The 144179-nt window shown below is 29.5% G+C and overlaps 9 protein-coding genes and 1 long non-coding RNA gene across 14 annotated transcripts in view; 4 read left to right on the top strand and 6 right to left on the bottom strand.

Annotated features, from left to right (window-relative positions):
* Positions 1-1061, bottom strand: part of LOC107441953 (uncharacterized) — a 9571-nt gene extending 8510 nt beyond the window's left edge. Inside the window, exon 1 of the mRNA XM_016055403.3 lies at positions 963-1061. The gene's annotated coding sequence lies outside the window, so the exon portion shown is untranslated. The remainder of the gene's footprint in view (positions 1-962) is intronic.
* Positions 1062-4920: 3859 nt separating this feature from the next.
* Positions 4921-13192, bottom strand: LOC107443130 (oplophorus-luciferin 2-monooxygenase non-catalytic subunit). 2 transcript variants are annotated; one of them, XM_087156935.1, is made up of 4 exons: positions 13101-13192; positions 10479-11141; positions 7554-7702; positions 4921-5078 (listed from the first exon to the last, which is right to left on the bottom strand). In XM_087156935.1, the coding sequence occupies exons 2-4, from the start codon at positions 11123-11125 to the stop codon at positions 4939-4941; spliced, it is 936 nt and encodes a 311-aa protein (XP_087013061.1). In that variant the 5' UTR covers positions 11126-11141; positions 13101-13192; the 3' UTR covers positions 4921-4938. The 2 variants fall into 2 exon arrangements, with proteins under 2 accessions (XP_087013061.1, XP_087013062.1); XM_087156936.1 differs by having other exon boundaries at positions 10479-11264; positions 12902-13107.
* A 3769-nt stretch (positions 13193-16961) lies between these two features.
* On the bottom strand, positions 16962-26876 carry LOC107442090 (uncharacterized). Its single transcript, XM_087156937.1, has 4 exons — positions 26763-26876; positions 22415-23077; positions 18278-18426; positions 16962-17119 (listed from the first exon to the last, which is right to left on the bottom strand). Exons 1-4 carry the CDS (start codon positions 26825-26827, stop codon positions 16980-16982), a joined length of 1017 nt encoding a protein of 338 aa, XP_087013063.1. The 5' UTR covers positions 26828-26876; the 3' UTR covers positions 16962-16979.
* A 9710-nt stretch (positions 26877-36586) lies between these two features.
* On the bottom strand, positions 36587-44443 carry LOC107446610 (osteomodulin). 2 transcript variants are annotated; one of them, XM_016061301.5, is made up of 4 exons: positions 44311-44443; positions 42364-43025; positions 40082-40230; positions 36587-36744 (listed from the first exon to the last, which is right to left on the bottom strand). In XM_016061301.5, exons 2-4 carry the CDS (start codon positions 43008-43010, stop codon positions 36605-36607), a joined length of 936 nt encoding a protein of 311 aa, XP_015916787.3. In that variant the 5' UTR covers positions 43011-43025; positions 44311-44443; the 3' UTR covers positions 36587-36604. The 2 variants fall into 2 exon arrangements, with proteins under 2 accessions (XP_015916787.3, XP_087013064.1); XM_087156938.1 differs by lacking the exon at positions 44311-44443 and adding an exon at positions 43120-43184.
* A 4061-nt stretch (positions 44444-48504) lies between these two features.
* Positions 48505-56081, bottom strand: LOC107446609 (decorin). 3 transcript variants are annotated; one of them, XM_043050323.3, is made up of 4 exons: positions 55895-56081; positions 51534-52195; positions 50577-50725; positions 48505-48663 (listed from the first exon to the last, which is right to left on the bottom strand). In XM_043050323.3, exons 2-4 carry the CDS (start codon positions 52178-52180, stop codon positions 48524-48526), a joined length of 936 nt encoding a protein of 311 aa, XP_042906257.2. In that variant the 5' UTR covers positions 52181-52195; positions 55895-56081; the 3' UTR covers positions 48505-48523. The 3 variants fall into 3 exon arrangements, with proteins under 3 accessions (XP_042906257.2, XP_087013066.1, XP_087013065.1); XM_087156940.1 differs by having other exon boundaries at positions 55881-55903; XM_087156939.1 differs by lacking the exon at positions 55895-56081 and adding an exon at positions 55333-55880.
* A 3453-nt stretch (positions 56082-59534) lies between these two features.
* On the top strand, positions 59535-69228 carry LOC107446608 (uncharacterized). Its single transcript, XM_016061297.4, has 4 exons — positions 59535-59670; positions 62989-63644; positions 64710-64858; positions 69039-69228. Exons 1-4 carry the CDS (start codon positions 59584-59586, stop codon positions 69179-69181), a joined length of 1035 nt encoding a protein of 344 aa, XP_015916783.2. The 5' UTR covers positions 59535-59583; the 3' UTR covers positions 69182-69228.
* A 5031-nt stretch (positions 69229-74259) lies between these two features.
* Positions 74260-85209, top strand: LOC107446611 (uncharacterized). Its single transcript, XM_016061302.4, has 4 exons — positions 74260-74417; positions 79639-80305; positions 82378-82526; positions 85013-85209. Exons 2-4 carry the CDS (start codon positions 79641-79643, stop codon positions 85153-85155), a joined length of 957 nt encoding a protein of 318 aa, XP_015916788.2. The 5' UTR covers positions 74260-74417; positions 79639-79640; the 3' UTR covers positions 85156-85209.
* A 5150-nt stretch (positions 85210-90359) lies between these two features.
* Positions 90360-96771, bottom strand: LOC122272291 (protein artichoke). The gene is made up of 4 exons (XM_043055780.3): positions 96581-96771; positions 93176-93855; positions 92083-92231; positions 90360-90612 (listed from the first exon to the last, which is right to left on the bottom strand). The coding sequence occupies exons 2-4, from the start codon at positions 93853-93855 to the stop codon at positions 90473-90475; spliced, it is 969 nt and encodes a 322-aa protein (XP_042911714.2). The 5' UTR covers positions 96581-96771; the 3' UTR covers positions 90360-90472.
* Positions 96772-130068: 33297 nt separating this feature from the next.
* Positions 130069-140367, top strand: LOC147814568 (uncharacterized). Its single transcript, XM_087156487.1, has 11 exons — positions 130069-130378; positions 133497-133556; positions 134429-134476; positions 135391-135447; positions 136949-136996; positions 137095-137142; positions 138037-138093; positions 138898-138963; positions 139391-139468; positions 139794-139862; positions 140290-140367. Exons 1-11 carry the CDS (start codon positions 130328-130330, stop codon positions 140365-140367), a joined length of 660 nt encoding a protein of 219 aa, XP_087012613.1. The 5' UTR covers positions 130069-130327.
* A 1548-nt stretch (positions 140368-141915) lies between these two features.
* LOC147814569 (uncharacterized) overlaps positions 141916-144179 on the top strand; it is a 5308-nt gene continuing 3044 nt past the window's right edge. Inside the window, exons 1-3 of the long non-coding RNA XR_015431210.1 lie at positions 141916-141951; positions 142273-142341; positions 142766-142834. This is a non-coding gene — a long non-coding RNA (uncharacterized LOC147814569). The remainder of the gene's footprint in view (positions 141952-142272; positions 142342-142765; positions 142835-144179) is intronic.

Consider the following 144179-nt stretch of genomic DNA (forward strand, 5'->3'; position numbering starts at 1 on the left):
GACCTGTGGACCACAGCCATTCAGCCTCCGGGCGTCATATATATGCAAATATATATATATATATATATATATATATATATATATATATATATATATATATATATATATATATATATATATATATATATATATATATATATATATATATTACTTACTAGACGGTGAGTCTTCGGCCGGCTGGTTTTGAACTACGTGAGTTCAGCACCCTGCAGGGCACTGTGAACGCATACAGCGTAAAATCCTTTACCCATATAATACGTGAAATAAAAAAGACATTATATATTAATTCATTTTATCAGATTTTCACAAACTAAGTGTTAAACTTAATGGTTCAAAGTGTTGACCTAAAATATTCTAATTTGCACTAATGTTACGGAATCAGGCACACAAAAGAGTAATTTCTCTGAATAAATCCTTTTTTTTTTCTTTTTTCTTTTTTTTTTTTTAAGTTGACAGATTTAGATTTTAAACCTTCAAAGTATATTTGGTAGCCGTAATGGTTCCAGTAGCTTTGTCAGAAGTGCATTCGTAAGTTTGGGCCCTTTAATATTAGTTTCACTTCTTACACATTTAACTATATTTCGGGAGCTATTTAAGCGCCTCAAAAAATATTGCAATCGTTTATCCAGCAAAATATTATTTTTTTTATTATTTTGGGTCGTTTCTTGTAAATATTTGTTAACTATAGTGAAATTTTACTCGATAATTTTTTAGCTTTTAAATTTGTTTACAAAAAATACACATTTTAAAATTTTTTGACGACAAAAAAATAAACAAGCAAGCATATTAAATAAATTTTAAAAAATCAGTTTTTTAAATAAGTTTTTTTAGATATTTATTATTCATTGAAAAAATAAATAAGATGTTATTACACTGGTTTGGAAATCAAAAACTTAATGTATTATATTATAAAAAACAGTTTATTGTTAAGGATGAGAAATTAAATAACTGTTGTCACTCACCTCTTACTCACTGTGTGTAAGGCTAACTAATACAATTTAATTTTATCATCGATAACAGATGTTACATATTATGATAATAATATTTTTCAGGAGTTCACTGATAAGTAATAACATCATTACATTTTAATGGAGTTTAAATTTGCATATCTGTGCAAGAACATAACAAAAAGGAAAAAATGCCAACGTAAGTTTAAAAAAAAGCTAAGAAAACAAATTTAGTACAGAAAAAAATCTTTTAAGTTGAGTCAAATAATACAGATAAGCAGAATAATTTTAGCTGGGACTTAAAGATTTTATAAACAAGAAGTACAATTTTGTACTAGTACCTATTTACGCATTTGACATCACTATCTAGAGAGGTAAAGTAGAATTTCTTAAGTATTTTTATTGTTCTAATCTAACTAATATTAAATACAAGGAAATTGAATTGATAATCTAAAATTTAGAAGGATGTCTTAGGACAAAATGTATTATGTGTGGCTGTTCATACTTACGCGTCTGACTTAGCTATCCAGTTGATGGATAGACAAATAAGTTATTGTGTCAAATATAATTTTTTTGTTGAATCTAATAATACCAAAATCTATAGTTCTTATAGTTTAGAATTACAAGGATTCTTTGTATGAGTAGTACTCTTTTTTTTTAATTTGTATGAATAAAGCCTTTATAATTTCTAAACTATTCCTCCTATCGATTCATAAATAATTTGGAATCCAAAAAAGCAGAAAACTATTAAGTTAAATGGATTAAACTATTAAGTTGAATGGAAATTAGATTCAGCAAATCTTTTTTTTTTTGCTGTATCTAATGATAAGAAAATCTATATTACTTATAGCTTAGAATTACACGGATTCTTTTTTTATAAGTAATACTTTTTTTTAATTGCACTTCGTATGAATAATGCCTTTATAACTTCTAAACTATACCTCCTACCGATTCGTAAATAATCTAGAATCCAAAAAAGCAGTAAACTATTAAGTTAAATGGATTAAACCATTAAGTAAACTATTAAGTTAAATGGAAATTAGATTCAGCAAATAAAATATTTTTGATGAATCCAATGGTACCAAAATCTATATTACTTATAGTTTAGAATTACAAGTATTCTCTTGTATAAGTAGTACTTTTTTTTAATTGCATTTTGTATGAATAATGCCTTTATAACTTCTAAAATATTCCTCCTATCGATTCGTAAATAATCCGAAATCCAAAAACGCAATAAACTATTAAGTTAATCGGTTTTAAATGACATTAAAGGAACATTGTCGCCAATTTTATTATTAGCGCCATACCCGAAGTATTGCTTTAGTTTTCAATACCTGAATTTGATTGATATCAATTTTCTGAATTAATTGATATGTAGTAAGTTAGGTTTTTAAATTAAATTGATGTTATGACAGTAATAAAACCTTAAAATTTTCCATGCAAATAAAGTGTATTTTCTTCATTAGTTTGTGCTGAAAATATATATTAAGTTATGAAATCAAACACAAGCATGTACTTTCTCTGAATTAACATAACTTGTTTTAAAGGATTTGTATTTTTTGAAGAATCGATCTTTACAATTTTTTTCAATCTGTTAAGTATGCTTCCATTAGTTTCGTCAACATAGCTGTCGAAATTTGGAACTCTCAATGTTAATTTTAATTTCTGCCCTTTTCGCCATACCTTTAAAACAGTTCAAAATAATTAAAAATATTTGACGTAAAATTATAAAACTCATTTAGTCAAAAATAATTCCTTGAAAAAATTATTTTCATATTTATTCATTGTTTTGTACTTTTTTTTAATAATGGTCGAAAGCTAAAAATCTTTCGTATTTGCGTACTATTCAAACGAATGGTATACAAGCTTTTACCCAATTTTAAAAAATGTTATTTTAAAATACACAAAACGAAATTTGAGTAAACTCAGCTTCACTGTTTCTGAGTAATAAAAATTTCTAGCTGGTTAAATTAAAACTAAAAATGTGTAAATGCTTTTAAATTTTATTTTCTCATAAGCTATTTTCTCATGAGTTTTGTTAGTTATTATAAATTAATTAGTGTAGTTAAAATTGGTATAAAAAAATTTTGATACCTCATAGTTCAAAAAATCTCGATCCTTTTTCAAACTATCTTGAAAGAAATATTTGTTTTACCCTAGTTTCAATGTTTCGATTTATTTCGTGAACTTGAGATTCGAAAGTTTCTTCACACGATCATAATATTCATTAATCCAAGGATTTATTCACATGAAAAATTATTTTTATCCCTTATTTATAATTATTTCTCAATTTATTTAATAAGAGTGTCAACAATTTGAATTGTAACTGAAATTTTAATTCCATAAACAAAATCAATTTAAAGTACATAATGTTATATGGCGAAAGACAAAATTTGAACAATATCGATTGAATAATTTCTGAGTTATACAATTTTATAATACCGTACATTGAAAATTTAATTTCTTGAGAATTATTTTACCAATTTCGACCAGATATTGAATTTTTTAATTCTTCAGTTTAAAATAAAGTAAAAATGTGTTTGCTTTGTGTACAGAAATGTTTCAACTCACTTAAAAATCTCTCGAGATACAGCAAAATAAGGCAGGAAGTAAAATTAATATAACGTGGTCTGAACTTCCGATCATCAAAATCTGTGATTTTGTGATCGGATGTTCTCCGGTTTAACTAATGAAATTATATTTCCTGAGGCTATTCCCCCCTCCTATTTTCAACATCAAGAATCCGAATCCTTCGAAAAAATGTGATATTTATTCCCATAAGTTCTGTGGATTAGTATGTATAACAAATCTGCAAAGTAGAATGTGCGATTTAGTATTTCCAGGAATTATATAAAATTTCAAATGATAAACCGTCAAATTATGAAATATGATTATTTCATAGTTTTAATTAGTAAGATTATGATTTATCAGATAGTTATTTTTGGTCCAGTAAATTCTAGACTAGCATCTAGTAAATTGTTATTCTCATTTTGTTTTCTTTAACAAGTGAGGCATGATGTTTTTTGTAATTGCCAAATATTATTAATAACAAGCACATTAAACAGGATTTTAATCCTTCAGGGGGGGGTGTGAGTCATTTACCTGTGCGCCATTTCCCAAATGGAATTGCCCGGTATTCTCTACACTGATGAATTTTTACGGTAAAAGATTATTGTCTGGTATTCCCAAGTCATGGGCTATTGCAGGATATTAATTACCCTGATGCTTTTCGTTATGGAAAATTACTTATAACCAAATAATTCGAATAATTTAAAATTTCTGTTTTATGGAGAAAAGAATTGATTTATTGAATGAAGAAAATGTTAATTTTCTTTGATTGACAACTCAATAATATGCTTTTAAAAATTTGAAAGTGGGCAAAAATAATGCAGTGTTTCTTTCACCATGATTCTTACATTTAATTTTTTCCCAGAATATTATTTGTTATTGTATACAATGCCAAGCATGTCTTGAAAGTACTTTTGGAGCATACTTCATTCATTGGACTGGCTGTATTATTCTCAAATTTTATGTAACTAAAGGCCCCTAATTTTTCTCTTATTTAACATTTTATTTTAAATATCTGTGAAATAAACAATGAAATAAGCTGTGTGAATATTTGATGGACTACAAAACTACCAAAAGAATTTAAATTATATCTTTACTATTATTACAGAGGTTGGTTTTTGGTTTTATTGAGGTTTTTTGTACTTTGTCTAAAAAAACAAGTATTTCTCACATTGCCAGTGCTTCTACTTTATCCTAATATATGTTTAATTATGTACATTATATTTTCTGAAAGAAGTTCTTAAAATTGAAATATTTTGTGGCTATTAAATAAGTGTAAATAGAGTACAAAGGTATAAATAGAGCAGTAAAAGGTGTGATGAATATTTTGTGGTATTTTTACATAATCAATCATTTATTCAAACCATTCAATTTATATGAACTTTAAGGAAAAGAAAAAATCATATCAAATTTCAGTTCGCTTTTATTGAAAATCTTCCAATTTTAATGAATTCAAATCTCTATTCTGAAGATTATTGCCTGGTCCGCATTTGCCCGTAAACTCTCTAGGCAACTGCTGTTTGTAGATCCATTTCAAGTTTTCATCACAAACTATATCATTACCTAAAATGTAATTTAAAAATAATTATTATTTAATGGGGAAAATGATGTATATAAATTTAACTATAAACTTTTAAATTATTTATTTAATTTTACTTCAACATGGAAAGGGGCTTTACACCTATTTTTTTCAAAAATAAACTAAAAACTATGAAAATAATTTTTTCTCATAATTGACATTTGAGTAACTGACATTTATGAAACTCATAGAAACGTATGAATAGAATTAGTTGTATTATATGCCTTTAACTACATGTATGTACTCATACGTTCGGCGTTTTTGTGCCTGTGTGTGCCGGCGTGTTTGTGCCTTTCGGCGTTAGCATGCCATGCGACGAAGAGAAAAATTGCGTCATTGAAATTGAATTCGTCACTACTTACACGTCTCACTAAATCCCGCGATTATTTTCATATTTCTGAATATCTCTAAGAGGTGGCGCAACTAGTCCACAATTTTCATGATCAACTCTTCACAATTTTCACAGTGAGATTTCGAATTGAAATAAAATCATTTTGAACTTTCTGTATTTTCGCTTTCATTAGTGTTAAAATTTCACATTAGCATTAAAATTATTTCACTTCATTAGTACTAAAATTAATTATTATTAATTCATCATTAGTATTAATTAATTATTATTAATTATTTCATCAGTGTTAAAAATATTTTTACCTAATTTTAAAAGTTATTTTTTGCAGAGATTTATCTACAACATCTTAATCCAATAGAGTTAATAAATATGTTATCACAGTGTATTTTTTTAAGATAAAACTTGGATGCATTGCTGTTAAAACTAGAGATGAGTGAACAAGACATCGTACGTTTTACCACCAGTAGACCAAGCAAAAAACTGCTTGCATACAAAAATATTTTGCATTTTCGAATTTAGGATAGAACATATATAAATTTTCAGAAATAAAAAAAAATGCTTTTTTGGGTCGGAAATTCAAAAAAGAAAAAATTCGACAGAGAATCCGACAGAAAAATCTGATTCTATCAAAATTAGTTTCAATTACTTATCTAGCAGAAATTTAATTCCCTCATTTCCCTCAAAAAAGGGGTAAGCTTACCGAGGAAATTAAGGGAGTTTTCAATTATGTATGTTAACATTGAGTTATGATAACAATAAGTACCAATTATGTTAACATAACTGAACTTTTTGTCACAAAATACCCTGGGTATTATTTTTTCTGAAAAAGCATTGTTTAGTTCATACACACAGTAAATCTTTCAGGCATTTCATATATAATATTCGTATAAGACCTGAGTTTTGTACCCACATTTCAACTTCTTAATGATCACACGATTTTAAAGAAAACGCTAACATTTAAATAATAAAATAAAAGTAATTAAAGTAGTAAAAGTCCCTACTTTTTTATTCAAGAAAATTTTTGAAAACTAAGTGTTTGTACAATATAGGCATTACATTTTTTAATTTTTGTGTTAATTTTTCGCTTGAAATCTAACTAATTAATTATAGTTTAAAATAAACGAACTATCACTAAATACACAGAAAATAGTCTGTTACTGCCATCTGATGTACAGATTGAGAAACATACATGATTCCGCGTATTTGAAATAGAAATGTTTCAATCTTTTTGGCGCGTTACTTTTAAACACTCCACCAGCAAAATATCATCGGCACGACAAATAGAGCATGAAATTTCACCCCGTCATTTCAAGTGGAACGAGAATGAAGTAATTAATGCGCAGAACGATAAGGTTGATACAATTAACTTAAAAGACTACACAAATTCCACTTAATTACTTACTTATACTCACTTAATTATTACTTAATTAATATTTATACTTACTTTATCACTCACTTAAATATCAAGGCCAATTTTGTAAAAACTTTCATTTCAGTTTTCATTGCCGAAAATAAAATAAAAATAATAAAATAAAATAAAAAACATTGTTTTTCTAATTTTTTGTGCTAGCGTAGTTTATAAAATGTCATACAACTTCCTTAATTTTTATTTCTTTTCATATTCATCATTAATAAGTTTGAAAAGCTAAGGCAAAAATTCTAAGTAGAATTTTTATGTTAATATGCCAGCTTTAGGAGATATTTAAAAAAAAAAGATAAAGATTTATCGTTCCTCGTGACAATTGAATGAGCTAAGTTCACCAGCAATTGGTCTTGCGAACTTAGTCCGGAAAAAGCACATTTCGTTTGACAAGACAGCGCCTCAAGGAAAAAAGTACGATTCAGCTCAATAGATGGCAGCACTATTCGTTCAAGACACTATTTCTACAATTAAGACATAAATCTGAAGGGGAAGAAAACTTTCTCCAGGTTTCTATACCCATGGTAATACTCAGCAAACAAACACAAAATTTTACGAGAATATAAATCGCTTATACTCGATATGACTTACCAGTTTTAGAAGATCAAACCCTGTTCTTTCAGACCGAAGTTCGATGTTCTAACCACTGGGAAAATAAAGATTTAAAAATGAAAAGATAGGAGAACTTACCATCAAGAAACACTGACTGAAGGTGACTCCAGATTTTACCCCAAACATTTTCTGGAATGGATTTTAATTTATTGTGAGAAAGGTTTACACGTGCCAGTTTTGGAAATCCTTCAAATAAGTCTGATGGCAGTTCTTCAATTTCGTTTGAACTAAAAAATCACATTTGAGTTTTTTTTATCTAATTCATTTATATTTAGTTATATACAGTAATAATTTCTTCATAAGCAGGATGATTCAGGACTATAATTTACGAACATACATGCTGGTCAGGAACATCACCGCATGCAAGAATCAGCAGTCAAAAACGCAATGTTAACGTGCTACATTCCACAAGACCTAATACTACAAGGTTAGAAGCAAATCATTAAAAGTGGCAATTTTTATTATTTAATTAATGTTTTATATAAAATTTCTGCCAAAGAAATTTTTTTAAAATAAAAATAAATAAAAAAATGTTCATTGTTGAGGCTTGCAGCTGCAACAACGATGAAGTATTAGTCGGTGAACGTTTTCAAGAATACAATTTCGAATGAATGATTCGTGAATCTGTAACAAGTTTGCATTTGTGTTAATTGTAACATGATTTTTGTTTGTTTTCATGTTCCTGACTTACATATAGATATTGGACTATTAGTTCTGAATCACAGGTACACTTGTATGAAATATATAAATACACTGGTTATCATAAATTAAGGAAAAATCACAAAAATAGCGATAACTCTTTCAAAAGTAAGCCAAACCGTGCAAAATTTGCATATGTTGTCCACTAAGAGTAGCTGAGTAAAATTGCAATATGCAAATTAGTGGCGCTGCACTCGGCTTACGTCATCTGCCTGGAGCATAAAAGTCCAAGTTTGAGAGAAAGCACACAAATTTTACTGTGATTGCGACATTGAAAATCTGAGATAGCCAATTCGTAATAATGACCTCTAGGCATCATTTGCCTGAAGAACTACGATGGAGAGCCATCGGGAGACTAGAGGCAGGGCAGAGTCAATCAGAAGTGGCCAGATGGCTAAATGTGAGTCCATCTGTGGTTCATAGACTTTGGAGGCAATTTCAAACCACAGATTCGGCATCTAGGAGGTTCAGTCAAGGACGGCCAACTGTTACGACCAGTGCCGATGACCGATATTTGACATTAAGTGCACGCAGGAATAGAACCGCTACTCCGACACATCTTAGATCCTCTCTTGCTGCAGCCACCGGAAGGTTGGTGTCAACGTCAACTGTGCGCAGAAGGCTCCACGAAGGTGGTCTGTATGCGAGACGACCAGCCATTTGCGTGCCGCTCACATCACGCCATAGGAGAGACCGTTTGCAGTGGGCCCGACAACATGTCCACTGGACGTCAGATCAATGGAGGCCTGTTCTCTTTACGGATGAGTCCAGGTTTAGTCTAGAAAGTGACAGTAGACGTTATTTGATATGGAGAGAACCTGGGACCCGTTATCATCCATCAAACATCCGTGAAAGAGATGCATACGGAAGAGGCAGTGTCTGTGTTTGGGGAGGCATATCCTTAGGAGGGCGCACATACCTCCATGTCTTTCCAAGGGGAACCGTGAATGCTCAGGTTTATCGAGACAACATCCTTGATGCTTATGTGCGCCCATATGCCGGGGCAATTGGTGATTGCTTCCTGTTACAGGACGATAATGCAAGACCACACAGAGCTCGCATTGTTGATGATTATCTTCAACAGGAAACAATTACTCGCATGGAGTGGCCAGCTCGATCCCCGGACTTGAATCCTATCGAGCACGTTTGGGATGCTCTAGGGAGGCGTGTATCTGCCATCAATCCGCCCCCTCAGACCCTTGCCACGCTTGCAACTGCTTTACAAGAGCAATGGCTCTCACTTCCTATTGAACTGATAGACCGCATAATTGAAAGCATCACACATCGCTGTTTGTGCTGTATTGCTTCTAGAGGCAATCATATTCCATATTAAAGGTACTTTTTCTATTGCAAACCGATACTTCCAATTTGTTTATTTTATACATGTGCTAATTTCTATACTACTATTAATGTCTGATAATTTCTTTTTATGTTGTTTAATACCTTACTATGTGTTGTATATTGTGGGTAAGTTTCATAAAATTCCATGTGTAATTTCTTGAGTTATCGCGATTTTTGTGAATTTTCCTTAATTTATGATAACCAGTGTATATAAAAGCATTGGTTTATGGGATGCATGGTTATATATGGAAATACGTAAAAAGTATTTTCTGAAAATATATTTTCCTTCACTTTTTGAAATTTTGGAACGTAATAAATAATGTTAATAAAATTTGCTGTAATCTTAATAAAAGGCTGCATAACCAAATAACCATTCTTCAACTCGACTATACGTTATTATAATTCATGATTGTGAACTAACCGTGTGGGCGAGTATGAAATGCATTATTTAAAGGAAACGTTGCTTCAAATTTATTTTCTGTAGCAAATTTCACCCGAATTTATGTCAATAAAAATAAACTATTTCTTTCAAGCTTTAAAGTTTCAGTTTACATGCTTTTTAGACTTGAGCAAAAAATTTACTATAAAATCTATTTTCTCTTTCTGACGATTTCATAGTTGTTTTTCTTTTAATACTCAAAAATGTCATAAATTCAAACTTTTATTTCATATTTAGACTTCAAGAATTTATTTATGTTGAAAATTTATTTTCATCCACTTTCAGATTGTTAACAGACTCTTAGATCTGGTATGACTCTGTCAGACTTAGAGTTTAAAAACAATAATGTTAACTTTTGATACTGTTAACCTTTTTTGAAATTTCTCAAGTTTTTTTTTCGTATTAAAAAATTGGTTTACATCTTTATGTGCTATTATTACTTAAACAAAAATCAATAATCATAGGCACTGAGAAATACACATGATACATAAGAAAAAAATGAATAAAACTAGAAGTTTTAATACCTGGCGCCAAATATCCAAAACATTTTTCCTGGATTTGGAAACATGGATCTGGCTAGAGTTTTGATATTGTTGCTATCCACATACAATTGCTGGATGTTTGACAGAGAAGCAAAAGCTTTATCCCCAATTCCTTTAAACTTATTAGCATAAAGAGATATTTGTTCTAAAGAAACTGATCCGTCTGAGAACCAAATATTTCCTAATACATCAAGATCGTTATTACCAATGGCAGCATACTTCAATTTCTTCAAGTGACCCAGCCTGAATTTGTCCATATTTGTGTGACTATAATCAAGGACTCCATTGATGGTCAAAATCTCCAAGGAATCCTCGAGACCGCTAAAGGGAGTGTCTCCAAATGATCTTACAACACAATTCTCAATATTTAGTTTAGTGGATTTGTGGCCTTTGAAAAAGTCCGAAGGAATATCACCTAAATGTGACCTTAGGATGGCGAAATTAACGTCATAGCCGATGGTGTGTTTCACAGCAGGTTCAATTTCATGTATGCTGTTGAAGCCTTCGCAAGATATTACTGCTTGACCTTGATCAATTGCACATGAGCAAGGATATACTAATTCTCTGGAAGGGCAGTCAATAGCAAATGCTGCCACGGTGATTGCGAGAATCTGAAAGAGTAGCAGCATGTTTGGAAGGAAAAACCTACAAAAAAAGAAGAAAAATTGCACATTTGAAATCGTATGCTATTAGTTTAAAGTTAGACATTTTAGTACATAAGGTGCTTATAATTGAAACGAGCCTTATCAGAAGCATTTGTAATGCATTCTAACAGTCTAAAAGGCATAAGCATTGGTAGAGAAACTACGTACGATATGGCAGCGAAAATTCTGCATAAAAAATTTTAGTCAATTGAGAAAGAATTGGCACAATTTGAAAAGAAAAATAATGCAAAAATTGAACATTCACCTTAATTAAAGCGGTTCGTATTAGAAAAACACAAACGAATAAAGCAAAGAACAGGAGGGAAGATTTTGTTTAAACTTATTATTGTTCAAAAAAAAAGACCAACTGAAAATTGTCTTGATACAATGATGATACTAATATCAAGAGACGGAATCATTGAGTCTGAATTTAATAAAATTTTGCAGAAATAACTTCAATCAGATAAAATTAAGGTTCTTAAATTGAACAGTCTTGATCGTATGTTATAATGTATAGATAAAGTATTTTGAATATTTCAATAACTAAATCATCAATTTGATATTTAATAATAAATATGAGATTTTTAATTTCAAGCTCAACTCAAACATTTTTTTCATCTTTTTTTCACTAGATATCTATGAATTCTGATTAATATTCAATATTTTCAATTCTTATCAATAATGAAATAAACAAAAAAACACTACTTTTATTTCTTTTTTTTCAAAATATTTTTCATTTTTATATTTAAAAAAAGTAATAATAAATGCATATTTGCAATAATAAGTGAAAACAAATTCAGATTAATAAAAATATTTCCTATTTTTAACATAATTTATTAATCAATTATAATACTTTAACTGCTAAAATTATGTAAATTGATATAACGTTTATGTTAGAGGTTAATTTACGTAATTACTTATGTGAATTAACAGCTGAAAATTTATTTTTATTTTATTTCTTTTAAAAAGCAATGAACCAACAAATTAATGAATGAATTCTTTCCTCAAAACTAACTCCAAGCTGAATAAAAACTAAACATTCTTTAATGAAAAAACTCTGGCCTAAATTACATTAGATTCTTTCGACAAGGTTGTGTATCTAGAGTAAATTTATCACTATAGCGTAATTTTTAATCGGGACGCAAAATAATTCTCCATACAGCAAAGTAGTTGTCCCCCTATAGCGAATTTTTCAACTATATATCTTTTGTAATTTCGTCCCTTTTGAATAAAATTGTAATTGGAAATAAAAATTTTGGAATTAGTTTAAATATTAAAAATGATTGAAAAAATAAAAAAATTTGTAATTTTCCCTTACTTTTTAGAAGTAGACGAAAGACTTAACTGCTACATATAGATGCAAAAATTTTGAACAGTGTTACTAGGAACGATAAGGGCTCAAAAAGCAATAGTGATTCCGAAAATAAAGACACGATACAATCAAAACAACATTATACTGAACTATTATGATCATTTGAAACAATTAAAAGGGATTTCCAAATGGATACAAATGTCCCAATTTTACTTTTTGCTCACTGAATGATTGAAAAACGTGATGAAATGTGAAATTGATTTTCATAAAAATTCAACATCACGAAATGATAAGCAATATAAAAGCACGAAAATAGAATAAATATTAGTAGAATGAAAATATTGACACATAGAAGAAACATAGCGACATAATATTCTCTGAATTAATCATTATTCAACACTTTTGGCCATTTTTTATGTAGTAAAAATTATGATTTTAATTTTGATTACTTAGACCTCAAAAAACACATTTGCATAATTAACTTTAGACTCGATTCCTCAGTTAAGTTTCTGAAAATAGATGGAGTTGAGATTGAAACCAAAGGCTTGATATATAATTTATTTTCTCAGAGGAAGAAGACATTTTTTACAGGAAGAAACTAATTTGAAATTCAAATTTCAAAAATTAATAAATACTCGTGTTACTCACCTGAAACTCACTGTGTGAGAAACAAAATAAAACAAATGTCTTTTATCATCGTTGACAGATGTTTCATTTATATTTTTTTCAGGAGAGCATTGATAAATATCGCTGTGATTTATAATCGAGTGTGAATTTGCATTCGCATATACTTATTTTAAAAATTGTTTATTAAGGTGAAAATGTTAGAAAAAATACCATCATAAAAAAAGAAAGAGCTTAACAAACAGTTTGAAATTAGAGAAAAGCATTATAAATTGTTCACTTAACCCCTTGATGTAGATGGGACACCGGTCTCTCTTTTATACATATTCTTCTGGTACTTTAAGTACAAGCAAAAATATATTTTGGTATTTTTTAATTATGCAAAACAGTCTAATAGTTACTCAGAAAAATCTGTTAGATTATCTGAATTATATTTGTACTAAAATATTAAAACAAATAAATAATTTTATTCATTCCTATTCAAACTTTTTCGATAACAGATTTTGTATATTAAATAAATTTCAATGATGAATAACTGTTTCTCTTAGATATAAATAACTGTAAATGCGTGCTAATTTTAAAATAATATTGTTTGGAAGTGAGTTGTGTGAGGAAGATTTTACCTTTCACACAGAAAACGTATTCTATATCAAAAAGTTATTAAATTGCTATATATATAATATTTTCACTTATTTTGGCCTAATTTAGTGTAAAATAATGAAAAAAGTATGAAAACTCTGCTTAAAAACTCTGTTTCAAAAAGTCAAACTTAAATCAATAAAGACATTTAAGTTAAGGGTCCTCTTAATAAAAAATTTTGAAAACTTTCTCTTTATTAACATACAAATAAATAGCTATCCGAAATTTTTTTATTTTTTTAGCTACTAATTATCATTTTATTCATTGAAATAGACTCTATTAAGCTTAGCTTTCCAATTTTGTATAAAATTTTATGGTCGTTTAAGATTTTCAAAAATTTAACGTTTTTTAAAGTTTACATTTTTTTCAAAGTGCATGTTTTTAAGACTAATGCTTAACATTTAAAAATCTGTAACTAAGTTCAATAAAACACATCTCAAAATATAAAATTAAAAAAAATTTTAAAATTTTTCATTAGTTAGTGAATAAATAAGGAAATTGCAGACATGTAAGCCGGACTTCTCGCATGTTAACATAGAAGAAGTAAAATCCTTTTTCAGTTCGAAGAGGACTTTTAAATAAGGTTCTATGCTGACATTGCGTCACTTACCTCTCCCCACTGGAAATCCATCAATTGTCAATCAGTTATAAATATACCAATAGAAATATGTTTCTATTAGTTCAGTTGATGAGTTTATTTTTGATATCCACCAGATGATATGGATATGGGATCAGAGCGATCCCATAAATACTTCTTGAGTTGTGAATAAATGAGAATTTCATCATTTGAACGGTATATTTGAAAAATTAGACAACAACCATTTTGCCAATGGGAAACCTGCGATCACCTTTCGGCGATCACAATTTTTTTAATTAGTTAATAGAAAAATATCTTAAATTAACTAAACAACAGATTTGTTTTTAATTGATTACTACCCAAAAAGCAAAGATTTTTTCTTTCTTTTTCTTTCTATTTAATTTATTTAAATAATGATTAAAAAATTTTGAATGCTAGAAAAATGTTTTACATTCTTTTACGCAGGGGTCTCCAATATTTATAAACTAGCGGAATATTCCAGTATTCTGGTGGGACAGCAGGCACCTTTATCAAAACTAAGACAATATTTCAGTGTACTGGTTGAACTGCAGGCACCTTTTTGTTTTATTTTTTTATTTTTTTTAACAAAATGTGCAATGCATTAAAAAATCTCAAAACGTATTAAAAAAACGGATCAATAAAAAAAAATGGATGTGCCATGCATGACGTTCAAAAAACAGCTCTTTCGCACAACTGAAAAAACACAGATCGATTTGCACAGAGGAACTTTTTTATTTCCCATGAGCAGCACAATCAGTCTTCCCGGTGAGCAGACCTAGTGCGTTCTCCAGAAGTGGTATCCACTCTTTCAGGACCACCACAATGGGTGAGGTACCGTTGACCATGTTAATTTGGACGTCTAGTTTCTGCCACAGTAGATGGTAGCACCGAGACTCTATTTGGATGCTGAAGTGCACTAGGAATTTTAATTTTGCCTGGAATGCCAAGAGCAAATAAGGTACTCTAGGGATCTTTTACATGCCGAATTATCATACGACATGGCCGCTGAGGATTTTCTGCATTCCGAAAATCCGGTGTCTGGGCTGGGAATCGAACCCGCAGACTTGGGATCTGAAGGCCGACGACAAACCAACTGCGCCACCCAGCTACACTAGAGGAACTAGATTTAGATAAATTTCCCAAATTTCTAATGACCATCCTATAGATTTCAACAATGTAAAAAAATTGTTTGAAAGACAGCCTATACCATTTACTATACTTCGGTCGACTGAGATAGAACTCACTACATCTTTAACATGGGCCTAACTCCTAACCAGCCTATTCCGACAAAATAAAAGCCTAAAATGTGGAAAAATATTTCCAAACAGATGTAATGCTTTACAAAATTAATCTTATTTATTCAATAAATACTTTGAAAAGCTTTGTGTAAACAGCCATCTTTATCATAAAAATTAAATATTAACACGCTTACATATTGACAGGTATAAAGAGTCACAAAACTATGTGCCCATCGAAATCATTAATATTCTTAAGTTCAATGTTGGTTCATTTTAAAAAATCAAATCTTTTGTGTCTGTTAAGTAAAATCAAAATAGGTAATTAAAATAAGTAATTAAAAAAGAATTAATAAGGATATTAATTTGCAGCATATAAAATAATAAATAAAAATAGTCTCAAAAAGCAATTAATGAGCAAATCAAAAATTTGTCTACGCTTAAGCCTTCTATGTTTTAATGTGCTGCATTTTAGTAAATTTTCGTAAAATTGGCAGAATTTTCTATTATTTTATACGAACAACTCCCTACTTTGAGAATAAAAGCCCAGTACCCGTAATTGTAACAAAGTAAGAAAAGTAGAGTTAGTAGAGTATAATACTCATTTGCAGTCAATGGGTCAATGGAATGACCACAGATGCTAAGCGAAAAAGTTTACAGTTAGACCTATAAACTATTATGCTCTTCTATTTTTAAATAAATATCATCGATGTAATTTTTTATAGAAATAACTTTCAATATCGGAATAATTTTCAATACCTAAAAATGTAAATGGAGGTTCTCGAAAGAGGGGATCGTAACATAGTTAAGTTTAAGTTGAATTCACAAGAACAATTTTACAGTATTTATAATTTTATAATCTTATCTAGTGAGAAAAATTAACAAAAAGTGAGAAAAATTAACAAAACCAATGTACCAAGGAAAAAATTTTTTAATGGTATCTATATGCCGAGAAAAAATATGAAATTTAAATAGAACGGTTACTTAATAATAATTATGAGAGAGATTTGACAAATATATTTTTGCAATATTTTTATGCTATATTTCAGTAAAAAAATTATACATACGCAACACTAATAATTTTTACCTCGCATTTATTGTTTAAGATAATCAAATGTTCTCAAATTCGGTGCGAGAATATTTTTGTGTTAATATTTTTTCTGAAAAAGTGCATAGTTGATTTATGCACTTTTATATTTCCTAGAAAAAAGTGCATTGCATAAGTAGTGAGTACTTAGTGCATACAACATGAATATGAAGAGAATTCGGCATTAGCTCCTGTTTATTTTCCCACTTTTAGGGATCTTCCTTATGTGAAAAATTTTTGTATTCTTATTGAATTTTTTTGTCGATTCGAAATTCCATACATTGTATGTTAAGAATGTTCCAACTTCGGAGAAAAAGAGCAACGACTTCAATCTTGTAATTATTTTATTGAAAATCTTCCAATTTTAAAGAATCTAAGGCTCTGCTCTGTAGATTATTGCCTGGGCCGCATTTTCCTTTAAAATCAGCAGGTAACTTCTGTCTGTATATCCACTTCAAATTTCCGTCGCAAATTATGTCATTTCCTAAAAATACAAAAATAAAAAATATGTAAAGAAAACTGTGGTTGTTCACTGGGAGTAGTAATGGTTAATAACTGATGGAACAATAGTTAAAAGAAAAACACGGATTTCTATGTAGGGAATAAGATGTCTACCCGTACAATTATTAAATTCCTATTTATTAGTATATAAGACATATTGTCTGGATTTTAACTTGAAGTACCTTTCGTTGGACATAATTGGTTTGACATAATTGGTCTCGGTTGACATAATTGGTTGCTGAGCCTCACGTTAGTGACTTACGGACATGATCTGAACGCGCCCACCTCGCCAGAAACGCCTGTCTAGACATGATCATGCCCAACTTGATGGATGTAGCACAGTAAACTTAATTATCTAACCACGTCATTTGACTAGCTATGTCTTTGCCGTTGCTGGTTAGTAATGGTAGAGAATTCGTCAATTCTTTAATTTTGTGATTTTTTTTCAATCTAAATGCTACGTCCTGAAATGGGGTATGTCTTTCTTTTACACAAAGAATGTTGGACTGACATAAAAGAACATGTTAAATAAACAAGCCTAAGAATTTGAAGTGATAAGATATTACTTGATTAAAAACTTTGTTCGCTTTAAAAATATATGAGATTTGCCAGACGTGAATGTAAAGAAAAAAAGTGATTTGAATTTAAAAAAAATTTTAAGAAGTTGCCAATGAAAAATGGAAAAATAAAGGTGAAAAACAAAACTAAAAAAAAAGCACAGAAGGTAAGAGAGAAATGTCGCTAATTAGCAATGACATTAGTTCCTCACCACCTCTACATAGCACGTGGAAATACACTTTACTCTGATCTGCTCCCTCTCGGCCACTGTGGTTTTTCAATTTCTGCTTCTCAACTTTTTTCTCTTTTGGCTACCGTGGTTTTCCTAGTTTGGTTTCTCATCTTTATTTTTCCGTTTTTCATTTTTAACTTCGCATTTTTATTTCAAATCACTTTTGTTTCTTCACTTTCACGTCTTTCAAGTCTTCAAAAATGGCGCCTATTTTGGAGGAGCTTGAAACATGTCAGCTGTAATTTCCTATTTGTATATTTTTAAAGTGAATTAAGTTTTTAATCAAATAATAAGAGAACATGATTCGCTATCCCTTTATTGAAAAAAGAAGAAAAGATGTTCGGAACTTACCTTCAAGGTACACTGATCGAAGCTGACTCCAGACTTTACCCCAAACATTTTCTGTTATAGATGTTAACTTGTTTTGGGAAAGGTTCACAATTTTTAGACTTGGATATCCTTCAAATGTATCAGATGGCAGTTCTTCAATTTCATTTGATCTGAACAAAAATAGTAGAAAATATGTTTGTAACATTTAAAACAATCTATATATATATTTCTCTTACTAGGCGACAAAAAAAAGCCTCATTACAACTACCCGAATGGCAACGCTAGAAAATCGACCAATGATTGCCGCTAAAAATGTCACATGCCAAATTTAGCTAAGATGGCTCAACATATAGCGTTTTTAAAAATGGAAACTGAAATAACCAAAGAGAGCATTAGCGAGGCAGAAGTAGTCGATAGATCTTTGTCGATAGATCTCTATTTTAGTATTTTATCGAAAGCGCTTTTTTTCACGAATTCATATATTATGAATTCATTTGACGTTTTTTGATTTATATCACGAATTTATTTGTCTTACTAGAATTTATTTGTTTGTGCAGGTTTTTCCATCGCAAATCACTTCTTTCAATTTTCAATAGACTTAATTATAGCCAAAATTTTAACCTTTTTAAAGAGATATCAGTTTTAGAAATTTTATCTTAAGATTTTATACTATAGCACATTTCTAATAGGTTTAACGAATTACATGTCATTTATTTGAATTCAAATTTATTTCAATGACTTAGTATTTACTAAAAAGATGTAATTTTTTTTTAAAAAAAAAGTTGTTATATGGATTTGAATGATTGTTTTGAATTCTTAGAATTTTGTGCATTTGCTATGTACTTAAGTTAGTAGCGAGCGAAGCGAGCTTGGTTTGCGAAGCAAATCATATAAGATTGCGTAGCAATTTTCGGAGGTTGGCGAGCGTTAGCGAGCAGGGGGCGCAGCCTACTAGTACTGTTGTATTTTCGTTGTGACTCTGATTAGATTGGACATCACTGTGATTAGATTTTTCGTCTCTAGTCAGTGTTTCCAAGATATATAAATTAATTAATCCATATTTGTTTGCTTTTAATAGTGTTTGTAAATAAAAACTTCCCTATATATGAACTCCGGACGCCTTTTCTACAAAACCTATCTAAATGAAATTTAAGAGAGTGTTGTAGCACTAGACAAAGATGAAGAGACAAGAAGCAGCATTCAAATTATTATTATTCTTTTTCTCGAAGCAGACAGAACTCAGTCAAAAAGTCAAAACAAAGGAAATATTTACTTCTTCTTAGTCTCGCATTGCAGTTTCTCATGCTGTAGATATAATCCCAAATAAATTTTGTACGTTTTACTATGAAGATCACAGTTTAAAGAAAAATGGGTGTAACCTTTAAATATTTCTCAAAGTTGATCAATTTTGCTTACCATCATAACGATCTCAAGCCAATATCTTCGCATATCAATATCTGAATTTTATTTCGATTGCTGCAGCAGATAGGCCACTAGACTTTCATTAATTAGGGAACTCTGGAAGGCTATACTATATTTCAAAAAGTAAAAGTTTTATGTTTTGCGAAAAGAAAATATATTTAAAGCTTATGATGGGGATAAGCTGAAATGCTTAAAGAAACTTAAGTTGATATGTATATATCTACTGATACCTACTGAAAGCTTGAAATATTCGTTTAATTCAAATATATAAATAAGTTAGATGTCTCCCTAAACGAAAATAACATAAAAATTCAACGGAAAAAAACTCATTTCACAATACTGAAAAAAAGGTTCACCCAAAGGTAAAATTAAAATATTGGGTTGTTCGGAAAGTAATTTCGCTTTTTCCCAACAGAGGACTTCAACGTACTTTTTCACAACCAAATTTTATTTTTAAATCGTATTATAAATTTTGAAAGCTGATATAAGAAACCTTAATTGTGGAAAAGTTTGATTGATTCTACTCAGTTTTTCGCTGGTGCCCCTTCAAATATAGAAAGTGAAAGACAGCATTTACGGCATATTTTACTTTTTTACTATCGAAAAGATAAAAATGCTGTTAAAAAGTCTTATGTGTATGGAGACGATGCATTAACAGTAAGCCAGTGCCAAAACTGGTTTGCAAAAATTGATAAAGCAAAATTTCAATTAAGATGCACAAAAATGCACTACGTTAATTTAGGCTGATGAAAACACAATAAATGAACTAATTGACGCATATTGGTGAGATCACTGTGAAATTAAATTTGTAAAATTTGACCGTTCATGATCATTTGAGGCACCTAGATTTATTCTCAAAGCTCGGTATGTAGGTTACTCCAGTTCTTAAGGAAAGTGCTCGCCAACCCCCGAAAATTGCTACAAAATCTTATATTATTTGCTTCGCAAACCAAGCTCGCCTCGCTAGCTACTAGCTTAGGAGCATTGCAAATGCACAAAATTCTAAGAATTCAAAACAATCATTCAAATCCATATAACAACTTTTTTTTTTAAAAAAATGACATATTTTTAGTAAATACTAAGTCATTGAAATAAATTTGAATTCAAATAAATGACATGTAATTCGTTAAACCTATTAGAAATGTGCAATGGTATAAAATCTTAAAATAAAATTTCTAAAACTGATATCTCCTTAAAAAGGTTAAAATTTTGGCTATAATTAAGTCTATTAGAAATTGAAATAAGCGAATTGCAATGGAAAAACCTGCATAAACAAATAAATTCTAGTAAAACAAATAAATTCATAATATATAAATTCGTGAAAAAAAGCACTTTCGACAAAATACTAAAATATAGATCTATCGACAAAGACTACTCACTTCTGCCTAGCTTATGCTCTCTCTGGTTATTTCAGTTTCCGTTTTTAAAAGCACTATATGTTGAGCCATCTCAGCTGGATTTGGCATGTGACATTTCTGGCGGCAATCATTGGTCGATTTTCTAGCGTTGCCATTCAGGGAGTTGTAATGAGGCATTTTTTTGTCGCCGTGTAAGAGAAATATATATACAGATTATTATTTCATCAGTTCCATTAAATGTTAATAGAAAGAAGTATATTTGTTATAATTTTTAGTTATAATTATTATTAATTCCTATAACCTAATAATTGATTACTCAAAAAAATTTGTTTTCCTCATTTCACACGATTTAAGAAAGCATGCAAAAAGGCGGCTTTGCATCGTTATTTCATGAGTTGGCGATGTTGATATACGTTAGCGCTAGAAGCTTGGCATCCACTTGGCCTACACATAGATGCAAACATGTTCTCCATGGGAATAATGTTTTTTTCTTAGCTTGCAACAGAGTATAGAATGGACAATATGTAATTCTATAAAATATTTATTTACTATAAGAAAATCGTCTTTTAGTTTCATGAGGAAAAAACAAAATTACCTTCCAAACAACCCAATAGTTTTAAAGGCACGTTAATTTGTAAGCATTAATTAAGATATTCACATATTTCATAAATAGAAACTCAACTTAAAATATTAAAACTCAAATTTATGCAATTTTGTGTTGTGACTTTATTTATGCTTGCATTATATTATTAAAAAACCTAAAGACATTAAGAAAAATACTTATTGAACGTATTAAAATAACTCAATCTTTTGTATTCTACCAATATAGTATTTATTAAAAAATTTAAGACACTTTTTTTTTTCGAATCAAAGTAATTAGTAACTCTTCTTTTATTTATTATACTCTAGTTCTATTTGTAATTTTCAAGTTCATAAATGAAGTTTATTTTAAAATATGTTGTTAATTATTATTGATATTTACGAGTACATAGGTTGAAATTTAATTTGAAAAATCGCTACAATACGCTTCATACTTGCTCTAAAATAAAATAATTCATTAATTGAATCCAAGAAGAAATTATTCTCAACAAACAATAGAAAATAAATGAAAATAATAACCAAATATCCGAATTTTCCAATATCCGAAGTTGTGTTTTGGATGGATTTGGCAACATTGATCTGGCTACTACTTTGATATAGTTATCATTATTGCACAAGTTTAAACAAAAAAGTTAATGCTTTTTCTCTACCCTTTCCAATGTAATTTAATATTGGAAAGATATTGTTGATACATTAGTTTTAATACATGATATATTGGTGATAAGCGTATTGTAGCATTTTTCACTGAAAGGTAAAAATAATGCAAACATTTTCATACTTAGCTTCCAATACCCAAAGATTTCTAGCTGGATTTGGCAGCATAGATCTGGCCACAACCTTTATGTGGTTGTTATTTACAAATAATTGCTCAAGGTTCACCAAAGTAGACAACGCTTTATCTCCAACTTTTTCAATATTATTTGACTCTAGGCTTAGTTGTTGCATTGACGCAGGTCCATCTTCAAACCATCGATTTCCCAATTCAGCAATATCATTGTGACCAAAAGTGAAATATTTCAGTTTCTTCAGATGTCCCAGTCTGAATGTATCCGTTTTTGTCACACTCTGATCAATTCCCGTATAAATGTCCAAGATCTCTAATGAATCCTCAAGTCCACTAAATGGAGTGTCCCCAAATGAAAATACTATGCATTCCTGAAAACTAATCTTAACGGATGTGTGGCCTTTGAAGAAGTCAGAGGGAATAGCCCCTAAGTGCGAACGATAGAATCCGAAATTTACGTTATAGCCGATCGTGTTTTTCACAGCAGGTTCGAGTTCAGATATGCTGTTAAATCCTTCGCAATTTATTGTTATCCGACCTTGTTCTTCAGCACAAGAGCAAGGATATACTTTATCTTTCGGTGGGCAGTCGAGAGCAAGAGCTGCAACAGCAAGGGAGAGGATTTGGATGAATACTAGCATGTTGGAAAAAGAAGACCTAAGGAAAATTAAAATTGTATATGTAAAACCTATTGTTATTAGTTTCAAGCTGACAATTTTATTATGCAACTTTGATTTTCAACAAACAAATACCAATTAGTTTAAGTTTTAATCAATTAAAATTATTTTAAAATGATTATTTAAAAGACGTGAATCTGGGTTGTGAGGTAAAAAGGATTGATTTATAATTTTTAATGTGGATAGCAATATATACACTTAAAACAATGCAATGAGTGAACAATTATGAGAAATTGTGAGCCAATGCGACATAGTGATTACTTTTATAAATTTGATGCCTTAGCGAGATTCACTCTTTTGTCTCAAAGTCATCATTCTTAGATCATTCAACTGTTCAGGATATGCTGTAAAAAAGAATCACCTCCCCAGGCCTGCACGCTCAGACGTAATCACGAAATCGGGAAATCTTTTCCATTGAGCCTAATTCCATTTAAAAATTTATGCACAATCATTATTGTAAGTAAACATGCTTAATTTTCCTGGTTATTATCATTGATGGTACAGGAATATCTAGTAATAAAATATTAGCCACATTAAAAAAAAATGCAAAACTGACGCAAAACATTTTAAGTACTATCTAGAAAACCTGAAACTGCAAACGACAAGACTACATCCCCATGAATCAATAAGCATTCCATCAATTTCTGACTCCAATAAAAACTGCCCAGAATTGCTAACATGAGAATAGTATAGGAATAATATAAATGGTATAAGCTGTAATATAAGGAAAATGGTAAATACCCCGATTATCAAAAATTCTCCTGTTCAAATCCTCACAGAGAACTTAATACTTTAATGTTTTTTTTCTCCTGTTTTGCTAATATACTCGCCCGAGCCGTGATGGCTCAAAGGATAGAGCGTTCGCCTTTCAATGAGGTAAACCAGGTTCGATTCCCAGCAATATCTGGTAGATACCAATTCCGCATCCGGCTTGCACTGACCGCAGTGCTGACGTGAAATATCCTCAGTGATAGACGGATCATGGGTTAGAGTCCCCTCACCGTCAGGCTAACCATAGGAGATTTTCGGGGTTTTCCTCTCCATGTAACGCAAATGCGGATTACATCCATATAAAGGCCTCCACGAAAGCGATTTTCTCCCAATACTTGATCTAGCTGTTCCGTTGTCTTCTTTATTGGATTCAAAATTACAAGGCTATGGAGTTCATTTGCAATCGTAAACTTAGAATTGGGTCGTCTGTTCAATCCTGGTTGTAAAATAAAATCTAAAATTACCCACTGTGCACCAGTAATACATCGTAAATAAAGTACTACTTCTACTCTCATCTTATCTGTATTCTAATAAAATTAAAGCAGACTACACGTTCGCAAATATTCTGAAATAGTTAGTTATGAAAATACTCTATCTTACAATAAGAGGCACTTTGAGTTTTTGATATTGTTTTTTAATTTCTCAATAATTGATTATTATTTTGATGTTTATTTTACTTTATGATTATTTTGTAACTTTAGAGGTATATTAGGTCTTGTAAATTTTCATACTTATCAAAAAAGTTTGAGACTTTCAAGGGTTTAAGAGACTGCTAATAAATTAAGAACAAAAACAAGTATTTTTGGAACACCCTATGCCAGGAAATATAGCAATAAGTGGTTATGAAATGAAATAAAATATACTCCCACGTTATGGTTCTAAAAGCATTTTTAAGCCTATTAACAAAATTAAAGACTCTTAAAGATCCTATTTGTGTTGATAATCGCAGGGGCATTTACCACATTCCTCTTCAGCGCGACTCCTGCTACATCGGACAAACTAGACAAGTTTTAAAATTTAGACTTAACGAAACTTTATACTAAAAATCATCAACTGCTGTACATTGTTGGAATTTTGGAAATAAATTCAATTACGACAATGAAAAAATTTTTCAACCCCAGTCACATGAGTCCTGGAATCTTGTTATAGTCATATGAATGCTGATTTCCTTGTTAACGACTATAGTTTCTTAACATCTCTACTTAGCGCGTGGAAATGCATTTTACTCTTATTTGCCCTTCTCGGCCATTGTAGTTTTTCTCATTTTGTTTTTCATCTATTTTCTCCCGTGGCTACTGTGGTTTATTTAGTTTTGTTTCAGACCTATATTTTTTTCATTTTTTATTGGCAATCTTACGTTTCATATTTCAAGTCACTCTTGTTTCTTCTCATTCACGTTTGACAAGTCTTGAAAATGGGCCTCTTTTTTCGAGTGCTTGAGACTTGTCGACTCCAATTTGCATATTTATGAGGTGAGTGAAGCTTTTAATCAAGTAATATCTTACCGAATCAGTTTCTTGAGATTATTTATTGAGATTAAGTGAGGGCTATGTTTCTTATTTATTTATTTTTTTTTTGCCTATTCTTCAATCAAAATTAATTCAATAAAAGTAATAGGTTAGAATTATTGATGATTTTACGTATGAAATACGTAATTTTTCCTTCTAAACTATTAGTTCCATCGATTTAATTTTTAATTTTGTTAAATTTAGTCTATAATATACCTAAGAAGCAAAGTCTCTCTTGTCTATAAAGCAATGTGAGACAGGCCAATAGGTACAAATACAAAACTGAATTTTAAAAGGTATTCTGATTTTTAAACTATATGTCTCATTGACTTTGTTTTGGTCTTATTCGATTAAGCGTGCAAGGAACTGCACGTGGAAACAAAACCTCGTTTGTCAGGATAGAAAATTTTCAGATTATTTTCATCTCGTTTATCTTTTTTGGGTTTCAAATGTCCATTATTGTTTAAAAGAAAACGAAAATGGGAATGGAAAACATATCTTTAAGAAAAAGAGGGCACTCAAAATACATAATTAGAAAAATGCACGCGGTATTTGAGTGTGAAACATAATCTAAGATAGTTCTTTAAATTTCTTAAGCAATTACGATAACAAAATAGTAAACGAAAGCAAAGCTTCTGAATCTCCTGATTTTCGTGGGTGAAATTCTTTTTAATTTTGAAGTGATGGCCAAAGGTATAAATTAATATTTTTATTTTTGTCCAGCAATGTTGATTTTTAATGATTTTCACATCCACCATACGTATTTGATTTAAATAAATATACAAAAATCACAAGAATGTTTTTCTTAAATATTAAGTGCTAGAGGAGGTAAAATAATTCCCGCAAACACTTGTAAAATAGTTATATCGCCAACATTACAAAGAATTTTAACTAAAAAATACCGAAACTTTTTTTAAAAAATTTGGCTTTTTTTTTTGTAGACTTTGCGCAAATAAAATTTAACCAATCGAAAATAGTTCTTAAAATGACTTAACATAGCAAATTTAAAATTTCTTGTAACTTTTAAAAGAATTTTTAAATATTATTTTAATTTTTTTTTTTTTTTTTTTTTTTTTTTTACAAAAAGGTTTGAAATACACAGAAATTTATTTTTACTTCAAAAACAACTCGATCTAAATTACTTTCATACTTTACATTAAAAATGAAAATTCACTTAAAAAACATTATTTTTAATAAATGTTTCCAAAAATATTAATTATAATTCAAATAATTGGACGAATGAAAAACTTTTTTTTGCTTTTTAAACTTTCTAAAACTGGAGTGAGCAGGTTTTGACTAAACAAATCCTATATTCCAATTGCAAGAAAAATAAGTATTTTTTTTAATAAAAAATAAAGACTAAAAATAAAACGTCTTGTTACTCACCTGGAAATCACCGTATGTGACAAGATAATACAATTAGCAATAATCAGATTTAACAGATGTTGCATTCAAATTTTTTTCAGGTTTGCATTGATAAATAGTAATATTATTATTTTACCACAAAATTAAATTGTACCTTCGACAACACCTTATCTAGAAATATTTTTTGGATAAAAAAACTAAACGATAATTTAAAAAAAACTCTAGAACAAAGATAAAGCGTTCTTAACAAAGTGTGATTTGTAAAAAACAGAAAGTTTTGTAAATAAATTAATTGTTTTAAATAATTTGACCATAAATAGTATACTTTTAGTCCATAGTAGCATGGAATAAAGGAATTAAAGAGTATGTAAGCTCATATATAGGCAATAAAAAAATAAGTAGTTAATAAAAGAAACGCGTGCACGCTTGTCTTATACGGATTCATAAGCATTATCTTTTTTTTTTTTAGCTGAATACCCATTCTTCGTTCGGTGTGGAAAAAAAAGAATCAATAAATCAGTACTGAATAACAGTACAAAATCATACACAAAACTGAAGATAAATACCAAAACAAATATAAGGGCTAAAACATTCCAACGATTCTTACCTATAATGATTTGTTACCCTTCTCGGTGGTTTTACGTTATTAGAATAAGCAAAACACGTATTTAGTAGTTCATTCCATCAGAATAAAGATTAAGTGTATTCAGTATCATTTAGTATAATGCTGTTGTTCAAGGTAACTCATGTTTAAAATTTACAACAACCAACCATATTTTCCCTATATTTATATCTTCTGAAACAAAACTGAAACGTCTATACTCTGATACAATGGTTTCCACTAAACCAGCAAAAATTTTCCATTTTTTAAATGTCGCTTAATTTAAAATATTATTAAGAAATCAAAAATCGGACTTCATAATTTTTTATAATAGTACTCATTTTTGCATCAAGTGGAATGTCTGATTTGCTTAGTGTCTACGCCGGTATACCTGTAATCCAATACGCAGATGTACAGTCCGCAAAAAAAAAAAACGAATCACCCTGAATAACTTTCGTTCTAATGGTTTCTGGGGGTGAGCTCAAATATGTTAATTAATTAGTGCTAACTATTAATTAAGTTACGAAATCAGACACAAAAACGTACTTTCTCTGAATAAACATATATTTTTTTTTACATATTTGGAATCTAGACACTTGAATTAGGGGGGGTAGACAAAATTTTAAAAAAATTGGGTGGTAAATTGGGCCGCAATAAAGGTTTATATATTTGGCGATAGTCCAGAGAATCTCCAAAAAAAGTCGCCTGCGCAAACAAATATTTTAAGATAACCCATTGACTAATTCAAAAGAGGAGTGCTTAGTTTTACTAGGTTGCTACGCAACCAAGCTTTGATAGTAAAAAAATTGAAATAATGTTCAGTGATTGCTCGGAGAGGTTTAATTTATTGTTAATAGAAAATATCTCGAAGTTTCTTGGCAATAAAAAAAATTTTTAGGGGATTTCTGTCCAAAAAGCAAAAAAAAAAATTTTAATCTCCTTTGAAAAGTAAATTTGAATCGATTTATAAATTATTTATGATAGTTTTTAGAATTTAAATACATGAACTTTTTATCTGATATTATTTAGATTACACTGTTTTTACTATATTTATTCGAAGATTTTAATACTAAAATCAAATGAACATAACTTATTATAGCAATATACAAAATTTTAGGGATAATAATTTTTACAGCTTTAATCGAGTCTTCTAGGCAAGAAAGTTTGAAGAAAAAAAAAGTGCTTGAAAAATAAAATGTAGATTGTATAATAATTCTAACGCACATTCACAAGGTTTTCTATAATTTACGATATTTCTTTTTTCTATAACTCAAGGAATTGCTGAATGTTTAGTGGCATTTTAAAAAGATTGAAATATGTTATGTTTAAGAATAAGGTATTGAAATAATATGTTGCATATTGTAGAATTCATTGTTTAAAAAATCGCTTCATTCTACTAGATATTTAGGTTACATCGTTTTCTTTGGATAAAGGTGATTAGCAAATAGCATCCTCATGTTTCGATACATTCTGAAACTTATACGTACGCAAATTCACCATAAAATGTCGCACAGCATATTCTTCATTTACGATGAGCTACATTTACCACCAAATACTGCTACTATGGTTATTTTTGTTTTCTTATATATATCTGATGCTCTCTTTTTAAACAGAGCTCGTAAGATCCTTAAGATACTGAAATGGGGGCACAAAAACTTAAAAGATAAAATATTTAATTTCATTAACTCAAAATATCTGGTGTCAAAATGTTAATTTTTAAGTTAAATATAACTTTTACAATATTGATGTTCTAACGTTTTTAAAGACCACATGAATCCTGATAAAATATTAAAATGCATATGTTTACTTTAACGAGTGTAAAATCCTTATCAAAATAATGATCAAGATTCAAATGTAAAGCAGTATAATTGACGATAAAAACTCAAATGGCGTCAAAACATATGAAGAGGGAAGTAAAAGTCGACATGTTTCGAGATTTCAAATATAATCGCCCATTCTCAAGACTTGTCAGGCTTGGATAACTTGTGACTTTTATTATTGGACGCTCAAAACATGTCTATTTTTATTATCATCTATTATTTTTTTAAATCAATGAAGTTTTTATATTTTCGATTCAGTTTCTTGGGATTATCCATTTAGTGACACAACATATTAAATTATTTCACTCGATATTAAAATAAGTTTCACATATGTTATAGGCACAGGTTCTTAGATTGAAAAAATAATAATTCACTACTTTGTAAAAAAATCAATGCAGTAAAAAAAAAATTTTTTTTTGCTGCAAGCCTTAACATTTTAATTTAAGGTCATAAAAAAATTTCGTTTACAATTGAAATTTCAAAAGTCGAATGTGAAAATGGAATGTCCCCTAGTACCAGGAATCGAAATTAAATAGTTACAAGGACAACTTTTTTAAACAAGTTAGCGTTTCCGTCCTACTCGAAGTTGTTTGAAAAGGTATTTTTTATATATCGATTCCAAAGTTTATTCTACATATATTTCAGGGTATACTTTCGGAGTATTTCGATCGAGTTTAATTTTACACCCTTATTTGCTTAAAATTATTAAATAATTTACTTAAAATAAATTATTCAAGCTACATGATTTAATGCATTTATAGTATAATAATAAACGGAGCTTCAAACGCATATCCTTAACCTTAATACCGCTATCATTAAATAAATGGAATAAGCTTAGATAAATAATAAAAGTTAATTTTTCCCTCGTGTAATTTTCAAGGAATAATATGTTTCGATCAAACAGATTTCATTCTGGAAATAGCGAAATTATTGAGTAGGTCTCTTGGAGCAATATCATTCTTATCCTCTTTTGACGAAATATAGGAAAAATTAGTTTTCACAGTTTCTGTAAAAAGTATGTTAGCCTACTTGCCACGTTTCTTTTAGAAAAATTTTTTATTAAAATAAGTTCGGAAATTGTGTATTTTATAGCACTTTTTTTAAAAATCAGATGACTCTAAAATTGGCACAGCTTCGGAATCCTTACAAATTTCAATTTTTAGTATTTCCTGCTTAACAAAATAAGGCATTTTCCTGATAATAAATTATACTACAATAATATCTTGGAAATCATGCTAAATTAAAAAATTAAACAAAATAGTTTAGTATATTATCAGAAAAAAAGTCTACTTGGTATCATAAAGAGTAAAAGATGTAATGAAATAATTAGTGAATCACACGTGGTCAGATAATTAAAAATTTAATTTCACAACCAAGAAAGTAGGACGACATTTAATATACTGAGATATTTTAAGACACTAAAACAATTGGCTACGTATTCCACAGCTGTTCGGTATCTTTATCCTCTTTGTAGTGACTTATAAAACATCAACTCTATTTTAGATAATCTAAGTTGAAGTCACAAGAAACAAAAAAAAGAGACAATCAATAATTTATATTCTTTTTTCAAAAAAAATAGTATGCTAAGTAAATAATCAGCTGTTTTGCCTTAAATAATTTTAAACAGCTGAATGTTTTTAATTTCTTAACAAGGTATTATTCTTAGCTAGCAGACAATAATTCTTTAAAAAAAAACTTGACTATAATTTAAGAAGGAAACCTAAATTAAAGAAAATCTAAATTAAAGTTCTAAAAACATTTATTAGTATATTAATGAAGAAATAATAAACGTAAAATGGCGAAGAATAAGATTTTTAAAATGTTAAAATTTAATTAAATAGCTGGTAAAATAGTTCTGCGATACACTTCCGGAAATTTCTTTTAAGATTAGGATGATATAGGGTAAACCAACAAATGAATGAGCATTTCATAGATATTTCTTAGAAATAAGATTTTAAACGTTTTAATTTAGATTGATTGGTAACAGTAGCTTACTACCTAACAATAGGAAAAGTCATCTAACAATGCATTTAGTTACCTGGTCTTTGAGTCTTCTCTGGAAAAAGTTTTGAATTTGTTAGTATCTGTTCAACGCCTTGCTTCCTTGACAAAATTATAAGGTCAGTGTTTGTTGTTATCCGTTTAAACTACAATTAATTGCATATAATAATGCCTTTTTTTCTCATTGCGAAAAAAAGAATTCAAAATATGGTCATTGAAGTTACGTTTTATTTATTTTAAGCATCATAACATAAGCAAGTACTGAGATTAGGGGGTGTTTATTAACTGGATTACCGAACGATGAAAAACCAATGAATAAACAAGTTTTCCTTTACTGGGATTTTTTTCAAGTTAATGAAAATTAAAGAAAATTTTAATTTTCTTGTACCTTTTGTCATATTATAAATCAAAATTATGCTGAAAATAAAAAATAAAAAACTTCTAACCAGTGAAGGAACAGGCATGTTCCTTCACTGAGAATAGATTTCCCGGTGAATGAATAGTATGTGTGAAATATGATTTTACATGGATAATTAGTAGTTCAGCGACATAGAGGACTCCTAAAATTCAGTTAAATGTTGTATGAATAGTTCCTATAACAATTTCATTTAAATATGCAAATTTAATTGCTAAATTTATTTAAAGAATTATAATAATAATTAATTTATTATTTATCTTTATAAATGTAGTGATTAGTTATTACATCATACCTTAGACACCTTAATAAACTATGTTTATTAACTAAATATCACAACTAAATATAATAATAAAAGCTTGAATGGAAAATTTCCCGGCAGGATTTTGTGCCAATAATTAGCTAAATTATTATCTTATTGCCGTCTTTAATGTCCTAACGGGAACTGGTAGGAAAAATCCATTTAAAGACAATTATCTAGGTGAAAAATGGATGAAGTTTTTTTTAAGGTGACATCCACCGATAACTCAGTGCAATGCGAAGATAATTTCAAAAGGCAAAACTTCCCTTAGAGAATAATATTCGAAATACTGGTTTTAAGAACTTCAGAAGAATCTTAAGGAGGGAAGTAGCCCTGGCTTCCTTTTATAAAGTGATTGCATTTACAATGCGAATGAAACAAGAGTTGAATACTGCCCTTAAACGGGAAAAATCTTCGGCCTTAAAAATTATAAGGATATAATTCTATAATTAATTAATTATAAGGATAATATTCTAAAGTTCCTAGGAAAGAAAAAGTACCTCCATTGGTAGTTTTTCCTTACAGAAGAATTCGTTGAGATATTACAGAATCAGTCCCTGCTACAAATTTCATTGGAAAAAGCTATTCATGAAATGAAACGATGACCGCAGCAACATTTTACAAATGTATTGCAAATGTTTCTACCCATGGCTAATTAAAAATGCAATCAAATTCCATATTTTGCTTCTTCTGGATAGGTATAAATCTCATATCAATTTGATACTGAGCAAGTTTTGTTCCTCAAAACAAATTTTCTGGTTTAGTTTTCTACCTAATTCGTGGAAATCTCTCGTTAGATCTTGAAAACAACAGAATTGTAAAACAATATGTCTAGAAAATTTTACATCCATATTTAAATAAGATTTGAGGCATCAACTGATGAAGTTAAAATGCTTTTATGAAATGAGATATTTTTCCATTCGCTGTAGAAAACGTTGACTGTAACAAATGCATGCTTAACAGACACCAAGAGTTAATGAGCAAGACAACTTATCAACAAAACACATGCTTTGAGAGTAACGATGCGCTATTTCTTCAGAAGCTTGAGAAGGAAATCTCACAAGTTATGTTGCAAATTTTTAAAGGAACACTGACAGAAAAGTTTAATCTCCCAAATATCCAATAGCCTGTGCTTTTTTCAATATTGAAGAGTTTATTTCAAAAAGAACAATTGTATATTCAAATTTTGGCTCTGAAGCTGAGACAACTAACATTAATAATGAAAGTATCTTGAAAACTGATTTTGAGATAAGTCCTCTTGAGGCATTGTTAGTTACAAAAACAATTGGTTTTATAAGTAACTACTAGATATAAGAAAAAAAATGAAAAAAAATTTTTTTTAAATTATGTATTCAAACATATTTTACTTTCCATTCCATGACTGAAAAAAAAAGTAATATTTTCCACATTAACTATGGTTATACGTCGTAATTCCAAGAAAAATCTTGTTTTTAGACATTTGTGTGGCCTATGGATTCCTAACGAGCATCAAACATTCTCAAAATTAAGTGTTCATTCACTGGAAAATTTAGTGTTTATTCACTGGTAAGAACTGTTCCTTCACTTGGTCATCTTACTACTTATTATTTAAACCACCAAAAGCTTAAAACAATATTATGTAAGTTATCTAACTTTTTTTTACATAATTTGCATTTAATAACAAATATGTTGACACCATCATTTAGCCAAAATTACAAATTTTGAAATTTTTATGAATTTTTTTTAAAAGCAAGCTAAGCTTAAGTGTTCCTTCATTGTTTAGTTTACCCTATGAGATGTTGAGAAATTTGCGATGTTGTGAGAGATGTTTAAAAATGTTGACTACGTATTTATTAATATTTATAAAATATATATTCAAGAAATTGATAAATATATTATTCCAAATCTATGCATACGTATGTATATTATTGAAATTGTATCAGTTATTGAAAAACAAAATAAGAAAAATAAAAAATAATCACATTAAATAAGCACAATCTGGTGTATTCTATCAGAAGCACGCTTTTTTAAAACTAGACATTTGTTGAATAAAGTGTTTTTTATTCAAAATTCTTTACTAAATTGGAAATAAATTATTAAATGACTAAAAAAGAAACATCGTATTTTATAGTGTGAAAGAAATAAAAAGATTAGCAAACGATTATTAGCGAAAAAAATATGAATGAAATTTTACGCTACGCGCGCGAAGTCAAGTTCCTCCCAAGTTTATCACATTTTAATATTAATCGCCCCAATCAGTTATTTATTTATTGTCGCCAAATTATTTTTTTAAAAATAATTAATTTTAATTTTTCTCAGCTTCTAATAAATAAAAACAGTTGAAACTTTGAAAAATATGTAGATTAATATGGTATAAAAAAATTCATACCTTATAATTCAATATTTTTTCATCCTCACTTTAATTAAATAATAAAAAATAATAAATAATTATTAAAAATTATTTTTTGCATGAAATTAGCTTTGGGTAAATGAGTTTTTTTATGAGTGGGTGCAATTTTTTTTTGAATTGCTTCATTAGTTTTGAAAATATGACTGAAAACGCAAAAAGCGAAATTAACATTAAGGGGCACGAACTTTGAATCCCTCTCCTGACCAAACTATGGGGACCACATTTCTTAGATTGCGGCTACCCCCTATATTTTGAAGATAAGAAATCCAAATATGTAAAAAAAAATGCATGTTTATTCAGAGAAAGTACGTTTTTGTGTCCGATTTCGTAACTTAATTAATAGTTAGCACTAATTAATTAGCATATTTGAGGTCACCCCCAGGAACCATTAAGATTGACACTTAGTTCGTGAAAATCCGATCATTAGAACGAAAGTTATTCAGGGTGATTCGTTTTTTTTTTTTGCGAACTGTACACACACACCGACACTCACAAATTCTTTATTTTATGATATGTCTAGATAAATTAATCAATTCTTTGAAATCATTTGGATAATAGTTTTATTTTAATTCTATAAATTCTAGTAGAGTTTTATTTAACAAGGAAAACAAGGGTAAATTTTCCTTAGCACCTAATGTAAATTTCGATTTGATTTATATGGTTTAAATTTTCTCTATTTATCGTGTTCTTAAATTTATTTTCTTGTTGAATGTTTGCTAACAGTGCACCATTAATCCTTTTCAACTGAGAGAAGAAGAAATGCGGATAAGTTTTATTGCTTATATTTATTACACAAATGATTTTACCGATGAACTATCAATTTACTACGCTTATATCGCCCTTTATAATAGAACAACATCATATTTATTATAGAACATCATTGTTTTTCTATAAAGTTGATATGGAGCTCTACTGAAACTGTCTCTAAAATAATTTTTTAAAATGACGTCGCATTATAATCTAAGCCACTCACTTTTTAATCACCATTTTTCTTGAAATAAAGCTCCTTCAACTGCAGAACTAAAGTAATATATTGATAAGCTACACCTTTCCAACGGGGACATTTTTTTGTCAAACTACTCCGCTGTATTGTTTTCAGATAGATATTTCACGAATTTCCAAAATTTCTGCTTGATAACAGCACAATGCGTTCACAGAAGCATTTTATTTTCTACAAAGAAAACGTTTTCCACCTGAAGAACACTCACATGAACCACTTAAAAATGAGGCATAGCCAGATATTTTCTGAATCTTTCAATTGTAAATGAATATTTCATTTTATAAACTAAAAGCATTCAAATTAGTAAAATAAAAATTGGGCGAAACTTCTTAAAATTGACATCGTAAATCTTAACATGTGTAGTATAAAATAATCAAAGAAGAAATTCATACTTAGTAACGTTTGTTATTTTAAATTTCACATCTAATTATTTAACTTTAGCTCCATATTTTACCGTTCCATTTTTTTACTTGGAGAATTTTATCTCTTGTTTGTTTTTACTTTATAATTTTATTTTATAACCATAGAGTTGAACAGATGACCCAATTTCGAGCTTACGACTACTAATGGTGAACTCCGTAGTCTTGTAGATTTGATCCCAATCCAGAAGACTAGGGAACTCGTAGGAAGAAATTTGCCTTTGTGTAGGACTTTTTGATGGAACTAACCAGCATTTGCTTTGCATGGAGAAGAAACCACAAAATTCTCCCATACTTAGTCTCACGGCAAGGGACTCTAACCCATGATCTACCACAGAGGGTATTTCAGATCAGCAATGTGGTCGGTACTAGCTCCGTACTGTATTCGTATCTACAAGCCATGTTCAATCGCAACCAATTCGTATCACAGGGGTTCGAACCCGGTTGACCTCATTGGGAGGTGAACGCTCTATCTCTTGAGTCACCAAGTCTCTCTATAGCCTGATTTATAAAAATCGTTGTAAGCTTTAAAAATTATTGAAATTATTTTGTTATATTAATTTTGCTGACTTTGCAAAATGGTTAAAAATTCGCACTATTAGGAAGTATGAGTTCTAATGTAGAACTAAGTCATTGCTGCCCACTCGAAATAGCAAACGCGTATAAACAAAGTGTATGCCTTCTATAATGGAAAAAACAATTTCATTATTCATAAGTTATAAGCCATTTTACTTTCTTAATTTCTATAAATTGTATCCCTTACAATCTAATATTTTTGAAGCAGAAAAAGGTTTGATAATTTTCTTCAAACATTCTTAATTCGATTGTTCACTCGAAATGTTAATCTTTTAAAAACATTATGTAAAATATGTGAACTCTAAAGAAAAATAAACAATAACTTTCAACAATGATGTATTTTATTCAAAATCTTCCAGTTTTAAAGATTTCAATTCTCTGCCCTCAAGATCATTTCCAGGTGCGCATTTTCCATCAAAAGTATCCGGCAACTTCTGCGAGTAGATCCATTTAATATTTGCATCACAAACAATATTGTTTCCTAAAAAGTAATTTCAATAATATTAATATTGACTGGGATGCACGACATTAATGATGAACTTTTAGATAGCTAACGCAATATTGATAAGGCTTTGAGTAACTTTGTCCTAATTTTTCACTTACACGAAATTTTAGTATACAGTGACCTCTCACTTATGCACCACTTCTTTCATATGTCTTTTTCATTTATACGACAGTTTTCAAAGGTCATTATATATATAACCGACGTTGAACAATTGGCCAGGCTCAACTTTTGCGTTTACTGCACTAATGTTCAACTCAATGACCTTGTAATTTTGAACCTAATGCAGAAGGCAAAGGAACTCCTAGATTAAGTATTGAGAGAAATCTGCCTACGAAGAGAACCCGCTGATGGAACTAACCCGCATTTCAGTTACAAGGAGAGTAAAACCACGAAAAAATCCTATACTTAGCCTGACGGCAAAGGGATTCTAACCCATGATCCGTCTACCACTGAGGATATTTTACTGAGGATCAGCACTGTGGTTGGTGCAAGCCGCATGCGGAATTTGTATCCACCAGTCATCGCTATGATTCGAACCCGATTCACCTCATTGGATGGCGAACACTCTATCTCCTAAGTCAGTGGTTCTTAACCTTTTTAAGCCGCGACCCAAATTTGAGAAATATGTTCATGTCGCGACCCCAAAAAAAGTCAAAATTTTTTCATTGCTTTATTTTAGATCGTATTTTTAAAAAATCTTCAATCCTTTGATGATAATTTTTTTAACTTACAAATTTTTTATTTATTTTTTTTTAATAATAAAGATAAACAAAAGTACTTTTCGATCCAAGGAAAATTTAATTAATAATCTAGTGTTCTTAATAATTTTTATTGACCAAATTAAAATATATTTATAACTTTTTGAAAATAATTGACATTTTAACTTATTCCTAAAAAAAGAAATATCAATACATAAGTTAAATCTTTTAAATTTAAATTTTAAATGCGAGTCATGAAGTTTTAATGAGAACCTTGTGCTTGAATACATTTTGAAAGATCTTCAAACCTCGGTTGAATGCTTGTCAAGGAGCACCTTATATCTATTTCAGGATTTAACTTGTTCCGGTAATTGTTTTTGATTACACACAGAGTCGAAAAACCAGCCTCACACATATATGTTGTTGAAAAAGGCAATAATACTTTTAGGGCTTCTTTAACAATTATGTATTGGCTTTTCGGTTTTTAATTTTAACCAGAAAGCACATAAAGATTCAGTGTTTTTGTAGAAATTGTATCGAAGTGCTTGGTCACTTTGTATTTCTATTAATTGTTCTTGAAATTGATTAATATTAACAAATTCCTCATGCAAATCACTTACATCAAAATTAAATGGCATTCGAACCCAATTATATTTGAAAACATTGTCTGCAGAGAAATATCGATCAAAGTCTTATCATTTGGTGTATTACTAACTTTTTTGGTTCGACTCAGCGCGACCCAAGAAATATGCTTCACGACCCAATTTTGGGTCGCGACCCATAGGTTAAGAACCGCTGCCCTAAGTCATCACGGCTCCCTACTCATTGTATAGGAAAATAATGATAATTATCATAACTTTATACGTCGCTCTAAAAATAAATATTTCAATTATGCGTCGAAATTTTTCTTAGGATAGACAAAAATTATCTTTTTTTTTCTTTAAAAAAATTGCTCTTTTTACAAGAAAAAAAATTTATTAAACTTCATTAGATCGCCAATAATTTCGTCACAACACAATTTTATTTTTGATTTTATCGCATTTCGCGAGATGGCGAATGCCACCCTGATAAAACAAAACATTAGTCTAGTTTTTATTAGGGTAGTAGCACCCTCTGGACAGCTATAGATTTGATATTCTATCAGATAAAATTTAGGTAATGAGCTTGCCTGTTTGCGAACAATTACAATCAAACTCATTCTTGTTTACCAAGAATATTCGGAATTTGAGTCAAGTTTTCTATTTTTGTAGTAATTAATCAAAGCAACTGAGCAAGTAATACCTACTTAACTATCACATTAACATGCATATTTAACACTAGATTGCCTAAGGAAGTCATTTTGGCTGCTTTTAATTTCAATTAGAAAAACAATGCTGTATATAATGACACAATTTCTTAGAATTTTGTGACTTTTTGTACAACATATAATTTTTTTATTGTTAATATTTATTAATAACTTGTTATACAACTGTAAATAATGTAATAAATGTTAAAAATTAATTTTAAACGAATTTATTCACGCATTGACAATCCAGTCGTTTTGACTGATTTTAGGCAATATAGGTATATACGAATTTTCAGTCTTTTAACATGTTTTTCATTGAAATTAAAAATATCGAATTGAAAATTACTTTAACGACAATGCATAGCATTTTTTTTTTTAAATTATTAATATTTGATTAAATTATTGCTGGAATAGTATATATAGAAAACGCGCAGACATGTTTTATCTCGTAATTATCTATATTATATAAAACGCTAATACGTACGTATGTATGAATGTATCAATAAAACCGATGATATTTCTTTTCTCGCGCTGGCAACAGTTTTCATTTTTAATTAATTGGATTCGGCGCGTAAGAGTACGTAATGAGCAACCAGATAACAATAACCAGAGTGAGCATTATCAGGTTGTTCAATTCAGATTCATGCACTAAAAACATGACAATATTTAATTTAAACTCAATTAGGAATTAATTAATTAATTGAAGTGAGAATGCTTTAAAAGGCCGCTGTTGAATTGATATTTTTCTACTGGGAGCTACCTAAACGTCTAAAAAACGTTTAAGTGTTTGTATTGAATGCATTGAATTTTTTTATATTTCGCGTTTATTTATGCATTGAATTTTCACGCTTTAAAATGCAAAATATTAGTGAAGTAATATTTGATAATTTATTTTGCTAATATGTTTCTTATTTAGCTAATGTTTTGACTTTTTCACCATGTACAATCTAAATAGCTAATATACTTTTTTAAAGGCCAATAAGAACATTGGTAGAATTCTTCTACATAAGTACAATACTATGTCTTTGATGATAAAATAGTATGTCTTTGATGATAATATATTATGTCTTTGTGCTAGAACATTCTGTTCATTGGCGAGCGAGCGCAGCGAGCCATGGTTCACGGCGTGAACCACATAGGATTGCGTAGCAATTCTCGGGGGTTGGCGAGCGTTAGCGAGCAGGAGGCGGAGCTTCCTAGTATACTATAATTTTATGACTTCATAATGCTGGAATATTCAAAATGGAAAGATTAAGATACAATACATATTTTTACCAAAAAAAAAACATACAGCTACATTTTTCAGTAAGCAAAATTGAATGTAACTAACCTTCAAGATACACTGATTCCAGCTGACTCCAAACCTTTCCCCAGACATTTTCAGGAATGGATTTCAGTTTGTTTTCTCCAAAATTCACAATTTTCAGATTTGGAAATCCCTCAAATGCATCTGATGGCAACTCTTCAATTAAATTCGATCTATAATAAATGTAAAAAAAATTAATTCGAGTATTTAAATAATCTATTTCGGGTTGAATCAAAAGAGACAAACGATTTTTTAAAAAAAATAACGTAAAAAGGCAGGAAATGGAATTGCGTGTTTTCTGTTGCATGAGATTTTTGCGAAAACAAGTGCCATTTATTGAAGAAGCTTTTAACTAATTTTTAAACTTGGTGAGAATAAAATACCGTATTTCTTAAGCAAAAGAAGCTCAATTAAGAAACTATATAAGCTCATAATTCCAATTTAAACCTTTTTTTAAGTAAAAAATATTAAAACTAAGCTTATGAACAAAATGATAAAATACAAATAAAATGGTTTTTAAAGAAAAGCTTAAAGAGCATTGAAATTCATGAGGTAGAAGAATAAAATTTCCGTTGAATTATGAAGAGAAACTTTTACATTTTGTACTAACATTTTTACTTTTTTAGGCTGATACGGAATTCTTGAAATCTGAATTAATTTCTGTAGTTAAACAATCGTCTAATTTATGTACCCTAATCTTCTGAATTACTTTACTTCAAATCTCGTTTACGAAATCGGTATTGATAACTAAGCACTAAACTCTCAATTAACATTTTTGACTTCTAATAAAATTTTCTGATGATTATTTGATGTTCTTATAAACGATTTACTCATTTTAAACTTATTTACAATTTTACAATAAAAAAAAATCATTTCTTAAATTTAATATATTTTATAGGCCAGGATAGCCTGTTTGGCAGAGAGCTGGACTCACGTTCGTGAAAGCAGGAGTTCGAATCCAGCAGGCCGGAGACTCCTCATGTAGTAAATGGTAACTGGTGCACGTTAAATCTATCATGTTATAAAGTCCTCCATGTTCCGTTGCAAATAAATACCTCTGAGGGTACTGAATTGGAGATTGTTGTTCTCTGTTTCAGGTCAAAATTGAGATCTGTGGAGGAATGAACGCATGAATGAGTCCACCATATAAGCGGATGTGACGTATGGCTGAGGCAGAGGCTGAATTTTTTTATATAGATGGCGCTACTGGCAAACAAGAACAATCGCACCCCTTGCCTTTAGAAAATACGACAACAACAACAATATGTTTTATAGGAAAAATTAACGCATAAGCTTTTTTTAAAAAAAAGAAATTTTAGTTAAAAAATAGTTTTCATTTGTTTCTTTGTTTCAGAACCAAGCTATTTTACAAATACCTTCAACCTCTCTAGCTAAGAAATTTTTTTTCAGAAGTTTCAGCCTAATCATTTTCATTATTGTTTTTTTTTTTTCAGTATCGAGATATAACCTTCGAACTTTACCTTCAACCATTACTAGTTGCATAAACTATTTTTCAAAAAAATGTCAGTCAACTTTTTCAATTTTTAAAAAATTACTACTGCATAATTTAAAACATAAGACCATCCTTGTTTAAGACAAAAGTACGTTTTTTCTAAGTCTCTTATACATACGTACGTTTTTCTTACTCACTTAAAAGCTGAATTAAAAAAAGCAATAAGACTTGCTATTATTGTGAATAACTTTCAACTACCCAGCCATCTTCATTTATTTGTTTTCATGAAGTCCTTGTGATTCTCTTTTACTTCTTTTCCCCCAACGTTTTAACCAGTCGAGATTGAGTTCATCAATAATTCAACTTGGCAAAAAGCCAAAGTAAATCAGTCGTTATGAGCGAGAACTACTAGATTTTTGAGGCCAACATTGTTTAACTTTTTCTGTTCGTTTGCTGTTCTAATCGGTTGCTGTATGAATAAAATGAAATTCACCATTCATTATGAATAAAATTGATTTACCATTCAATTTATGAATAAAATTGAATGGTAAAAGTAAGTTTTATTAAAAAATATATATCCTTATTTATTACCAATTCTATTCATTTCCTTTACAATTATTGCTTTTTTTTAATTTTTATATTTACGTGTTTATAATATTTATATGTGTCGTTTCGCAATATTTATTCTAATGCTAGACTAAAAGCATATTTGTTGCCAACGATCGCGTAAAATTTTATGAATTTAACACCCCTTTCAGCTTTTGAATATTTTCCAAACATTTTCGATCTATATTCAAAAATATGCAGTACATTCCCTTAAAAAGTGAAAAATAAAAAAAAAAGCTTTTCATACTTCGCTTCTAATACCCAGAGAGCTCTCATTGGATTAGGAAGTACAGATCTGGACACATCTTTGATTTGGTTATCACCCACATATAATTGCTCCAGATTCACCAGGGAAGCTAATGCTGTTGCTCCAAAGCTCTCAATTTTATTTCCATCCAAATCAACTTGAGTCAGAGAAACAGGCCCACCTTCAAACCAATGGTTTCCCAATTCACCAATATCATTGTAGGGAGCTGAAAAATATTGCAATTTGTGCAGATGTTTCAAATTGAAGTTGTCCATTTTTGTTACACTCCTGTCGATGGAGGAATAAATGTACAAGGACTCCAGGGAGTTCTCGAGTCCGCTAAAAGGTGTCTCTCCAAATGATGTCACTACGCATTCCTCAAACTTTATCCTAGAAGATATGTGGCCTTTGAGAAAGTCTGAGGGGATGTCTCCTAAGTTACAACGAGTGAAGTAGAAGGATACATTGTGACCGATGGTATTTTTGACTGCGGGTTCAAGCTCAGACAGACTGGAGCCTTCACACTGAACGATTGTATGACCTTCATCTTCCTCACATGAGCAAGGATATAATTTATCGGAGGGAGGACATTCGATGGCAAACGCTGTGGCAGCGAAGGCAAGGAAGAGCTGGGTGAAGAGCAGCATGTCGGAAATGGAAACCTATTGAAATAAAAATAAAAGTCCATGTTTAATATATAAAATCTGCAATTAATTTAAAACAATATATTTTCCTAAAAATTAATCAGACACGTACTCTTTTCTTCTTTTTTTTTCATAAAAGGAAACCTCTCTTTTTTTGACACATAGTCCTTAAACAGAGTTTCCTAAGAAATGGGAGAGGAAATATTTCAGCTGTGGGGAATGTTTTATATACAGATAGATAGATAGTTTAATTAATTAATATTACAATTTTTACTTGGCACGCAATATAATTTTCAAATATCTGTTATCGCATTTAAAACTGCATCTCCCCTATAAACACCTTAAAATTGTTAATCTTTTGAAGCAGAATTTTCATTTAACATATTTTTAATATATTTTTAATTGTTTCATTTTCTTTTTTTCTTTTTTTTTTTGTTGTACTTAACATTTTACTAAATTAATGTTAAGAAATACAGCGTGAAACATCAGTGTCGTTTTACTGCATTAAAGTGTGTTAATGGTAAAATCTTGCAAACACTATTCACTCCAAAACAATAATTTTTTTCAAATTCGCCCATATTTGCAGTTATTTTGATCTAAGAGAAACAGTTATTCATCATTGAAGTTTCATTAATTTACAAAATCAATTATTGATAAATTTTTTAATATGAATGAAAAAGTAGATAAAATTACCTTTTCGGATTTTATATTTTAGTACAAATATAATTCCCATAATTTGACAGATTTGTTTTTGGTAACATTTAGCATATTTCTTAAAATTGCAAAATGCCAAACTACATTTTTGCTTGTAATTAGAGGGTCATAAATAATATATAAAAGGAACACCGGTGCTCCATCTGGGTTAAAAGACGAAAGAAAAAGGAAGGAATGTTAAACCATCAGTCAACATATGCAATTAAAAAAAGGAATACATAATTTTAATACGTTAATAGGAATTATCCTTGTACACTATTATTAAATAAATGTTTTGGTATAAGGCATTTAACGAGTTTCCAATGAAACTAAAATTTAAAAATCAAAATTGTAAATTAAGTTGTCACGATGACCGAACAAAACTATTAGCTTTAGTTTTTATCCCGAAACTAAACAGAACCGGAAACTAAATCTTTGAAATCAAATCTATCTTAATACAAATTAATTGCTTAGCAATTACGAGAGTTGGTAAGCGAAGCGAGGAGAAGCAAAACTACCTAGTAGATCCTAATAGGCAAATTAAAATATATAATTATACAAAATAATAAAGTATTTATAAAGAATAAAATTAAAACCTCTTACTACTAACCTGAAACTCCCTATGCTAAAGTTTAAAGTTGCATAAAGATTTTATAATTGTTAACAGATGTCTCGCTTTATTTTTTTCCGGTGTACATTGATAAAGATTAGCGTAATTACCTTAAAGAAGAGTTTAATTTTGTAGCCAAATGTCCTACTTTTAATATTTTTTTCAAACGAAAAGTGATAAGAAATATTCTAGCATGTGAAAAAAATTTAAAAAACAGTTTGAGATTAGCAAAAAAGCTATAAAAAGTTTTACCAGTCAGATAGAATCGATATAAGAATGAAATTTCAAGTTCGATCATCTCATCATCATCTATTAAACATTAATATATTGTGAAACTAAAGAACTAGATATATGAAGATTCTAAGCGACATTTTAGAGAACATGTATAAATTAGCCTTAAAGTTTGCTTCTAAGCAATAAGAAATAAAATTGACGACCCAAAATTATTTCTAGTTTGCAAATCAATTAACAGAATGATATATTTTCAATTAGATTAGGTAAACTCTCCATCCAAAATATTTTTAAAACACATTTAAACTGTTCGTGTCCTAGCGTTCACATTCTTGACGTCTTAATTTGTCACCCGCAAGATAAGTTTGGTTTTTTGAAATAACCGTTCGTCTTTGAAAGCATTGAAAACTCTTCCGGAACGATTCTACTTCAAAAAAGGGTAATACGCTGAAAAGTGCACTGCCTCAAGCAGAGCTTTTACGCGCGGTGAACTGCGATGTAAACAATATCATCTCATTGCACCACAGTGAACTAACTGATCGTAAGACACGGATTCCAGTTCATCACCGAAGTCAAGCATCACTGGCTGCCATCAGTGAGCGGGTAGGTAACAACTTTGATCAGCCTGTGAAGGGACGGAGGGTTCATGGTATTAGACCTCTTTAAACTGTTTTACACAAATTTTTCGAATTAGCGAGGGAACCACTCCCTAAGCAGAGGACGAAAATAGTGATGGTATGTCTTCGGATCTCGTTCAAGGATATTTTTCAGGTCGTCGCCGATTGCCCATTGTTTTAATGAGGTGTTCCGGGTTCGATTACCAACAATGGCTGATATTCGAAATGATTTCTTCTCCTGGCTCGCACCTACCACAGTGCTGACGTAAAATATCCTCTGTAGTAGATGGATCATGGGTTAGAGTCCCCTTGACCCATGGCTAACCGTAGTAGGTTTTAGTGGTTTTCCTCTCCATGTAGCACAAATACGAACTAGTTCAATCAAAAAGCCAACCACGAAAGCAAATTTCTCCCAATACTTGATCTAGAGGTTAACCTGTCTTCTAGGTTGGGTTCAGAATTACATTTCTACAGTGTTGCACATTTGTAATCGCAAATCCGGGCAGGTTTTGTGGTGCTTTCTGACTGCTGACCGCTCACTCTCTGGTCTAGTTCGATTGGATATGCTGTTGTAAAGGATTAGAATTATTCACAGATGGATCGAAACTTTTAGTTAAAAATAAATTTAAGACAAGATGAGCTTTCGTGGAGTATGTGGAGGGAGAACCTGTTGAAAGAAAAACCTTTCGCATCTATGATCACGTGTCCGCGTTTATGGCTGAATTATGGGTCATTCATCAGTCGCTTCGTTGAATTAAGGAACAACGAATAACAGATAGAATCTCAATTTATACTGATTCCCTGTCTAGCTCGCAAGCTTTGGAAAACAGCAACTTCAAAGAATAATTAGTTCACTTAATTAAACAATAATTCACAAACAATATCGTTTTTTATTGGATAAAAGCACATAAAGGCCATATGGGCAACGAGAAGGTTGATAAGTTAGCCAAATTAGCCTGTGATGTATCGACGGTCGAGCTGTTTGAAGATCCCAGCAGGTGGACTGCAAGAAAAACTTTGAAACGCGAAAAATTTATTGAATGGCAGGAGAGATGGAGTTACAGTTTTACAAAGGGAAGGCACACATTCGAGCTCCTCCCGAAAGCTCAAACGAGGAAAGTCATGGGGAATTTCTTTTTAAATTAATTCCTAACTAATCATGGCTGTCATGGATAACATCAGACCAGGTTTTTCAGGACAGTTCAGTTGTGACGTACCTGTCAGCTTGTTGAGGATTCGGAACATATATTGATCCATTGTGCTAATTTTAAACACATTAGAAAGAAATTTTTTCATTCGGAAACCACCTATAAATTTATTAGGCAGCATTGGTCAAACCCTAAATTAAAAAAGGGAATTGAGGATATAGTCAGAAAATTGTTTAGTAACAAGGCACTTTCCTGAATCCTGATGGCCTCTTGCTGCCTATTGTTAGGTTTATTGATTATTGATTTACCTATCATGGTTTGATTTTTACTTGAATTTTCTCTTAAACTGCTTTATGGTGTTTTTTTGCATTTTTATTTCATGCTCTTTGTCGATCTCTGCCCCTATGTGATTCCTCATTTTTATCACTAGTGTTCCTAGAATATGTCTTTTTATCTTTTAGGAGAGACTGTTGGCCTTTGCACTGTGCATCAAAAATTATTCACCTAACTTTCAATGTACATACTCACTGTTATGCTTGTACATTTTAACGTTCGTTTAATTATACATTTACCATGTTAAAAGAAAAGAATTCCTAGAACTGTTCTGTCAGTTGTGATTATATTCTCAGTCGCAAACACCTTTTGTTTAATCATGTGTAATTGTTTCTTTTTATTAACTTTGTACCCCAACTGAAGATGCGGCATCAATGTCTCTTCTGATTGATATTGTTTATATTCATTGTATTGTTTGCATTTAGTTTATTTGTAAGTAGCATTGTTTTCTGGATTTCATCTTTAATATTCTCCTTATTCGTCAAAACTCTAAGTTGAAAATTTTGAATACGTTTGCTTATGCGATTGAACTGTTCGAACTATCGGTGTGTCACCGGATGCCCCCTTGTGGGGTCGAGGCGGGATTAATCTAGTTATTAGTTGTCGTAAACCCATATAAATTGGATCAAGTGCTCGAAGACGATTATTAAGTCAAATTAAAAAATTAGTACAGATTATTAAAATGAATTAATCATCATTGACGTCAATAATAGTGTGTCGTTTTCTTTACGCTCTCTTAAACTAATTACTAGCTTTTTTTGTCTTACTTCAATTAGTAATTATTTCCAAATTAGTTTTTAGTTTCATTAATAATAAAATAGTCGTTTTTTTACGTTTCTCTTCCGTGAATGAATATCATTTCTTCATCACTCATACTTTTCAAAACAGGAATTCATGCTTTTTTTACTTGACTTCAATTACAGTTGATTCAAAATCTTTTTTCTTCACATCTAATTATTTAACTTTAGTTTCATATTTTTCAGTTCTATTTTTTTACTTGGAGAATTATATCTCTTGTCTACTTTTATTTCATAATTTTATTTCATAACCACTGTTGAACAGCCGACCCAATTTCGGGCTTATGACTACTAATAGTCAACTCCGTAGTCTTGTAATGTGGATCCCAATCCAGAAGACTAGGGGACTAATATGGGGACTAATATGGATGAAATATAGGGAGAAATTTGCCTTCATGGAGGACCTTTTGATAAAACGAACCCGCATTTGCGTTGCATGGAGAGGAAAGCCACGAACACCTTCCATGGTTAGAGGTTCATGGTCCCAACGGCAAGAGGACTCTAACCCATGATCCGCCTACTACTGAGGATATTTTACGTCAGCACTGTGATCGGTGCGAAATGGATACGGAATTCGCATCGACCAGTCATCGATAGAATTCGAACCCGGTTTACTTCACTAGGAGGCGAACGCTCTATCCCCTGAGTCACCATAGATCTCTCTTGCCTGTTTCATAAAAATCGTTGTAAGCTTTAAAAATTATTGAAATTATTTTTTATATTAATTTTGCTGACTTTACAAAATGGTTAAAAATTCGCACTATGAGGAAGTATGAGTTCTTATGTGGAACTAAGTCATTGCTCACCACACTAAATACGAAACGCTTGCTTATGAAAATTATTTGTGCTCACTATAATGAATAAAATAATTTAATGTATTTATATGTTATAAACCACATTGTCTTCTTATTTTCTGCAAATTATATCCTTTACAACCTAACATTTTTAAGACAGAAAAATGTTTGCTAATTTTCTTAACGTATTCTTAATTCGATTGATCCCTCGAAATGTTAATCTTTTAAAAACATTTGTAGAATATGTAAACTATAAAAAAAAATAAGCAACAACTTTCAAACAAAGATTTATTTTATTCAAAATCTTCCAGTTTTAAAGATTTCAATTCTCTGCCCTCAAGATCGTTTCCGGGTCCGCATTTTCCATCAAAAGTATTTGGTAACTTCTGTGAGTAGATCCATTTAATGTTTGCATCACAAACGATATCGTTTCCTGAAAAGTAATTTTAATAAATATAATTTTGATTGGGATGCAAGTTAATCACGACATTAATGATAAACTTTTAAACTGTTAGTGCAATATTGATAAGGTCTTAAGCAACTTTGTCCTGATTTCTCACATACATGAAATTATATTTTTAATGAAAAATAGGCAGAATGTAAATAAGAATATAAAATTATAAAAAATCTAGTTATAACGCATCTATTCAATGCGTAGGAATCGATACTAATGGTATAAATTGAACTCAAAAGTTAATTTGTTTAAACTAAGGCTAAACTAGATCAGCAACTTAGTTAATATACCCAATATACTAGAATAGACTGTTACAAAAGTAATGTTGCTTCTGGCATTAACACCCTCTAAGTAAACAATGCTCGAAGCTGCTTGGTGCACTTCATCATTGCTTCTCTTTATATCCGATCAAAGTAATTAATAAAAATTATATGCTTACTTTAAAATATTAAGTATGATTTTTCCCATTTAAAAATCACTAGTGTCTTTTATTTTAGCTTTAAAAATCTCCGGAGAATAATTTTTTAGTATTTTCATAATGATTATTAGTATTTTCATAAGTTAGAGATATGTTCATAGTAATTCATAATGCTCCTTTACTTATCTCTTTTAAAAACACAAATGTTGTTTTATTCGAAAAATAATTATCATATTGAATTGAATTTATCATGAAATAATTATCATATTGAATTTAAAAAGAAAAACACCTTTCTGTAATATATCAAAATTCATTTTTCTATTCTAATTCTACTAATGATTAATATATAATCTCAATATTGCCTAGCTCATCGTACATATAAAACAAATAGCAGATGTTTTCTTTTCCCACAAGAAAACATCTCAAACATATTTTTAAAAAATCCCTTCCCAACAGTAAAATATCAATTAAATTTTATTCCTAAAAATAGTGTATCTCATTCTTTTGTACTCGAGTCAATTGGAACACACTTCCTAATATTGAAATTTAATATGTAATATTGAGTATGACCCGTTCAAAGGATTTCAAATGATTCTCCAGTAAATTAGCCAAATACCAAAAGTGTTCGCCAATTTTCGTAAATCTTCGCCAAATACAAATCCTAACAATTTTTTAGGATTAATTTTTTTCTCCCATAGAATATAAAACTATTTTAAGGTAGTTCTTTTCAGGCTTATATTATTTGGATCCAATTCTAATTGGTTATGCGGAGCATCTACCGAAAATTACTGTAATCGAATAAAAAAATACTGATTTGTTTAAAAAAATTCATTTTGAGGATCGAAATAAATATATATTTTTCTTTCCAGTGGTAAAAATCATTCGCCAATACTTTCACCAAAACACAATTTTGTTCGCCAAATTTACGATATTATCGCATACGGCGAGGGGACGAATGCTTTAGCGCGGCCCCGATACAAAATAAAAAGTTAGTATATTTTTTGCTGGGTTAGTAGCAGCGTCTAGATAACTAGAGATGCGATGCTCCATTAGATTAGATTTAATTAATGAGCTTGCCTGTTTCCGAACGAATACAATCAAACTCATTCTTGTAACCAACAATATTCAAAATTTGAGGGAAGTTTCTGTTAAACTTTTGTAGAAATTAATCAAAGCAACTGAACAAACAATACCAACTTAACTATCACATTGACATGCATATTTTACATGTTTTTGATTGAAATTAAAAGTAACGAATTGAAAATTATTTTAACGACAATGCATAGTATATTTTTAATTATTGCTTGAATGGTATATATAGAAAACTCTTAGACATTTTTTTTTATCTTTTAATTATATTCTATAATTGCATGACTTCATAATACAAGAATATTCAAAGAGAAAAGAAGACGATAAATATTTTTAAAAACATCGTTGCTACATTTTGAAGTAAGCAAAATTGAAAATAACTAACCTTCAAGATACACTGATTCCAACTGACTCCAAACTTTTCCCCATACATTTTCGGGAATGGATTTCAGTTTGTTCTGTGCGAGATTCACAATTTTCAGAATTGGATATCCGTCAAATGTATTTTCAGGCAAATCTTCAATTAAATTCGATCTAAAATAAATGTAAAAAAATTCCAATATTTAAATTCTATCTATTTCTGGATGAACCAAAAGAGATTTTTAAAAAAAATTAACAGAAAATGGAACTGCATGCTTTCTGTTGCATGAGATTTTTGAATTAACAAGTGCCATCTATTAAAAAACTTTTTAACTAATTTTTAAACTTGGTGGGAAAAATACTTATTTCCTAAGCAAAAGCAACCCAATTTATAGGGAACCATATAAGCTCATAATTCCAAGTTACTTTTTTTTTCCGAAAAAATTATTATAAATTTGTTTAAAAACAAAACGAGTAAATGCAAATAAAATGGTTTTTAAAGAGATGCTTTAAGAGCATTGACGTCTGTGAGAAATAAAAATAAAATTTCCTTTGAATTATGTAGACAGCCTCCCGCCTAGAAATGAAAAATCAATAAATTTCGTACTAACATTTTTAAGTCTTTAAGCTGATACGGAATTCTTGAAATCTGAATTAATTTCTGCAACTTAATAAGCTTCAATCTTATCTTCTAAACTAGTTTACTTCAAATCTTGTTTATGAAATCTGTATTGATAAAAACTAAGCACTAAACTCTCAATTAAAATTTTTTGACTTCTAATAAATTTCTCATCCTTTTAGTAGATTAATTCTTTTACGTTAAATTTAGTTAAATCTAAAGAGTTTTCCATAATCCGATTATAAACCAACACTCCCTTTTAGTTTTCGAAAATTTTCCAAACGTTCTCGATCTATATTCAAAAATATACAGTACAATCCCTTAAAAAGCGCGAAAATAAAAAATAAAATAAACTTTTCATACTTCGCTTCTATTAGCCAAAGATCTCTTGTTGGATTAGGAAGCACAGACCTGGACACATATTTGATTTGGTTCTCACCCACATACAATTGCTGCAGATTCACCAGAGAGACTAATGCTGTTGCTCCAACGCTCTCAATTTTATTTCCATCCAAATCTACTTGAGTCAAAGACGCAGGCCCACCTTCAAACCAATGATCTCCCAAGTCTCCAATATCATTGTAGGCAGCTGAAAAATATCGCAATTTCTGGAGATGTTTCAAATTGAAGTTGTCCATTTTTGTTACACTCCTGTCGATGGTGGAATAAATGTACAAGGCCTCCAGGGAGTTCTCGAGTCCGCTAAATGGTGTCTCTCCAAATGATGTCACTACGCATTGCTGAAACTGTATCCTGGCAGATATGTGACCTTTGAAGAAGTCTGAGGGGATGTCTCCTAAGTTACAACGTGTGAAGTAAAAGGATACATTGTGACCGACGGTATTTTTGACTGCAGGTTCAAGCTCAGACAGACTGGAGCCTTCACACTGAACTATTGTATGACCTTCATCTTCCTCACATGAGCAAGGATATAATTTATCGGAGGGAGGACACTCGATAGCGAACGCTGTGGCAGCGATGGCGAGGAAGATCTGGATGAAGAGCAGCATGTTGGAAAGGAAAACCTATTGAAATAAAAATAAAAAGCCATATTTAAAATATAAATCTGCAATTAATCTAAAACAAAATATTTTTTAAGAAATAAATCAGAAACGTTCTCTTTTTTTTCCCTTCGTGGAAACTTTGCATTTTTGACACATTGTCCTTAAACAGAGTTTCCTAAGCAATGGGAGGAGGAAATATTTCAGCTGGGAAGAATAATGTTTTCCTCTCCTATTGTTTAGGAAGTTCCTATTGTTATTATTTTCTTCATCGGATACGCTTTAATAATCGGATGAAATTTGAAGGATTCGGAGTCGGAGATAGAGTCAGAAAATGTGCCCGACTCCGATTAAGACTCATTAAAAATTCGATCCCATTGGATAAATGGGGGGGGGGAAATATTTCGATCTTATGAAAATTATTTAGATAAATTTTAGTAATTAGTACGCGAAAAAAATATTACTCAAAAGAATCTAACTAATCTAATTAAATGAATCTAACTTATCATAAATTTAATTTATCACTTTTGACAGTTTGCAGCCCACGTTAGATTGAATTTAATATTTTTTACAAAAAAAAAATCGAAATATACTAGTATTTATGGGATTTCGCTTTTTGACTTAGTGTCCTTTGAAAGAGATTCCTAAGCAATGGGAGGGTAAAATATTTCAGTTGTAGAGAGTAATGTTTTCCACTCCCATTGTTTAGGAAGCCGTCATCGGCTATGGAGTTGGAGACGAAGTAAAATTTGAAGGATTCGGAGTCGGAGTTAGAGTCATAAAATGGGCTCGAATCCAGCACCGATTGATTAAAAATTATGTCCCATAGGTTAAATAGAAGAGCAAAGTTCTTGATCTTATGAAAATTATTTAGACAAATTTCAGTAATTTGTATGCGAAAAAAATATTACTTAATAGAATCTAACTAATCTAATTAAATGAATCTAACTTATCATAAATTTAATTTATCACATTTGACCGACCGTTTTTCAGCCCACGATAGATTAAATTTTATATTTTTTACAAAAAAAAAAATCGAAATATGCTAGTATTTAAGGAATTTCGCTTTTTGACATAGTGTCCTTAAACAGAAATTCCTAAGCAATGGGAGGGTAAAATATTTCAGTTGTAGAGAGTAATGTTTTCCACTCCCATTGTTTAGGAAGCCGTCATCGGCTATGGAGTTGGAGTCGAAGTAAAATTTGAAGGATTCGGAGTCGGAGTTGGAGTCATAAAATGGGCTTGAATCCGACACCGATTGATTAAAAATTATGTCTCATAGGTTAAATAGAAGAACAAAGTTCTTGATCTGATGAAAATTATTTAGACAAATTTCAGTAATTTGTATGCGAAAAAAATATTTCTTAAATTAATCTAATTATTAAGTAATAACTTATCACAAATTTAATTTGCCACATTTGAACGTTTTTGAGCCCACGTTGAATTGAAGTTATAATTTTTTTAGAAGCAAACTCAGAAACGTACTCTTATTTATGGAAACTTCGCATTTTCAACGCAAAGGTTTGATCAGAAGGGCGATCCAAAGTTTGAACCCCTTAATGTTGAATTTACTTTTTGCGTAGTTCACCCTATCTCGCTATTTTTAAGCGAATTTTTTAAGCGAATAGCTAGACAGTGAAAAATTTGGGATAGATATTGTTTAAAACTATTTAAGGTGTTAAGATTGGAAGAGGGGTAGAAGAATTAAAATATTTAAATGCAGTTGAGGTGAGCATTGGTTACCGTTTAAGTTTATATAGTGCATACGGTAATTTTAAATGATGGATTCATAAAAGCATTTGAGTAATAGACGTAAGGATAACAGGTAGGTATGACGTCACCGAATTAATAATTAGTAAGCTATCTGAAGCAACATTTTAATTTTTTTATTGTTACGGTTTTGAAACGTGTTTCTATAAAACTTAAATGTAAATCAAACCATATTTGAAATTTAAAAAAATAAATTATTTATTACGACCTCTTTACTTTAATTTTAATAGGAAAAATGCTCTACTGTCGTAAATCTTGATTTTCCCGTATGGTCAATATCAATAATCAATAAAGTCACTTACGGCGCTTAATAGTAATACTTATAGTCAAAGTATGAAGTATGATGGCGCAATAATATTAATTAGTTGTGATTCATTAATTATTTTTTATTTCCAGCCCTAACAAAAAGATCGGATTATGTTATTAGTTAAATGAAATTAAAATCAATAAAAGCAGCAACTTTATTTATCCTCTACGAAAATAAGTTTTTCTTTTCTTTTTTTTTTTTTTAAAGATTTTAGTTAATTTTCTCTAGATGCAACAAATACGAAAAGAAAAATTCATTTCTTAAATAAACCACAATTATAAAAATCGCTTTTACGAAAAACAAGATCTCAATAAAAAATGATATTACTTATTGGTCCTAAAATTGCATGGTATTGTTTCTCAACTAACAAAGAAAAGTCTGATTTCTGAAATTGTGATCAGCATAAAATTAGCAAAATTAATATAGGTATTTCTCCCCAACAAAATATTTCTTCACCTCTAATTAAATGGCACTTATCTATGATATTTAGATATCATTTTTCTTAGTATTACTCTCTGCTGTTAGCAATTTGTTTATAACTTTCATTATATTTAAAAATTGATGGCTTAAAACTAAAAACAGCTTAATTAAGCAATATTACGATTTTTACTTAGTGAGCAATATAATTTTAAAATATCTGTTATTATATTTAAAACTGTATCTCACCTATTAACAGTTCAAAATTGTTAATCTTTCGAAGCAGAGGTTTAATCGTTTCATTATTTTTTTATTGTACTTAACATTTTACTAAATTACTGTTAAGAAATACAGCGTGAAACATCAGTGTCGTTTTACTGCATTAAAGTTAAAATCCTGCAAACACAATTCCCTCCCAAACAATAATTTTTCAAATTTGCCCATATTTACAGTTATTTTGATCTAAGAGAAACAGTTATTCTTCATTGAAGTTCCATTAATTTACAGGATCAATTACCGATAAATTTTTGAATACGAATGAAGAAATAATTGAAACTACTTTTTCTGGATTATATATTTTATTACAAATATAATTCCCATAATTTTACAGATTTTTTATAGTAGCGTTTGGATTATTATTAAATACCAATAATTATAAAATACCAACCTATATTTTTGCTTGTAATTAGAGCGTCATAAAAAAATATATAAAAGAGACACCAGAGTTCCATCTGCGTCAAAGGTTTAAAGTGTTAAGAAGGAATGTTAAACCTTATTCAGTCAACGTATGAAAATAATACATAATTGTATGACATTATTAGGAATCACAATTGCGCACTATTATTAAATAGTTTTTTTGGTATAAAGTTAACGTGTTTTCAGTGATACCAAAAAATAAAAAATAGATTTAAAAATCAAAATTGTAACTGAAGTTGTCATGATGACCGAGCGAAATGATTAGGCTCAATTTTTATCCCAAACCTAAACGGAACCGAAAACTAAATTTTTGAAGTCAAATCTGTGTTAATAAAAAAGAAAATTTCGGATCCTTTAATGAAGTATTGTTTAACTTTTGTGTATTTATCTAATCAAGGAATAAAAATTAATTGCGTAGGAATCATTTTGGTTGAAGAGCGAAGAGAGGAGCAGAACACGCTAGTAGGTTCTAATAAGCAAATTTAACAATAAAGTATTCATAAAGAATAAAATTAAAACCTCTTATTACTTACCTGAAACTCCCTATGCTAAAGTTAAAAGTTGCATAAGGCTTTTATCATCGTTAACAGATGTTTCGCTTTATTTTTTTCAGATGTACATTGATAAAGATTAACGTAATTGCCTTAAAGAAAAGTTTAATTCTGTAGCCAAATGTTTTACTTTTAACACTTTTTTTTTCAAACTCAGAACGATAAGAAAATCGCTTCTAGCATGTGAAACAAATTTAAAAAACAGTTTGAGATTAGCAAGAAAACTTTAAAAAGTCTTACCAATCAGATAGAACCAATAAGAGTAAAAGATTCAAGTATGACCATTTCGACATCATCTATTAAACATTAATATATTGTAAGACTAAAGAGCTCAATGGATGAAGATTCTAAGTGACATTTCAGTGAACATGTGTAAATTTACCATAAAGTTTGCTTCTAAGCAATGAGAAATAAAGATGATAACTTGAATTTATTCCTAGCTAGCAAATTAATTAACAGTATGGTATATTTTCGATTGGATTAGGTAAATTCCCGATACAAAATACTCTTAACACACGTTTCGTGTCCTAACGTTCACATTCTTGACGCCTTAATTTGTTGCCGTAAGATAAGTATGGTTTTTGAAATAACCGTTTGTCTTTGAGAGCATTGAAAACCATTCCGGGACAATTCTACTTCAAAAAAGGGTAATACGCTGAGAAGTGTCCCTCTTCAAGCAAAGCACTTACGCTCAGTGAACTGCTATGTAAACAATATATCTCATTGTACCACTGTGGACTGATCGTAAAGACACGGATTCCAGTACATCACCGAAGTCAAGCATGACTGGCTGCAATCAGTGAGAGGGTAGGTGGCCACTTTGATCACCCTGCGAAGGGACGGAGGGTTCTCAGTATTGGACCTCGTTAAACAGAAATTCCTCGACTTTGTACGCAAATCATTGGGGGAGCCATTCCCTATGCAGTGGACCAAATTAGTGATGGCATGTATTTAGATCATAAGCAGGGATGTTTTTAGACCGTCGCCAATAGCCCATTGTCCACCATTAGTACGTCGTAAATGAAGTTCTACTACTACTATCATCTCATCTGTATTCTGGTAAAATTAAAACAGGCAAATACACTTGCGCAAAAACGCTGAAGTATTTAGATGTGATAAATATTCTATCCTGCAGGCACTTTCAGTTTCTGATATTTCTTTTTTAATTTCTCGAGAAATACTTAGATGATTATTTTGCAACTTTGGAGGTGTTTAGGTCTTTAGGTCAGATTCATCGAATAAATTTAAAATTTTCTGAGGTTTAACAGACTGCTTATAAATTACAAACGAAACAAGTATTTTTGAACATCCTGTGCCAAAAAATACAGCAATAAGCTTATAAACTTATAATATTGTAAGTATCGATTACTTTGTATTTGAAATAATTGAATAAAATTTTGCGAACCTAGCTTAAATATTTATGGAGATTACAAAAAAACTAATCTTTTTGCCTTAAGTTTTTTCTTCTTTTTTTTGCTATGGTTTTAAAATTGTTCAATAAAATTCAAAAGAAAAATGGTGCAATTTTCAACTAAAAAAAATTACCATTTCAAAATTTAAAAAAAAAAATCGTTGAAATTAGCACAAGATATGAATTTTTTAAGTAGTTCTTTCATAATACGCATGTGTGGAAAAATTAAAATTCGTAACTTAAAATATCATCTGCAATAATTAATTAGCATAATTGAGATGATCCCTTCGAATCATTAAGATTGAGTCCTAGAACATGCTCCAGAACAGATTCGCATGTTCAAATCGAGATCATAACAGGCCAAATTTATCGGAACATCATTCCAAAGCAGCATATATTTTTGTTTTGAGGTGCCATGGGCTCTCTCGTCCTCATCGAGCAAACATCGTAAACGTATACCTTCAATCCGAGGATATCACTCGTATGGAATGACCAGCATTCTGATCTTGGTTGGTAGGGCACTTGGCCTATGTTCAAGAGATCGTGGGTTCGATCCCCACCTGCCCCACCTGTCTATTGATTGGTTACTGTTGCTCGCTAAATTTGTCGAGGCGTAAAGTGATCCATTATTAGGCTATGTTTCCATAATAAATCATACCTCTGGTGGCTCTGATGTAGGAATTTCTTTGTCTTCTGGATTGATTCAAAATTACAAGGCTACGGAGTTGAACATTAGTATTCGTAATCCCAAATTGGGTTGACTTTTTAACGACGGTAATAAAATAAAAACTAAAATAACCTGAATCCGATAGAGCATAGGTGGGGCATGCTTGACCAATCAGTTTCAGCCAATCAACCACCTTCTACATGTGTATCCTGACTCTGGAGAGTATTGCTTGCTCAAAGCAGTAATCTTCCAAAAGATCAGATTGATAATTTGATGCTCCGCATGCCGACAGGCTAAATGTATTGTACGGACTGTATTTCATCGCATGCAAGACTATTAGCCATCATATCTACCATGCAATATTAAGTTTTGTAAAGGCAATATTTTTAATCATTGCTAAAAATAGTAGATTTTATGAATGATATCATACATACCTGTACATCATCTTTTTTTTGTTCCTTATCTTATGTTTATTAAAGCTTTATAAATAAGTCCTATATATTTATTTTTTTCTCACTCTTTATTCACTGGAGTTGACATTAACTTTAGTTTATGGACATGAGTGTATGTAAAAGGCGCAGATGGCACTGATTCTCCCCCCCCCCTCCTCCTCCCCTTGCACCTACCTTATCCCTTGTCCAGCAAATTTAATGCAGTTTACTTTATAATGTAGATTATAAAATCTGACTTTTTCTATAGTTTCTCTATGTTAAAAACTCCCCTTTCCATTCGTCTGGTACAGTGGTGGTGACTATGGTTACGTGGTTTAACTATTTCAAGTAGGGGTGTTGAGTCACTATTGAAGACATGTTTTGACTAGAACTAGACATGTTCGACAGAAAGGGGAACCAGGAAGGAAAAAGGCCCCATCATTGAATTGAGCAACTTCTTGTTTCCATAACAGCAAACGGCCTTAAGTTTCATGACGAGGGGAGTTCTTTCTATAAGCAAACTATGTATATACAGCTCATTAATGTGCCTGTGCCTCCATGTACCATTATTATTCACTGTATCCAGAAATTTTTTGCAGTCGATTTCAATGTAATTTCGTCATTGCTCAGATTTCTGATCCATATGGGAGCGCAGTGTATGGTTTTGGTTTTGTATGGCTTGATAGTTCTGTATAGTATTGATGGTTTTATTTAGCAAGATGATTTTTGTTTCATTTTTATAAATTTTTGGTGAAGAAAATTCCCTAATCCATTAAGATAATGATAGGAAGTAATCATGCGTCGCTTAAACACGCTTTTCAATTTATCTTGTTTTGCTCTATAATTTATAATTTAAGTTTTTTTCTACTTCATTTTGTTTTTATGAGATTATGAATAATCAATTTCTTTACAATATCATGTAAGATTTTTCCCGATATCTTTATAATATCCTCTCACTCTCTCCAAAAAGTAAATAAAAAATCATTTCCCAAAATTAGAATTTCGCAATTAATTTTTAAAAAAAATAATTATTTCTTTAAGATAAAAAATTTGCAATTATCTAGGAAAGAAAAACAAAATAAGAACAATTTATCACGGATGTCATTTATTTTTTGCATGCAAATAAATCTCAGTAACGTGAGAGAAAAATGACATCTGTTATATGATAATTTCGAAAATCGAAATTGTTTATACATATCGTTCTAGTAAAGTCGTGGCAAGTGATACGACTTCACTATTCTTCGCCATGGTAATACTTATTTCATGTTGATATAAACAATTTAATTCCCAATACTATGCTATAATATGAGACTGTTTCTCAGTGTTATCCTGTATTAGTTCAAATTATACTAAACTTATACTTACTCTGTACTCGTCATTATTTGATTTCTAGAAATTGCTTATTTTTAACTAATTAAAAATATTTGGAACTAATTGAATGAACTGACTTAATTACTGAGCTGATTTAAATAAATTAATTCTAAAGAATGGATCTTTTGATTACAAATCAAGAAATATATAATTTTGGCATGTAAAAGTCTTCAGTTTATCATCTAAATAGTAATTTTTTTTACCTTAATAGTAGTAATTTTGCATCTTAATATTAGTTATTTTTTCATCATAATAATAATTACTCTTCAGAAATTTAACACCTAGCTATTACATTTCTATAATTGTTGTGCAAATATAGTTAGTCTTACAGTTTATGCAATTATTTAATGAAGGCAAAATAACAACTTAAAATAAGACTACATTTGACTTTGTCTATAAAATGTTCTAGTTGTCTAAATAATTATTGGTTTTAAACGTAGTATTGTACTCCATGAACATGTTTTAATATAATTTTGTTACATAAAGCAATGGAGTAAATAATTTGTAATGTGTTCATCTCCTGTAAAGTATTGGATAGTTAACATTATAAAAATATTACACTGTTAATAGGTGCTCTCATTTCAAATATTTCTTTTTGTAATATTTTGTTTAATTATAAAAAAATACTTAATCTATGATTTTATCATAAGGTTTAATTTTGGTGAAACAAAATATAATTTTATGTCTACCGTTAAATAATACCCGGCTATTTAATTAGGAATTAAGTTATCTTAGTTGCAAACTAAAATAAAATCTCATTATTAGTTCGATAATTATTAACTGTTAATCTTGTAGTAAAAAATATCATGCTGGTCACTCTACAGCCCGCTGAAATGCATATACAAAGTTTAAATTTGATATAATTAAGGATACATTTTCCTTTATGAAATTAATATGAGTTTTATTTTATTTTTTCTGTCAACAAAATGACGTAGCATAAAACTATATTTTATAAAGAAAATATTTTTTGATTTTGAGAAAAATATAGTTGAGAAAAATGTGCTAGCGAGAGGGGAGATAGCAAGGTGCGGAATCTCTGTATTTCATATTATTAAAACGAAATGTGAAAATTGAGAGTATGCGTTGCAGATTAAGTAATATTCTCTGAAAAGTTTTAATGAGAGCATTCGAACCGCAGTGGCTCAGGGAATGGAGCATTCACTTCGCAATGGGGTGATCCTGGTTCGAATCCCAGAGATGACATGTTGATACGAATTCTGCTCTCGGTCCCCTCCAGCCACAGTACTGACATAAAATATCTTTAGTGGTTGACGGGTCATGGATTAGAATCCTCTTGCCGTTGGACTAACCATGAGAGTCTTCGTTGTTTTACATGCATCCTTTACATGATTTTGAAACACGAAAACGAAACATTTTGTTTTCAGGAAACCCTATTCGTGGTTTTAAAAGGTGTATTCCTTCTATACACATGTCAATTCATTTTTATCAACCTCTGTATGTTTATTAATTAGCCTTTATTTCGAATATATGAACATTTAATGCGATCATCCTTCGTTGATCAACCGGGTTTGTTTTTTTTTTTTTTTTTTTTTTCAAATGAACCAGATGGCAAGAGCTTAATTTTTTCGACATCATAATAAGCAAGTTCCTATCATTTGGAACCATAATATTGTTTCGAACTTATTTTCGAAAATATATTGTTTCGAATTAAACTACTTACTCAGTAATTTATTCGGAAACAATAAATTTTTTACTTTTGTGAAGCAAAGGCACCAAATATAGACCAAAAATATACATAAAGTAAAAACACCTATTATTATAACTTTTATTTGAGAAAGTAGCAAATTGTAAATTTGTCGATGTATTCCCCTTGCAGAGGAAAAAGTAAAAAGTAAGTAAATAAAACATCAGATAGTTGCAAAACTAGATTGTGTCCATGTTGTAACCTATTGCACGGTTTCATGTCTTTTTCTCTTAAAATGCAATAGATAATACCAGAACTCGTTTGCGCTGCATAGGCAGTTGAGATGCAACAATACTAATCACCTTTGTCGTGGAAGCAGGCTTCGACTTATTAGCTGATTTCGACTACACAGCTTTTTTTCTTGCAACAAACCCTTTTCAGTGTCCATGATAACCCAGATGATTCTTTTTACTTAACTGAAAATGGTCGGTCAACATTGGCAATTCGCAAAATGACTATTTAAAAGATAATGAGCTCACCTTAATTCGATCACTATCATTGATCAAAGCAGGATATCTTTAAATAAAAATATGCTTTTATGCATTTAATTTAAAGAAACAATTTTCTCTAAATGCAATATTGCTTCTTTGCTTTGATGACTCGTATTATGAATACTCGGGAGACTTTTATCTCGCCTTCACCTCATTTACAAATCTTTTAGTGTGAAACACTGGCAACAAAATACACAAATATGAATAAGCTGGGAGAGCATGGTTGATAGGGCGTTGGGCCCGTGTCCAAGGGGTCGTGAATTCGATCCTCGCCTGCCCAAAACTCCCCGTGTAGTAAATGGTGACAGGTGCACGCTAAACCTGTAGGACACAAAGTCCTCCAAGTTCCCATATCAAATCAATATATCTGAGGCTAATGAACTGTAGATTGATCGTTCTCTGGTTCAGGTCAAAATTACGATCTGTGGATGTATGAATTTAAAACGGGCTGTGACGCATGTGTGTGGTTGAAAACGTATTTTTGCCATAGATGGAGCCACTGAAAACTAGAAACGCACCCTCTGTCTTAAATTTGCTTGGTATTAGGAACAACAATTATGAATTTAAAAAAATTTCCAGGCATACTCAAATTAGTTGCATTGCTTATATTCGGGTTACTTATCGTACAATGAAGTAAGTTAGGGTTATTTTTTATTGTGAATTTGAAATATAAATATAGCTTGAATAATGTTAAGAACGTGTTTCATTTTTATTTCAATATTACTACGGAATAAAAGCTACTGTCGAAACATAAGAAAAATATTAATTATATGTTTCATTTGCATTTTATTATTAATTCGGAAAATTATTCCTGTTACTAATGTCAAATGATTTCGCCACTACGTTAAGGCATTCTTAAAATTGCCACTCCTATAAATCAGTTATAAAAATCAATTCATTGCTTATTGTTGTTCGAACAAACTATGATAAATGTCTTTAAAGCAAATGGAGCGGAAAATCATTTCAGAAAACTAAACCATAAATATCTCTATTTTTTTAGCTCTTCTTCACTTTGTTTGCTTGGGCTCTGCCACTAGCAGTGCTGTCCCTGAAATATGAGTGTCCTGAACCTGAGGATATCTATCCTTGCTACTGCGAAGAGGAAGATGATGGTGAACCAAACCTATTTTGCAACCACTTTCACAAAACGGATCAACTTGAAACAGCTAAAAAGGGCTTGGCTGGGCACAGAATGTACAAATTGTCTTTCTTCATGAATTGGATCCTTGATCCAGTGAAATCAGATGCTTTTAAAGGCATTTCTGTGGAAAAGATTGTGTTTGAAAACTCCACAATCACTTTAAATCCTCCTCAGTTCGAAGGGTTGGAAGGTCACTTAAAAACTATTCAGCTTCGAGCTATCTTTAACAAAACCAACCCTGTTGGTTCGTGGTCTTTGGGTCACTTGACAAAATTGAAGGAGCTGGTCTTAGACAAAAACAAAATATTCACTTTGCCTACTAACTGGCTTACCAGCGCTCCAGATTCCTTATCATCGTTGACTTTCGAATATAATGATATCATTACGATGGAAGACGAAGTATTTGCAAAAGTAAAAGGTTTAGTATTCCTCGTCTTGGATTCGAACAAATTGACGTCGTTAAAAAGGAACATGTTTCCATCGCCAGCGAAACGTCTACGTTCAATGAGCCTTAAGTAAGGTTTAGTATTTATCTTTTTTTTCTGTTATACTAAATTCATAATTAGTAAGATTCTTTTTCATTAACTATCCGACTTTTTAAAGAGAAAACCGACCAACACAGTATGAAATTGGCTAAATACTTCTTACATTGTCTAGGTACTGTATACAATCCTAAACCTGCAAAATATGAAATATGATTATTTTAATTTTTAATTATTAAGAACATGATTTATTAGTATTGGTTGAAAGTATTTTCTATAAGCAGCAAATAGTATTTTATTTTTATTAATGTGAAAGGCATGCATTTTCCGTAATCACTATCTATTATTAATAATAACTAGATTCACCGGGATAAAAAAAAAAGCGGCGGGGATGCATGAGCCATTGCCCTGTATTCCCTTCATTGATGTTTTCTTAGAGTTAAGGGGCCATTTTCTGGTATATACTTGCCCTGCATTACCAACACTGCGTGGAAGTCGGTTAAGTAACAGTATAATAAAATTTAAGTAACGTATGTTTTACGTGACAAAAAATTGCTTTATTAAATAAAGAAAATGATGCTTTTCTTTGACCATCAAATCAACATTATGTGCAATGCTGATTCTGCCATGCTGGTGGCTTTATATGCTTCCTTACTACCTATCCTCTTCGCGCCAGCTGGCACATAAGGCGTCAAGTCTCTTTCTCCAAGCACCTCTATCCTGAGCTCCGGCCTCCTCTCATCCATTTAGTTTTACTTGGCACAAATCTTGGTGCACGTATTGATGCCAATTACGCTTCGGCCTTCCTCTTTTACAATTTCCATCGGGTGCCCAAGAAAGTACGATGCTTTTTAGACGAAGAGTATGTCCAGTCCAGCTTCTTTTTAAAATTTCCACATGAATGGGTAATAATTTTGTTTAGATCTTTATTCGAAATAGTGTTAGGCCAGATTGCTTCATTACTAATGTTTACAAAATTCTAGCGTTTAAAACTAATTTCCAACTGATCTATAATTACTCATTATTTTCTAGTATTTATTATAATTACTATTGCTGATATATAATTCATATAATTCAAAACAATATTGTTTTTTACAGTTATAATAAGTTCAGATATCTTCCTCACGATTTGTTCACCGATATGCCAGAGCTTCGAATAGTTGAAATGACAAACAACAGGCTGCAAGTATTAGAAGACTACGTGTGGAAAAACGTTTTTAATCAGCTGACAAAATTGGATTTTTCAGGTAATAATTAATGCTGGATGAACTATCTGTTATATTTTTATTTGAGTTTTATCATTATTAACAATTAATAAAACGATGAGTAATTTCGCAATTAGTTTGTGGTGTGATACGGTTTTTCGAATGTCTATGCATCATTTAGATTTTCTTTTAAATAATTTGAATTATATTCACAGTAAACCATCAAGCCTTTTTCACAGTACGATATGTTATGTTAAACCAATCTAGCACAGTTCATAGTAATAGTGTTTAGAATCTTGTTAAAATAGAAGACAACGAAAAATCCTGAATTCTAACGATAAGAATAGTGCCAATTACAAAGAATTTAAACAAAAAGAAGATGCAAATTCTTAAAATTTATAGTTATAGTATTAAACCTATAGTATTAAATTTATATTAATAATATAATTTACTGAACCATTTGCTAGCAGATAGAAATCAAGAGAAAATCCGTCATTGCTCACTTATTAGCATGTGTTACGATCCGGCATTTTGTTGTAATTTCATTTTGACTTCTTTTTCATGGTCTACAATTTTATCTTTCGTTAAAGATACAGCGAAAATATTTGTATGTTTGAAAACTTCGGAAAATGTCAACACAGTATGGTTTCTAACTTATAGGCACAATTCAATGATTATTACGAAATTAAATAGTTTCGACTTTACCTCTTCCACGAATGTCTCGTCGCAGATGATAAATGTCTCGTCGCAGATGATTGTTGTTTTATTGCATTGCATCGTTATATTTGCGGGATATATTGATATTTTTTGATTGAGTATACGGTTTTGGGTAAATCATTTGATTCGTCTATATTAAAACTTAATCACAATCTATTTTTTGCAAAATTCAGTGATAATACTTTTCAAAATTAGGAAATATTGAATCATATTGCAAAGTATTATTATTTTTTTATAGTAGGTGATGGTTTATGAGTTTTTTTATGGTTAAAGGTTTTTATGGTTATGGATTTTTTATAGGTCTCTTATGGTTCACGGGTTTAAATCATAATATCGGGTAGTAACTGCAACTTAGGTACACGAAGCTATTTTTCAAATTTACTCCTCATCTAACTGTAAAATGTATAAACAGAGCAACTTCAAGTGAATTGGAATGAATGCAAAAAGTGAATAGTGTTATAGATTTTTCTATTATTTAATAAAAGTTTCAAAGTCTAAATTGAACATAAATTATTTTTAATTTTAAATAATTACCAAGTGTTGCAATAAAAAGCATACTTTTGTAAACCAATAGAAAATGATGCTAACAGACTGTTGGTATGCTTAAGGCTTAAAATCAAAGTATTATTCGCACAAGTTGATATAAATGTGCACATCGATGTAACCTCATGTGTACTTTATTGAAAATTTAATAACTATCGTATCATTTTTTAAAAAAATAATGAAATAAGTTGAAGATGCTAGTACAATGTAGCGTCGATATTGATAGTGGTCGAAGATCAGACCATCCTTGATATTTTAGACCTAATTGACAGGCCATTCTTTACACTTTCAGTGAATTCCCTCACATGTTGGGGTTGATGGGAATGAGAGGGCTGACTTTCTGGCCAAATCGGCTGCCGAAGAAGACACTGATCATTGTGAGAAGCTTACCTTTAGTGAAATTTCTTCCCTGGCAAAAATAAAATTAAACAAGACCATAAGAACTCCTCCCAACCACTCTTGGTATTTTGCAAAAAAAACCGGGAGAATCTTTCAATCTTAGACCGAGAGCCCATCAAACTGTCTTTTCACGCTTCTTGAGTGGCCACACTAGATCCCTTACTTTCAACCGGGGGCCAAAAAACTTATCCAGAATGCCATTGGTGCTCGACAGACATGGCCTCCCCTGCGCATATTCTGACTTGTTTGGGGTTCGGTAAAGATGAGGTCCTGCGAGACTCCAGTCTTTTTATGAACTTTTTGGAGGTGTTCGGGATTCATGAGGTCGTCTAGCGCTGCTAGACGATTCCGAGATTAGCAACAAGAACAACGTCGATACTTGTGTGCTATTTTAACTACTACAATATATTATGTGTGAATTTTAATGTTAGTTTTTGCCTTTTAATATCTTTATCATCACAAAATGCTTATTTTTCTTAACATATTTAGATTTCATTGCACAAAACTTCACAGTTTGTAATCTTTGCCACCACCTATTAAACTGGGTACTGAATCAATGATTCAAATCAAAAATTTGAATTTGTGAATCAGTGATCAATATTAATTAAAAATTTCCATTCAGTAATTTAAATTAGATTAGTGCAAATTTAAATTTTAGATTAGAGAAATAGTATAATAATGTCTCTTACCCATGTATACAAGTTATTCGAAACAATTCATAATGGGTTATTCATGTCACTGTTTTAGTTTCATAATGCAAATCAAGTTATACAAATTAAGTTTGGAAAAAGTTCGTTAATCCGTATTAAAATAGATTCGAATCAATGATGCGATTCTATTCCATTGATTTTAGTTTATTCACATCAATGATAAAATCTATTGATACTAATCAATCTATACGATTTGTTATAGGATTTTTTCTATAGAACAATTAATCGTAAATACTCACTTCTGTAACGTTTTGCAAACGTTTGTCTCTTTTTCTTTGGGCTTTGTAAATTAATATCCAAACTATTGGATGTTTAAGTTTTTTTTTACGCTTTTTTTTCCTTTAAATAGTCATTATTTATCCATTGTTATAGAAAAATATATGTCTCTAGCGATTTTCATTTTATAAATTCACGCTTCACTTGATGTCAAAAATAGCAAAAAAAATTAAGTACAAAAAATAGTAAAAAGATTAGATGTTGCCAGACAAAAATCTTAATATGTATGTCAAAATAGTTTCAAAATACGAAGACTGAAAAGAGATATAAGAAAAAAACGTTTTTCAATGCGAACTGTTTATGTTATGAGATTATCGCTATATGTATATTTTTGACAAGTAAATTTATTTCTTATTTATCGCTTCCTGTTCTATATTCCTAAGTTCAATTTTTTCAGTTACATTTGATTACTTTTCAAATCCAGCTATTCTTTCATTTCGTTACGATTAGCACATTAATGAAATGTGCTCTTACATTAAATTATAATAATTATACATTTTTTATGCAAATAATTATTTTTTCATAGTTTTTTAAAACAAAACTTTTTAGAAGATCAAAGCGGAAGAATGGTTTATGTCTATGAAAGCTGATTCTGAAAAGAAATAAAAAAAGAAAAATTAATTTTCACACCGACAGGAACTGTTTTTTCACAGCACTGCCTTTTTTCACAGTGTATGATAGATTCACACTAGATTCTTGAAGAAATCCTTAAAATGCTACTGATGGTAATCCAAACGTAATTTGAAAAAGGGACATTAACCGTTCTTCTGCTTTGATCTTCAATGATGAATGAGAAGAAACCACCCGAGGTTGATGAGCGAGGTGAACAAAGAGGAAATATAAAAAATAGTATAATAACTTACTACTTTAATCTAATACTTTAGTATACTACTTTAGTACGATAATAGTATAATAACTTACTACTTTTTAATACATCAAAAATAAAGCAATAAAATCTATAAAAAAAGGGATCGATTTGAAGAATTTGAAACATATTTTTTCTTATAAAAGTAAAATTTAATTATTAGCTTACTAATTAAATATTGTAATAAAGTATTAATTTGTTACATAAGATTTCTAGTTATTAGTTACTTACTGGATAAAGAATTTTAAATTTACTTACTATATGAAAATTTATTAATTTCTAATTATACCAGGAATGTATAATTTACTGGATACTAACTTATTAATTAATTGCTTGGTAAGATACTTGCCTGTTAATTCTTTACAAGATAAGGCACTTTTTTTAATAACTCGATAGATAAGGTACTTTTTTCTTAATTACCTACTAAATAAGGTATTTATTTATAACTTACTGGAAGAAGAACTAAATTATTAATTAATTACTAGTTACTAGTTACTAAATTATTAATTAATTATTTAATAAGGTATTCATCTGTTACTTTTTACATAAAATTACTTTCTTATTAATTACTTACTCGATATGATACTTTATAATTAATTATTACATTTCTTGCTAAAAAAAACTCTCTTTCAATTTCATAAAAGATTTATAGTTTGAAATAACTTTAAAAACCGGTAGTATTTTCTCTCACGATAAATTCTTCTATCCACAGATAATCCTTTACAGTGTGATGCTTCATTGAAATGGATGCTGAGTTCCGTTAGCAAACCTGTTCTATTTTATGGAGAATGTGAAACTCCAGAAAAGAATAAAGGAAAATCGATAAAACGTATAAGGAAAGAAGACTTGGACTAGTTCCTCTATTTGGAAACTACATATATAAATAAATATTATTTAGATTTAAGTTGTTTCTCTACTTTAATTACATTCTTACACTGGGTGCCCACTAAAGCTCAACCCTTCTCTCTCTCTCTCTCTCTCTCTCTCTCTCTCTCTCTCTCTCTCTCTCTCTCTCTCTCTCTCTCTCTCTCTCTCTCTCTCTCTCTCTCTCTCTCTCTCTCTCTCTCTCTCTCTCTCTCTCTCTCTCTCTCTCTCTCTCTCTCTCTCTCTCTCTCTCTCTCTCTCTCTCTCTCTCTCTCTCTCTCTCTCTCTGGACTTTCTAGCACAACTATAGACAGAAAAGTGGTGCCTATGCATTATAAATTGGTAAGACGTTGCTCTGTGAGGTTGCTTACAGCACCTTACTTAGTGGAAAATGACGAAGCTATAATTCCTATCCCAAAACAATTTAAGGTAGGGGATAAAGTGTACACAAACTTGCCGAATAGTATTGGTTTGAGTCGTGGTGGCTCAGGGGATGGAGTGCTCACCCTCAAATGAAGTAACCCAGGTTCGAATTCCAGAGATAGCTAGTTGATAAGAATTCTTCACCCGGCTCGCATCAACCACAGTACTGATGTGAAATATCCCCGGTGGTAGACGGATCATGGGTTAGAGTCCTCTTGCTGTTGGACTAACCGTGGGAGGTTTTCGTGATTTTCCTGCCCACGTAATGCAAATGAGGGTTACTTGAATCAAAAATTCCTCCGTGAAGGCTAGTTTGTCCCAATGCTCCATCGAGGAGTTGCTTTACCTTCTGGGTTTGAGATCAAAGTTACAAGTCTATGGAATTGAATAATGGTAGTCGTAAACACAGAATTGGGTCGGCAGTTCTTCGCCGGTTATAAAATAAAATAAAAATCGTATAGGCTTAGGACGAAGAGATAGATACGTTAACATTATAAGGCTTAAAACAGTGAGTTTAAAAGACACTTTTATTTGTTCACGGTTTACATGAGAAACGTCAAAAAACTTGAACGGAAGAAGAAAAAAATTATTTTTCAGATTGGATTTGATTAAATAAATGTATGTTGCATGGTAGCTAGTTAAATACGTTTTTTTCTCCTCAGGTTGCTTTATCGTGTCACAGTATAGGAAACCATGAACAAATAAAAAGGCCTTTTTTAAGTTTTTTGCCCTTAGCATTAATTGTCACAAGTTATCTTATGGTATTAATTCGGTAATGCTGGAGAACTACCAATTTTGAGAAAGAAGCAAAAACTCTGAAGTTTTCTGCTAGGTGACATTATTAGTTGTTTGTAATGCATAACCACTTTAATAATAGAAACATAATAGTAGAAACCCCAAAAGGCAATAATAGGAAATCTTAATAAAAATGATACAGCCTTCAAATCTCTAATTTAAGCTTTTTTTTCTCAAAGTGACTGTAATGTAGTTCTTTTTATAATGCAGAAGTGTTTTCAATATAACCTACTCATCTAATTTGCGTTTTCCTTGTTAACTCTTCTAATTATTCCAAAATATTTTCATGCAATGTCAGTGGCGTACGCAGAATTTTCCCAAGGGGGGTGTTCATAATTTTCTGAAACTTCTAAAAGAAATTCGAGTCTGTAATGAAGCACTATTATTTCCTTAATTTAGACAGCTAGACAATTTTGACTTTTTATTTAGACAACATTGTTTAGTTAAATTTTGATTTGATTTCTTAAGTTTAGGAACATAATGTAATATCTTCTGAAAAAAGTCCAATGTCATATGGGTGGGAAGTAGCACTTTGAGGACCACTTTCACATTCATCAGATTTTGTTAAGCTAGAAACGTTTTCTTCAACGGAAGTATCACATTTCTGTGCAACAGAAAAACGTACATTAGTTCTAGATGCTGTCACCTCACTAAGTTCAGGTCGTGATTTTTTCTCAAAATAATTAAAAATTGTGAAATTCTTGCGTTTTGACATCCTAAAGATCCAAGAACAGCAAATATATATATATATATATATATATATATATATATATATATATATATATATATATATATATATATATATATATATATATATATATATATATATATATATATATATATATATATATATATATATATAAATATATATATATATATATATATATATATATATATATATATATATATATATATATATATATATATATATATATATATATATATATATATATATATATATATATATATATATATATATATATATATATATATATATATATATATATATATATATATATATATATATATATATATATATATATATATATATATATATATATATATATATATATATATATATATATTAGCTCCGAAAGACAAGCGGCAGAGATAATTCTTAGTCTGACTAACTAACTCCACTGTACTCCGTTCCCCCTTTTATATAATTTTTCACCGCATCTCCAAAATTCTCGAATTGTCTCTAAGACGACAGAACGTCTAGGATTCCAGAATCATCGCGTAAAGACCTCGCGAATGACAGCTAGTCTCGAAAACTATACTGGCAGGACAGAAAGGAATCAGTCCGTAACAGTACACATGAATTTGGTTTCAAAAGTACAACCCTATTATAGTAAATGTTTTTTCATTATTCTGAGAAATACCGTGAGAAAAAAAAGTAGGCATAAGGCAAATAAAAGTATATAGTCTTAAAAAATAATAGCACGCATAATTTCTACTAAAATTTTTATTTTTGTCATTTTATCTGAGCTCAAGGGGGGTGTTTAAACCCCTAAACCCCTCCCTTGCGTACGCCACTGTGCAATGTTATCTGATCCTTATATTGACAGGGGAACTCATTTAATGTAAAAACAATTTATGAGACTCGACTAATAAAACTTTTTCTTTCTACGAATCTTTTGATCTATAAAAATGCTGATTTTTAAAACTTTTTAATTGCTTATAAATTAAAAATTTATGAGACTCGACTAATAAAACTTTTTCTTTCTACAAATCTTCTGATGTATCAAAAAATGCTGATTTTTAAAACTTTTAAATGGCTTATAAATTAAAATATAGTATATATATTTAAAAAAATGCTCGTATAATGAAAATATGTGTTACACTTTATCCTAGTTAAAAAAACATTTGAGCAACGAGAGAAATCAATTTTTAATATTTTATAAAAGCTTGTAAATTTGATTAAAAAAGTGATGAAAACATTAAAATTTTATTACCTCTACAAAAAAGAACGATTTTTGAAACTTCTGAAGAATTCTAAAGTATAATCGAAAATAATACTGCTTCACTTGCAAAGAAGTATTTGTAAAGAAGTCTTTTAAGTTTTATTGAAGAATAAAATTTTGATCAGTTTCAGAAATTAGAAATTTTCGATATTTTAGTTTAGATATTTATTAGATTCTTGCTCTATCAAGTTCATTTGGTTGTAAATAATTTAGCATTATTCAAAATTATTGCCAGTCTTTTTATTGTAACTTAATCCTATTGAAAGGTATCCTAAAATTCACGCAATCTTGAATTTTGAGTCATTGGTACAGTATAATGTCGCCAACAAAAATAAAAGAAAACCCTAGAGCTAAATTTAAGTTTCTTAAAAATTGAACATTATTCAAAAGAACAGTGCGATTTTGTCGTAAAGTAGAGTTTTAAGCAATCCCTGGTCGCGTAATTTTCCTTTTTGTGGTTAGAATTGGTCTCCTAGATCGTATGTTTTAATACCATAAAGATGAGGAACTTCGAATTTGTTGCAAAATCTCACAGATGACTCTGATGCCAAACTAAAAAATAAACTCTAATTTATTCGAAGTATGAAAGGAATATGATGGTACAAAAACGACGAAAGGTACGAGAAAGCTTTGAGTAAAGCTAGCCATTTTGTGGCCATTCAACTTGTAACATTATAAATCCTGTTATATCATTGCTGTTTTCTTTATTAAATCGTCAAATTGTTTATAGTCTTAGCCCTCACAAATCCTTTGGATTTATACCTTATTATTGCGAAAACCCAATCCACTGAACCGAATATCATTATATACTTTATTTTTTTATTTAGTTAATTTATTTCACTTCATTTATTTAATTTAATTCATATTATTTTATTATTTTATTTTATTTTTTTTTTATTTATCTTAATACATTTATTTAATTTCGAATTTTTTAATTTAATTTTATTTTTTTCATTTAATGATATTTAATTTTATTTAATTTATATATTTATTCTTTTATTTATTTCAATTCTGGCTAAGGTTTATGCCAACAAGCCCACAACCACCGACACCGTTAAGTAATATTGAGTACCGTTTCAACAAATTTAACCAAATTTAGGCAAAACAGTCAATCTGCAGTCTGAAAATTTCAACAAACGAGTGTGCAAAAACCAGCCAAAAAATAGAGGCCACTTACTCAATTGTTTACTTTGTGAATCAATGAGAAAATCCCAATGGCATACTCTCAACTCGAGAAGAAGGAGACCGCCGATGCACAACCACCCGATCTTTTATCTCAGCACCAACTGGTCGTTTATAAACAAGATGGCATGTCAATGTTGCAACTGTTATGCTTTTATTGACGGCTTCTTTTTATTAATATAGGAAAATTAATTTATAGCTCATTTCTTTTGTTTTGCTGAGTATTAATTATGTATTTCAATATCTTACAATAGTTCATTAATTAGGACGAGATTATCGCACGATACGATTATCGATTACGAAATCGTACATCGAATGCATATTTGACGTTCTAGACTTACTCGAAATAGAATAGAAATAACAGGTGCTGGTAGTAAAAATTCCACATTTTTACAACCAATCAGGATCGATACCCACGATGACATCGATTGCAGGTATCCATTGTTATTAATTAAAAACCTCTGCTATCTATTGCAGGTATCATTTACTTCAGGTATTTTGAGGCCCCCTGAATTTTAACATTTAAAATATATATATATATATATATATATATATATATATATATATATATATATATATATATATATATATATATATATATATATATATATATATATATATATATATATATATATATATATATATATATATATATATTTAAATATTTAATAGTTATAAATGAAAGGATTTTGTCTGTAATGATTCCCACGAAAACTTTCATTAGATAACGTTCAAAATCAATGTAAGCATTTCTAATCTTGAAAGAAATTTCCCACCTGGACTATGATGTCTGCAAGAACTGAATTCATTAATTTTTATGTTATTTTGAGCTCCATCTGTCGATACGTTAATTAGTTGCTCAAGTAAGTTAAAATAGTTTTGTAACTAAAATTCGATCAGTTTCAATTGCTTTAGTTTTTCAATTTTTATATCATGCTTTTTGAAAAAACATATATATTCATTTTATTCGAAAATTTGCAATACTTGCAGTTTTCTTAAACTCATAACTGATAAAAATCATTATCATTCATTAAGTTTACGTTACTCTGCTCTTTATCTATTGATATGTTAATTACTAGCTTAAGTAAATTAACATATATTTTTAATTAATACAATTTCAATTTCCATTTTATTAAGTTTCAATTTTTATTTCATTATTTTCCAATAAAAAATTTCATTCTAAATATTAAATCTCTCATTGGAAAATTTGCAGTACTTGAAATTTTATTCTTAAATACATAACTGATAATGATCATTATTTTTGTTATTCTGAGCTTCATCAATTAATACGTTAATTATACTTGCTTAAGTGGTTAAGAAGTTTTCTTTCTTTTATTAACTAATAGTGCTTGATTTGTCTGAATTTTATTACTTCTCAATTTTGTGTCATTATTTTTCAAAAAACTTTTTTTTCAGAAGAAAAAATTTTTTATTGGAGAAATCGTAAAGCTTAAATGCAAGGCTAATAATGTTCCTTTTTATTTATAAATGTGTATGTTATTCTATGCTTTATTAATTGATACATTAATTATTGGCTCAAATAAAGTAAAACTTTTATTGGGAACTTGCTGCTTATAGTTAAGCACTTATAAGCATAACTAATGATAATCACCATAATTCTCTAACGTTTAAACTATTCTCCACTTTATTGTGATTTTCAAAAAAAAAAGTTTTGTTCTAAAGAGTCAATTGTTAAAAGCATAGCTGAAATAATAATTTTATGATTGATAAATTTTTAAATTATTGTGACTGATGTTTTTGTTCCACATAAATTAAACTACCTGTGTATCATATATCATGTTAAATTTATATATTGTGTCATTCATTTTTTTTTTTCTTCTTCGTATTTTTATTACATTGCTTCTAACGTTCAGAAAAAAAGTGCGTTTCCCAATCATATAATACGGAAACAAAATTCTAAATAGTTTAAAACGCAAATATGTCGCATCAGGAAACAAAGTAATTTTCAGAAGTTAAACTAAGCTATTAAAATTTTCCGCGTTTGCAAATTTTTACATAAATTATTAATTTCTTAAACATAAATTATAATTGTAAACTATAATTTCGTTTAAGATATTATTTATATAAAATATCTTTATTAAAAAAATTTATGTTTGGTATATATTTCGTATTTAATTTATATTGCTAACCGAAATTTCAATTATATCAATTCTTTATTGACATAAGAGAACCTTTATTCTGAAATAAGTACTGAACTATTCTTGAACAAAGATTTATGTCATTTCTTAGTGCTGCCATCTATAGTTTTATTTTACAACAACTGTTTTGTGTTTAATTTGTTATTTAAAAACTATCTCCTTTTAACAAAACTTTAATATTGATTACATTTCTGTTCATTTTTTTTAATTGCTTCTTTAAATTTAAAATATATTCATTCAATTTATGAATCGAAAATTTAGTTAAATTAAAGCTAATTTACTTTATTTTTCTTTATTGAAAATTGAAATTTTCTAACCAAAAATAAAACTAATTACAACTGGTAAAGGCTGTTCAATTCTAAATAGAAAACTGATACGTATTTATGAACAAAATCTGAAATTAGAAAAATTATAAATGAATGATTTTAATGAATGTCTACAAATTATCACTATTTAAATATTTAAACTAACTAATTACTATATAGCTGACTCTTGATCTTCGCTAAGAAGTAAAGTGATTTTGAATATTTAATAGCTTTCAATGATTAAAAGAAAAAAGAAAGAAAGACAGAAAAAATAAAAAGCGTATCAGTTATTTTGCCTATATCGCCCTAACCTAAATGTTATGCATAATCATGCATTAATTTAAGATCACTGAACATGATTATCCTTCCATTTGAAAATTATTTATGTCTGAAAGTGTGCTGGGGGTGTGATGAAAGCGAACTAACTCAGTGAAAAGATGAGAAAGAAGTAAAGAGCTCTTAGTTGAAATACGAAATCTTTAAAAGTTGTCGACCAATCACATGCACCGAAGAATTTTCGGTATCCAATCTCGTTTGCACAGTCGAAATAATGTTAATACTGAATGCTAACTAAGGTCCTGAATGGACGTTCTGAATATCTACTCAGACTGTTCAGAACCGTTGGAAAATAAATTATAATGATTTTAGAATAAATTATAATAATCGAAGTAACTCAGAAGGAGGAAAATGAAGAAAATAATTTGTAGGTGTCTATATATTTGCTAACAAAAGGTCAATTAAAATATTGATTTAAATTCGAAGAAAAATAAGTATTCAATCTTGCATGTGGAATAATAAGGATAAAGTAGAGTAAGACCGTGTAAATTCGAAGGCCTGTTGGAGGGAAACTGCTTGACGTAGAAACTGTAAAACTTAATCAAGATACTCATTTTATAGTTGTGTACAATAAATATATCATTTTTGAAAAGTCATCGATGTACTACTTTTTTTCATGAATAATTTTTTATAGAAAAAGACAAATTACTCTGTCTTACCCCACTCGGAAATACATGTTAACTCTATAGGAAGTTTAGATACTGGAATTTCAATGACAAAGTAGGAGATATTTCGTTTTTATATGACAATTTAAGAAAATTATACTTGTGATTTTGAGATGTAGTCAAGGCAGAGCTTAAGGGGGGGGGGAGGAATTATCCCACAAGCCCCAGATTGCTGAGGGCCCGACCGACATTTTTAACACAAAATATTGTGCTTATTAATTAGTGTTTTTAAAAGAAAATTTGCTAAGAATTTATCTATATCAATAAATAAAACTACAATTCCGCATAAAGAGTCTCCAAAAATTCTGAAAAATATAAGAACAAGGCTTTTTGTGACTTGACAGAGGGGCTCGAAATAAATTATTTTGTTCTCCCACCCGTAAATCCCTTGTTCAGCCTTAGATGCAGTTATTTTCTTCCACCGCTGCACTGCATCTTTCGTGAATCCAGTATAAACTTTAATCAAGGCGGTAGGTGCAAAACAGAGTTGAACCCGGTTTTACCCCAAGAGCAGAGGATATCATAACGTAACAGTTGGACTATATCCTTTTTGTGACCGCGATAGCCTAATTGGTAGGGAGTTGGGCCCATGTCCAAGAAGTTTTGAGTTCAATCCCGGCTGGCTGAAGACTCCTCTGTAGTAAATGGGGACTGGTGCACGTTAAACCTACCGGGGGACAAAGTCCTCCAAGTTTCCATAACAAATCACATCTGGGGTGCTGAATGGTAGATTAATCATTCTCTGGCTCAGGTCAAAATTACAATCTGTGGATAAATAAATGGATGTATGAGTGGATCCTTCCTTTAAAACTGGTTGTGACTTGTGTATGTGGTAGAAGTCGTATTCTTGTTCATAGATGACGCCACTGAAAAACAAGAACCCACCCTCTGCTTTAAACTTTCTAGATTTGACCAAGTAGGCCTGCTGGTTTGGCAATCGGCTTTCGAAACAACAACATATCCTCATTGTTCTTTAAGTCATGAATCTTTAGTAAACATATAGTATATAAGCTTAACTGAAAACAATTTCGGTAACTGTAGTGACTTATAAATAAGTCTAATTAAAATACAGAAGAGCTATAAAAAGTTAAAATAGTAAAAGAAACTTATCTACACAAAAGTCGTGAATTAATCAGCATCATCACGCAAATATGGTACTACCAGTAAAGTGAATACTAAAGTGACTCCTTTCTTAACTAGTAAAGTGTAATTCAGAGCATCTCTGCTAGAAACCAGAACTAACTTTAATACAATCGAGGTATCCGGTTGTTTAAAATAAACAGTAATTATTTCGCGAGTCTGTAAAAAACCGACAGGATTCCAACTCCGTAGCTTTGTACTTTTGAACCCAATCCAGAAGACAAGGGAACTAAAGGATCAAGTATTGGGAGAAATTTGCCTTCGTAGAGGATTTTTGATGGAACTAACCTGCATTTGCGTTACATGGAGAAGAAGACCACGAAAACCTCCTACGGTTATCTTGAGAGCAAGAGGACTCTAACCCATGATCCGTCTACCATTGAGGATATTTTACGTCAGCACTGTGATCGGTGCGAGCCGGGTGCGGAATTCGTATCTACCAGCCATCGATGGGACTTAAAACCGGCTAGCCTTATTGGGAGGCGAACGCTATATCCCTTGGCCCACCCATGGGCTCACCACGGTTCTTAAATCAATGTTAACGAATCATAATCACTCTAATTAAAAGCATGAAATAATCATAATTCATTCTTTGCCGGCTTGTAATTTGGATTTTCATACATCGCCTATGCCCAAGCAATGTAATGAATGTTTAATCATGGTTCACACTTTTTTCGTCGATTTTGGGAATTGCACACAGTGGATTTTCTATTTTGCCGATAATATGTCAATAAACAGAAAGCATAGACTAGTCTTTAAAAATATATTTAAAAAAAAAAAAACAATTGACGATTGCACATGGATATAAAAAAAATGCTTCTTCACTTACTTGTCAATGCGTAGTTCTAGCACAACAAACCATCGATTGTTTAACTAATTTCATTCTTCATCACAGTTTTTAATTTTATGTTGGTTGTCATTTAGATGCATATTGTATATTTCGCTTCAACTTGGTACTATTGTAGAAACTATAAAATGTGTAATCTTATATTGTTAAATGTGAAACTAAAGTTTATAACAGCTGTTTGATGTAATATTTACTTCAGCAGAAAATTATTGGCAAAATTTCGAAATCGTGATTTTTTTTTTAATAATTATATTTTTTAGTGAACTATTTAAATAATTTGCATTTAACAATTTCTTTTTTCTTAAATTTCTCCATACGCCTCTGTTTACTTACCCTTTAATCATTTTTCAGTTTTTCGACATAATTGAAGCTCGATAAATTAAGGGTGAAAAGATGTTCCCAATGAACGATGAATGTGAATTCGTTATTATGAAGACTGTAAATATCATAATATTGACATGAATAAAAATTGATAATAAATGATATAATATTGAAATAAAGAAATTAAAACTGAAATGGACAAAAAGGTTTTTTTCTTTTAAGACTACAATTTTTAAAGTTTTTAAATACATATTTTGATGCTTCTTTATAAAATTGTTCTTGAGGTAAACTAACACTTTTTCTTTCTACAGGGATGCTATTAGGGATAAATTCTTGCCTGTTGATACTAGCAGCCGTGGCATGGCAAGCTACAGCTATACAAGAAGATTGTCCTCACCCAGAAGACAGCTACCCCTGCTATTGTGAGGACGATGAAGAAAGGAGCGTAATGCATTGCAACAATCTTGAAAAGAATGAGCAACTAGTGCAGGCCTTACAGAAACTAACAGATTTCCATTTGTACACTTTGTCCGTATGGATGTTTGACACGGCAACCATAAAATCAGACGCATTCAAGGGACCGACATTCAAAGAAATTACATTCACCCATTCGCAGCTGATTTTGGAATCACCTCCATTTTTGGGCCAAGAGAAATCTTTGGGAAGACTCACTTTCATTTCTAGCTTCGACGAAGAAGATCCTCTAAAACCACTGTCCATGGGACACCTCACAAAACTGAAAGAAATAACTTTCGAAAAAAATGAGATCAAAGTCTTGAAGAACGATTGGCTGACTTCTGTTGGTCCCAGTTTTAGATCGATAACATTTGATGAATGCAAAATTGAGGAACTTGAAGACGGCGTGTTTTCCAAACTGTCAAGTCTTACAACCATCTTCGTGATGAATAATAAAATATCTACGGTCTCTCGATCTATGTTCCCAAAAGATGCTTCAAGCTTACGATCCATTACACTAAGGTAAATATTTTTGTTGAAGTATTACATAACCCTTCATTTAATAATTTAGAAAGTCAAAAACAACAATTCTAGCAGAAGACGAAGAAAATTTTAAGATATGTGTGTTAGCTTATGCGTCTAATTCCTTTTTCTTATTTGCTTATCCATTATGGGGCCTCGGGGCACAGTCAGTTTTTGTCATTACCACTGACGACGGAAAGGTTCCTGTGTGTTGGCAGGCAGTGTGTCCCCTGATGAAGTGCTGTTTTGCTAAGACACATGCATCTTAAAATATTCTTCATTTTCTGCTAGAATTGTGTTTCTGACTTTCTAAATTATTAAAATAAGACAAATTTGGTTTTTGCTGCTTTTAGCGCTTTTAAATTTTGACTTATTATTTTGAATGTTATTTACTTATTTTGTCTTTTTCTGAATTTGTGTAAATCAGTTTCATTCCTTGATTAGATAACCTTTCATTCATTTGCTTTAAACACTAACAAAGCAAATCTTTCTTTTTTTTTTTTTTTTGTTCGTCTCGTGTCATTTTTTCTTTTGTTTCGGGATCATTTAAAATTTCCGTCTCACTGAACTAATTAAATAATTTTCTAAAAGAATGAAATTAAAGTGTTGAAGATTGGTTGACTCAGTTCAGTCTGTCTCAGTTCGCGATCTGTAACATTTGATTAATTCAATATTGAGGAACTTGAAGACAGCGTATTATCCAAACTATTAAATTTTACCATTTTCTTTTCCATCCACACCAATTCATGATGAAAATTCGAATACCTTCTACTTCTCGATCAATATGTTTCCCGAAAGTTCCGAAAGGCAAGTGTTCTTGAGGATATGATATTTTACGATAGTTTGTGTGTTAGATTATGTCTCAAAATATTTTGCCTACGTAGGAAAATGTCTAGAATTATTTTGTGTGGATTACCTTCCACCTTTCTATTATTTTCCACTTACTTTTTAAAATCATAACAAAATTTTTCTTTTTTTTTCTCCCGAAAATGACGATTTATACTGAAAAAAATGCTTTAGCATGTACGAGTGCATGCAATATTTTTCGATAATTCTAATGGATTTTGCGGATTATCCGCAATTACTTCACGAGTAATATCTTCGGATTATCAAAAGTTTACCTGGACTATAGAGGTTATTTAAGTTTTTAATGTTCAATTATTTAAGCCGGTACATTAATATGAATTCGTGAAATGAAAAAAAAAAGATTAAAAATAATCCCTCAGGAAAAAATGGTTAAACAAAAATTTATCTAATTTTTATTTTACCATATTCAATCAAAATAGTCAAATAACTATAAATAAAATTTTGTTCAAACTGTTAGCTGTCGAAAAAAACCGTTTATTAACTGCTTTTACCTAATATGGCTAAACAACCGGAATTTTATCGCACCACTTAGTTCTTTGCAGCTGGGTACATATTATAGCCGATAAGGCGAATCTTCAAATCTTATGACCAACAGAATGGGCATCCCAACTCTGAAACCACAATATTTCCTTCATTCCCTGCAATACATGAAGAGTTTCCGGTGTTCTACTCTCCCCAATTTGCGAACCTGGACCATTAAAATACGATAGTCTCATCATTCACGCATAAATGGCTGTACCATGGCGCTGCTTATCACGATAAAGTCTAGTAGTCCCTCTCTTACTTAAGTAAAACAACCAGATAAACTAATTCAACTAAATTCCACGGTTAATTTGGTAAAACACAACTCAACCACAACCTAACTCCAATGTCCGTTCTAACGACAAGCCTAGCTCCATATCCAGTTAAGTTTTCTTACAGTTTTGAAAACATGCTAGATATAAATGGTTAGCAAACCGTATAATTTTGCATTCATGGTTCTTTACCATGCTAATTGTAAACGTTTTCGAAACTATAAAGGTAAAAACTTCTCTTTACCTACTTTGCAGTTAATTGAACAGACAGATTGCTGCTGGTTATTTTACCGTAATTTCTGAAGAAAAATTCTAGCAGTGCTGCAGTAGTTAGCAATACTGCTGTTAAAAAGTAGACCTTGACTTCTTTATATAGTGTTATATTGAAAATGTATTATTTTGAATTTTTAGTGGCAATAAGATTACATCATTACCAACTGATTTTTTCAAGAATATGCCATCCCTTATGTCAGTAGACTTGGAAAGAAACCAACTGACAGCTATACCAGAATCTACATGGTTGCCTGTGTTTGAACAAATTTCAAGGTTATACTTGGCAGGTATTTACTTTCATTTGACTAAATCATTGGTCTATCAAATTAAAGAAAATAACATAACTGTTTTAAATAAATACATATTTATTCATTTAATCGACATTACAAGTGAGCAAACAATTGCATGCTCTTAAAGATCATTTCTGAAATTTAAAGTTAGTTATAATCTACTACAAATAGTTTTCATATATATATGTGTGTGTGTCGAATAAAGGGGGTGAAGAGAGGGCTTTAAATAAATGGAGATACGCTAAACTTAACAAAATATATTACCAAAAAAAAGATACATATTCTGCTGACGTTCTACTCGACATTCCAACTGATTCCATCTACATGGTGTACAAGTAAGAGTAATGTAAGTGTAGTGTCCTTGATATTACGTGATTTAGATGGTTGCTTCGTGGATCTGTATTCCACACATATTAAGTGTTTCCTAATTCAAACACACTCACAACAGTTAGAATCTTTATTAAATGATGTTAAGCACTGCTACTTACAAAAATATTAGTAAAATCTCATTCGTGTAAAGCTCAAAAAATTTGTATATGCAACAGTGGATTTTAATGGAGAGCATATAAAACAATACAGTCATTTTCGAACCTTTATAAGGAACTGCTGTTAAAAAAAAGTAATAATTCTAACGAAGCAACTTTTATCTAAAATGAAGTTGATTTTTCTTTTTTATGGTTCTCATATGCCATTAGGAGAGTTCACGTAATATTCATATTTTCCTATGCAAAAAGAAAACGTTAAATTTTTGATTCTTAAACTGATAATATTTAAGAATCAAAATGGAATAATTTACTATAAAGAATTATTTGCACTTAAAAACCAATTGATTTTTACGTGCCGTTTTAAGTTTTAAAAAAACTGTAGTTGCGATAGAATTGAATTCAAAATTATATTATAGCCATTAAATATCAATTTTTCCATTCGATCAATTAATTTTTAATCGATGAAATTTAATTAAATGTAAAGGCACGATTTGTGTATGCAACAGTGAATTTTAATGGAAAGCGTATAAAACAATACAAACAGTCATTTTCAAACCTTTATAAGGAACTACTGTTAAAAAAAAGTAATAATTCAAACGAAGCAACTTTTATCTAAAATGAAGTTGATTTTTCTTTTTTATGGTTCTCACATGCCATTAGGAGAGTTCACGTAATAATCATATTTTCCTATCCAAAAAGAAAACGTTAAATCTTTGATTCTTAAACTGATAATATTTAAGAATCAAAAGAGAATAATTTAATATAAAGAATTATTTGCACTTAAAAACCAATTGGTTTTTAAGTGCCGTTTTAAGTTTAAAAAAACTGTAGTTGCAATAGAATTAAGTTCGAAATTATATTATAGCCATTAAATATTAATTTTTCCATCCGATCAATTAATTTTTTATCGATGAAATTTAATTAAAATGTAAAGGCACGATTAAGTTCCATATAAAAATCGTCGAAAACGAATAGGTTGAAAAATATTGCTTCTGAATTCGCAGTTTAAGCCAAATAAAAAGTTTACAAAAAAAAATACTAGATAAATGCCTATTTAAATATTTTAGCATGTGAGCATAATCAACACCTCCAAATGCAAAAGTAAGTACTGTCCAGCAACCACGAGATAAGCTATCACTGAGATTGCTTTCAGTTAGGTTGCTAGTTAGTAGCGATTATCACCATTCAAAATGAAAAAGCAAATAATTGGTACAGGGTGTCCAAAACATGACCGGGGATTTGAAAATCATTTAGAGAAAAACGGAAGGAGGGTTAAATGTACGTTTTTTGTTTTCAAATTTCGTCAGCAGATCACGTAGCCGAATTGTAAAACTATAAAGCTATGTTCTCTGTTGCATATCAGACAAATTTATTAACTTTTATGGAATATTTTTCTAAGAAGAATGGAGCATTTTTTCCTCTTTTCGTTCTCCTAAAGGCTGATTTTCGAAAGCTCTGTCGTCGCATGAAATGAAGCTATTTTGCAAATAATATGCTTTTTTTTGTAACTGCTATAAAGTTTCAACAGTTATTCGCGATTTTTCGGTCAAGTTTAGCCTATCGTTAGCTAGAGCCTTCTATGCATATTCTAAAAATGGTGCGATACGTCAATACGGAAAAAAAGGTACAGTTTTGAGAAAATGAAAAGCGTTTGGGGTGTAATATTTTAAGATTTTGAAACTTACTCCAATGCTGCATTATCTGATGGGCATAAAAAAATTTACAAACAATGAGATTAAAATATTGATTTTAATAATTTTCCTCTAGCGAAAAAATCGTCACCAAAACGGCAATTTCAAAAAAAAAAAAAAAAAGTATAAAGCATTTAAACAGCTTTTTTTTTTTTTTTTCCTTGAACGAAAGAGAAACCATGTTTTTGACACTTGTTTTTTGAGACATCTGGTATAAAACAGTGCTTTTTACATTTTCTTTTTTCTTCATTACTAGTTACATAAATTTTACACTAAGTTTCACTTTAAAATATATCTTGTTTTTCAGATAATCCCATAGCATGTGATAAATCTTTGAAATGGATCACTAAGAAAGCTCCACCGAAGCAGTTTACTGGCCGATGCAGCAAACCACAAAGTTTGAAAGGCCGAGAAATCCGTCTCTTGACCCCGGCAGAATTACGGTTTTAAGAAACATTTATCAAATTTTACAAGAAGATTAACATTAAACTTTGTAAATTAAGATGTGTGGTTGATTTTCTCTTACTTTTTAACCCACTTAATGCTAAGAAATTTTTTTTAACGAAGCTTATCTTATTAATTCTAATGTAGAAATTTTAGTTTTCTGTTTTTGAGCGAATTTCTATGTTTTTATTACTTTTGGGAAATTAAAATAGGTTAGATTGAAACAAAATTATAGGCATCGTTTATTGTAAATTTTAACCTTATTATTGAATACAACAAAATATGTCCTAAAATGCCATTTTTTGAAGCCCTGTTTACGCGATTCAAATTCTTGGACCAAGATTGATAGAAAATGATGGAAACTTGTTTTACTTGGATAAACTTGCATATAATTTGCTGTCCGTTTTCATGTATTTTGATTAAATGAATCAATTTTTTAGAATTTACTTGTATTACAATGATTTCACCTGAGTTTATTTTCTAATTTTGAATTCGTGTCAGTATGATTTTCTAATCTTGAGCATGAACAATGCGCATGCGCAAGTTTTCCATCCGACCAATCAGTGATATTCAAAAACCAGAATAATGCTAACGAATCATTGAATTTTTAAGACAGAGAAATTCTTTAAGTTCTCTGATTTAAGAACTTGACCGTGTAAACAGGCCTTAAGATAAAACACCGAAATATTTTTTTAATCAACATAACAAGCTTTAAAAAAAATTATAAGCGGGTTGTACTTTGAACAAGTATCTCTATCATACCTTAGACCGTTCAATTCCAACAAATCCAGTTAGCACAAATGTATTTCTCTGTGGAGTCAGCTATCCAGAATGCGTACAAAAATTTTATTTTCTGATTGATGCTATACAGGCAAAACTTTAGATTCATATTTTGGAGTATTTTAATAAAATGTTATTTCTTATTACGTTTATAGCGTGCAACCTATTTTTTTTCAAAGTGGTAGCAAAATTTATATTATAAATTATATATGGGTCATTCTCACGAAAACTGTCATTTTTCAGTTCATAAAATCCCAAAAAAGTAAAGTGAATAAAAAGCTCTGAAACTTTTTATATTAATAGAAATATGTAATGGCATTATAAAGAAAGTATAAATCCTATAAATTATACTTAATATTTAAATTAACTAATTTTTTAAATAATTAATTTATAATTAATTAATTTATAATAATTAATGATTAATTAATTTAATAAATAAATTAATTAATTTAATAAATTAATTTATTTATTTTTCAAATTAATTAATAAGTAAATTAATTATTTTCACTGTTTAAAAAGTGAGGGAATGACACTAATAGTGAGGGAATGATATTTTATTTTAATACATGTTTTTATCTAAGTTACATCTACCTAAAGTTTGAAAATGATAACATACTAAGTATATCTAATATTTATTATAATTTAGTCTTATATATTTAATAGTTTTTACAGGTTTGGGAAATAAAATTGGCTGGCACGATTGAACAAAAAAAAAATTAATAATATACTCATCTTGAATCATTCCCTCACTTTAGCGTCATTCTCTCACACTAGTGAGGGAATGACGAATTCAATAAAATTTAAAAATAACATTTAGGCCTAATTAATTTCTGAAGTCAATCACATACAATTATATTCATACAAGAAAGCAACATATAATTATCCACTTTCTCGATGAAGTTGTATTTTATTTTACTCTAAAAAATGACATGAGGGAATGACAAATGTAAAAAATTTTTCCTGGTTTGATTCATTCAAATTTATTCCACAGCAAAGCTTCTTTAAGTTGAAGATGGAAACATACTGCAATTTTGTTCTATGATGCCAGTTGTTAACTTCTAAAGTTTTTATTAAAATATTTTTATTCTAAGAAGATTGCAGGTCATAAGAACATTGTTGTGAGGGAATGACGCGAAACACTGGGGACAAAGTTTAAAATAGTGCTGTGTTAATATTTTTATCGGAAATTAAATTTTAAATTGATTTTCTGAATTCTGTATTTCAGTATTCTGAAATAAAAAACACGAATTTGTAAAAAAAAAAAATTTATTTCAGAAACAATTTTTTTCTTTTTTTAAATCAGCAGTGGGGACAAGTGAGGGAATGACATATTGGTATATTTTAATTACCTAAAATAAATAAAAAATAAAAATTGATAATTTTATTTTTATTCTTTTGTTAGCTTGCATTCTGAAGGACACTTTCCCTGAATTTTTTTTTTTTTTTTCGTATGCTGTAAAACAAACATAAAATGTACTGGGGACATGAAAATGACTGTTTTTGTGAGAATGACCCATATCTTCTTATTAAAAATTTATCATCACATTTATTTTTTTTTTCTAATTTTTCCTTCCATTGAGACTAAAATTTTACATATAAAACAAGTTATGCAGACATGTGTTATGAAATATTCAGAACCTTAAATTGCAAATTAGAAGAGTTAACAATAAAATTAAAAATAAAAAATTAAAAAAAACTTTAAAAGTGCTCTAAAATAATTTTTACTTCATGGCAATTACTGATTATTACGAAATTGTAGAAAAATTTAAACAATCAATTCGGTAAAAAATTCAAATCGGTTTTTTTTATAATGATTTAACAATTGTATTAATATTTAATTTATTTAAGCTCTGTCACTGAAAGTAGTTAAACATTACTCAGATCTTGAAAAAGATATTCTTAGACCGCGAAAGAAAGTGAGATTTTATTCATTCTTTTCACTAAATTATCACTTTCTATGGATGATCTATTTTTCTTTTCTTTTTTTTCCCTTTTTTTTTCTTTTTTTTTTTTTGGTGTTCATTGAAACCAACTATTACAAAAGGGAGCAATCATTTATTTACAGTAACCATGAAAATTCGGTGGCGCTCCTCTATTCAGGGGGTCAGTGATTTCCACTTGTAGCCATCTGCTGGCAAAAGTGAGAATAGAAAAACGATTTCAGAGCAGAAAATTTTTACCTTGAAAAAATTTTTTTAACAATATTTCTCTAGCAACAATTTTACCAAAACCCCAGTCGGGCTCAAAATTGGCTCAATTTGGATCCTTTATGAGCATGCACCGAGTAGCCAATATTGGGATGTCTAGATTTTAAATAGTGGTCCTTTATAGGGCCAATATCAACCTACATTCGGACAATATTGAGCCTATGGTGGCTGAATAATGAATATAAAATATCGGGGGAATCTGACTGTTCTATATCAGGCCGATATTGGTTGTAAAGTATCTGCAAAATATCGGGTTAATTGGACAATTCTATATATAGCCAATGTTGGAAAATAACTACCCTTTAAAACCTTATTGAGCCAAGATTCGTGAATATTGGTCCAATGGGGAGCCAAGTTTTTTGTTTCTAGGGTTCCTTTTATATATTTCTATATTGATGACAATAGAAATCAATTACGTACTTTTTACGTATGTTTTTTTTCTTTTTTTTGCTTTTTTTTTAAATTAAAAAAAGTCGTGTATGTAGCTTAAAAAATAACTTAAAAAATTGCTCTGAAAACACATTTAAAGTTGTTCTTAAAAGTTATTAATAGCATTTGAAAATAATTTGTTACGTCAGTTCTAATGAGATCTTATTCATTGATATAAAATATTAAGCTGTCAGGCTATTAAGAAAAAGTGACAAAACTTCTCCCATAGATCAACAATGAGACGTGGATTGAAGCTGGCAACGGGGCTAATGTCTTTAAATAGAAATCTGACACGTACGGCGTGAGAATTACTAAAATTGAAGTAGTTGGGGGGAAAAAATTCCAATTTCTTTGATGAGTGGTTTACATCCCCTTGAATATTTTTAGCGGATTTTTGGGAATCCTGACTTTATGATTAACTTGAATTATTATAGCTTACGATGATCACATGAAAAATAGGTTTTAATTGCACGAACATCCAAATTCAATAACAAACGAGTTTTTAAGAGAAATACACTCAAAATAAGTGTTTACCACTAAGTAGCATCCAATGTACAACGGTACATTACTTTTGAATGATTTTTCTTATTCTAAAAAAGAAAAAATTCTTAGTGTTTGACAGTATTCATTCACTGAAATTATTATAATTATAGACAAACATCAAAGGTCTTTTTCCCAAACCCCTTTTGTGCTTTGTGTATAATTGGATTTTCATCTTTATTTCAATGTTTGAATTTCTGAGGCTTTGCCTTTTCTTATTTAGTTTTTCCCTTATGGGGCTCCGGGACACTGTCAGTTTTTGGTTTAACCACTGACTACAGTAAGGCTCCAGTGTGTCCTCTGATGAAGTGCTGTTTTTGCTAACATGCATATCTTTAAAATTTCGCTTTGCTTGTTTTTGGTTTCTCACTTTTTTACTTAAATTGTTTATATAAGAAAAATTTGGTTTTAGCTGCTTTTAGCGCTTTTCCATTTTGACTTATTATTTTGAAGTTTTAATGTTAAAATTTGTTTAAATACGTTTAAAACTTAGTTGTAACGTAATAATTCCAGCCTTCCTGACCAACTCTAATGCACCTAGATTTTTTGAAATGTTCCCACCACCCAAAAAAATTATAACTTGTATTAATACGAGAAAGGATGGTCAAACTTGCATTTCATTAAATGAGTAATCAAAAGTGCTATTTGATTTCATGAATTTTAATTCTTTTTATTACAAGCCAAACTGATGGAATAAATAAAACTAATATTAAAAGATATTGAATTTATATGGCAGATGAGGACCACAGGAGAGACTCCTAAATCGTACCGGTATGGTTATGGTAACCCACAAGAGGTACAAGGTATAAATATACGTCACTTTTTAAAAATAAAAAAAAAAAAAAAAAAAAACGGTATTCCAAGCCTCAAACAAAAGTTAGCTACCAAAAAAAAAAAACAAGAGAACATAACAGAATGAGTTGTTCAACAAATATCTGAAGCTTTAAGTAATTTCCACACAATATTAGATCTGCTGTATCGTTACACATGATGTTCAAAAATTCCACCGAAAACTTCTGAAACCAATAAGCTGTAATAAAAACTAGGCGTGTGCACAGCGACCTGATTCTTCAGCGTGGATCTTTACGTGAAAAAAAAAGAAGCTTTCCGCTAGAGTATTCTGTCCTTAATAGTTCTTTAGAAATCAAAAGTAGTACAATTTATAGAAGTACGATTTAAACAACTTTCCTCTGCATATTTGAGAAAACTATAATTAATAACTTTAGACTTATTACAATTGAATACTAATAAATATAAAATCAAACATATTTACATTTATTTTAATACACTCTATACAAAAGAAAACATTTACATAATTATATGTACACAAATAAAACGTAATAAAATCTCACCGTAGTGAAAGAATTTTAATTAAAATCAGTTAATGTAAGGTTAGTTAGAGTTGTTCCACGTAAATCGGGAGGAGCAGCACAATGACCTCTCAATGATTCGGGTAAACGATACTGGAAAATCCACTTCATATTCTGATTGCAATCTAATGGATTACCTAAGAAATAAATATTTATAAGCATTTGGGTCTAGCACTGAACATATTTTTAACTATCATTTTTATAACCGGTGTTAAACAACAGGCCCAATTTTTGAGTTTACGACTACCAATGTTCAACTCCGTATAGCCTTGTAATTTTGAACTCTAGAAAGCAAGGCAACTCATAACACTAACCCATGTTGTTGTTGTTGTAGTTAATTTACGTCGCACTAGAGCTACTCAATGGGCTATTGGCGATGGTCTGGGAAACATCCCTGAGGATGATCCGAAGACATGCCATCACAATTTTGATCCTCTGCAGAGGGGATGGCACCCCCGCTTAAGTTGCCCGATGCAAGCGAAGTCGAGCACTTTACGGTAGAACAGTTTAACGAGGACCAATACCGCACGCCCTCGGTCCCTACGCAGACTGATCCAAGTGGTCACCCACCCGTACACTGACCGTAGCCAGTGATGCTTGACTTCGGTGATCTGCTGGGAGCCGTGTCTTAACGACCAATCCACTGCGGGACACACTAACCCATGATCCGTCTAACACTGAAGATGTTTTTCGTCAGCACTCTGGTCTGTGCGAGCAGGGTGCAGAATTCCTATCGACCAGCCATAGCTGGGATTCATATCCGGGTCATCTCATTTGGATGCAAGTGCTCTAGCCCTTGAGCCACCACAACATTCTTTGAATATAGTAAAAAAATTCGAGCTACACTTATGAAATTAGATAAATACTCTTTTTACACAACAATATAGGGCAGCAATAAGCAACTTGTCTTGTCTAAAGTCGACATTGTTGATACAGTATGTTACGGAGAATAATGAACGATCACCACTTCCACATGGCGATTAAATGTAACAAATGTCGATCAAAAAATAGTCTACAAGTCGCCACTCTCTCGAATCATCTTTGAAATGATATAAAAAATTGTATACCTTACAATTAAAGAAATTTTCGGCAGTTATTATAGAATAAATTAATAAGAAATAATAAATATTTACTAAATTGCAATTTTTCAGCATTCAAAACTAAATTTATTCTTTGTTTAAGTGAATTTTATTATTCTGTGCAAAAGTTTTTCAATTCGCTTAAAAAGTTCTTTTGACATATGGTGATAAATGCGTCAAACGTAAAATTAATATTAAGGGGTCCAAACTTTGGACCACTGTGTTAATAAAACTTTGGGGACTATATTTTCCAGTTAGTGGCTATTCCCTATATTTTGGGGGTCAGAAGTTCGATTCCGTTAAAAAAAAATGGTATGTTTATTAAGCAGAAGTACTTTTTTTTTGTCTGATTTCGTAACCAAAAATATCGTCTACATTTCCCAATTAGCATATTTATGGCCACCCCCTCGAATCGTTAAAAATTGAGTGCTAGTACATTAAAATCCGATCATCGGAATCAATAGTTATTCAGGGTAGTACTTTTTTTTCTTTTTTTGCGCACAATACACTGAATTTTGAAATACTTACCGTAGAAGAAGGCATGCCGCAATTGAGTCCAGACTGGAGCAAAAGAGATTTCATTGATGGTAATCAGATTATTATTATCGAAGAGTACCTCATTCAGAGAAGGCATTCTGGTGAACAAGTCAACAGGAGTTGAAGCAAGCTTGTTATTGCTACAAAATAAAAATAACAATATATATATATATATATATATATAAGACTATCATCATATTGACTCATGTCTCAGGACATTCCGGATCCGTATTGTGAGATGCTCCGTTACTTTTGGCCAGATACTGAAAACAATTTACTTAAATTCAAGCTGAGATGACGTTGGCAAAATAAAAATTATAAAGAAAAGAACAATAAAAAAATCTAATTATTTTTTGGTACTAAAGCTTATAGTCCTTAAAGAACTTATCTTAATTTAGTTTAAGTTAAAGTCTAAATAAAAGTTAACATAGTTCAACAGTTACAGTAGACTTTTCAAAATCAATGAACGAGGGTACCTCAAATTGTAATGTCTATTTTTTTGTTGAAGGCTTATAACGCTTACATAATTTTTATAGAACAAAATGGGTGAATCATCTTAATTATCAGTGCTATCATCATGATTAGGGTTTACTCGCTAAAAGGATCCCTCTTAGGTCTATCTAGTGACTACCATAAAGACAGTTACGAAACGTCTCTGAATATTTTCCTAAAACAAGGTTATCAACACCATTTACTATAGTTCATTATCCAAAGCCATATTTAGCAGACCATAGCTCGAAATCGCAGTGGCATAATCTCGCTGAAGAAAAAACTCGCGAAAACGAAATGTTACAGTGTCTACTGGTTTTCGCTATTCTGTTCACAGGGAATATTGTCCAAGCGGGATTTCGAGAGTTTCATTTTGCATTTGCTCTTCTTAGATTTTGCCAAACTAGGATTTGATGCCCGAAAATGTCTTCCTAAACAAAGCTATCCATCCAAGATTCTCTACCGTGATCTTCTACATCCGCAAAATTTTGACCATGCAAGATTCTGTACCATGAACTTCTACATCTATATTCAAATAATACCTCTCCAGAATTCGGCCTAACCACGGAATTTAAAATGCTAAAATAAAACTCACCTTAAATCTATCGATTCGAGGAATGTAGCTGGTTCAGGGAAAACTTTTCGTGAAATCTGCTCAAAGGCTCCACCTGTAAGACTGATTTTTCGAAGATTCGGCAACGAAGAGAATGCATGACTTCCCAGGATTTTAGTATCTGTTTGCAGGAGATACAGTTCTTTTACTCCATACGGTCCACTCTCAAACATATCATTACCTATAGTTGGAATAATGTTGCCTTCAAGTTGAATAACAGACAATTTTTTCAAGTGAGCAAATGACAATCTTGTAAGTGGATTACTGTCATCAATGAAACAATCTCTTATTTCAATTTTTTCAAGGGAGCTCTCAAGTCCTAAATAAGGGGGTCGATTAAGACTTTCACTGAGGCTAGTGAGAGTGGTAAACTTGATAGTCAAAATTTGTATTTCTACATCTTTGAAAATGTCAGCAGGAAGAGTGCCAATGTTCGATTTAGACAATTCCAAAGTGTCAATTTTTAAATTTTTCATTCCTTTTACGGCGCTGCGTAACTCGTCTAATGAGCTAAGTCCTTCGCAATAAATATATAGTCTGTTTCCAGAGTCTTGCATGCATGTGCATGGTTTAATGTCCTCATTGGATGGCGATGAGCAACGTCGATTCTGACCAACACAAATGGTAAAACATAGACATAATAACACAAGAACTCTCATCATCTGAAAAAAAAATTTCGTTAATTTTTATTAATTTACAAAGCAATTTATAAAATAGCATTGACATTATAAAATTTTTTGCAAAAATAGAAATATTGCAATGTAATCTGTACCATCTCATAAACTATATCTCTAGCTAAATTTGAAATTTTCATGACAATCTTTAAAAGTTGTTTGAAGAGCTTTTGGCAATATAGTGATATTCCATAATTCTTTTAAAGCATTTTCCTCTTAAACTGTTCCTTAGTATTGTTTCCAGATACGTATGCATCTGAGAATAATACTTTTTGGACAATTGTTTTTTTTTTTTTACAAACTTTTGTAATTATTAGAGGATAACACCATAATACACAGCAGCATCTAATTACCTACATGAAATAGGGTTTTCACCAAACACTATCATGCAAAAATCCCCCTTTGAACAATAAGAAAATATGGATAATCATTAAATTTCCCCCCAAATCTTCCAATTTCACATTGCTATAGCTTATCTATATAAGAAAGCAAGATTTTCTTGTTAATTCGACTACTTTAAATGTTAATTTTAATACCAGGGTTATTAGCATGATGACCATTCCTAAAGTATGAATTTTGTTGATACGTAATACAATTATTGGGATAAATACCGGTTATCCGATCATCTTTGACATGCAATGGTACCTAAAATAAATCAAATAACTATGTCAAGTTGCTTGTTAAATGTTACAGCAACATGTGAGGTTTTTATTCACATATAGTATTTTTCATCTATTGTTTACTTATTTTCATCTGTTTCATTTATTTTTACTTGTCACTGCATATCATTCTAGTTTTTTTTAAAGCAGTATCAGCATGTTTTTATTCATAATTACGCGCCTTTTATTTTAATATTCCAGTAGATGAAAACTAAACTTCATACATTGTTGTAATATGCACGCGAAACATAACTCAGCTATCTTATTTTTTTAATAATCCTAGGGTATCAAAGTTGGTCAAATGGTTCTCTAATATATCATGATGGGAGCTTATCAAAGTTTCTTAAAGCATATTCTTTTTACCAGCATGTAAGAGCACATTGACAAATATATTTTTATTGATAAAAACTTTTCTGTATAAAATTGTTTCTGTAAATTATCGTTAATCAACCTCTATAACATTAAATTCGATTCCATGATTCATATTGCTTTGATTGATAATTTTCTTTTCTAGTGACAGAGGGGATTGAAGCAGGATAAAAATAATACAACTCAAGAGAACAAGAAAATAAAACAGTCATTTCCTCTTTCGGCATCTTGCTTCCCAGTATCGGTCAGCGATAGTTGCTCCACGAAGAGCGCTGAAAAGGAGAACATGGCGGCTATTCTTTATAAATTGACTTCAACTTTTAGAGCAGTATAGATCAGAAGACAGCTTAAATAAGTATAAGTAATCGTCAAGACAGTCATTTTCTCTTAGAGACGGAACTGAGCCATGGCCTCGTAGCGCGGCCAATCGGGAATGCTTTTTGGCTCGAGATCATTCCACTTTTTGTTCGAATTTCTTTCCATTAGTTAATTGCTGAAATTAATGAAGACTTTTCTTTCGAGAACTCGTTTAAAGGATGAAAAAGACACCTGTTTTTTATTGATCTGCTGTATGGAGGTGCCCTTTTGGGACAAATCATCAGCCATTTCACTGCCTTTAATTCCACAATGAGGAGGAATCCATTGCAGAGCGGCAGATTTTCTCAGTTGTCGTGATTTATTAATCGAGATTAGAGATTTTACTGTAACACCAAAAGTGGGACTGTTCACAAATTTTATTGAGTAAATACTAACGAATCAGAAAGTATGACATCATTTGAATTTGTCAAGAAAGCATATCTATTTCTCGGCAGCACAGACTGCAGTAATTTCGCCGTCGTAGGCTGTTCCTTCTGTACCTAAAGGTATATAATGGGCGAAGAGATTGCAAAACACCCCAGAAACGACATTTTTTTAATCAGGGAAGTAGGATCTACCGATAATTGATAGTAATAATAAATATAGTAACAATATTGATAACAAAAATAGAATAATAATAATTGATAACAATAATAAAATGCTTTAAATGTGGTAAATTATTTGAAATTTTTATCTTTTAAGAATAAAACCTGATCTGCATTTTAAGTTTAAAAATAATCGTTAATAAAAAAAGGCAAAAATAGTTTTTTTTTTTTTTTTTTTTTTTAAAGAACATTTATTGCATGAAAATTCATTTTTCAAGAAATCATATTATTTATTTTTTAAAGGTACTGGATAAAAACATACATTAAACAATAAAAAGCAACTGAATCTTTTTATTACAATCTATTAGTCATTGAACTAAAATAATATGAATTAAGATAATAATCTAATTAAATAGATTTCAGTAATAATAATATTTAATACATATAGTAACTGTTTGTAGATTCATTAGCTTTTAATTAATAAATCTATAAACAATTTATAGATTTTAACAAAAGTATTCATTGAAGCTATAATACTACGTTGACTTACTGCCTTTGCACGAATTCATGATTAAAAAATGTTTCTAGAAAATAAAATGCATGATAAAATCGGGAACTCAATGTAAATCATTGCATTAGAATATATTTCAGACATTTAACCTTTTAACTTGAGTTAAATACATTTATTCAAAAAAATAAGTATCCTAAACAACATTTCCTTAAATTAATATTTAATAAATTGAAATTTCTTATAAAAAATAAATATAGGAAATTAAAACTTACCAAATAACACTATTTCTTTCTAAACAATATCTCTAACGGTTTAACTATAATCAGAAAAATTATGAATAATAAATTATGTCGCAAAAGTTTACAATTTATAACCTTCAGTTTACATCTGTTATAATTCTCACGATCGATTGCTCATGATTGCATTCGGAAGTAATCATCTTGTTTTCAATTATCTACTTCGTCTTATGATTTTAAAAATTCTTAGATCTTGATCACCTGTTACAAGGTTCTAAATGGTGGGGTAGTGTAAACAATTCAAAGATCAGGAGACACGTGGTCGGAAAGATTTATCACTAATAATCTCGCGACGAAAAATAGCACCTTTAGATTCCCATGATGGACAGATTATACAGTTTACCGACAAACGTTCAATTGTTTTTTAGTTGGTTTCATTTTAACTTTTTGATGTCAGAATGTTTTAACTCTTTAAAGAAATGAAATTCTTTATATACTTGGACTATTTGTCTGTTGGAGCTGCGATGGTTAAAGCCCTGAATTGTCATTGTGGAGAACTGGGGTTCGATCCCCGGTGATAGCTAGAAGCCCACACAGCTTCATATCATTGGGCACCAGCTTGTTCGAGAAGTAAAGGCGGCCTGTGCGCAGTGTTGCATACATTGCCGGAATCGTACCGTTGGTCTCGAAATTGTAGAGTCCTAATCTCCATGACCTCATTACCCATAACTGGCTGTTGAGGGAATGCTTTTCTTTTATTTGTCTGTTGAAAATGGTCACCTCTCTGTTCAGTATTGACATAAATTTTAGCAATTTTTTAACTTAAAAAAATTTAATTATTGCAAATTAGTGCATAAGAAATTTAATACAAATAAGTTTGATTATTTGGAGCCTTATGATTAGAGAATAGCTTAGCTAATATAACATGAAAGTTAGTTATATTGCAGAATGCATCATATTTTAAACATATTATATGTTAAAATAATACATTATATGCTATGGATTCGTACTTTAGGTTATGCTTAATAACAATTTCAAGAAAAGAAAATGTGACAGAGTTATAACAATTTCAAGAGAAGGAAATGTGACATTACTGCTCTAAAACAAAATTATTTGAATTTATTTTTTTATGAGGTAAATTAGTAAATCGACTAAAAGTAAGAGCCACATGACTAAACTTTTGAAATATAGAGCCTTAAAGACTTGTATTGATTTTCCAACTTGAGAGATTTGTTGTGCTTTCTATTTGACAGCAGAAATAAGTTGAGCTGGCAAAAGATAGAAACGAATCGTATGAACATGTAATTGAGTCTAACAAATTGAGCTCACATTCAGTTTCAAGAATATTTTCCAAAAAGCATAATTAGAAACTATTTTATTAAATATTTAAAATGTAGTTCAATTTGTATCGATGATCAAATATATTCACTATTGTTTCGAAAATATTAAATGTCATTTCTTCAAATCAGCATCTTTCATGCACGCATTTTCATCCAATGAAACTTTTATAAATAATGCAGTTTTCGTTGCATTTTCCATCTTACTTATAGCGTTTAGAATTTTAGACTATACACTAAACTTTGATTTGAGGATAGATTTTTGACAATATGCCTTATGTAGGGCCCGAGCTAAGCATTCACCACTTCGCCAAATGTGATAAAATCGTAAATTTGGGGAATAAAATTGTGTTTTGGAGAAAGTATTGGCAACTGATTTTTTTCACTGATAAGAAAAATATCCTCAAAATTACGTTATAATGAGTTTTTCTAAATAAATCAGCATTTTTTTATTCTGTTACAATGATTTTCGGTAGATACGCCGCATAACCAATTAGAATTGGGACCAAATAATATAAGCCTGATACAAACTAACACAAAATAGTTTTCTATGGGCAAAAATTAATCATAAAAAACTGTTTAGGTTTGCATTTCGTGAAGACTTTCGAAAGTTGGCGAATAATTTTGATATCAAAAAAAAAAAAAAAAGAACGAAACATTTCTACGTGTTTGTGAAACTCCCTCTCATCAATAAACCAGCTGTTACTTTTTAAATTCAGACGGATAAAAATTGAAGCAATGATCGAATCTACCTGTTTCTAGATCAGTCAGGAGAGAAATCTACCTTTTTCTTCCATGTGCTTGTGTGGTTTTGCATAAAACAACTTCAAATTAAAGTAAAATCCAAAGCCCGGAAACAAAATGCTAAATTATTCTAAATAAATATTTAACCTGTAACTAACTTTTTAACAGTATTTAAATTAATTGTATCTATATAAAATTATATCTATTACTTAAAGCAACCTAAAAAAATGAATAATAGCTATAGTTTTCCACAGATAGAGAAATTCCTGAATTGATGATGTGCTGTGATATTGGATAGTACCACATATTATACAGAAATATTTATATAGATAATTAACATTATACTCGTCTTACTTTATAATTACAAATTTATATTTATTTTTAGAGAAAAATTACAAATTTATATTTAGTTGCAATCATTGGGCCATTCATATTTGGCTTTCGAATTTGGAGTTAAATTTGGCAATTTTACCGTTTTATATATGTTTTATAATTTCATAACTGTCGGTGAACAGCCGATCCAATTTATTAATGTTCAACTACGGTGCCCTGTAATTTTGAACCCAATCCAGAAGACAAGGGAACTCCTGGATCAAGTATTGGGAGAAATTTGCATTTGTTGAGAATTTTTAATGGAAGTAACCAGCATTGCGTTACATGGAGAAGAAGACCACGATAACCTTACACGGTTTGCCTTACGACAAGGGGACTCTAACTCATAATCCGTCTACCACTGAGGATATTTCACGTCAGCACTGTGGTTGGTGAAAGAGAGTCCTATCGACGGAATTCCTATCGACCAGCCGTCGCTGGGATTCGAACCCGGATCACCTCATTGGAAGGCGAACGATCTATCCCGTGGTAAATATTGCCTTTCATACTACCTATACCTAGGAATAGCCGTTTTAATTGTTAAATGTTAAGGGAATTTAGGAAACGGTCCCCAGGAACTTTCTATGAGAAAAACAGGGTTCTTAATCCTTTTACATTTTTCAATAAAGTATCACTTTATAATAAATTAGTGAAATGTCAAAAATATTATGAGCCTATGTGACACAGATACATAACTTCTCTTTTTTCCCGATTGAAATTTTGCTTGATGTCAAAAAAAAATTTATAAAAAAAGTAAACACCCTGAATAAGCTTTGATCTAATGATTCTAGAACTCAAATCAAACTCAAAAGCGTGTTTGTAAACATGCCAATTTTTTTCCTCGAACGATTCGTTTTTTGGCCCCCAAAATTTCGCATGGTAGCCGTGATTTATAACATAAGGTCTCAATAGTTCGGGCATGGAGAGTAGTTGAAAGGTTTGATCGTTTAATGTATATTTTACTTTTTAGCGTATTTTTACTCGGAAAATTTTCAGACGAATAGACAAAATTTTCCCACACAGTTATAAATTTCGAAGGATTCGTAATTCTTGCCACTCAAAAAATGGAAGAGAGCAGCTATCTGAAACATATCATCTCAATAGTTAGGCCAGGTTGAAGGGTTTGATCTTTTAATGTAAATTTCACTTTTTTACTCGGAAAATTTTCAAACAAATTCACAAAATTTTCCCACACAATTATAAATTTCGAATTATTTATAATTCTGGCTACTCAGAAAATGGAAGAGAGCAGCTATCTGCAACATATCATCTCAATAGTTAGGCCAGGTTGAAAGGTTTGATCTTTTAATGTAAATTTCACTTTTTTACTCGGAAAATTTTCAAACAAATTCCCAAAATTTTCCCACACAATTATAAATTTCGAATTATTTATAATTCTGGCTACTCAGAAAATGGAAGAGAGCAGCTATCTGCAACATATCATTTCAATAGTTAGGCCAGGTTGAAAGGTTTGATCTTTTAATGTAAATTTTACTTTTTTACTCGGAAAATTTTCAAACAAATTCACAAAATTTTCCCACACAATTATAAATTTCGAATTATTTATAATTCTGGCTACTCAGAAAATGGAAGAGAGCAGCTATCTGCAACATATCATCTCAATAGTTAGGCCAGGTTGAAAGGTTTGATCTTTTAATGTAAATTTTACTTTTTTACTCGGAAAATTTTCAAACAAATTCACAAAATTTTCCCACACAATTATAAATTTCGAATTATTTATAATTCTGGCTACTCAGAAAATGGAAGAGAGCAGCTATCTGCAACATATCATCTCAATAGTTAGGCCAGGTTGAAAGGTTTGATCTTTTAATGTAAATTTCACTTTTTTACTCGGAAAATTTTCAAACAAATTCCCAAAATTTTCCCACACAATTATAAATTTCGAATTATTTATAATTCTGGCTACTCAGAAAATGGAAGAGAGCAGCTATCTGCAACATATCATCTCAATAGTTAGGCCAGGTTGAAAGGTTTGATCTTTTAATGTAAATTTCACTTTTTTACTCGGAAAATTTTCAAACAAATTCACAAAATTTTCCCACACAATTATAAATTTCGAATTATTTATAATTCTGGCTACTCAGAAAATGGAAGAGAGCAGCTATCTGCAACATATCATCTCAATAGTTAGGCCAGGTTGAAAGGTTTGATCTTTTAATGTAAATTTTACTTTTTTACTCGGAAAATTTTCAAACAAATTCACAAAATTTTCCCACACAATTATAAATTTCGAATTATTTATAATTCTGGCTACTCAGAAAATGGAAGAGAGCAGCTATCTGCAACATATCATCTCAATAGTTAGGCCAGGTTGAAAGGTTTGATCTTTTAATGTAAATTTCACTTTTTTACTCGGAAAATTTTCAAACAAATTCACAAAATTTTCCCACACAATTATACTTTCAAAGGATTCATGATTCTGGCTACTCAGAAAAGGGAAGAGAGCAACTATCTGAATTATATTATCTCAATCGTTATGGCAGGAAAGCAGTGGAGAGTTTTGATCTTCTAATGTAAATTTCACTTTTTGAGTACTTTTACTCGGAAATTTTTTAACTGAATTAGCAAAATTTTGACACAACCTTCAACCATCATACATTAAAAAGTTCCTCAAGAAAGAATCGAGAATTGGAATTCGATAGTTGCAGTAGTAACGGCGCTACACTCTGAAACTGAATCGGTGTCAATGCGATTCAGTTTCCTACTTTTAAAAATAAAAGAAATGTTTCTCGAATGATCAGAAACATGCTATTAAATGAAGCTCTCTAAGATTTTCTGAAGCATTTTTGTGAAATTAAAATTAGTTTCTGAATTTTTTTTTGCACTGTTATCATTTCAATTATTGATGACGGAGCTTGCCTTTAGCATAGCATAGATATATATTATACGATACTCAAGTTATGCGTGTGAATCAGCAGAGCATGTAATGTAGCATTAGAATGTGTTTATTATCTCATCCCACAACCGAGATGGTTCCATTTTAAACATTTCCGCTGCCTACAATGCAGAAATGTATTGAACTTACCCTTATAATAGTCTGTGCCTTGGTCTGTATAATTCAATAGCTGTCGGACAAAATTTAAATTATTATTAAAAACCAATACTTGAAGAACCTTGGCAATACTACGGACATCTCTTGAAAATAGGTAAAATTGAAATCAAAATACTTCCTAGTGGGCAACAGCTAGACCAAGATTAGCCAATATATCGTATATTCTACCTGTTCCTGCTTTCTTAAGCCTAATTTGAATTCGTTGTGATCTTCTCTCTGCTAAGCGTATGTTTGATTTTCAACTCATTTTATTTTAATAATTAGTGTATTATGCTACCTAATTTACTGATTCTTACTTTATTGTGTCCCAAAAAATAACTTTACTGACTCGTAAGTGTATCTAATGCGTATTCTTATGGGTAATTATAAATTTTGGTGCTAATGAATACAAAAAAAAATAGTGGCAGATATTTTTTACCAAGTAGTCTAAAAGAGCATGCTTGATGTAATGAAACACACAGTGGAGCATCACTTTAGTGTAAAGTAGTTGCTAAAATTTTGGGTGTTACGATTCAGGAAAAAATTTTTTCGGTGTAGTGATTGAGGATAGTATATTAAGCGCAAAAAGCTATTGCTAAGCAATACGTTTATAAGAGGGATGCCTGCAACTGCCGTAGTGTAGATACCTCGATAGTGATAGATTGTTGAAACGTGGCACTTGTTTACGTTAGCAACTGTTCTTCATATTCTATTTCGAGTAAGCTGAGTCCATCAAATATCAATTCTCTTTAGTAACACATTCTATATTCTTTTACAAAAAATTCTCCCCTTATATATTTCTTATTTAACACAAAGACAGGCACGAAGACGTATAGAACATAAACAAACTAATTATGCATCGAAGTTGCATAATCACAAATATATGGCAGTTGCAATAAAATACTTAAACAAATAATAAAACTAAGTTAAGTAAAAGAAGTCGACGAGAAAATTTTTTATTTAAACTAATTAGATGTGCGTTGCGGAGCTGTATTTAATTAAGTTCCTTAACTAACGTGCTAACTTATGTGGAGAAACTTAGCTCAACTTTAACTCACAATTTCACTAATAAACGATCAACTGATGTCATATGTCGAATGTGTCAGTATCCGTGAACTTCTTCTTGAAATATAATTACCCAATTCTGTTATAATAAAGTAAAATATCATTGCTTAATGTGTCTAAGCTGTGCTGATTAAACACAGCTTTAAAGACTAACCGTAACAATTATAATACAATCGCCGTCTCAGTGATATCCGCAATTTGCTTAGGTTGAAAAATTTGATAAAAAGTACAAAATCTGTACTTTTTAATACGGGAACTTCGTTTGAACGTGTATTTAACTACCGGTCAGGATGGCGATTGCCAAACTTCATTCATTACACTTAACAGTGAGTGCCTGTTGTCAATAACTACGAAATAATGGAGGGGGTATAATGAAGAGGCCAGCCCACCTTCCATTTTTCCATTTCATTCCACCTTCCATTCCAGCCACCAGAAACCTTCCCATTTTTACTACAAAATTACATATAAAGGCGGAAAACTTACTCTTCTTTTACAAGTAGGCGGAATTAAAGCTGCTTTCCGCCAACCGCTCATGCTCAGAAAATAAACTTTTGACCTATCAGATTTCTCGTAGGCAGAGATGGCGAGAAAACTACGCCTTTCTCTTCCAGTTCAAGGGGGAAATTTATCGTATCAGGAAATAGAGAATTCAATCGCTCCTCCTGTTGAAAAAAAGTTTGAAAATGGCAACAAGAGAAACTGACTAAACTTTTTTTTTCGTTGCTATTATTATTATTGAAAGAAAGAGAATTGTTTTGAAGTTTTCTGTCTTTATATTATGCGCTAACTATTACTTTTGCGTGACAATTTCTTTTATTTTGCTTAGCAATTGCTTAAATCAATATAAACTGTTTCTTGGAAATTAAAAAAAAAGTTCTCAGTTCTCCAAAATAGGAGAATAATTTTGTCCCATGACTAGAGAGACTTGATATTTTTAACACAGATGCATGTTAGTATGTGTACGTTTAGTATCTAAATATATATGCATATAGTATATCGTATGATATAATATAGTTAAGAAAAATAATTTCAAAAAAATATTTAAAAAAAGTAGAAAAAAGAAAGAAAGAAAAAAAAAACGAAAACCTTTATGAAAATGTTATTGTTTAGATTATTTGAAATACATTATTATACTCTATTATAAATGTATGATATTTAGTGTTCATTGGAACTCCCGTTTAAAGAAAAAAATTTCCTTATTATATATATATATATATATATATATATATATATATATATATATATATATATATATATATATATATATATGTAATAACAGGGCTACAACCCTGTTATCGGTGTTGTATTTAGCTTGAAATAATTGCAGTCTTAAGCCATCATACGTTCTAAACAGGTTTATTTAAATGTTTGCTGGTATTGCTAACAATTCACGCCCCCACTCCTGCAAAGGAGGGGGAGTGGACAAGACTCCGGACAATCCCGGAACAGCTTATCGGGATCACATCAAGATGAAAAGGACACGCAAAATTATGCGTTCTTACGTTTTATACCAACATAGATTTGGGGTAAAAAGGCACATTTCGTACATTCCTTGTATCCTTACGCATTAAGAAAAATCATTTCTGCTTCCTTATATGGAATTGAAAAAGGGAACGATTCTAAAAATAACTCTTCCTTTGAAATATAAATCTATTTATATTTCAATGGTATGTTTTCAGCCTTGAATTCCCAAAATAGAATCTCTCTACGCTTATTCTTTAACAAAGACATTTTATGAAAACGAAAGAGTTTAATTCTTTTATTAATACAAAAGTATTTACCTTTTGTATTATATATATATATATATATATATATATATATATATATATATATATAGTGAAACTCGTTTTCAGAAGTTCCCACTTTAAAAGTTTTCCCGCTTAACAAGTTATTTTTTCAAAAACCAAATACCATAAATACCTTCATAAGAAGTTTTTTTTCCGGTTTGATAAGTTTTCACACGCTTCCAATTTTATTCATTCTTTTTTTAAATTTTATATTTAAAATGTCTTACCTAGTTTCACATTTCTGTGACAAAACCAGATACATGAACTATGCAGAATTAACAAAGACCACAGGCCTTCCTTGCTCCTCCATTACACAAAAGACGGTGATTCATCGGGAACAGGTGTGAGCAAAGGAATCTGAACCTTTAGATGAACAATGAAACTGTTAAGAATGTGGGAAATTGGTTGGACATTGTGTCCACTATAAAATGAAAATTGGAGAGCCTAAATGAGACGACTCCTTTAGTGACTGATGCGAAAGATACATCAAAACATTTAGCAGCATGTTGTTGGAAATTTTCTTAGTGTGATGGTTCATTTTGATTTTACCGAAAATGTCGCAGAAAAAAAATTGATTTTTTTGAAAATGTCCTGTAAAGGTATTAAACGTAAAATACTATCAATTGAGGTCAAAGTCGAAATTTCAAAAGCTGAATTGAAAGCTGATTTTTCATATATATATATATATATATATATATATATATATATATATATATATATATATATATATATATATATATATATATATATATATATATATATATATATATATATATATATATATATATAATTGTATTTAATGAAAATTGATTGATCAAAAAATTGATTAATTTCAAAAACATATTAATTAATGGGTATAATAATTAATTTTCTGAATGAATACATTTTATTCATGAAATAAGCTTGATTCATTGATTTTTTCATTTGTTGAAATTAAATTCATGTCGATAAATTTAAAATTTACTCAATCTATAATAAATCTGTTTCACAAATAAAAAAAACATATTTATCAAACAAATTTCTTAAGAGATTGCTTTTTATTGTTGCTTTCAACTATTATGAAACAAGAAGAAATACTTTCTTTCATCGGAGTGTTTAAAAATTAACCATGAAAAACAAAGCTCTTCAGATTCCCAGTTATAAAAATTTGAAAATTTGTTGTAAAATTGTTGAAAACTAAACAAATAGTGTAAAATATGAAATAAATTTATTAAAATTGACTGAGTTTGTCTCTTTAATTAACACATCAGGAAAGTATTGGGTGTAGGCAAGAAAAAAATCCTTTATGTGATGATATCCTTCATGAAAAGATAAGAAATTAGCTCTTTTAAATTATATAATTAATAATTACGTAATTTTAAATTATATGATTGTTAAAATATATGTGTTAGTTTGCGCCCTCTGACGGATACTTAAGTATTTTATGACTTAAAAAAAATAATAAAAAAAAGAACTAGAAGCCGATTAAAATTAGCGCTGATATTCGCGTCTCCCTCATTAGTGTATTATTAAAATATGTGTTTCTGCAATCTTCATAATCTAATTGTGTCAATTTATTGCGAAACAATTACATAACTGACAATAATAAGAATCAATATAACTAACAATAATAAGTATCAATCTAACTAACTAATAAACAAAGAAAATAACTATTAGATAATATTACAGTATTAAATTAAATAATGTAAAATAAGAAGTTAATAAATTTACATAGTTTATTTTTTATTGATGTTGCAAATCGCTTTTTAAATCTACAAGCACGTCGAAAGAAGTTCCTCTAATCTCTTAATAAGGATGGATACAACTTTCTAGATAGTCCCCTGACCCCCTCTTAATTTTTAAAGCAATAGATTTCTTTCTCTCATGCGTGAAATTTTATTTAATGGTTTAATTCAAGAAATGAATTTAAAATTATTCTTGACAACGCTTTAGATTTTTTTTTTATCGATATTAATATTTTTTCAGTACTAAGAAAAAAAAGTTGATCCAAAAATAGACTAAATGATTAAACCTCTTCTATTTAAGTTAATATCGTAATAATATTTCAAAAATATATATTCATGATAAAATGTTTAACTCTGAAAAACAACAAATTGCTGAGGCTCTGTTTTTCGAATGCTAAGTCGTAAGATGAAATTATGCTTTTTTTTTTGCGAATAATATGTAATTTTTCTTAATTCCTGTGAGAAAAAATTAGATATAACTCCTGTGAGTTTGCAACTGTTACTCGTGACTTTTAAGTCAAGATCAGCCCATGTAAAGTCAGCGCTTATTTTGAAAATGGCGCCAAACGACAATATGGACAAAAGCCTCAGTTTTGTGAAAATTAAAGCGTTTGTAGTTTAATTTAATATTTAAAAGTTTAGCACACCAATGCTATATACATAACCTGCGCTCAAGAAAATTTGAAGAAACTTGAAAATAAGACTGATTTTGATAATTTTCATCTAGGTGGGAAATGTAACTTCTTTGTCAGTTATAAAGCCTAGATAATTCCTCAAGGCAAGATGATATGTATAGTTTAAGGTCTTCGCATTGCTATGATTTATTTATTTTTCTTGGTTACACAGCTTCAAAAAACATTGTATAATGAAATATATAAATTGTATTAACCTCACTCTCACTAATTATTTAAAATTATATCACAAACCAAGACCGTGATTTGACATTAACTCATATTCACTGATTAGAAAAAACATATATAAATTTTCCTGATAAGTATACATTGTTATTGTGTTAATAAATTGCAACGCGTTCTCCGAATTTGGGCACGAACTCAGAATGAAACTAATGGGTGTTCATACACTAAAAGGGGTGCAGGTGTGCTTTAATAAAGTTGCTACCAGCTCTCGAAAGAAGTTTGTGGATGAGGATATTGGGGAGGGGGGAAGGAAGTTGTAAGTGCCCATTTATACGACTACCCAGCTAAATCGGCCCATGATTTCCCCCCTCAAACGACCAAAAGGCATTATAAGGAAGGTGTAAAAGGAACACCTGCTACTAATGATGGTCACGTTTATGATCAGTTAAAGAGGCTATAGGGTTATCTTTTTTTAGTGTATGTTCGGGAGCGTTTATAAATAAGCCGTGAATATTTTAGCTTTTCCGTGAATATTTAAATATTCACTCAACTCTGCAGGGGCGATAAGGGATACTCTTCTGACAACCCTCTCCAAGCTTCATCTTCGTTCCTCACCCCAACTCCGATTTCGACGACAGTTGAAGATTGATTGAGGATTAGGACAACACAGAGGGGGGACTTGGTTTAAGACCGAGATAGCTGGAACATGCAAAATACATTTACACTTCTTGTTCTATCAGGGCGGTCCATTTAAACCTCACAGGTTATTCTCAAAACTTGATATCCAGATCATGGAAATCTGTAAACTACATCCGCCTTTTCCCATTTTATTCCCATATTTGAATTCGCTTAATTATTGAGAAAAGTGGGGAACGATAATTTAAAAAAAATTTTCTTAAAAGTGCCATTTTTTCTTCATATTTAAAAATAAACATTTAATTAAATTTGCCATAAATCTTACAATTATCAAAATTATACAAAAAGTATTATAAAGTATTATTATTGACTTAACAAATAGGTAAATAACACTAATTTGAAGCTCAAGAATGCTAACATAAATGGGACAGAAAAAATAGAATCTTCCCCTTGAATAGAATCTTCCCCTTCCAGCTTCCTGTGAATTTATTTAAATTTAAGCTAGCAACGTTAAAGTACTTATTTTTCAAAAATATTGAAAACAATATTTAAGAACAAATAAAGAAAATAAATCTGGGACTTTTTTAATACATAATTTTAAAAAAATTTAAAAAAAAACATATGTTACAGGTATCTTTATTTTTTAGCAAATACAATATTTCCAAAAATTTATCAGAATTCCTCTTTCTCCAAAATTAATAAATCAAGACCAATTTGAATGGATTCGTATCAAAATCAGATGTAATAAGAATTATGTGAATAACGATTCGCTAATTTTTGGAGTCACCTATTTTATACTTTTGTTTAATTTTATTCATTAAAATATATGCAATGTAACTGAATTCATTAATTTTAGGAATCGAATAGTTATCAGATTTATTTTAAAATAAATCTGAAAAGTTTTAAAAATTTAGTACTAAAACACACAAAAAATTTGTTATCTAATCCTTATATAAAGCGTGAATAAAATCATCAACTCAAAAGAAAGTTTTTAATTAATAGGGAGTTCATATTCAAGAAATTCCAATTAGGCTTTAAGAAGGAAATATAATTTCGGCGAGTCAGACGAAATCAGCTTCAAACTTTGTTTTTATATGTTCTTTTTTAATCAATTTATTTATTTTATTTATTTATTTCAGCATAAACAACGTGAAAATTTTTCTTTTTAAAAATATTAATAAAGATAATTAAAGCTAAATAATTAAAACTAATTTTTACTATTTAAAAGCATTTTTTGTAGTTTCCTTTACTTTTGGAAAAATAAAACTTAACCAAAAGTAATTCTGAAACATTTTTTTCTGCACTAAAATTAACGGAATTAAGATGTATTTAATTGTGTAAAATTAAACACGTGCAAAGTTAGTATTAAATTGGATTTATGCTCTGAAATTTCTAATTCAGTAGCTTTAAATTCTTTTTATAGATAGATTTTTTCTTCCTCATTTAATATTATTTTTAGAAGTTTTCTAAACTTTATTTGACTAAGTGACTCATGAAAGGTTGGTAATATCCTACTAAAGGTGTGCAACTAATATTGTTTCCTTTTCCAATGAGTTTTCTAGGAACATGACTTTTAGCAATAACCCCAGAATTTAAAGAGCAGAAAACCCTTGAAGCACAACAATGAAAATTTGCTAGGCCTATCAAGTACTTAGGAATAAACGACGCACAATGCAGATTGATATTCATTTACTTACTTTATAAGTTTCTTGCAACTGATAACGAAGACGACATAAAGGAACAAGAACGATCTTAACAATAGGAAATAATGATGAATATCCTACTAAAGGTGTGTTACTAATATTGTTTCCTTTTTCAATGAGTTTTCTAGGAACTTGACTTTTTGCAATAATCACCAGAATTTAAAGATCAGAAAACCCTTGAAGCACAACAATGAAAGTTTGCTTGGCCTATCAAGTACTTAGGAATAAAAGATACACAATGTAGATTGACATTCATCACTTACTTACTTTATAACTTTCTTGCAACTGATAAGGAAGATGACATAAAGGAACAAGAGCGATATTAAGAATAGGGGGTTTTCAGAAATGAATTTAATTTTTGGAGAGAGCTTAGTTGTACAGGTTTGTGAGAAGGTTGCTTGTGGTGCATGTAGATCTCACTCACCTGCAACAACTGCCTTGAATATTGTCTGAAAACCCATTTGAAAATATATTTCTTTTCCTCTTGTATTAAAATGTCTTTTGCGTCTTGAGTGCTTCGAAGGTGGGACAACAACAACTGAAAGAATGATTTTTTTTTTCTAAATTTTATTGTTGCATCTGATGAAATACACATGAGATATGTCATTAATAGGTGTTATGATGTATGAATTTAACAGTTTCTGAATTCTAGATTGTTCAATAATCCTTTGCAAAATTTTAACTCTGTTATACGGGTGGCAAATTAGCATGTGGTTGGTATTTGTAGATCATTCATTATCCTGATTCTTGTTCTTGTATCTAAATATTTTAAATATTATTTAAAAATTAAATTTAAAATATTTAGATACTTTGAATTAAATATGGCATTTGCATGGATCTGGAAAACTATTTAAGTTAGAATACACTTTTATTTAATTTAAAAGTCGAAGTAAAAAGAGGGGGAAATATTTTTAGTCAAATACGATTTCAGGAAGAAAAAAAAATGCATATTAATAAGTAAATAATGTTGAATAGGAACATTTATTATTCAGAAGAAACTGACCACATCGATGTAACGTAGTTGTATTTTCTATTCTTTCTACAATTTACGAATTTTATGAAGTGGCTTTAGAGTAATCACCACTCTACTATGAATCGTAGATTACGCATAAGACAAATTAAATAAAAATCCAAAGTTGAAACCTATTCTTACTGATTCAACTTACTGTAATATATTTTAGGTATCTTCACTGACTCACACTAGACTCTTTAATTACTAATTGCTATTTACTTATTTTAACGTTTTGAGATGTTTTACTTTTCTCAACAATAAATTGCTTACATATAAATCCCTTTTTTTTTTTTTCTTCTTCTTTTTTTTGCAATTTACAAGCCTTTATAACGTGGTTTTAGAGTAATTACCACTCTCCTGTGAATCGTAGATAGCGTGTAATATCGATTAAATAAAAATCCAAAGTTGAAACCCATTCTTGCTGATTAAACTTAATCGAATACATTTTGAGTAGCTTCACTGACTCACATTGGACATTTTTATTGCTAATTGCTATTTATTTATTTATTTTAACGTTTTACAATGGTTTGCCTTCTTCACGTTTCTCAACGTCACTGATAAATGTTTTTTTTTTTTTTTTTTTTTTTTTTTTTTCCAGTTACGGAAGCAGCAGCTGTATATTTAAAACATTAAAAGAGACAACCGCATATCAAATCTCGGAAAAAATATTAAATACCATTTCGAAGCCCATAAGTTTTTAAATATTGGAGATATAATATTTATCCGTTTCTAGTAATTTTAATATTAATTATGTTTATTCTTATTTACATTATTCAAACAAAAATTTGATTTCAAGACATTTATTTTAATCAGCTTTAATAAAACATTTTTCTGCTAAATTTTAATGTTTTGACTAAATTCTAATACTTTGCAGTTTTAATAGTTATCAAGTGTACTAATATAACCCATTTTATCTATGGTGCCTATTAAAACTGCACCAAATGTCATAATGGTAATTGTGCCAATTGTGAAAATTAATTAAGCCTAGTTAGTTGTAATTATATATTTTTTCTATGTAATTCTGTACTCTGATAATGTTTTTAAAACATGATATTTTACTTTCAAATCCATACAAAGTCAAATTCTACAAAATCGAGTTGTTTAATAAATTAAGTAATATTAAAAATCTAGTAAATTATTGTTCCCAAAAATTTGATTTAACTTATATTTTTGAAAATATTAATTATTAACTATGCTTTATCTTAGTTAAACTATGTAAACTACATGCAAATCATCTTACATTTTTACGAAATCAACGAAACTATAGTTTTTAAGGAAATTAAGAAAAAGAAGAAGAAAAAAAATGAAACAGCAATTTTTATTTTTGATTAATAGAAGGTTCATTACACTATCGCTACGTTTAACAACTCCTATACATCTATCTCAATCATTTTAGTTTTGTTTCTTCCTAAAAATCAATTAAAAGAAGATTTTGTTTTTAAAATACTCGTTAATCTTTTAAGCACATTATTTGTTAAAAACTTATAAATATAGCTTTCTATCATATAACCATTAAAATTACGAAATGTTTTAATTTCCTTTGAACCTTTTGTATATTTTAAAATTTCGATAAAATTATTAACTTTTAGCAGCATCAAATCAGTGTTTTATTTATTTTTTTTTCCTTGTAATTTTCTACAAGAAGTCAGGTGCTATTACCCGCTTTTCAAAATGAAGACTTCGATAGAAGAAAAAAAAAAGAATGGTTTAATAGGATTTATTCAACGCAAAAGAAGTAAAAGAAATGGCGAAAAAGCGCATAATGTGGTAATAAATTCAAACAAATTGAAATGAGAATTTTTTTTTAAAAAAAAGTGCATAAGTTAATAAATGAGGCTGGCTCTTTAAGCCCCTCTGTAATTTCAGTTACGCTAACTGCTAAGAAGCTGACACAATATTTTTTAATACGAGTTTATCAATTAATAATTTTCAAACAAGGTAACAAAAGTTTTTCTTTATTATTATTCCAAATTAAAAGTAGGGGAGAGTGGGGTCAATTGTAACATTTTTTACTTAACTATTTTTAACTAACAAAAAATCAGATATATTATTAGTATTAATTGACAGACGAGTAAAGTAGACTATCCTCTACTAGAAAAAAAATAAACACCTTATTTTAAATGTTATTATATTAGTTATTAACAATTTTTGACAGTCGTGCACTTGTTACAATTGTCCCCACTTGCGGGGTCAATTGTAACAGTTCATAAATTCAACTAAAACATAGTTAATTATACATATTATCATAGTTGTGATATATTTTTTTATTGATCAAAATAGTAGTGATATTTTAGGAGTAAAAATAATAATGAGCAGAGACCTAAAGGGTAAAACTTTTAACATTAAGGGTTTAAAAATTTTAATTTATGCTGTGAAAGGTGACAAATAAAATAATGCACATGCAACATAATATAAATGACATAGGAAACTATTGGTGGTTCTTAAAGACCACAGCGAAATTATGAATTTTATTTTCAGCTGCTACAATCGTCCCTTTACTTATTGTTACAATCGTCCCCAAGACGCCATTTCAGCTTCATTTGTTAAAAACAATGCTAGTTAATTAACAAAACTAATCTTTCTTTTTTTTTGAAATGCTAATTAAGGTGTCCACTTTCATATTCGGTTAATAATTTTTATTTGTTTAAACAAAATTACTTTGTTACAATATAATATTCTAATACCAAAAAAAGCAATTTTCAAGACCTTCGACAAAAAAAATTTTCCTGAACATTTAAATTACACCCGACTTAAACTATTTTGGAAGCAGAAGAAAATCAAACAGGGAATCATTAAAATAATGGAACGCCTTTTCCTTACAAGGAAACTTGACTAGACGGTGCCAACAAATGCGTGCTTTACAATTAGCGAGCTCTACATTTCATGAAATGCATTAATTGTATCTCACTGTTAACAATTTTCTGTATGCTATTATTATTATTATTATTTTTTTAAACTTATTTATTTATTTTTATTTTGTAACCTTTGTAAGTACTGTATTCATGTTCTTTAGAAATGATTTTCGAATTTTCGATTAATTTACTGTTCGAAATTTTGTCAAATTTTCCAACCATTCATGTTTTGAGCTTCCTCCTGTTTGTGGATGTTTCTTTACGGTTGCCTCACCATAACTCTTCTTTTTGAAAAGGCATCTGTTTTCATGGACTTTGGACAAATTCTGGTACTTTTCGTCATTACAATATGTTCGTTATCTTTTTTCAATGTTTTATTTATTTGTTTATTTATTTATTGATGCCTCGCCTATTATATTTGAACACTCAAACTCCTAAATTCTATTTGAGTAACTACTTTTGTTAATTTTAAGACTTCACTAAATTCTTTGAAACCTTCTGGTTGGGGGCAGGGTGAGGTCGCTGCTCTGCAAGCGCGGCGCCCTACCTACATCACCCAGGGTTTTCCCTGGAGTTGCTTCTGCCTCCCTTGCCCATTTTCCCGAAGTGTTGCTATGGATCGCCACCACGCCTATCTTTTTGAATCCTCTTTTTCTCTTGCTGAGAGGGCACGTGCGCGCACTTAGAGACTACAGTATTCTCCGGATGCCCCTTTACGGGGGATTAGTATTATTCCATTGTATTCTTTACATTTTACTGTACACCTCCGAAATTTCACGTTACAAAGTCAATTTATTTTTCCGCAGCAAAACAAAATGCAAATTAAAAAGAAATGTGTGAAAAAGTTGCCGAAAAAAATCATTTAAATTGCAATAACTTTAAAGCAAATTAGAACTTCTCGAAATAAATAAAAAATATTGTTAAATAGACTAATCTTTCTAAATAAAAAAGTTTAGGGATATCAGGATAATTAAAAACTCGGATTTGAAAACCAAGATTTTTGCTTTATATTATATATATATAGCAATAATCTTGGAACTTTTACCAATTACTTAAGTGGTTACTTTTAGTAGCTGTATAACATTTCGTAAACCTAGCGTAAATATTAATGGAGATAGGAACATTTTTATACAAAATAGAACTAATTTTTTTGACTTACGGTTTTTTGCTATAACTTCAAAGGAATTGAACAAAGTTTTTGGAGCAATTTAAAATTAATTACAAAATTAATGAATTAAAATTTTTTTAAAAAATCGCAGAAAACTGTGCAAGATATGAGTATTTAAAGTAGTTCTTTTATGCTGCGCATGCGCTAAAAATAAAAATTGTTAAAGTTTTATTTGAATATTTCAAAATTTTAAATAATTCAAAAAGTTTCAAGCAATTTTGAAGTGGGACAATATCAAGTCTCGTAGTCTATCAGAGAAAAAAAAAATCGGTAGACTATTTTTTTAACAGTTTACAAACACCATACTACTTTTAAAGAAGGTAAGCATTCAATTATATATATATATATATATATATATATATATATATATATATATATATATGTGGGGACGGCATGAGTGGTCGTCTTTGAAAATAAGAGGCACTGTACTTTAACAAAACATATATTAAACGCTAAATTTACATAAAGATGGACGATAAACAAACACAGGAACAACACAAAATAAATGAGTTCGTCATCGTGAAGTTAAAAGAAAATCGTCATTGCTCATCCTCTTTCGGAATTCATCAGCGTCTCCTTTTTTGTTAGTTCCATTACGCGCTCCCATGTCTCTCGTGTCTTTGGGAAATTCGCACGGGGTCTAACTTGTAGCTTACATAATCTGTCATAATCTGGTTAGATCTCTAGCTAGATCAGTTTACAGCACAGGAACTGGTACTATAGATTGGAACTGGCACTTCAGATAGGAACTGGCACTACAGAATCGGCCGTCCTGCATTTCGGCTGGTCCTCCAGCGACTCTAAAAAGAATAAAAAAGAAAAAAACAGAGCAGACTGAAAAATATAATTGATATCTGAAAATTAAATGTTTTAGGTTAATGTCTTTCATGAAAAAAAAATCTTTCAGGTAAGAGTGTATCAGTTCAGGCACGTTCACTCTTCCATCTTTGCACGTCTTTTCTCTTCTTCAATGGCTTCGTCTTCTTTTCTTTTCAACGTCTTTGGTCTTTTTTCTTTAGCGTCTTTCGTCTTTCTTTTTAACGTCTTTCGTCTTGAACTTCTTCGTCTTTAAATTCTTTTGTCTTCCTTCACGTCTTTCGTCTTCTTTTACGTCTTTCGTCTTTAAATTCTTTCATCTTCTTTTACGTCTTTAAATTCTTTCGTCTTCTTTTACGTCTTTAAATTCTTTCGTCCTCTTTTACGTCTTTCGTCTTTAAATTCTTTCGTCTTCTTTCAAGTCTTTCGTCTTTAAATTCTTTCGTCTTCTTTTACGTCTTTAAATTCTTTCGTCATCTATTACGTCTTTCGTCTTTAAATTCTTTCGTCTTTCTTTACGTCTTCTTCAAAAATCAAATTCTTTAGCAACTTATTTTTCATCTTCAAAAATTACAGTCTTTATTTTTTTTGTCTTGGCAAGTACTAAAATTCTTCTTGGCAACCGCTAAAATTCTTCTTGGCAACCGCTCCATGATTTAAGATACTCCGCACACGTTGTCGAGCAGTTGGGTCCTTCGTGATTCCCTTCTTTTACTACATCATAGGTATTTCCTCCTTTTACTCTTGTTATTTTGTAAGGGCCAAGGTACTTAGGTTTTAGCTTCAAATGAGGTCCAAATTGGGTTCTTTTGATGGCGACCAAATTTCCAATTTCGTAGGATTTTGGTTCCTTTCTTCTTAAATTATAGGTCTTTTTATTTTCTTGTTGAATTTTAAAAATTTGTTGCTTTGCGTTTTTTCTCAGTTCCTCTCTTTGGGTGTCAAACTGAGACTGAAATTCAATTTCGATCATTTCCTTTAGTTTTCCCAGTCCATTAGTGTTCATTTTTGTCCCAAAAAGCAATTCAAATGGAGTAGTGTCTATGCTTCTTTGATAGGTTGAATTTATCGCTTGTTGAACTTTATTTGTATGCTTGTACCATTCAGCTGGATTTTCTATGGATAATTTTGAAATAATCGATATGATGGTTTGATTAATACGCTCTACTTGTCCGTTAGCTCTTGGTAAACCTGTTGTTATTAAATGATGTTTAATATTTTCTTTCGAGCAATAATCAGCAAATTCACTGGAGGTAAATGTTGTACCCCTATCTGAAATTATCTGGGAAGGATTTCCAAATACAGCTTTTTGGATTTCTAATTTGGCTAAAGTTTCAGCTGACGTAGTAGTCTTCGTGGGATAAATCCATACAAACTTGGTAAAAGCATCTATTATCGCTAACACATATTTATAATTTTTATGGGTGCTCTCCAAAGGTCCGATATGATCAATATGAAAAGTTTTCAAAGGCATATCTTCTTTATGCAATGGATGTAATAGTCCCTCTTTCTTTCCTCTTTTATGATTCATCAGTATGCAATGAACACAATTTGCTATGATGTTTTCTATTTTCTGTCTAAGTTTGGGTATGAAATAATATTCCTCGATTTCTTTTTCCGTATATTTAATTCCAGAGTGTCCTTTCTCATGAGCTGTTCTTATAATTTCGTTTTGCATATTTTCTGGCACAACCACCAATTCTTTGCCATCAACAAATTTATACAAAATTCCATTTCTATTGCAATAATCTTTATAATTCGAAATTTTAAGTAGTTCTTTTATAGTCTTAATTCCAGTATCTTTATCTTGGGCTGATTTGAGTCTTGGTAAAATATTATCGACGGTAACACAAAATACATTAATTGGAGATCGACTAAGGGCGTCTACGTGAGCCATCTTATTTCCAGAACGATGCTCAATTATGTAGTTGAATTCTTGCAGCAAAAGTGCCCAACGAGCTACACGAGTCGACAAATCTCGTTTTGACATAGTCTTTTCAAAAGCAGCACAGTCAGTAATTATTTTGAATGGAATACCTAACAGATAGATGCGAAATTTTTTGAGGGCTTCTACGATAGCAAGAGCTTCAAGTTCGTAGCTGGAATACTTTTTTTCAGCATCAGTCGTTTTTCTGCTCATATAGTAAGTGGGGTGAAAATGTTTTTCATCAGGGGGTTTTTGCATTAAAATGGCAGCATATCCTTCTAAGCTGGCGTCTGTGTGTAACTCGGTTTCGTATTTAGGGTTATATATTGAAAGAACAGGATTTTGGGCTAACAAAGATTTTAATTGATTAAACGCTTTCTTTTCTTCAATGCTAAACTTAAACTTATGATCTTTTTTTAGCAGGTCACTCAGCGGTCTAGCTATTATAGAATAGTTCGGAATAAATTTTCTGAAGTATCCGGTCAATCCCAAAAATTATGAATTTTTTTCAAATTTGTTGGCTCTGGAAAGTTAAGAACTGCTTTGGTTTTCAAGGTAGATGGGAATATTTTTCCATCTTCTATCACATGACCTAAAAATTCTATGCGCTTCTTTAAGAAATGGGACTTCTTAAAATTAATATTAAGTCCATATTCACTAGCAATATTTAAAACCCGATTAAGTCGTTCAATACCTTCTTCAAGGGAGGAAGACAGAATTATAATGTCGTCTAAATATGGTAAAACTATACCCTCATTAATCAATGTTCGGAAAATGGTGTTTATGTATCTTTGAAATACAGCGGGAGAGTTGCATAGTCCAAAAGGAACTTTAAGAAATTGATATTGTCCTTCATGTGTCACAAATGAAGTGTATTTTCTACTATCTTTATTTACATCGACATGTAGGAATCCGTTCTTAAGATCAATTGTACTGAAAATTTTCGAGTCTTGTAGTCTATCTAAAATGTCTTCAATTAATGGGAGAGGAAATCTATCTTTGACAATTATCTTATTTAATTTTCTATAATCTATGCAAATACGAGGAGATCCGTCTTTTTTCTTAACTATTACAACGGGACTACAATATTCGGAAGAACTAGGCTCCACTATTCCTTGTTTTAACCATTCAACGACTTGAGCTTCAACAGTCTTCTTTTCAGAAAACGGCAATCTACGTGGCTGGTGAAATATCGGTTCCTGATTTTTAACCAAAATGTTCATTTCCACATTAGTTGTCTTAAGTTTATCTGGCGCATAATCTAAAACTAATTGTTGTAACTTTTTTTTTAAAACATTAGGAACACAAGGATCTATGTTAATTTCAATCTCATCAGATATAGTAAGATCGGTTGGTAAAATAGACAAATAGTTTACTTCATCAAAACACTGAATTTTATTTTTAATTGTGATACCCTTTTCATTGATTGTTGTTTCACCGTGCATTAAGACATTAAGGCCTATAATAGCGTCATACGGCATCATATCATTTTCTACGACACATATTTCAGCCAAACATTTGAAATCGTCAATTTTAATACTTTCTTTAAAATAACCTAACGGAGTCACTTTTGATTTACCAAATCCGTTTAGAGTACAATTAAATGGAAATAGTTCTTTGGAGTTTAAATTATTAAAAATTGATCTTTTGATTAAAGTGGCTTGACTTCCTGTATCAATCAAAGACTTCACAGTTAAGTTATCAACCGTTACCATTTTAAACAACTTTGGCACTACACTAACATTTAAAGTATCAACTTCCGTTTTTGTATTTGATTTTGGACATTGCGAAGCTTTGTGTCCAAACGCTTCACATTTAAAGCACTTTAAACCCTTATCTTTATGTATGCAATATTTTGAAATATGATTTCTTGAACCACAATTGTAACACAATTTATTGTTAAAAGTTTCAACATCAGTATTATACCTCATCTTTTCATTATTATTTTCATATTTATTTTTATTCCTATTTGAAACATCTTTTCTCACATTATACCTATCATCATATTTTGCTTTTGCTCTATCATAATAATTATATTTACTATCAAAGTCATGTTTTGTTCTGATTTTATCGAAAGCATTTTTACTCTTTGCGGAATCACTTTTTATTATTTCATAAACTTTAAGTTTCTCTTTAAATTCGGACAAATTTTTGCAGCCGTACAAAACAATTTTGTTTTCATGCTTATCGTTAATCCCCTTAATTACATAATGCATAAAAGCAGCATCGTCTATTTTTCCGAAATTACAGATCTCTTTCATCTTTAAATAATATTCTTGAACCGATTCACAATCCTTCATTTTTCGTCTACTTAAAAGATCATGCAAATTAGCAGAATTAATTTCAAAAGAAAATTCGTCAATCAAAGCTTCTTTTAATTTTCGCCATGAATTTATTTCCGGTACAGTCCTGACAAATAAAGAGGCGTTACCACCAAGAGATCTTTTGGCAAAAATAAATTTTTGTAAATCTGACAAATTAAACAATTTCGAAATATTTTCGAAATGTTCGATCCAATGAACAATATTTTCATGCGATCCTGCATTATACTTAGAAATAGTACTTTCGATATCAGAATAATTAATAGCAACATTTTGAAATTCGAAATTTCTACAGGAATTATTTTTATCTTTTAAACACGAATTACTGTTTTTATTTTCATCATTTCTCTGCACTGGAAAATTGTGTTCCTTCTTTTTAATCAAAGGTTCAGTTTCACTTTGAGGATTGCTTATGTCGTCGTCCGACTCTGAACTAGACGCGTTGGCGCTGTTGGCGAGCTCTGCCAGTTTATTCAAATCCATTAATAACGTCAACATGTTTATTGCAATTTCGGTTTCATTGCCTTCATACGAAATATTTAGAATATTGGAAAGAGTTATAAGTTGGTTAAGAGTGAATTCTTTTTCAATATTTTTTAATTTATTTTGAAATTCTTCGCTGTCTAAAGTAAAATTGAAACCAGTAAAATTTCTTAATCGTTTTCTGTTTGAACGATCGCCTTCTACATCGAAAATAAATTTATGTAAAAGTCTTATTTTGTCTTTTTTAAAATTTTTCAATGCTTTGCTTACTTGCTTAATATCGTTAAGAATCATTTTTGATTAATGAATAAAAGTCTAATAATAAATGTAGGTGTCACAAATGTACGATACGTACCCCAATTGTAGTTGCAGAGATGAAATAAAAAAAATGAAAGTTTCATCACAACGCCATTCCGTTACTAACTCTCACAAGAATGAAACCATTCGGCATCCAATTTTCTTCGCCAATAATTTTCTTTTTACTAGCAATTTTTTCTCAATCTAATTTCTTCACCATCAGTTTGTTCTTGAAACCACTTCTGATTATGTGGGGACGGCATGAGTGGTCGTCTTTGAAAATAAGAGGCACTGTACTTTAACAAAACATATATTAAACGCTAAATTTACATAAAGATGGACGATAAACAAACACAGGAACAACACAAAATAAATGAGTTCGTCATCGTGAAGTTAAAAGAAAATCGTCATTGCTCATCCTCTTTCGGAATTCATCAGCGTCTCCTTTTTTGTTAGTTCCATTACGCGCTCCCATGTCTCTCGTGTCTTTGGGAAATTCGCACGGGGTCTAACTTGTAGCTTACATAATCTGTCATAATCTGGTTAGATCTCTAGCTAGATCAGTTTACAGCACAGGAACTGGTACTATAGATTGGAACTGGCACTTCAGATAGGAACTGGCACTACATATATATATATATATATATATATATATATATATATATATATATATATATATATATATATATATATATATATATATATATATATATATATATATATATATATATATATATATATATATATATATAAACATAAAAGGAATGCAAAAAATAATAATTTTCATGTAAAACTGCAATTGGTTTGTATATATGAAACTACTTTCTGCACTTGATAAAAAATTCTTTGAGTTAAAGAAAATTTAATGTCTTACCTAAGAAAATTGCAAACACCCTTCCTCCTTATAAATTTAAGTAATAATGTGCAATATAACGACAAAGGTAAATTATTTGTGTAACCCTGAATCACTATAATCGTATTTTGATGCAAAAGAATGGCTGTAACAATCATTTAAACTGATGGTAAAGAAAAAAAAAATAGTTTCTTTTAATTGTTTTACTATTTATCCTAGAAATAATAAACAAAAAAATTTATTAGAGACAGCAAATAGACCCACTTTCAGTAATATGTTTTGTTTTAATGAATATTAATATTTAGTAGTATAGATGAGGAAATGATTTAAGTAAATTTGATTACTGGATTATCGTAAATCTTTAATGTGATAGAGTTAGCTTAACCCACGGCCTCTAAATTTCTACTTCTTCCTTTTCTTTTTTTAAAATCAGTTTTTTAACAGATAATCCCTCCTTCCCTTATTAATCCTTTCACAAATAAATTTTATTATCTTTTACATGAAGTTTTATGAATGATATAACTTAATGTTATAACTTTATGAATAGTTTTGAATGGCTTACTGAATGAAATAAATTTATAAAATACCAAAGTACCTTTTCGTTTTTTTAATTTATTATTATATTAAATTTTTTTAGTAGTAAGTAACTACAGGAGAACGAGACATACACGTCGTTTTGTGCTTTAGAATCTAACAATAGAATCAACACTGGAAAGGCTGAAGTTTAGTGTATACCTGTATTGCTCAAAAACAGTGAAAATGACAGGATTGTGAAAGAATAACTAATGAGCAAAAAAAAATTATTTAAAATTAGTTTTTAATGTTTTTTTATATTATTTACAGTTATATAGCAAGTTATTAGTAAATATTAACAATCAAAAAAATTATATGATGTACAAAATGTCACAAAATTCTAAGAAGTTGAGTCATTCATTCTTCATCATTGTTTTACTAATTGATATTAAAAAGCAGTCAGAATGACTTTCTTGGACAAAGTGTTAATGAATAAACCCCATTTCGCTTAATTGATGATAATAATAATAATACTTTAAAAATATCGATTTATGATAAAATATTTAACTCTGTGTAACAAAAAATTGATTTCATGACTTGCGAGGCAATCTCCGAATTTCAACAGGAACTGATAACGAAACTAGTATTTGTTCACACACAAAGTGAACAAAAGAAGGTGCGGTTTTAAAGTTGCAACCAGTTCTCAGAAGAAATTTGTGAATTAGGATATTGGGAGGGGGGGAGGAGAGTCCAGTTCATATCATAATCTCTGCGGACATTATTCAACGTAAAATAATTTGTACTTTAACTTATTTAAACAAAAAATAAATCTCAATTCAAAAATATTCGATTTTTTTTCCCTGAAAATTTCTTTTATTTTGATGAATTTCACTTGGAAGTAAACTAGCCAAATAAAAAAATGGTCTTACTACATTGAATTAAAGGAAACATAATAAATAACTTTCGTAAAAAAAATTTAAAAAAATGTAAATTTGAATGCAATGAATTAATTTACTCACCCTTCTACTAACTATATTCAAGTGCTTTGAAAAATAATTGTAATTAAAAAATGTCAAAAATATGTAAAAAGAAAAAATAATTAAAATTGGGAAAATTAATTTGTTGACGAATTCATTTCCTCATGCATTTTCAGAAATTACTTTCAGTTATTTTTTAAATACTTTCTTTTCTACGGTTATTTGACTGTTTTGTTTGAGTAGGATAAAATTGCAATTAAGTAAATTGTTATTTAAACAATTCTGTGAAACTGCTTATTAGAGTTTTATCTTTCTACTCAGTTAGAAAATTTATTTTAACTTCGGAATGTAAGGAAACTGAACTGATTACTCATAACTCAACAAGAAACTGTTGGTGGTTTTTTAAAATTATGCTTCGTTATCATGATAATTATTTCCCAGAGACAGCTCTTGATTGTAAGATATTTATACCAGCCTTAGGTCATGACAGAACCAATTTTCTCATTCTTAAAAGGAATCTCTGCTTTCAATGTGAGTTTTCTTTTGCCCTAAGAGAAAAGACTTCTTATGAATCTAAAGAAGCATACCATTTCGAAAAAAATCAAATTTTCTTTGTTCAGTCAGGGTGGTCCATTTAAATCTCACAACTTATTCTCAGAATTTGATATGCAGATCTGGAAGTCTGAGAGCAAGATTCGCCATTACGCAGAGTTAAATTTTATTCCTAAACTAGCTGAATACCCGTTCTTCATACTGAATAAAAAAATTAAAAAAAGTAATTTAGTACTGAACAACACCGAGAACTCATGCACTGAAACATATAAAGTCACCAATTAATAAATATATAATAATCTTGATAACTAATTTTCTTATTATTAATTGTTGCCTGTCCTAGTGTTTTTACATTATTAAAATAAAAAAATAAAAACAATTTTCTCCGGTACATATTGTTTTCGTAAGACCCTTATTTTCACAGTATTATTAGTAGTAGAAGAAAAAAGTTCTTATAATTTAAATTCAATCAAATATTTCTACCATTGGAAAATATTTTCTGAAACTACGGAAAAAAACAATGCATAATTGTTTTTTTAACTGAACCAATTACCATAATAGAAGTAGTATATATTACCAAAAATAATTAAGTGCCTTCTACGTTTGATGATTTTCTACAATTATCATAAACGAATTTTTTAATAACCTTCTTCCGTTAACTTATTTTTAGCATGTATCCTATTTTGTTTTATTTCAATTGTACTTCAATTGAATATTACCAGCATTAAATAAGCTGTTGTATCAATAATAATGTGGCTATTAATAATAACCTCAAAAAGTCTAAGTATGTTTTCTCCATTACCTTTCTTCTTAGCAATTAGCTTTTTTTTTTTTTAATTTTACTTAATTCATGCTACGAATATTAAGCAAGCTTAGGTATCAAAAATGATATGGCTATTGTTAACAATTTCAAAACTACTGGGCATTTTTTCTCCATTACTTTTTTTCTAAACACTAAGCTTTTTTTTCTTTTTAAATTTCACTTAAATCAAAATACGAGTATTATATAAGCTTTGAAATCAATAATAATATGGCTATTAATAATAACTTCAAAGCGACTAGGTATCTTTTCTCTATTACTTTACTTCTTAGCACTCAGCTTTTTTTTTTTTTTTTTTCTAATTTCAATTAATTCATGATACGAACATTAAATAAGCTTTGGTATCAAGGTATCAATAATATAGCGTAGTGGTGGAAAAGTAGTAGTAGAAAAAGTTTCCTTCAATTCAAATTCATTAAAATATTAATACACCATCTTTGCTACCACTTGAAATACATTGTTTGAAACTACGGAAATAATAGTTTGTATAATTCTTATTAAGACTGCACCAATTTACCACAATACCAGCTGTAGGCATTATCAAAATTATTTAAAGAATACGCAATAAAAATTAATTACATGTAGCGTTTCCTATGATTCCCCTAAGCGAATTAATCCTTTTTAACTATTAACTTTGCTTTTGAATATATAGCTTATCTTTTTTTTAAATTAATACATAGTACAAAATTTTAACATGTAGCTTATTTTCTTTTATTTCAATTGTACTTCAATTGAATATTAGCAGCATTAAATAAGCTTTTGTATCAGTAATAATATGACTATTAATAATAACCTCAAAAAGTCTAAGTATGTTTTCTCCATTACCTTTCTTCTTAGCAATTAGCTTTTTTTTTAATTTTAATTAATTCATGCTACGAATATTAAAAAAGCTTAGGTATCAAAAATGATATGGCTATTGTTAATAATTTCAAAGGGCATTTTTTCTCCATTACTTTTCTTCTGAACACTTAGCTTTTTTTTTTTTATTTATTTATTTACTTAAATTAAAATACGAATATTATGTAAGCTTTGGCATCAATAATAATATGGCTATGGCTATTAATAGTAACTTCAAAGCGGCTAGGTATCTTTTCTCCATCACTTTTCTTCTTAGCACTCAGCTTTTTTTTTTTTTTTTAATTTCAATTAATTCATATTACGAACATTAAATAAGCTTTGGTATCAAGATATCAATAATATAGCTTAGTAGTGGAAAAGTAGTAATAGAAAAAGTTTCCTTCAATTTAAATTCATTGAAATATTAATACACCATCTTTGCTACTACTTGAAATATATTGTTTGAAACTACGGAAATAATAGTTTGTATAATTCTTATTAAAGCTGCACCAATTTGCCGCAATGCTAGCTGTAGGCATTATCAAAATTATTTAAAGAATACGTAATAAGAATTAATTACATGTAGCGTGTCCTATGATTTCCCTGAGCGAATTAATCCTTTTTAACTATTAACTTTGCTTTTGAATATATAGCTTATCTTTTTTTTTAATTAATACATATTACCAAGTTTTTTTAATCATTGGTGTCAGTAAAAATATAGGCACTTTTTACGGTTCCTCAAAACTAATAAATTTCATTTCTTCATTAACTTAGCAAATAGTTTCCCTTTTTTTACTCCGATTACTGTATAGGTGTGTACTGATTACTGTATAGGTGATACTGATTACTGTATAGATTACTGTATACTGTATTAGGCATGGTGTCAATAATAGTATGGCTCTATTCCTAAAAGAGCAAATACATTTGCTAGAGAACATAGCTTACTTTTTATAGTATATAACTTTAATATGGCTTTTTATAGTATATAGCAGTGGTCGGCAAACTTATTAGCCAAAGAGCCAAATATGAACATTACAACAATTTTAAGAAAAATTGGGAGCCAAATCTGCTTGTTTAGTAAACTTTTATTACACTAAATAAGTTGTACACTAAAGCTAAATTTCATACTTAATAAATATTTATTAATGTGAACGATGTGCTTGCCTCTCCTTGGAAAGTTTGATAAAGTCAGGTTTGTATGTTGTTGTTTTTAATTTCAGGCATGATTCCAAGTTCTTATCAATAAGACGACTTCTCAGTTTACTCTTGATAATGTTCATGCTTGAAAAAGATTGTTCGCATATATATGTACAACCGAAAAGAGAAAGAAGAGCAAACGCGTGCAGGAATACTATTCCAAGCGTTGAAAATGATCATGTCTTCTTTCTCCAGGTTATTCAAAGCAGACCACTTGTGAACTAAAATCAGATTTTTTCTTCTCCAATATTTCCAATTCAACAAAAAGACGTTCGAATTTAGAGAGCCGTATCTCCTTGTTTTTTAAATCCAGAACAATATCAGACATACGAACAATTTCAGCCGGTAGCTTGTACATGGTTTGTGTTTACGAAAACTAATAAAATTAAACTCGATGTTCGTTACGTATTTTTACAACAATATAAAATTTTAATTACCTATCTATCTTTTAACTTAAGCAAAAAATTATACATGTTCTCGATTTATAGAAGAATTTTAATTTATTAAAAAAAGATCTCTATCAAGATAAGATTTTCTTACCAAGTTTTTTTTTTAAAATGAAAATATTATTGCGACTTCCGTGGATATTTGTGCCAGAGCCGCTCTTAAGGAGCCAAAGAGCCGCATGTGGCTCTGGAGCCGCACTTTGCCGACCACTGGTATATAGCTTTAATACAGCTTTTTATAGTACATAGCTTTTTTTTAAATCTATTATGCATCTGTTACTTAATATAATTGAAGTTACTTAATTTAATTGAGCATCGTTGGAGCTTATAATTGTATAGCGATTTTTTACGTTTCTCCTAAATGAATAAGTACTATTTCCAATTACTTTCATCTTTAAATACATAACTATTTTTTTATATTTCAATTACCGTTTATTTTAAATTATTTACTTTTATAAAAACACGTTTTGAAGAAAAATTTTACAAATTATGTACACAGAATAACAAGTGCTATCAAATAAATTTATAACAAAAATTTAGTAGAATCTATGCTTTGTAATTTGCCAAAAATAGTTAATAGATGACTTTAACAGAAATTTGGAAATGCGTTGGATTTGAGAACTACTACCGAGGAAAATACGGTGTATTCGGTTGGATTCTTAATATAAATATCGAATTCTCATCAAAAATATTGTAAAAAATGAACGCAATAGAAATAAAAAATTAGTATTTATGCGAGGAAGAAGCAGAAACGCTATCGAAATTATTATAATCACTAATGAATAAAACATCATCATCAAAATTGAAAACAACAAAAATAGTTAGATGGGACAATGAGGCTTGTGAATATTCCAAATAATTCAATTCTTGTCTGTTTCCTTTGATAATTAAAGAAATTCCGATTTTTCTGTTCAGCTTTCGTTAGTCGTAATTTATTAGATTTCAATTTTTTTCCCGCTAAAATATTAAGATGAGGTGTTAGATTAAACCCTATTTTTGTTCGAATTGAATCTTTGTATCGAATAATCAAGTTTAATATGTCTAAACTAACCCGAAAGCGTGGTTCAAATTTGCAATGTATTATAGTTGTAGCAAATTCGAATGATAATTGCTCATCACGCTGACAAAATTTTAAGTGCGTAATATTCATTATCTCATATTTATTATTCCGTACTAATTTAAAAATTACAAATTCCTTAATTTTGTATTTTATTTTCTTGGACAATTGTCTTTACCATTTTTCAGAAAAAAAGGAAGAAAAAAACATCTGTAGATCCATGTTTGTAAAGGTCTTTGTAACAAAATGCAAAAAGTCTTATGAATTTTTGATACGATTGTTTTGAATTCTTCTGCAGATTTAAATAATGGTTTTCTCATTTATTTAATATTTTTAAGCACGTTTTAAAAAATTTATTAGACTAAATGATAATAAGTGTAAAGGCGTGAGAAAGGCGGGAAATGCACGTTGTTTCCTTTTTAAATGGTTTTAGCAGACATGCGTTCTCTTGCAAAGATTCTTAGAATTCAGAAAAGTCTTTTGATGAGGAACAATGAAAGTGTACACATTCTATCTAGGTACTAAAGAATAAATGACACACAATGCGGATTGATATTCATAATTTACTTCCTGAATGCCCATCCTTACAACTGATAAGGAACGCAACAACTGGAAGCCAGAGACCCGCCACTGTTGTGGGTGGTTATGATGAATGCGTTAAACTTTTTGAGTGCAATTAGTTCTTCTAATTTGTGACATGCGCACCTGTGGGGAATATGGATTTGACACTTCTATTATTGCGTTAATCTTGAATGATACGTGCTGGGATAACAGAGCAACTGAAAGCATCATTTACTTTTCAAAGTTTGTTGCTACATCTGATAGAAAAAAAATACATCTGATAGAAATCTCATGGAAAAGAAATCGGGTAAAATTACCGCTCTGCTTTTTAATGATATTTTTGGTAGACAGATAAATGAATAAATAAAAAGAATAATCTTGATGATAAAAATCAACATAGGTATTTAAACCATTAATTTGGCAATTTCTCCATTCATATGGTAACGGTTTGCAAGAAATTTTGGCTTTAAAAATTATAGTCCTTATTACAACACACTTAGTAAAAAATGCAAAACAGAAGAGTAAATTTAACCGAATAAATAGTTTTTATGCCATGCCGTATGGTTATCATAATAAAATTACTAAATGTTTTACCCTTTACTAAATTTTATCATGCATTGCAAAACAATATTTTATTGTTAATTTCACCAAAATCATTACTAAACTGCTTCGGTAAGAAATACCGAAAAATTTCCTAAGGATTTTTCCGAGAGTGTTCCCATAGAGCATAAAATTTCATTATATTCTGGTAGTTTTGGCCGTATATTTTTTCTCACTCTATTTTTTTTTTCTTTTTTTCTTCTTCTTTTTTTCGATTTAACGATTATAAACTATTTAAAGTTATTTCGTTAGAAAAAGTTAGAAACGGGTAGAAAAAGTGCAGCTATTTTAATTAAATTAAAAAAAATTATATTGTATTGAATTCGATAAATATAAAAGAATGCATTATAAAACTCGAATTTAAATGAGTTATCCTACCTGTATCAGCTAAATCGCAACTCTTGAATCTCAAAACTTTCTTATCAATTAAGGGAAAAAATACTTTTAAAGTAGTTACACTTTGTTTGAAAAAAAATTATATATATATATATATATATATATATATATATATATATATATATATATATATATATATATATATATATATATATATATATATATATATATATATATATATATATATATATATATATATATATATATATATATATATATATATATATATATATATATATATATATATATATATATATATATATATATATATATATATATATATATATATATATATATATATATATATATATATATATATATATATATATATATATATATATTTGTATATTTCCACAACCGTGCTTAGTGTTAATCCTTTAAAAGTGCCATTACAAAAATTAACATATTTTTTGAATAAAATGTTTAATAAGGTAATACTAAGCAGAAAAATCTTTTTTTTTTTCTTCTTTTTTTTTTCTACAATTGATAAAGGTGACATTTTCGTAAAATCTAATCGAAAACTGGTAAAATTTTTCCAAAACTGAAAGAGAGAATAAAAAAAACTGCTATTGTTGAAATATTGTTTGGTTTGTGAAAAATTGCCAGATGTTTGATGATATATTTTAAATTTCAAGATGCTGAATATTCTATTTATTTCGAAATGCTGGCAAGTTGGCCACCAGAGGGAGTAGTTTGGGGAAGGGGTGGGTGAAAGGGGGTATTTGTTCAGGAGTGAGTCCCACCAGAGGATATATTTTGTCGTGTCAGAGGATATATTTTTGTATTGCAACTGTTCTGCTTTTGTAATTTTTTTTCCAACCATGAATTTTCTGATTGAATTAAATGCGAAGATGGCTCCTAAGCATCAACAGGTAAATAACTTGCTTTCATTTAATTTTATTAGTGAGAGATAATTTTTTGAGTAAATTAATATTTAAAACAATGATTTCTTTTAAAAGAAAATTCTTTTACGTTGAAAAAATAAATATGAAAAAATAATCTATACTAACTATTTCGCCATATTTTTAAAATGAAATCTAAATTGTCATGATTTCTTTTTCACATTTTTAGGAAATTATTTAAAGTTGAAATATTTCCTGAGTTTCTTTTAAATATAGATATTTATTAATTAGCTTAATAATAGTTTGCTTGAGTGTTTCAATAACAATATTACGGATAAATGGTAAGGAATATTAATTAGCTTAATAATAGTTCGCTTGAGTGTTTCAATAATAATATTACGCATAAATAGTAAGGAATCCCTCGTATAACGAGACATTTTAAAGCATTTGTTATTTGTTATTCATTTGCTGGCTACAGAAATTGGTGTTCAGATTTACTATATTTTGATGCTTTCACTAGCTCCGAACAACGAGAGAAGGTTGCACCAAAAATGGGATTTTGAAAGAACCTAAAAGCAGCCAAAGGTTGCACTAAAAATAAGTGTTTTGAAAAGAACTAAGGTTTGAGAGAGCGGAGGAAGGTTGCACCATGATTTGGCATTTTTAAAGTGTGTATATTACATAAGACATCTAAAATAAAAATATTTTAATTTTTATAGATTTAAATAGTTAAGTTATAATTTGATTTATATGAATTTGACTTTAACTATCTTCTCTCTTTTTTAAATAATGATGCTAACTTTCTCTGCTTTTTGATGCTTTAAAAATATTTCCTTTCATACCAAGATTCTTTCTTCAAGTTGATATATGTAAGATAAAATTTTTTTAAACATTTCATTCGTTAAAAAAACAACCGATGCTATAGAGTTAGTGCTACAAATGTTTTAAGGAGAATTTTAATTTTGGGCAGAAGCAAATTCTTATTACTCTGTATTTTGATTTTTTTTTATTATTTAAAAATTAAAAAATTGCTTTCACAAGTAAAATTTTATATGAAAGAGCAAGCAAATTTTGTATTGGTCAACCCCCAACTCTAATTAAGGAAACATTCCAAGATTAATTACATCGGCGTATGCATTACATTGTACATACGCCATACATTGGCAATATTAAATTCGAAGTAAATTGAGAAATGTAAAAATAAAGATGTAACTTAGAAATATTAACAAAAATATACAGATACAGATCAGTATTCAAACATAATTTATTCATTTACAATCACTTTGTTTTTTAGTTTATATAAACAGAATATAATAATTTTTATGAAAAATGTTAAAATTTAAATATATTATACTTTTTATACATATCACAGCATTCATTAAAAATACAAAATATTCACTTAAAAATATGATAGATAGCATGTTTTTGTTATTAAGAGAGTACATTCAATTCATGCTTATTTTTAACTTACAGTAATTAAAAAAAAAAAATTTGTTAGCATGTGCCTCAATGTTTAGTTTTAAAATTTGGGATCATATAAAAATAATTTTCAATATTTTAATAAGATACTGAATACTGAATTTCTTGATATACTCTGTCTCGTCTGAATTAAAATTTACAATATAACTAAATTACTTTCTTACAAACGTAATTTACTACTTGATAAAAAGATTAAAATTTAACTCAGTTTGGAAAAAATTACTTTCATTTTTTTACACATTAGTAAATTGTGGTGAGTATTTGACAAAAAGCAATATTTTTATTACATATTCATTATTATATTGATTATTGGAAGTTTTTCTGGTGCTATTATTTTAAGTACATCACATTTTCAGTTTATTGTAAAATACACATAAAAATTTAAAAAGATTACAGGCAAATAAAACTTTGGAGCCTTTCCACAAAATAATAATTGTTTTTTAAAACACAAGTTCTTCCTTCTCTTAACTTGAAACTATATACATTCCTTGTTTGTAAGCTGTTCTTGAAACTAGTACTTTTGAAGTTTAAAAAAGCTGTTTATAACCTTCTAGAATTCCAGTAATTTCGGCAGAATAAATATTTTAATTAGTAGGCTTTTCACTGGTTATAACAATATTTTTTCCTAAGCTTCTTTCTTGATTAAAAGCATAGAAGTTGTTGGTGCTTTTTGCGCTAATGAAAGAAGATTAAAAATAATGTAATTTATGGTACTAAAATATATAGGAATTGAAACAATTTTTCAGAAGAAACAAAATTTGAACCCTTGCATTTTTTAAACATAGAAAGAATAATCAAAGCAAGTCATATTTTAATTACTATTTTTGAAATACAATAGAAAAAAATAGAGAAATTTTCATATGCATGTAGAAACATTTCCCCATCTGAAACATTTTCTCGAAACCAACTATTTATGGGGGGGGGGGGTTATCTTAAGGGTCTTTTCACCCATAAAGATCTTGAGAAGGAAAGTTTCAATATTTTATAATATTATTATATTTTTGCTGTTCTTAAAATGCGCCTAAGCATCCAAGTAGAATTTCTCCTCACGTTAAATTTTAAATTGAATTTCATGCAGGGCGACCCCGCAAAATATTTGCAGAAGGTACTGTTAAAATATTAATTGAACAATATGATCATCACTTGAATAGATCAAAGAGTTCGTGTTGAGTCTAAGAGGGCGGGATATGGCTACTGATAAACCCAAGAGAAGTATTCATGTGGATGTTATTAAAACTCCTCATGTATATTGTTTGTGAGGATTGTCTTTTTAACTATGGTTCATTTATTTCATAGAAGAAAATATATATCTAGTAATGAAACAAATTTAAAATTAAAGGAAAATTTTTAAAAAGATGTGAAAGACAAAAAAAGATAAAAGTCATGTATGTAAAATATATATGAAGAGCTGATCATTGCATTGTTCTTTTTATTCCTTCCTTTTTTTTTTCCTTTTTCATTAATAAAAACGATATTCAGCTTTTGTAAACCAATATTAGTTATCGTTTTTCTTCTTTAAAAATAATGTTGCATGAATTTCAAAGCTTTTTAAGACTTGAATATCGTGACAGAGTTTCACGAGAGGTTAACACTGATATAAATTATAAGCCTATGATTCAGAGAGTCATTTATTTTACAACTTAATAAATATTGGTAATCTTTTTTATAGGACGTTACTTATGATGGAACCACTTTAGGCATCAAACTAGAGATTTCCAGTTCTCAACAGGTAAGTTGCCTTCAACTTATAACACCTTTTTTTTCCCCTTCTAGACACATTAAAAAAGTCCTCATTGCAAGTGCTATCCTTCAAGAAACATTTTATGTGATTTTACATAAATAATGAAAATTTGTTTAAACTAAATTAATCGAACTTCTTCCTTTTTATTTTATTTCTTATATCCGAGATGGGTTTTTTTATTGTCTTTATATTATATATTTGGAGTCATTGATGAGAAATTTATTCTATGTTTTAAAAATCTGACGAATCGATAATGCACTAGAATGCGATATTTTAAACATCAAATCCTGTTTGATTGCCAGTGAATATTGATTGGAATGTGTTACACGAATCTCAGAAATTATTATGAAATTTCATCGGGCAATCAAACTGGTTTTAATTTGTTAAAACCTTATTCAGTGTCCAGAAATAAGGAGAAGATGAAGATCTTTCGAAATTTTCAATATATTTCTTGGGGAATATGAAGTTTAAAGAATTATTTATTAATTCTAACCCTTTTCTAGAGAAAAATCTTAAAATTGCTATTTAATTTTTTAAATTTTTTTTCCATTTTATTTTATTTTTAATTTTTTTTACTTTTAAAGTGAATTTACATGAGTATAAATGAGAGAATCAATATGAGCATAAATGAGTGTATTTATCATTTAAAGATGCATCTCCAGTAAACAAATTTGCGAGTATTATTCTCTCATAAAATTAAATATAATTTAAAATAAATGAAAAATAATTTTAAATTTTTTCTTGAAAAATATATTTGCGAAGTCAAATTATATTATTTCATATGAATAACATTTCAGTTCCTTTTTTGATAATGTTTTTAACGAGAGATATTTTTTTTTTTTTCCTATTTATTTCATCAGTCGAGTTCAACATCTACATTGAATGATTCATCTCCTGAAATCGATTGTGTAAGCATTTTACTCGTGAAATTTTAGATAATAGCACTTTATTGTTATTATTAATTATTATTTTTGTTGTTATTATTAGTTATTAATTATTATAAGTTATTATTATTGCTACTTATTATTATTATTATGAATTATTATTAATCTGGTTCTATTAAATATTATTTTTATTATTCTATTAAGCACTATTATATTTGTTTTTATTATTCCTACTATTATTATTATTACGAATTATTATTAAACTGGCTCTATTAAATATTATTTTTATTATTCTATTAAGCACTATTATATTTGTTTTTATTATTCCTACTCTTTCCTCATTATATATAATAGTGCAACACCTACAGTGTCCGTTTAGTTTTCATTTTTTGGTTTAGATAATAGTATAGTCCTATCATAGTGCAGCACCTACAGTGTCCATTTAGTTTTCAATTTTTTGGTTTATAAACTATGTCATCCGTAAATGGTTACAAAACCATATAGTTCTGTACTCACGTTTTTTTAACCGTACCAAATGCGAACGGTTTGGAAATCGCAAAGGTAAAGAATGTTCTTACCCATAAACTATATGGTTATTCGGATAAACAGACTGCTACCGGTAATTTTACAGTAATTTTAGAATGAAAATTCTTACAACGTATATATTTAACACTTTTCTATCTTTTTACATTTCTTAGATTACGTCAATAGATTCGTATTTAATTAATTAACTTTTTTGTACTTTTTATGCAAATTAACTAAGAGATACGAAACAAGTTTGTTTATGTGGAATATTAACTTTTCTTTCAAAAATTACTCTTCTCCTTAACTACTCCTTAGTTTATATAAACTACATTTTTTATCAAATACTTTTAGAAAAAACTTTTTTTTTCAATAACTAACCCTTTAAAGATTTCTAATTAGTTGCTTTTTTTCAGAAATCCGAAGTGTTTAAGGATTCATCTCGGAGCGTTTCGAAGATTCAGGAAGCTTATGTAAGTATCAACTATTTGAAATATAAATATGTTATTCGATATGCTTGTTGTCAATAAGAGATTAATCCAGTAAGGGAGGTGGGAATGGATGGTGCTTTCTACACTAGGGAGAGCTGCAGGCTCTTTACTGCCCATACTTTCGGGTAAATTTCCTGTTGAATTTTGAGAGCATTTGGCTCACAACATAATCATTGTGCTTTGAGACTTTCTTGCGTAGTATTTCTTGCATACATTGTACTTCTTATCTAATTTATTATTTTTGCTTACAGAGAGTACTAAGTCTTAAACTCGAATTGCCTCTTGCTGTGTACCTTACCATTTGAAGAATAAACATTTGAAAAAAGAATCGTTTTAAAACACTTATTACCTTGTCACCACTATACCAACTTTAAAAATTTCAACCTAAATGATAATTTGCAACATGAGCTTAGTCTCGCATCTGGAACAATATGCTAACACAAATGTAAGAACAAGAAGTAATAAACAAGTTAAAAGAGACCAAATCAGGACTGCCAAACGAAAAGCGAGTTCATTCTAAATCTAGCAACCATGGCATATTTTTTAATAGTATATCCGTAAATAACTAATAAAAATTTTCATGTTTAACTGTCCAGAATTACTTAATATTTTTAATATCTTATGAAAAAGAGCTGATTTGTGTTCAGAAATCATATAATTCATTTCTTTTTATTGAAAACAAAATTATCTGTTTGAAATTCCTTCTTCAATATTAAACTTTTATTCAAAAGAATAAAATAAATTTTCAATCAGTTGCTAAGGTTAAGAGACCAACCCCATTTTGAAATGTAGGCTAAATTTTTAATTTCGGTTTTCTTGGTATTCTTTTGTGCTTAACATAGTATTTATTATTCGACATTTCAAAAAACTGTGAAAAACGATCGCTTCATTGGATTAGAAGAAATAGCGCTTTATAATTTTTAAAACTTTTATAGAACTTTCCACAAAACTTTAAAACAATAAAAATACACAATTTGTGGTTTTTAGTCTGTAATTTAAGACTATACAATTGTCAGTATTTAGATTTTTAGAAATTTAATTTTTTTCTTAGTTTAAACAGATTAGAAGCGGTTCTGTTGCAGCTAAAAAATACTTTTAACCTAGATTGCTCAAAACAAAGATATTTATCAAAAATTTAAAAATATATAAGTGTCTATTATTTAGCAATTTTTTAAAAATTGTTTTATTGAATTTATGATTAGAATTTTTCCCCTCCGTCTCTACCCCTTTGACAGTTGAGTTCGATCGACTGTAAAGAGGCCTGTTAAGAATATATTTCATAGGCTGTAAAAAAAAAATTTTTCAATATAGTATTTTGATCAGTATGGGTTTCAATCGCATTATTTAAATAACTTTTTATTTGATGCAAACTAAATTCATTCATTTTAAATTTTATCCGTTAAAATAATAAATGTGTATTATCTTGTATTAGCAATAACATTGATTAATTAACTCTATTTCTCATTTTTATGTGTTTATTTAGGAAATTAATCGGATGGAAGAAGATCTGTATAACAGTACAGAAAATTACGTAAGTATTATTTATTTTATATTCTGAAAGACTGACTACTCACCGTTATTTTATTTTCTAATTAATTATTAATACGAATATTAACACATATTTTACAGATTCTAACAGAAATTCAAAAGAAAATGAGGAAATCGGACAAGTATTATGTAAGTATTGTTTCAAAAAACTTTTCTCACGAAATTTCAATATTTAAAATATATTGTCTTGTTTGAAAGTTTTGTTATTATTGTATATATTCCTATTTGGAAAGTGAAATCAAGAACTCAAAGTTTCAAACATTTCACAACTAGCTAGAGTTCTCAAATCTTTACTTATCCAGTGATGAAATTGTGGTTTATAGTTTCAGCACTTTGGATACATCATCCGTAAAATTTTTCTCTCACAAGATCCATTTATATCGCAAATTTTACTGTAATATTTAATTTATTACAGTTATTCAGCTATTTTACAATGATTATGACTGTTAGTAACCACAGTTTATCAGATTTTTTTCCGTAACCTGTTTCCGTAAAAATGAATGCCACGGTAAAAATCACCGGTAATCTAATTATCGATACATTTTACCGTAATTTGATCCTGAATTTCTTACAGTGAAAACATATCGGCATGATTATCCCTAAATGAAATACATGCATTATAAAAAAAAACTTCTTTTAATATCACGTTTCCGATCAATTGAATGAACCATTAATCAAAAAATTTTTTTATTTTTGAAACTTAGGAGACTAAATCTTCCTACTGTTTTAAAATTTTATCTGCCACAAATACAATTATTTTTCAGTCTTCTTAATAAAAGCATAATTTTTTAAATTGTTATTTTATTTTTTATTAATTGGTATATATATATATATATATATATATATATATATATATATATATATATATATATATATATATATATATATATATATATATATATATATATATATATATATATATATATATATATATATATATATATATATATATATATATATATATATATATATATATATATATATATATATATATATATATATATAATGTTTATCTTATTATAGGAAGTCTTGAAAGACCCGCTTTATTCAGAGCTGTGCAGAATACGAAATGATCAAGAGGTATGTTTATTCAATATATTTTAAAAACAATACTGCTATTTAGCAAAATTTAGTTATTTTTCTACTTTTTATTTAAAAATGAATAAAATTATATTATTTTACTTTTCGTTATTTTTGGCAATATTGTCATACTTGAGCCACGATGGCTGAGAGGACAGAACGTTCGCCATCAAAGGAGGTGACACGGGTTCGAACCCCATCGATGGCTGTCAATACAAATTCCGCATCCAGCTTGCACCGACCACAGTATTGACATGAAATATCCTCAGTGGTAGACGGATCATGGGTTAGAATTTCTTTGCCGTCAGGCTAACTGTGGAAGCTTCTCGTAGTCTTCGGAGTTGAACATTTGTAGTCGTAAACCTAAAAAGTGGGTCGGCTGTTTAAAGACGGTTATAAAATTAAATATTGTTATACTTACTGTCTTTCTCTGGAATTAACTTGTAAAAATTCTAATAGAAACGTAAATAATATTTCAGCGCTATTTAAATCTTCTATTAAGTTCTAAATTTTTCAAAACTTTTCGAATGGATAGTTATGTTTTAGTTTTAATATTCAAAGTTTCTAAATAGAACAAAATCATAAAGCATTTTAAATCATTTATTAAACTCTATGTAATTCAATATTAATATATTTTTAGAATAATATTGAATTGAATTAGTTTGAATCTTTTATTCAACTCTAAATATTTCAATATTTCTTGAATTGAGCGAGATATTTTAATTTTTGTATGAACATTTTTTTTACTATTTTTTATTTTGAAAGTGCTGATTATCATCTAATAAATATTTTTTCTTTATTTAGAAACTTGTAACGGAACAAGGAACTCTTTTAAAGAAGTTAACGGATACTGAGATGCCCACCAAGTCGGTAAGTTTAAAATATATTATGAGCCCCAAGCGCGAAGGTTCAAACATATTTCTAATTATTTTTTCAATTATTCCGAACATATATTTAATCAATGATTTTTAAAAGCTGTGATATTCAGAAGGAAAAAAAATCCCTCAGATTTAATAATGTAAAAAGGCATGAGATTTTAGTATACTTTTTATAGTTTGGTTTTACAGGAATTGTCAAGAGATTAGTTTTTAAACTAATTTCAACATGATGACATTACTGACAATGAATTGGTCAACAAGCATTAAAAAAAAACTGTACCTCATATTGAAAACTTGATAAGTTTAATATAAGTCTAAAGAACAAAAACAAAATGCACCTTTAGAGACTAAAACTTTGGTTCAACAAGCTGTCTATTTATTTATTAAACAAGAATACATTTTATTTAACTCTTTGATAGGTTGATTTTCCATCGGACGAAGTGCTTTTTAATTTCATGGATGTTGGCATGGAAATCGAGGTAACCAGCAATGAGAAGGTGAGCATCATTTCTCTCTCTTTTTAAGCATTTGTTGAAGTTCCTCTGTGCTTAAGATATCTTGCTCGGAATGTTTAATTTTAAATAATGAACTAAACGTGGTTTCAGAACAATTACTATTTAAAGATATTAGCGATTATTCTTTATCTGATCTGTCCTTGATCTTCATTACATACTTTAAGAACACCTGTCACAGCGTTAAAGACGCATTGGAGTCACAAATTTAAAAAAAAAAAGAAATTTAATACTGATGATAAAATGTAAATATGTATATAAAAAATATAAATATGTTAATAATATGTTTTAACTTCCTTTTTTTTTTTAGAAATTTGCTGAACAACCGGAAGTATTTGAGCTGACCAGCCAACCAAATGCTGAACAGTCGACCAAATCGGTAAGTTAAAAAAATTATTTAATATTTTTTAATATAAGTGCATGAGATGATTATATAATTTTTTATATAGTAATATTTTGGTTCTGTAAGAATTGTCAAAAGATATCTGAAATGAATTTAAAATGTTAACATTACTGTACATAAATTTTAAGTGAATCTGATTGTGTTTGGAAATTACAATTCAGCAATTAAGACATGCATTTCAAATAATAATAATAGAAAAGACTTATCCATTTTGTTTTTACATGCAAGATAGTCCTTGATCTTTATTACATACTTTAAGAACACCTGTCACAGCGTTAAAAACGCATTGGAGTCACAAATTTAAAAAAAAAAATGTTTTAATACTGATGATAAAATGTAAATATGTATATAAAAAAATATAAATAAGTTAATAATATGTTTTAACTTTCTTTTTTTTTTTTAGAAATTTGCTGAACAACCGGAAGTATTTGAGCTGACCAGCCAACCAAATGCTGAACAGTCGACCAAATCGGTAAGTTAAAAAAATTATTTAATATTTTTTAATATAAGTGCATGAGATGATTATATAATTTTTTATATAGTAATATTTTGGTTCTGTAAGAATTGTCAAAAGATATCTGAAATGAATTTAAAATGTTAACATTACTGTACATAAATTTTAAGTGAATCTGATTGTGTTTGGAAATTACAATTCAGCAATTAAGACATGCATTTCAAATAATAATAATAGAAAAGACTTATCCATTTTGTTTTTACATGCAAGATAGTCCTTGATCTTTATTACATACTTTAAGAACACCTGTCACAGCGTTAAAAACGCATTGGAGTCACAAATTTAAAAAAAAAAATGTTTTAATACTGATGATAAAATGTAAATATGTATATAAAAAAATATAAATAAGTTAATAATATGTTTTAACTTTCTTTTTTTTTTTTAGAAATTTGCTGAACAACCGGAAGTATTTGAGCTGACCAGCCAACCAAATGCTGAACAGTCGACCAAATCGGTAAGTTAAAAAAATTATTTAATATTTTTTAATATAAGTGCATGAGATGATTATATAATTTTTTATATAGTAATATTTTGGTTCTGTAAGAATTGTCAAAAGATATCTGAAATGAATTTAAAATGTTAACATTACTGTACATAAATTTTAAGTGAATCTGATTGTGTTTGGAAATTACAATTCAGCAATTAAGACATGCATTTCAAATAATAATAATAATAGAAAAGACTTATCCATTTTGTTTTTACATGCAAGATAGTCCTTGATCTTTATTACATACTTTAAGAACACCTGTCACAGCGTTAAAAACGCATTGGAGTCACAAATTTAAAAAAAAAAATGTTTTAATACTGATGATAAAATGTAAATATGTATATAAAAAAATATAAATAAGTTAATAATATGTTTTAACTTTCTTTTTTTTTTAGAAATTTGCTGAACAACCGGAAGTATTTGAGCTGACCAGCCAACCAAATGCTGAACAGTCGACCAAATCGGTAAGTTAAAAAAATTATTTAATATTTTTTAATATAAGTGCATGAGATGATTATATAATTTTTTATATAGTAATATTTTGGTTCTGTAAGAATTGTCAAAAGATATCTGAAATGAATTTAAAATGGTAACATTACTGTACATAAATTTTAAGGGAATCTGATTGTGTTTGGAAGTTACAATTCAGCAATTAAGACATGCATTTCAAATAATAATAATAGAAAAGACTTATCCATTTTGTTTTTACATGCAAGATAGTCCTTGATCTTTATTACATACTTTAAGAACACCTATCACAGCGTTAAAGACGCATTGAAGTCACAAATTTTAAAAAAAGTGCTTTATTACTGATGATAAAATGTAAATATTTAAATAAAAAAATATTAATATGTTACTAATACGTATTAACTTTTTTTTTTTTTTTTAGAAATTTGCTGAAAAACCGGAAGTATTTGAGCTGACCAGCCAACCAAATGCTGAACAGTCGACCAAATTGGTAAGTTAAAAAAATTATTTCATATTTTTTAATGTAAGTGCATGAGATGATTATATAATTTTTCATAGTTATGTTTTGGTTTTGTAAGAATTGTCAAAAGATATCTGTATAGAACTGAATTTAAAATGGTAACATTACTGTACATAAATTTTAAGTGAATCTGATTGTGTTTGGAAATTACAATTCAGCAATTAAGACATGCATTTCAAATAATAATAATAGAAAAGACTTATCCATTTTGTTTTTACATGCAAGATAGTCCTTGATCTTTATTACATACTTTAAGAACACCTGTCACAGCGTTAAAAACGCATTGGAGTCACAAATTTTAAAAAAAAAATGTTTTAATACTGATGATAAAATGTAAATATGTATATAAAAAAATATAAATAAGTTAATAATATGTTTTAACTTTCTTTTTTTTTAGAAATTTGCTGAACAACCGGAAGTATTTGAGCTGACCAGCCAACCAAATGCTGAACAGTCGACCAAATCGGTAAGTTAAAAAAATTATTTAATATTTTTTAATATAAGTGCATGAGATGATTATATAATTTTTTATATAGTAATATTTTGGTTCTGTAAGAATTGTCAAAAGATATCTGAAATGAATTTAAAATGGTAACATTACTGTACATAAATTTTAAGGGAATCTGATTGTGTTTGGAAGTTACAATTCAGCAATTAAGACATGCATTTCAAATAATAATATTAGAAAAGACTTATCCATTTTGTTTTTACATGCAAGATAGTCCTTGATCTTTATTACATACTTTAAAAACACCTGTCACAGCGTTAAAGACGTATTGGAGTCACAAATTTTTAAAAAAAATGTTTTAATACTGATGATAAAATGTAAATATGTATATAAAAAAATATAAATAAGTTAATAATATGTTTTAACTTTCTTTTTTTTTTAGAAATTTGCTGAAAAACCGGAAGTATTTGAGCTAACTAGTCGACCAAACGCCGAACAGTTGACCAAATCGGTAAGTTCAAAAAATTATTTCATATTTTTTAATGTAAGTGCATGACATGATTATATAATTTTTTATAGTTACGATTATGATTTGGTTTTGTAAGAATTGTCAAAAGATAACTGTATAGAACTGAATTTAAAATGATAACATTACTAACAATGAATTGGTTTAGTAGATTAGCAAATATATTTATAGCGTGATAAATATTGAAAAATCAATGATTAATAAAAAAAATTTTAATACTTGTTTTTAGCTCAACAAGTATTAAAATTTTTTTTACCTCATATTGAAAAACATATATTTTTCAATGATTTAAGTGAAATATAGATAATTTCAAGCAACAGTGTTTCACCACTGTATATATTTAAGTGTATATGAATATATGTGTGTGCATAGTAAATTCAAAATCTATATTTCATTTCATTGATGCTATGGTAATTACCTATACCTATCATTAAGCAACAGTTTATTTTTTAAAAAAATCATTCTTGCACAACATATACACTCGATTTTCTTGTTTTTGTAAATTTAATACTGACTTTCTATCAAATAATAAATAATTTTGTTAAGAAACTCAAGCAAACTTTTTTCTTAATAATAAAAGGAAACAAATGTTTCGTTTTTTCAGTTGCAGCAGATTTATTTAACACATCTTGTATACCTTCGCATCGCTTATTTTAAATCGGCAATCGGTACATTTTTTTTCTTACACACATCGGTACAGACTACATTTTAGTCTATGTTTTGTCGTAATGTTCAAGTTTTAAAGCGTTATATGTAACAAGTGTTTAAATGAATTTCTAGGAGGTTTAGGGCCCATTATCAGGATTAAAATTACATAATACAAACACATGCCCGGAAATGTCATCATGTGCAGCTAGGGGCGATTTCTCTAATATGTGATGTTTCCTCGTATGCTTCTGAACAGATAATAATAGGGGTTGCGCCTTTCGCCACACACCATCACCGTTTTCGGGAATGGGCTTTTATTCAGTTTTTATCCTGATAGCACTCCCGGAAGTTTGCTGAACATTTATGTGACTCCATGTTAATTGCAACGTTTTCAATTTTGTACACGTCGACAAAAGTAGGCTAAAAATATCATTAAAAAGTATACGTTTCGAAGCAAATCTAATTTCAAATTAGGAAACCCAACACCAAAATTAGTCAAGATGAAGTATTTGCTTAAATGGTAAAAAAAAAATTAGTTTCCTAGTGTAATTCATTTAAAACTTCTTTCTTGAAAATATATTAAAATATTTTACACATAAAAATTTAAATACTTTTAAAAAATAATTATAATACTTTTTAAAATAAATATCTATACTTTTGATCTTACTTTTTAAAAACCAGT

Source organism: Parasteatoda tepidariorum, chromosome 2 (assembly GCF_982258835.1).
Source record: "Parasteatoda tepidariorum strain Cologne lab strain chromosome 2, Ptep-v5.0, whole genome shotgun sequence".
Taxonomy (NCBI): Eukaryota; Metazoa; Arthropoda; class Arachnida; order Araneae; family Theridiidae; genus Parasteatoda; species Parasteatoda tepidariorum.

Excerpts from the sequence above, each read along its gene's own strand:
- LOC107443130 (XM_087156935.1), bottom strand. The coding sequence starts at position 11,125 with ATGCTGCTACTCTTTCAGATTCTCGCAATCACCGTGGCAGCATTTGCT. Across the intron at positions 7,703-10,478 it reads TTTTGGATATTTGGCGCCAG|TTCAAACGAAATTGAAGAAC; the intron begins GTATTAAAACTT and ends GTGATTTTTTAG. Across the intron at positions 5,079-7,553 it reads TCAGTCAGTGTTTCTTGATG|GTAATGATATAGTTTGTGAT; the intron begins GTAAGTTCTCCT and ends ATTACATTTTAG.
- LOC107442090 (XM_087156937.1), bottom strand. The coding sequence starts at position 26,827 with ATGCAACATCTGTTAAATCTGATTATTGCTAATTGTATTATCTTGTCA. Across the intron at positions 18,427-22,414 it reads CTTTGGGTATTGGAAGCTAA|ATCAAATGAAATTGAAGAAC; the intron begins GTATGAAAATGT and ends ATTTTTGTTCAG. Across the intron at positions 17,120-18,277 it reads TCGATCAGTGTACCTTGAAG|GAAATGACATAATTTGCGAC; the intron begins GTAAGTTCCGAA and ends TTGTATTTTTAG.
- LOC107446610 (XM_016061301.5), bottom strand. The coding sequence starts at position 43,010 with ATGCTGCTCTTCACCCAGCTCTTCCTTGCCTTCGCTGCCACAGCGTTT. Across the intron at positions 40,231-42,363 it reads CTCTGGGTATTAGAAGCGAA|ATCGAATTTAATTGAAGAGT; the intron begins GTATGAAAAGCT and ends CATTTATTATAG. Across the intron at positions 36,745-40,081 it reads GGAATCAGTGTATCTTGAAG|GAAACAATATTGTTTGTGAT; the intron begins GTTAGTTACATT and ends ATTACTTTTTAG.
- LOC107446609 (XM_043050323.3), bottom strand. The coding sequence starts at position 52,180 with ATGCTGCTCTTCATCCAGATCTTCCTCGCCATCGCTGCCACAGCGTTC. Across the intron at positions 50,726-51,533 it reads CTTTGGCTAATAGAAGCGAA|ATCGAATTTAATTGAAGATT; the intron begins GTATGAAAAGTT and ends CATTTATTTTAG. Across the intron at positions 48,664-50,576 it reads GGAATCAGTGTATCTTGAAG|GAAACGATATCGTTTGTGAT; the intron begins GTTAGTTATTTT and ends ATTACTTTTCAG.
- LOC107446608 (XM_016061297.4), top strand. The coding sequence starts at position 59,584 with ATGATAATTTCGAAAATCGAAATTGTTTATACATATCGTTCTAGTAAA. Across the intron at positions 63,645-64,709 it reads CTACGTTCAATGAGCCTTAA|TTATAATAAGTTCAGATATC; the intron begins GTAAGGTTTAGT and ends TGTTTTTTACAG. Across the intron at positions 64,859-69,038 it reads GACAAAATTGGATTTTTCAG|ATAATCCTTTACAGTGTGAT; the intron begins GTAATAATTAAT and ends TTCTATCCACAG.
- LOC107446611 (XM_016061302.4), top strand. The coding sequence starts at position 79,641 with ATGCTATTAGGGATAAATTCTTGCCTGTTGATACTAGCAGCCGTGGCA. Across the intron at positions 80,306-82,377 it reads TTACGATCCATTACACTAAG|TGGCAATAAGATTACATCAT; the intron begins GTAAATATTTTT and ends TTGAATTTTTAG. Across the intron at positions 82,527-85,012 it reads TTCAAGGTTATACTTGGCAG|ATAATCCCATAGCATGTGAT; the intron begins GTATTTACTTTC and ends CTTGTTTTTCAG.
- LOC122272291 (XM_043055780.3), bottom strand. The coding sequence starts at position 93,855 with ATGATGAGAGTTCTTGTGTTATTATGTCTATGTTTTACCATTTGTGTT. Across the intron at positions 92,232-93,175 it reads CTCGAATCGATAGATTTAAG|CAATAACAAGCTTGCTTCAA; the intron begins GTGAGTTTTATT and ends TTTATTTTGTAG. Across the intron at positions 90,613-92,082 it reads GCGGCATGCCTTCTTCTACG|GTAATCCATTAGATTGCAAT; the intron begins GTAAGTATTTCA and ends TTTATTTCTTAG.
- LOC147814568 (XM_087156487.1), top strand. The coding sequence starts at position 130,328 with ATGAATTTTCTGATTGAATTAAATGCGAAGATGGCTCCTAAGCATCAA. Across the intron at positions 133,557-134,428 it reads AGATTTCCAGTTCTCAACAG|TCGAGTTCAACATCTACATT; the intron begins GTAAGTTGCCTT and ends TTATTTCATCAG. Across the intron at positions 137,143-138,036 it reads GGAAATCGGACAAGTATTAT|GAAGTCTTGAAAGACCCGCT; the intron begins GTAAGTATTGTT and ends ATCTTATTATAG.